General features: G+C 42.6%; 6 protein-coding genes and 1 non-coding gene across 11 annotated transcripts; 5 read left to right on the forward strand and 2 right to left on the reverse strand.

Moving 5' to 3' along the window:
* The first annotated feature begins 15,326 nt into the window (after positions 1–15,326).
* On the forward strand, positions 15,327–49,380 carry LOC114452934 (rho GTPase-activating protein 21-like). Of its 4 annotated transcripts, XM_028432466.1 has the most exons (25): positions 15,327–15,911; positions 19,346–19,534; positions 22,240–22,261; positions 30,777–30,869; positions 31,696–31,774; positions 32,005–32,059; positions 33,366–33,389; positions 34,355–36,344; positions 39,483–39,629; positions 39,722–39,824; positions 40,278–40,314; positions 40,534–40,653; positions 40,940–41,239; positions 41,676–41,740; positions 41,847–41,995; positions 42,322–42,464; positions 42,549–42,707; positions 42,991–43,069; positions 43,160–43,233; positions 43,354–43,443; positions 43,517–43,642; positions 43,727–43,768; positions 44,087–44,192; positions 46,110–46,141; positions 47,461–49,380. In XM_028432466.1, exons 1-25 carry the CDS (start codon positions 15,600–15,602, stop codon positions 49,123–49,125), a joined length of 6,201 nt encoding a protein of 2,066 aa, XP_028288267.1. In that variant the 5' UTR covers positions 15,327–15,599; the 3' UTR covers positions 49,126–49,380. The 4 variants fall into 4 exon arrangements, with proteins under 4 accessions (XP_028288267.1, XP_028288271.1, XP_028288270.1 ...); XM_028432470.1 differs by lacking the exon at positions 33,366–33,389; XM_028432469.1 differs by lacking the exons at positions 15,327–15,911; positions 19,346–19,534; positions 22,240–22,261; ... (2 more) ...; positions 32,005–32,059; positions 33,366–33,389 and adding an exon at positions 32,760–33,027 and having other exon boundaries at positions 42,319–42,464.
* Positions 49,381–51,122: 1,742 nt separating this feature from the next.
* On the forward strand, positions 51,123–53,534 carry apodb (apolipoprotein Db). Of its 2 annotated transcripts, none has more exons than XM_028433228.1 (5): positions 51,123–51,243; positions 52,023–52,138; positions 52,206–52,327; positions 52,627–52,712; positions 53,248–53,534. In XM_028433228.1, exons 2-5 carry the CDS (start codon positions 52,028–52,030, stop codon positions 53,478–53,480), a joined length of 552 nt encoding a protein of 183 aa, XP_028289029.1. In that variant the 5' UTR covers positions 51,123–51,243; positions 52,023–52,027; the 3' UTR covers positions 53,481–53,534. The 2 variants fall into 2 exon arrangements, with proteins under 2 accessions (XP_028289029.1, XP_028289030.1); XM_028433229.1 differs by having other exon boundaries at positions 51,185–51,243; positions 52,028–52,138.
* A 1,080-nt stretch (positions 53,535–54,614) lies between these two features.
* otos (otospiralin) lies at positions 54,615–55,450 on the forward strand. Its single transcript, XM_028433421.1, has 3 exons — positions 54,615–54,672; positions 55,078–55,101; positions 55,263–55,450. Exons 1-3 carry the CDS (start codon positions 54,615–54,617, stop codon positions 55,448–55,450), a joined length of 270 nt encoding a protein of 89 aa, XP_028289222.1.
* Positions 55,451–55,868: 418 nt separating this feature from the next.
* On the forward strand, positions 55,869–60,090 carry cops9 (COP9 signalosome subunit 9). Its single transcript, XM_028433129.1, has 3 exons — positions 55,869–56,059; positions 56,629–56,701; positions 59,995–60,090. The coding sequence occupies exons 1-3, from the start codon at positions 55,997–55,999 to the stop codon at positions 60,030–60,032; spliced, it is 174 nt and encodes a 57-aa protein (XP_028288930.1). The 5' UTR covers positions 55,869–55,996; the 3' UTR covers positions 60,033–60,090.
* A 2,299-nt stretch (positions 60,091–62,389) lies between these two features.
* On the forward strand, positions 62,390–67,107 carry and1 (actinodin1). Its single transcript, XM_028433325.1, has 7 exons — positions 62,390–62,563; positions 64,396–64,443; positions 64,771–64,916; positions 65,262–65,669; positions 65,756–66,004; positions 66,088–66,297; positions 66,493–67,107. Exons 1-7 carry the CDS (start codon positions 62,491–62,493, stop codon positions 67,105–67,107), a joined length of 1,749 nt encoding a protein of 582 aa, XP_028289126.1. The 5' UTR covers positions 62,390–62,490.
* A 25,297-nt stretch (positions 67,108–92,404) lies between these two features.
* tmtopsb (teleost multiple tissue opsin b) lies at positions 92,405–114,146 on the reverse strand. Its single transcript, XM_028433197.1, has 4 exons — positions 113,777–114,146; positions 107,429–107,757; positions 98,449–98,682; positions 92,405–92,704 (listed from the first exon to the last, which is right to left on the reverse strand). The coding sequence occupies exons 1-4, from the start codon at positions 114,144–114,146 to the stop codon at positions 92,405–92,407; spliced, it is 1,233 nt and encodes a 410-aa protein (XP_028288998.1).
* A 12,741-nt stretch (positions 114,147–126,887) lies between these two features.
* Positions 126,888–126,959, reverse strand: trnah-gug (transfer RNA histidin (anticodon GUG)). Its single transcript has one exon. It is a non-coding gene; the product is annotated as a tRNA-His (tRNA).
* Between the last annotated feature and the right edge of the window lie 7,673 nt (positions 126,960–134,632).

The raw sequence follows: 134,632 nt of genomic DNA on the forward strand, positions 1-134,632 counted from the left end.
CTCCACATTCCACTGGCCGTATCTCACTGAAGGCCCCAACTGCTTTTAATCAGCTGGGTCACGAGGCGCACCAGATGGGCCTCAGCGCTGGGTGGGACTGCTGTGGAAGTGGTGGAGGTGGGGGGGGGGCTCTGCTTGTAATAGTCAACATATTTGTGCCCCCTCCTCTCTTCCCTCTCCGCCCTGCATTGCGTCACCCTCCTCAGAGACCGCTGCTGGACAGCATGCGCTACACCACCGGCCCTGCCGTGTATTTCTAAGGCTCCCACATCTACAGCATTTTTACTAGCGAACATTTTCCATCGTCAAGACTGCATGCTTTGAGTGTTTTGAAAGGAGCACTGTGTGCTTTTGGAGAGCATCATCACAGGATGTGCTTTTTACTGTCTGAGGAAAGATGTAGGTGTACATTGCAATTTAGATTTTTTTCCCCCCACAATAGCTGTAATACTGAGTTCATTAAGTACAGAGTGTCTTGATCTTGGGAAACAGGCGCCATAAGACAAAATATGTGCAGAATGCGCCTGGAATCTCTTTAGCCCAGTACGTGTCAACCTAATCAGAGTGGAATAAAACATGTCTTGTGCATGCCTTCAATAGTGCAAAAGAGGATTTTGTAAAGGAAAGGACAGCCAGTCCAGTGGATCAGGAGGCCATGATGGCAGGGGATTATTTGGCAGGTGTAAGATTCTCTAGTAGCAAAACAATACCCAGTGTGTACACAGAAACAGTAATTTTATCCCTTCAGTTGTTTGACTACCACAATAGGTTTTCTTTCATTATGCAGTCTCGTGCTTTGATTTGCTCCATGTTCAGTCTTGCTTTGACAGTGTTTGTGGCTGTTACCTGGATACTGTAGTACTAATCTCACTTTTCCTCCCCCCACCTCACTGTTGAGATCTCATGTTGCAGCTACTGATGTCTCATTCTCAGTGCAGGTCTGTCAGGGTAATACTCGCAGGGACGCACACCCCTGTGTGAAGGTCACAACACATCCGCGCTGCAGGAAATGTCTGGGATAGTCTCATATGGGTTGTTCCTCAAAGCTTACCCCCAGCTGAGTGGTTCCTGTGCTCATACTGAGAGTGTGGTTTAGAGGTCCAAAATGTGCCACCAGGATGCCCTGCTGGCAGGGAGACAAAGGGAAGGATTCAATAACAAGGAATTACTGCCAAATAGCAGGAATTTTTCAGATACTAGTCTTGATTTGTACCTGTTTTGTAGGCTGTGTTCTACGAAAGAATTCAGACAACAAAGTCTGCATAGGGGGGCGGTGCAGGTGGATGACTTGGTCAACAAATGTTGGACTGTTTCATTACTGCTGAAATAATGATGTTGCTTGAATGGAGACTGATGGTATTTGTGGCAGAATCTTCCCACATAGGTGTGCCCATAAAGAGCATTGTCCATGGCCCACTGAGTGCCATGCATCTATATCAGATCAGATCTTGGAGTGACAAGTACCCATGACTACCACAGAGCTGGTTGTGGAAGTAAATGCCACTTGTATCCTTTATCTGAGAAAAGCCAGATGTTTGTGAAACTTAGTGTTTTTTAAACAGTGCAAAAGACGCTTTACTTGTAACATGTGGTTATTATTGTTGCCATGGTGACAAAGGATCCCTAACCTTTATTTAACTAACATGGCAACATAAAGCAAACCTTAACCACAGCATTGCCTCCTTGAATTACCTGCAGCATGCAGTAGATCAGGGCTGGTGACAGACTGCTCCCACTATTCCTGACATGAAGGTGGAACATTTCTGTCAATGAGATTGACTGAGTGAGGTTTGCTTAGTTTAGCAGCTGATCCTGGCTCTCCTAAAAGGATTACAGCAGTTGCACCAATAGCGGTAGACAGGAGGCCTCCTTTGATGGCTGCTGCTACGATTAAGTTGTCTGTGGTTGCCAAGCTGTCCTGCACTCTCTGTGCAATCTCATCCACATACTTGATTGATCTGTGCCAATTTAGTCTGTCATGGTGCTGAAGTAATGAGCTCTGGATTTAGCTAAAGCCCTGCTACGTTGTCTCTGCATATCTTTAAGCTTTCACCTTTCACCACCTACTAGATGTTTAATCATGTCACATATGGTACATTCAAAGACTGTAGGAAAATCCAAAGTCCACCAATTCTGCTAGTGTTGACAGTTTGTTGCTGTGCAAAACATTTTTGTATATTTTATACTTTTAAATCCTGCCAGTGGTGTGTTGTGATTTGAATATGTAACTTTTCTAGCTGAGTTTCCAAGCAGTAGCAGAAACACTACAAATAAAAACTAGGTGTTTGACACTGACACAAACCCTCCCACCTGGTCTGAGTCCGTGCAGAATGACCCACAGTAAAGAGCTTGTTTCAGCTGTTCATGTCTCCATTAAAACCAAGTGTCATGTCTGATGCTCTGCACATGCAGCCTTTGACATTTAACCCCTTACCTGAAACCTAATTCTACTTTACATACCAGTGAAAGCTCAGGGGTGTGTGTGCGTTTTTTTCCACCTCTGATTTCTGCTCTTCTGTTAATTTGTGTAAGCCATGCAGGAGTCCTCTCTGTCCCTCAGTAGAAATCATTCACTCTCTCCGGCAGCAGATTAGAAACAGATTTAATGCTTAATCAGTTGCTCTCACCGCAGTGCTGCCACCATCACTGACTTCTTCTCATACATGAGACACAGAACAACACTCCCTCCCCTCCTCCCAGCTACAAGATCAAGTGGCAGCCAGTCAGTGGTGTTTGCTGGTCGGGGCCATCTGGCCCTCAGTATGAACTCGCAGTGGCACCAGCAGCTCTTTCTGTTTCACCCCTACAGTAAAGTTTACACATGTGATGCTGAGTCATAACCACTGTTGATATATACCACATTAGGGCTGAACGATTTTAAGAATAAATAGAATTGCGTTTTTTTCTGGCAAATATTGCGATTTCGATTTCATCCACGATTTTTTTCAAATCATGTCAAACATGTTTCTGTGTAAATGACTTCAGGTAGCTACTCTGTCACTTCTCAAAAACTATCAGTAGATCTAAAAGTAAACTCTGATAACGTGCACTCAGTATTAGTTTTAATAAACATGAACATTTAAATAACAATTACAGAACAAAATAAAGTTTTATTTCAAATAGGTTAAAAGTAGACTAATGTAGTTCTGTAAAGTATTATTCAACAGTCATTAAACAGACTGAAGTGTGCCTCCTAAGGTTAAACAATAAATACAGTATTAAGATTTAAGTAACTCTTAAAGTTCAATGTGATTTAGAACAAATGATCAAACTTTAATGGGAATCATGTCTAAGGACAAACGGAGCTGCTGCTGTCACCTCTGTCCACCGTTTACTAGAGTCCTCATGGAGCCTCTTCATCAAATGCCTGCGTTATTGTTTTGGTGACGTCATTAGCTGCTGCCTCTGTCTGCATCTGACACACACACACAGGCGAAACGCGCGACACACACACGCGACACAGACACACACACACGACACACACACGCGACACACACACGCGACACACACACACATGCGACACACACACATGCGACACACACACACAGGTGTAGAAGAGCTGCTGACGGCACAACAGCAGCGAACCTGAATATAAGGAGCTGGTAATGTTCAGAGAGGTGGGCGCGTACGTGCTCGTAGCATTTACACGCGGCCCTTCCACTGCGACTCACGTCGCGCACACAGACACAGACACAGGCTTAGCAGACGCGGCAGCGGCAGAAACAGCACCGAACATAAAGGTGGAGTTCGTTTTAGGGACCAGTTCCTCCGTTTTCTTTTCGCTTTCAGCCGTAGCATTTGAAAACAAACTCCACAAAACAAAACAAAACCTGATTCAGTTAGGAGCAGTGCAAAAAAATCGCAGCTTTGACGATCTCAAAATCGCTTCATCTGAGATTGCGATTTTCGGTCTAAAACGATAGATCGTTCAGCCCTATACCACATATGATTGTTTGTATTGTTGGTCAGTTGTGCTTCTGCTGTGAGTCTGTTATTTTGGAGGCTTTATTTATTGAGGAATTTATGTTTACATACCTAGTTGAATTTTTTACAGTTGCTATGAGCTGTGTTCTTTCAAGGGACACAAAATAATGAAGAAATATAAAACTTTGTGTGAAGTGGTTGTAAATATTCAGGATGTTGACACAGCTGATATAATAATGCTCACAAATAAATCCACTATTAATCTGTTTCTAAACTGTTCTGTAGCAGAGTACACTCACACAACAAGGAGGATATTGTGGCTCCTGAAACATGACTATCGAGTTTGTGTCTTGGATGGAAAACTGTTATTATGACATGTCAGAACTGGTTATGATTCTGTGTCATTGCTGATGGTTTTAATTAGGGATGTCCCGATCAGGTTTTTTTGCCCTCGAGTTTGATTTTGAGTATCTGCCGATACCGAGTCCCGAGCCGATACTTTTAAGGTTCTCTACAAAGGCAACCAGCAAGTCACTCATTGCAGTCATTTGTGCAATCCTGCACCTTTGCGCCATATAAATGACACTGCAGTGCCTTTGCCTGTTATTGCAAGCAAAACAGAACAGTGTGATTAACAATTGAAACTATTGATATCAACATTAAATGACATTGCAGGAAGTGATTGTGCTCTTCTCCACCTGTTTTCCTGTACTGTAATTGGATGATGGGCTTATAACTGACTCAGAGTGTGGAGATAACAAAAAATATATGCTGTAAAATGAGGTCAATATTTGCAAATTCCAGGCCATTAAAATGAACACTGTGATGACGCCCACCTCTGGTTGCATCTATAGAATGAGTGTCAGATGTCTTTGGGGTGGGACTTGTCACCATGGTAACCAAAAAGGGAAGAAATAATAGGACATTTTTGTCTAAGTCTACAATCTTTTGTAGGGTATGTTAAAAACAGGTAAGTTTATGATCGACCATGAAGCCGTTTAAAAAAAAAAAAACATCAGGCAAAGTTAATGAGCAAATTAATGTGCAGCATATTAAATGTAAAGATGTAGGCAGAGTTTAGTATGTGCCGCTGACATAAATGAGAGGAGTGAAGAGCAGTTGCTGGAAGGACTGGCGTTTAGTTACTACGTGCTGTTTGCCTTCAAATAACACAGTAGAAGATCAGAGCTGAAGTCCTCCTGTTTTACTGCTGTGTAATGTTTGGCTACCCTTGATGTCAGACATTTACCTGATGTAAACCCAGTTTAGGGCCTGTCTGGGCTGACTGTGAGTACATGTTTTTAGCATTTAAATGCTGAAAATATCACATGGTTTGCAGCTGAGGCAGAGGTCAAACATGACCTCAGGGAAGGAATAAAAATCCTTTGAGGCATTTAGTTATTTAAATAGAAATGTGTGACAGTAGGTTAGAAGAAGTGAAGTGCTGTGTTTAAGGACACTTAAACTGGAGGACATGTTAATAATTAGAATGATTAGATTTGATGTTGTGGGCATTTTATAGTGTAGAAGTTTGGGGTGTGTATGATGGAAAGTTGATTGTAAACCCCATTGCTAGGTGGTTCCTCTAAGGATTGACTCATCAGTTAACTTGAGCTCATTTAGTCCAGATTAAAAAAATACAGACAGACAGGCAGACCAACACAAAAAGCACTGATTCGTCAGCCCTGTGGCTTTGGGGTCTCAGCCCCCCCTCTGGACAAACATGGGAGGAAAACATTCCAGTGAATAATGGCTGAGCTGCTCCACGCTGTGGGGAGAGAGGTGGAGAGCTAAATACTCTTTTCTTCAGCTCATCTGGCCCAGGTTCTTATTACATAACTGGGTTTTGTTGGACAGACTTGGTGAGAGCAGAAAGGAACAGATCTAAGAAAAGCAGGGGCTGTTAAAGCGTGTCTGATGTCAGCCGTTAGACAAGATGCTGCTTGGGTAAACACTCTGACAGCATACTCAGATCCAAGTTTGATATTTGTGTGATGACCTCCTGAGACAGACTTTTCACTCAAGAGGTTGTAAGATGTCGGTCAATAATTCACCAGCACCCGGGTTCTTGTTAAAAACGCAGACAGACATCAAACAGCATCAGCCAGCAAGCTTTTCTCCACCAAATGACGTTAGTGTTCAGCTGAAAGACGACATTCTTCTCTCCTCAGCTAATACAGGACATTACTGTTCGGTCACACCTGCCCCACCTTGTACAAATCCTGCGTCTGTCTCTATATGTCTGGTCACATGAACTCTGTTGAACCCCACCCTCAGCTGCAGTCCTGGCTGATGTCAGTGATGAGAGATGCTGGACTGGACTTATCTGCAGTCCCCTATTTCACCCTGATCTCATTCATGACTCCTTTGTCTTTTGAGGAGTCCAACCCTTAGCGTTCAAGTTTTACATCACATTGCCTTCGTCACATCCTTTACTCATTTTTGCTTGTAAACCCACATCTCCACCCCAATAACATGCACTGACTTGAAGAGACGTCGAACCCCAAAATCAGATCATATCTACCCTTGATGACAGGCTTGTGCTATGGCAGCATGATGGATGTCAATGTTAACGGCATCCTTTAGTCCTGAGAAGGAGACTGTTCATCAGAAGTGGATGCACACTGCCTTCTGCACAATAACACAGCAGGGTGTAGATCTGTACAATATTTCTTATATTCACTACGAGATCTGTTGATTTTTTTGAGCACCTGGATTATAATTTCTGGAAGCTTTTTTGGAACTTCTCAGTGGCATCTAAGAGAGAAGGCAGAAGTGTCTCCAGCTATAGGATATATATATATTTGATTTTGGTATGAACGAGTGAGGAGTGCCGGACATTAAATTCCTAAATGCAGGCATGCTGATCCACAGAATGACTTTACCATAAATCAGATCAAGCTCAAAGGGAATGTAACACTGAAGCAGCTGACATGTAAATACATTTAGATTTCAATAGAAGGGAAACTGTATGATTCCTTCCCAGTAATCTTGTTGTGTTTGTTGTATTTTCTGGCTGAAAAACTGTGGTTTTTGTGGAGACTTTGGTCGCCTTGATGGGATGCAGCATGATGTCACTGGGTGAGTTTCTGGGCGTGGATGTCAACATCTTAATTGATGAAGCCTCTGCAGCTGAAGCCGGAGGTCTGATGAAGTGCAGCAAAGGCGTCCGGAGATCAGAGGACACACCCATTGGCAGAAAAGCGAGGGATGAAAGGAAGTAGAGAAACCAGGAAGGGGAGGAGGAGATACAGCTCAGACCATGTGCACCTAGGGAAAGCACCATGGTGTTTTCCAAGGACAATCATTCCCTTTCTTGGACTCCTCATTCCCTTCTGTCTGTTAGTCTCATTTTCTCTCTCACTGTTCTGCATCACTCTCTCCCTCTCTCTTGCCGGGTCATAATATCAGTGTAATTTACAACTCTTGGTCAGCCCGGGGCTTTGTGTGCATGTGTGTGTGTGTTTTAAAGGGTGTGTCCCTCAGTCATCATCAGTGTTGGCTTCAGTGCAGAGTGTCTCTCTTCATAACCAAGACCAGATCTGTCCCATACCAAATCTGTTGCAGTCCACTGAATGCCTCTGCAGTAACGTAATGACAGATTAAAATATCTTTCATGTATCAGTGTAGAGCTTTTTGTAGTTGCATGCTAACAAAACAAAACTAGAATCCCAGACTGCCAGATCAGTGACAATGTATTTGTTTAGTTGGCAAAACAATACATTTATTAATTACGTTATATATAATCCATATATACAAACATTAAAATTAAACATTGAAAAAAACTTTATCACACAAGATATCTCTCAGCAGTAACAACCATACAAGAGACTAGCTGCTGCTGCTGCACCTAAGGCAAGCAAACACAAGACACTGCCAGACATGGCAGAAGGGTTCATATCAAGATAAATATTTCATATTCCATTACATAGTAAAGCATATTTTTAGTTTGCTAGTGCCTTGTAAATTTTGAATTGCAGGTTTGAATATTTAACTCTTCGACAGGAATAGCTGTGCTGCATGTAAGAGGTGATGTTTGGTGTTTCTGAGTGTTTCATGCAGAGGGTTCGGCGTTTAGCTTATTGTAACTGCTTATGCAGTTTTGCCTTGTTTATAATTACTGACAAATTTATTACCACATTGCAATACCACTGTGATTCTGTCCTATGTCACTTTAAAAAGGCAGGACATATAATAAACAGCTTGTCTTTGCCATTTGTTTAATCAACTTAGCATTGTCTTAGTATGACACATGAGGAAAACGTCTTCTCATCTAGGTCACTGAATAAAAGTTGCTTTTCGAACATAAAGGTCAATGTGGTCAAACAAAAAATTATTTTTTGACATTTTGACAAAGCTTTTCCAGTTTTTAAAGGGGTTAGTGGTAATAAAAAAATTATCCTGAACACTACACAGTATTAGTATATACATAGTATATAGTACCACACATATATGTCTGTATAACTGGGTGCTGCTCTCCTTCCATGTGTGTGTGTCACCCATTACGCCGTAATTATGTATCAGGCAGGTATGTGTGGAATGAGTGGACCCAACCTCAGACTTCTGCTATGGGAATTCCAAGATCAGCTTACATCTCTTATGCTATATGGGCCCGTTATGAAGCACACATTGGCAGTGACACAGCTTCTTAAAGAAGCCTTTCAGATGGATGGAAAGCCTGAGTTTACATTCAGGGTGGACGGGTTGGTCTATACACCTTATTCTTGCATTTAGCAGTTTGATTCACGCCTCAGTGTCTGATTGATGTCTGTGCTAAGTTTCCAGATGTGGGTGGTTTGTGGTGATCTGGATGAATAGTGGTGTCTTGTATTGGGTGAATCCTGCTGAGGCTGTAATGTTTTTTATCCTCCAGTACTTCAGGTATAAAACCAAACTGACTCATAGGTCTTAATGCGTTTGACCTGTTAATATGAGACTGCTGCCACGATTAATCTTTGGTCATTATGGCAACACAGGCTTCTGTTCTAATGTATTTCAGACCAAACCTCAGACTGTTAAGCAAATAGTTGTTACCTTCAGGATCATTAATAGTGTTTGTACTGGAGATGGAACAAGGCAGGTGTGTGTGCACAATGGTACAATATTGTAATTGGCAGTCTAAACATATTGTCGATTTAAACATGTGAAACCCGTGAATGTTTTATGGTTCTAATTAACATTCTGAACGCCAAATCCTTGTGCCGTGTTTGAAGTATAATTGTCAAAATGATACCATTAGTCACAGGCAGAAACTGTTAAATCTCATCACATTGTCTGGTGTTCTGTGGTCCTTGAATGCATTATATATGTATGGTTCTGTGTCAGAAATCTAAGCTTAAAATTGTTGAATTTGATCAGTTGTATTTATGTCTCCAAATAGTCTGTACAAACAAGATTGCATAAAAAAAACAAAAAATTCTGCACTCCTCAGTGCAACTATAAAGCCATGATTGACTAATTTACAACCATCAGTGGTTCACAGGCTTTCTACAGTTGATAATTAAATATCTATAGCATGTGCATTACCAATTTTTTTCACAATTAGTAACACATGTGGGTAGATTGCAGTAAAAAATGAGCCATGGACACTGAAAACGTTAACAGGACTGAAAATTATTATATATGTAATTCCTTCGATTTTCCATTATTTGCAGGCCTGAACTGAACTTGGCAGCAGTTTTGAAGGCAGTTAAGATGATACATGTTGACCCATAGACACTGACCTCAGACCAGGGTTTATGTGACATCACTGTCAACCTGACAGGAGGATAACTATGTCTTTATTAGTGCTTTCTGATGATCTCAAGCTCTTTGTTGCCTCACCTCTCCTGAACCATATGGTTATTCCCTGGGGGAAACAGGGACAGAGGAGGAGAGGTGCAATAATTACACTTTTGTTTTTTTTTTTGTTTTTTTTTAAGAGGTGTTGGCTGGGCTTTCATCAGAAACATATTTGCCTCTTTTCTTGATGTGTGAGAGCAGCTGCTAAGGACTGAATGCACAGGCTGCTGAATGCTTGATTGGCAGAAGCATTTATCTGAAGGTGTCGAGGGACACTGGAGACAATTGTCCAGATCAAGCTGGGCTCCTTCACCAGGGAGCTCACTAATACACCCAACTCATGCAATCCCTCCTCCCTCACCTCCTGGTCTCGGGCTTTTGTCTTCCCCTGTTAGTTTTTGGGTTGGTGTACAGCAGCCTCAGCTCTGTCCTGAAGGAAATCCCCTCTCCTCCTCCTCTCTCCTGGAAGTTTGAAGCTGCCATTCATTTCTTCTCTGCTCACACACAGCACACAGATGGTCTCCATAGCAAACTGTGAATCTTTGTGTTTGCCAGTGGAAGAGAAGCGATGCTCTGACTCATAAATACATTCTGGGCATGACTCACAGGGAGTTAAACTGGTAGCCTCTAGAATTGTTGCGTCATGACTTATGTTTGATTTGGATACTTCTTAAAATGAAGCTGGTGCCAATTTCCCATGCATAAGGAAAAAAAACAGCCTTTGTATATCTTTATTATTAGTGGATTTTAGTCTTTGACATTCATTGCATTCATGCAAATGTTGCTATTGTGTGTATTGACCAAAGTTATGTTGGAGGGTGATTATAGGAACTGCTTTTATATCTTATACCTTCCCTCTTTTTCTACATCCACCTTCTTTCCTTTATTATTCTTCATCTTGTTCTCAGAGATGAAACGACAATTTGCAGTTGTGAACCAACCAGGATGAGATGCTGGCAGCACAGAACTAGTTATCAGTTTATCTTTGCTACATATTTCACTTTCTTTCTCTTTCACCACAACTAGAAGTGAAAGCCTGCCATGTTGCCTGTTTCAGATTTCGTTCACCACTGTAAACAGACTGTTTATAATTGTTCCAGCTCCTCTCACTTTCATTCTTTCCTCCCTGTGAGAAAGTCCGGCTGTACAGTATGTGCACACCCAAACCGCCCTCCCCACCTCCCAGTGTATTGGCAGATGAGAGTGCTATAAAATTGTATTATAAACCCTCTTATGCAGTAACTGACTCAACCACTGCCTCTCACACTCACTTATCTGGGCCAAAAAACAAGATCAGTCTGCTCTAGTATCTGCTTGATCAGCACCAACAGCCTGTTACCTCCCCACTGTTGTCAATCGCGGGTTTATACCCCTCCTAACCCCCCCCTTGAAGAAGTTCTTTATGGGTGTGCAGCAGTGTGGGAGCAGCATAGTAGGAGCAGTCTGTCCCCTGGCCCTCATTAGCCAGTCCTTTGTTACAGTAAGCCATACCTCGCGGATCCCAGATGCAGCATGTCCAGATTAGATCTTACACCCGCCAGGAGTCCTGAAAAGCCTCCTCCGAATCGAGCCTAATCCTCCTGCAAGACTTTCTCTTTTCTTCTGGGTCTCCGCACCACACACAGACACAAAAACACTTGCACATTCACAGCCGCAGATACGTAGGGTCGGTCACACACGAGCACCAATTGGAGACTTCAAAATTACTTATTGTCGTTTTTGGAGCCCTGTCGGTGCCTTGTGTCTTTAATCCCCATCCAGAGATCCTGTCAGCTGCTTACAGACCACAGGCCCTTTTTCCCTTTGTTACACAAATAAGAGCTGCAGATAATCATCTAATAAATCCTAGACTCCAAGATTGAGTGGATTAAAATGAAACAGCGTCATGAAACAACATGGTTTTCATTGTGCCTTGTCCTCCAGAAATGTAAACATCTGAAGAGAGTTTCACAACTGACGGAGCATAAGTTTGGCTGTTAGATTTTGGATTTCAAGAGTTTCTCTGTGGAAAGTGTTCCCGTATTCCTTTAAATGTGAAAGACAGACAAACTGGACACCAGTAGTGTAATTTTATTTTAACCTTGATTTATAAGTTGTCTTAAAAATCCCACACTAGTCCCAGAAAAGCTTGTCCGTTTCTCTATCCTCATCTTTATTTAACCACAGACGCAGTCTCTGAGTTGTCTTTGGCCCAGTTTGTGATGTTGTGTGAAGCCACAGGGCCATTTGCAGAATTATCAGCAGGGGGACTCAAAGCCAAACTGCACTGTGTTGGTGCTGGTCAAAGACGCAACAACAACAACAATCAGCAATCTTTTCGACTTATAGCAGTTTATTTATGCTGCCACCATCCACACCCACCGGTAGAATTTCACACACGCCTGTCATCATGGACGGGCAGTGTTGTCTCATAAAATGTTTCAAAGCACATTCGTAGCTGCTGTTAAAGAGCTGCGTTCTCGTGTGTTTGAACATGGCTGGCATCCCATTAACCTTTTCTCTGTTTTATTTCAAGGCAAAATAAATAAGGATTGGCACAGGTGGACATCCAGTATAATAATAGGACTTCACCTTGATCTCTGGGAAATTGTGTCGGACACTTTGCCTGTTGTGAATTATACTTCAAAAAGTCTACAAAATAATAATACACAACATTTATGTGCTACAAGCAGGACAATATGCTATTCATAGAAAAGTTGCAGCTCAGTGTGGTGGATCTGGTCACTATCTTGACAGTGCTCAATTATGCTAATTCCAAAATGGAAAGCGGTAAATAAGCTGAATGGCCAGATAAGCACATCTGGGCACTTGCTGCCTATCACATCATCTAACCACAGAACGAACATGCCAATGTTTGGAGGTGGAATGGTGGATCTAACTTTGCTTCAGACTTGCACCCAAGAGTCTTGTCCTTGCTAGCGTCATTGCTTTCTTTCAGGCTAACTGCTCTATGATTGTTGTGAACGTCACTTCTGGTTTGTTTTTAGTCATGATTATGTTTAAATTTCCTCACATTTAGGGTTAGGCTTTAGGAAACAGAATTAGGTTGAGTCCACCAGACGATATTGTTGTGGTCTGCTTTGTTGGCATGGTAACGGCATAATATTTCTGTGCGGTGCGTCTAGATTTTTTTGTGATTTCATGGCACCAAATGCTACACCCAGTTAAGAGGAATTCTATTTAAGAGTTTTTTTTCTTCTTCTTTATCATGTGTTTTAGATTTACAGGAATTCAGGAGACATATATGATGTGGTTTGAAACCCTGTAACAGCCTGAAACATATTAGTGGAAGTAAGAAGTATTGTTTGGCTGGAAATTTGACCTCAGATGGTAGTGCTGGTCTGCTCACGTCTCCATGAATACATGACATTTTTCTCATATATGAACTGTATGCAGCCGTTCTTCTGAGACCTGATCCTTGTTTTGGCTTCCACAAGTCAAGTGTCTCAGTTGGCTGTGTTTGGCGACTTCTATTTCTGCTGTCTTTTCCATACAGAATACCACATGCTATATTGAGCTGAGTGAATGTGGTAACAAGATGCTCATAACCGAACGCTGAGAGGGGAACATTCCACGACTGGGTTCCTGATGTTGTTTTCATGGTTGCTGCTGTCCCGGATGGCAAATATTCCTCAGAATCAAAATAGACTGTTATTTAAATTTTCGCCATTTAGCAGACACATCACAAACTACATCGGCTGTTGACTGATATGCATTAGCCTTTGCTGGAAGTGAGGCAACCAGGCAACACAGTGAGAGATCCATTGTCTTAAAGCAGTGTAGTTACAGCATTGAGTCCTCAAGTTTGAGTTGGAGCAGCACAAATGCTCTAGAGAGCCCTTTGGATGAAAATGTGATTAAATATTTAATTGATGTTTTACTCCTGCTCTCTTTTCCAAAGAGATTTACTAAAAGGTATCAGGGCTGAGTTCATCCTCCTCCCAATCGTCTCACTGCTCCTAAAATAAAGGCAGTTGCCACCTCTGCTGAAGGTTTGAATGAGGAATTCCCTTGTGGAAGGTGTGAAGGTTTTTGCAGGTGGGTTGCAGAGGTTAGATTTACATGTTCACCCAGGCTGTAATTGAGAACAAATTGTTCTGAGCAAACAGGCCCAGTATCACTGCCATGCTCAAGGTCATTTTGATTATTATGGGACACACTTTTAAGGGATCAAATGCAGTTAGTAGTTATTGTGCCAGTATCAGATTTCCTCCTTTATTACGCTTAGCTAAATTAGAAATAGTTTTTTTTTTTTCAAAAACGCCATCCTCAGACACATAGGTGAAAGTAGATAATCCTTTGTGACACATAAAACCACAAAATGTGTTTGTGAGGGATTTGTTTTGTCTACATTGCTTCTTATTTATTGTGCTTAAGACGCCACACAGATGTTCTCGATGATTCATGCTACTTCAAGACCTCAAGTCAAGTTAGGTGGAGCAAAGCCTCCATGGAACTTTAAGAAGCGATCCCAATGATAACAATGTGTATGAATGTAAATATCCTATAAATCTAATATTTCCCAACAATGGCTGTGATCAGTTCACAGATTGGTTCACAGAGAGGTCCTTATTCAAACCATATGAAATGAAACAGTGTATAGCTACATTTTCAGTAGTGACACAGGGAGAAATTTGAAACAAGCACTTTGTAACTGAGAGTCTTGAGAAGTGCTATATAAATAAAGGTACCAGTATTATACAAAATTTGTTTTTGTGACTTTATTTCTTGATAATTTTTTACATCGTTGACTTGATAATACATTTATTATCACTTTGCTCTAAGAAAAACATACCGTGTACATATGATTAACAAAAGGGATAGATGTAATCACCTGAGTGTTATTCCTCTCTTTCTGTAATGTACTATAACAGTTTCAAATCCTAACATGGACAGAGCTGCAAATTTGCTTTAACTAGACGCCTTGTGTACATTACATTTGTTGCATTACTCATTCTTACATAACCATGTTTAACCAGAGTTAAATTTGAGTCCCTGTTAAATAAATAAACAACTAAATACATGTGAAATATGCAGGAGTTCCTGTGTGTTTATGCAACTCCTCCTGGTATCCCCTCTGACCACCATGTGTGCCACCCAGGCATTAGTCCTTTGTAGTTGCCAGATGAGCTGCAGGCATGCAGAGGTGGGTGGATTAGTTGTACATTTTTGTGCCTCATACTGTACATTTCACAGGACCCATATGCTTCCTTATCTGCATCAGGCCCACGTCTGCTGTGAAAACAATCCATTATTATTCTTGTCTCAGGTTGTGCTGCTGCTGCTTCCTACTGTAAAAGCTTTTTAAATGTTTTTTGTGAATATTTTCTTTACCTTTGGCTTTGCGCATGCATCTTGTTTTCTCCTTTCATTTGTTCCCATGATTTATTGATTGGCCTCAGCACGTGAGTCTGTTGCGCATGTTGGCAAGCGTGCAGCAACTAAAACTTTAAAGGTTGGCAGCGGAAGAGGAGAGCAAGAGTAGGGAGATGAAGGAGACAGGAAAGGAAGAGAATTCACTTCAGGCCGCCTGGTGTGTGTGAATGTGTGTGTGCATACTTCAGAGAGAGGTTTGTGTGGTGAGTGGGTGGGTGCGTCAGTCAGTCGGCCTGGGCTCTCTGCAGCGCACTCAGCCCCTGTGCTCTCCCCTCGGCTGAGTGGAAACATCATGTGTCTGTGGGACGCTTATAGGTACAGCCTGTTTCTCCGAACTGAGACCAGAAGAGGCAGTCAGTCAGGACAGACCGAGGAAGACCGAGGGAGTGACATGGGCTCAGACAGAAACTCGGACTAGACTTTTAACAGGAAAGGAACATATAAAAGATAAAGAAGACAGCATTTTTGAAGGATAGTGTTCAGCCACCTGGATATTCCATCTGAGACTTGGCTATGCCATGCTGGCCCAGAGGAACGGGCTTCCTTCTGGCTGTAAGCCGGTTCCTCTGAAGGATCATTCCGACCTGTGTGATGTGGATGTGACTGCGGAAGGGTGCTGCTCCCTCTCTCCCTCCCCATCCTCTGGAGGTTGTCCATGGGCTCGGTTAGCTGGTGTGGATGGCTGCTTGTCAGAGCCGTACTGTCTTTGGTTCCAGCTTTTGGCCAGAGCCTACTGGGGTGAAGTGGAACTGGGGCTCACTAGTCCCAATCGCAGCGTTTCCTGGGCTCGGCTTCGAGAAGCCTCCAGGAGGAACTGTGTTCGGTCTCGGGTAAGGATGGGATTGAGATGGAGAGCATCATTGCAGCGAGGAGTCAGATCATGTTTTGAGGAATACCCTGCCTCTGCCTTTGCATGTGTATAAGTGCTATCAGTGTTTGGCAGAGGTGTATAGGTTTACATCGGAAGCATTTGAGATGGGAGGAGAGGTTAGGGGCAGCTACACTTTGTTGTGCTGTCTGAGGAATTTTGTGTGCGTCATCCTGCTCTCCAGCAGTAGGGTAGTCCTGTTTCACTGACCGATATCTTTTGTAATGCGAGTGTGTGTCTGCGTGTGTTTGGGTTAGGTTTCGTTTATTGTTATTGGTCCCTACGGTGGTTTCAGAGTGACACTCTTCTGTCCGCTGTCAGTGGCAGTATTGTTTTTTTGTTCCAGCTGTGCATACGAGGCAGGATCATATTTTTCAGGGTGTCTTCTGAGCTAAAAGTTATTTTTTGTGCAGAGTAGAATGAAGTCAGTCATTGTTCAACATTGAGCCAAACTGGGGAATTAAAGGCATATTTTCCTATGATGAAGTGAATACGGGTGACTAATGTTGAAGCCTGTGGGGAGAGAAGTTTGGAAAGGAAAAAAGTGAAAGCTGTGGAGCTGTGTAAGCTAAGGGTGACTCACAGTTTAAAACAAACAGTTGGGAGAAAAGCTGAGTGCACATTCAAATTTAGTCTCATCTCTTATACAAAAATAAGCAGGAATAGGCATGCAAATGCACCATCCTGCAGGCTATGGCCACATATGGCACACAAACACATCAAACCCTCAGTAGTGGTGATGATGAACAGATTGCATGCATAATTGAGTCATATTTATTCAGTAATTGTGTGAGCTTGTGTTGAGCAGATTTAGAGTATTCTAAAATCCGATGGACACTACGACTGCTGCTTCTATTGCTGTATAATTCAGTATGTTACATATAGAGATAGCTGAAACGTGTGTGTGCACCTGAGCCACGGTGCATTTAGGCCAAATGGCTTAGCTATTACATAATATGACATTAAATTTTAAGCATGAAATCAAAACAAACAGCTGAGTTGCACTGCGTCAGCCCTTCTCCCTCATCTCCACTTTCCTCTCTCAGTTACATTATGGACTGTGGCTGACTTCCAGCTCCACACCGCTGGGTATTGGTGGTGATTTCACCAGTCATACCATTAAGCCCACACCCATCCCACTCTGGAGGCTTCTACATCTGCTGCTCCCAGACAGGCAGAGGAGCAGTGTGGAAAGAGAAGCCAGAGGGGTGGTGGTGGAGGGGAATGTCTTTGTTTTGGATCCATAGCTAAGATGTGTTTTGGTAGGAGAAGAGCCTGTGGAGAGATCTGGGTTGAGGCTGACACTCTTGGCTGGCTCTTGTAGCCTGGAGTCAGTATGGTAGTGTTAGCAGTAACCGCTAACGCGCGCCCTGTGGAGCATTGGATTAGGCTGCTCAGCTCTGTCATTACTCTGATGATGGATGTGACAGGCATCTCACAGCACATACAGCTCACAGCAGCCAGGGTGATGTGGACATACAGAGTCACTGTGAGGAAGAGTAAAATATGAAATCTGAGTTGTAAAGGTTTTGGTTTGTAGATTTCCCAAAATCAGGGATGTTGATTTTAGTGGTTCTGTCCAATTAGCATTCAAGTGGAACTACTGTCTGTGGCAGCTCATGTAAAGTGGCCTTTCCCTTAATAATGCATAACAATAATATACCGTAAGTGACAAAATCACCTATGTAAAGGTGTAAAAGCAAAGTACTAGAGGGTCCAAAACCATTTTTGTACCAGGCTTTAAATATGTTTATTTCTGCTATGCTAAATGACTTACTTTGGTGACAGCCTCTAGTGGCAGCTGGAGGAACTGCATATTTTGATCTTTTATCCCTGAGAGATTTTTGTTGACTTAAATGAAAAGAAACAATCAAACAGGTTGCTTTTGGTTGCCTGGCTTACCTCTTCTTTAGCTGATTTTTTAGATTGATTACGTCTCTGAGTAATCAGCTTGTTTTTGACCACCTGTCTCCTATTATATTCTGACTGTGATTCTCTGTATCATCAGCCCAGGCAGGTGTTATTTCAGAGTGCATAAACATCTTTTTGTCACAGAACATTTAAAAATCAGCACTTCCCAGCTGCTTGTTGGACACGTTGTTGTGTTATGCAGGCATAAATGTAACATTATGTAAGATGAGAGCTGCCAGTGTTTAAGGGTTGTTTTTATCCTGCATTAGTCACAGCAGGAATGTAGACGATAAGTCTGTCATCATGCAAACACGCCAAATAGCCCTGCATAGCCCTGCATAGCCCTGCATAGCCCCAAATGTGCAATAACTAAGGCCACATGCACGTCTGCATGAAGCTTGGGGTGAAGCCAAATGTGGCTTAAATGACAATCCTGATTATTTTGACAGATATTTTGTTCTGTTCTCCACAACTTGGGAAGAAATCTATTCGACTGTATTGTACTGTCATAGTACCATACGTCATCGGTAGAAAGCACTCTCTTCATTTGCAGGGAAGATATATGCTGGAGAAACACACCATAAAAAGTGTGAAACTGATGTCTTAATCAACAGCTTCTAGAGAGGTGTTATATCTCTAGCTGTTCATAGATGCAGAGGAGTTTTCTGAATCTGTTGCTAGCATTAAAAGTCAGACGCTCTGTAAAGCTAACTTTATGTCACATAAAATCCAAAAAATGAAAATTATTTAGGAGAATAATTCCATGATGCACTTTAGATGTGTTTGTGGGTTTTATTTTGAAATGAAGATGATGTGTTTGAAACATCCACAGTGATAGTATCAGCCTACCATCACTGTGTTTTTAAAGCAATATTATTAAAAACAACACTAACACTGAAGCCCATTGTTTATACTCTGGTCCTCCTCCTGAAAGCATGAAACAACATCTTGTTCATCATTGTGTTATTCGTCTTCTCTATGATGAAAGGGTGGGAAATATTGTGGTTCTAATGAATCTGATGAATGGTATCTGATGAATAAGCTGTGAGAGAGTGGGCCCAAACCTGGGGTCAGAATCTGCCCTGTGGGATTCCAATAGACATTTTCAGGGTGACTATGATATGAGGGAAAATATTTCTGTTACATTATGTTTATTTTTTCTGTCTGCTTTGTGAATTCACTTGATAAACATGGCAAGGAAACAAGTAAAGTGTGAAAATTATTATTCTAGTAACACGTTTTGATCAGTGTTATAACCAAGATTTAAAAAATGAGGCTACTAAATTCATAGCATATTTTTGTGAAGGCTTTTCGTCACTGCCCTGACAGGCTTTATTATTCGTAGTATTGATGAAGCCACTCAGGGGATCTTCAAAAAGATTATGCTAGGAGTCCACTCGCCTTTATTTCAAACTCTTTATTACAACATGTCTTCACAGACATACGTTTTGGAGATTAATACTAGATTGCTTGTCTTCTTTTCAGGCTAAGCAGAAGGATGGACACGATCAGAGTGAGGTGTCGGCCACGGCTTCTCCTGGGGTGGAAGAGGAGCCTTTCTCTTGGCCTGGGCCCAAAACACTTCACCTCCGCCGAACCTCCCAGGGCTTTGGCTTCACGCTGCGGCACTTCATCGTCTACCCACCTGAGTCTGCCGTCCACAACTCACTGAAGGTAACACCCAACACATTTTTAGACTTGTATGGAAGACCTTTCCATTTATGCCTTTCTTTTTAAGTGTTGTCTGTCTCCAAATATTTCAGTTTGTTTTTCCTTTGTTGCTGCTTGTCCTCTAACTCTGAGGCCCAGAGATTATAATTAGTGTTCAGTGGTCCAGATTGTACTCATAAAGTGTGGCTCTGTTTAGCTCTCTAGTGACCACATTGATTAGAAATCATAAATTCTGTGGGGTACAAGAGAAGAAAACATAATTAGATTTATGGTTTTCAGCTGCTGGACATGGTTATAAAACAAACAGTATGTATGTACTGTAAAAATGTTTCAGTATAATACTTTCACAGGTTTGAAATGACTGTGCTAATACAAGTACACATATCTATGAGGCTGTGATGTTTTGTGAGTTACGCCTGTCATAAGGTGATCCAAAAATCTATTGTCTATACTTATCCATCTTTTGTGTTTCATTGTATTGATTGAGTGAAAATGATGATATACTCCATGAGCCATGAATCCATGTTTGCTACATTCTCTGCAGTAATTTGGTTTCTGGACATAGTTGGCATGAAATTTCTACAACAAACTGTGATAACCAGGTTATAATTTTTGGAAAGAGTCATTGAAAGAGTGCCATTTTGTTCCATTATATTGGAGAGAAGATACAAGTTTCCAAATCTATACCAAAACACGTTTTATACCAAAACAATATACATTAGTAAATAACAGCTCAGGCCACAAAAAATATGACTATTTAATTCTGCTCTGAACTTTCCCTTTAACGTGTTTCCCAACAGTAGTATTCAGAAGCCTTTTAATGTTTTCTTTTGTAGCATTACAATGTCTGGTACACATTAAAACTGTAATGTTAATATGCCCAGGGGCTTCTGACTTGTATCATCCCACCTGGGAACCATGCCAGCCATCCTCTGGATAACATCAGCACCAAGCTACCCTTTGCTGTTAATCCTGACGTTACAGTGCTTCCGGCTCCTAATGGGCACAGACTAACACAAGCTAAAGGGCTTTGGGTGCACACAACTGGGCCCTTTTAATGGGAAAATACGCTTGTGTTTTGAGTCAGCTTTTTCTAAGCTTATCGTGGCCTCCCTCCTATTAGTTTTTGTAAGTGATAATTCAGGATAAGTTGGGTTTACGTTTCTCTGAAGTGTATTTTGACAACCTCTTCTGTTTGCACAGAAGGATTTCCTACAAAGTTAGCATAGCACATTCTGTTTATAGCCTTTGGCTTCGGACCTGCATGTTGAAAGAGAAGCTGTGGCATGACAGTTGGGATTTTCAGACATTTGTGTAACCAAAGAGATACACGGTTTCTCCCAGAGGTCTTCTTGGGTATCACAGTGTTGTTTTTGGTCACTTTTAAGTCCAGTCACAGCCATGTTTGTTCTTCTGTGATCTAGCTGCAACTCCTTCATGAGATATGATGGCTTTACTGTAGAAGCGTTATTGGAAAGACTGATGCGTGATTTGGTTTTTAAGAGTTACACAACGGAAACGAGCTGTGATTCTGAAAAATATTCAGGCTGAAACCTTAAAGTTCAGTAAGGTCACACATGCCGTAAAGCTCCGTGGTTATGTAATCTCAAGGATAGAGTTAAAAAAAATCCTTGTACATTCATCATCACTTCTCGTAATTACTTTGAGGGTCTTGGATTGGAACTCTTGACTAATCGCAGTTTGAGGATATTGGGGTTAGCTTGAAGAGGGTAAGACAGTCTTAAGGAAAGCCTTGGGAGCGCAGGGAGTCTTAGAGGATACATGGAGAACATATGTGACATTTAGTGGAGGTGGATTAAAGTGTGTGGAGTTTAACTGTGGCTCAGTGGGAAATTAAGGTTTTACGTGTTAAGGAAATAGAAAAATCACAAACACGGCTATGAAGTGGCTTTTTACTCTAAAATTACACAGGGGCTGTTTTAATAATCAGAAACTCTGCTCTGTTCCTCTGGATCGTCTGAATTAATTCTGATTAATCTGTTAATTACTCTTTTGAGGATTAGTCTATTTAAAGGGTTTGTTTTCCTTTTTTGATGGATGATGTCACAGCCATCAGTCATATTAATGAAAAACTGGACCATCAGGTGCAAAGGAAGGTTGATTTCTCTCATTGCAGTACTGTCTGCATACGGCAAAGTATACTAATATACCTCCAGATATTAGTCCACAGCAGCGATGATGCCATTATCAGTTATATTTGCAACCACTAAGCCTGTCTTCATCATGAGGAGGATGTGGTAGTTTGAAGGTATCAGATCTGCTCAGTAGGTTGGCTGTGTGAGTTCAAAGTTTAATGGTCATTTTCTCCGAATCATTTAGATTGTTAACTGCATGTAATGTGAGTTGCATAACTTACAGTGGTGTGAAGTGTTTGCCCCCTTCAGGATTTCTTTTTTGATAAACCACAAATGTTTTTTAAGGGAAAACCAGGTCCTTTTAACATTTGAGAGGCCTGAATCAACAAATATTTGTCATTTCTCTTGATAAATTGCAAAAATGAACAAATAAATGTGTATTTTCTTGAACCAGATAATTAATTTGGTAATCGTTGCAGTTCTAGAAACTTGTAAATATAGCATTTGTAATTACGAAGAAAGATATATTTACATTGACTCATAGGCAATTGAGCTGGAAAAAAAAATTGACATTTTTTTTTAATTTATTTTCTCTTTTTTTCTTTCTCCCAGGATGAAGAGAACGGCAGCCGAGGTAAGTCGAGAAACACTTTTCTTTGTTGAACTGCAGCATTAGAGATGTAATTTGTAATCCTGGAGCTCAGGTGTTCATTGAGAAAAGCACAGAAACCATTTACCCTCAGCTCTTCTGCACTGAAAGACAATCAAATTAGGATTGACAGCCAATTACACTAATGTATTCTCGCCAGTTTTGTAGATAGAAATAAATGCATTTTGATGGTGCTTTGTGTCTGGGCTTGAGCATCTCATTAAAACCTTTAAACAGGTGATTTTTTATTTCTGCACACAGTAAGGCAGTCAGGCTGTATTGTGTTGCAGTCGGGGCTGCCTATGCTGTTAGTTTGGCAAGACCTCAGCATTCCTCAGAGCATCCGGCTTGTCATTCCAGATCCTCAGTATTCTGCTCACGTCTGCAACCCAGCATGAATGCAGGAGAAGCGCTCCTCTTTAGGAGCCTTCTTAAACAGCCCTGCACCACATCCCATGTCTGTAAATATAGACACACAAAGATCATGGGCATAGGCTCCTTCAAATATGCCCACACACACAAAACATGTTTATGTAACCTTGTGTATTGCTCTTGAAAATAGAGAAGATAGCCATCATTAGCTGTTTGTTCGACTTGTAATGGCCCCAAAGTCCTTCCAGGTGTGGTTTCAGTGAATCATTATGGCCTGAGTGTACAGGAGAGGTAGAAAATCCAGGGCTAAAGCTGAGTGAGTGCAGTGCTTTGTGATGAATCTGACTCTTTAATGCCACTCAGTGGGAAATTGAGAGATTCCCGTAAGTGTCCCTCATCATCCTCTCCTGGCCTGTGGTGTCACATTCCTCTCACAATCCCCCCCATTTGAATCTCTTCGTGTCTTAGTCATCTCAAAACATTTAACACATACAAGACGCTGCTCTGTGGATAGTGGAAACCCTTTAGGGAGTAAATGTAAAGCCCTTACATTCTTACATGGCAGTATTACACATTTTTCTGATCTTGGATTCCTCTGTGTGTTACCTGAAAGCCGGGTTTGTGTGTCCTACGTGGTAAAAGCATGAGAACCATTCATTTCAAAGCTCAATAGATGGAGAGTAATGATCCTCCCCTGGAGAGCCTCCCCCTTGCCCTCTCCTTTCCACCCCCCTGCTGCCACAGGAAGTCGCTTGGCTCTGCTCCAGCCTCTTATAAATCCTTCTTTGCCTCTCAGCGGGAGGTGAGACCCCACCACGGTGGTGATGCTGACAGGTAGCAGGATGTCACTGATTTCTGGAATTTCCCTCAAAGGAATAATATCTTAAAATAGAAATACAAACCAAATGGTAACATGTTGAGGTAAATTAAGCCTTTGTGTAATCTAAACCATAGCTATAAGTTTTCTTATGAGCAAATAAATATGTACACCACTAATTTCAAACTTTCCTTTAAGGCATTTTTCTCCAGTGTTTTTCCAATTTTCAAGTTTTGACCTGTTCAGAGCTTCACATTTGCACATAAATAAGAGAATTACAACTGTCTCCTGCTGATTGGATACTGCATCTCAGGTGGTGAAACACATTAGCATAATTAATCATACAGCTAGTTATTTCTGTGGCTTGCTTTGGACAAAAGCCCCTAAATTAAATGCATAGGCTGCCTTTCACACACATGTTTATAACTGCATGCTAACAAGACGGAGTAGCAGCTATACATTTTAAATATTGTACATGACAAGAGATGGAAACAGCAAATACCTTTGATAAATTATCCAGAGACCAAACTCAACCACCATAGCCTTATTTTATTATTATTTTGTATTGTTATTGTTGCCATGTGACAACTGTCGACATGCCTGCTCACAAACAACACGCTCTGAAACACTCATGACTTCATTGACGACCATGTCAATACAAACGCACAGACACACACAAACGCAGACTGGTAATACATTCCATGTGCTTAGTTATTGTAATGTTGTAAAAAAAAGTTTCATTCTGCATGAATCAGGCCTGTGGAGCTCACTGCAGCCTCCCCAGCACGCTGCACTGCAGTTTGTTTGCTTGCCTCCGGGCCTGTGTGTGTGTGTGTGAGTGATGAGGCTGTTGGTGTTTGGAGAGCAGGAGGAGGGGTTGGGCTGACCGCATGTTGACTAGCTGGGTGTTGCCGCTGGAAACACTTCAAACCTCCAAAAACACATACACTTATGTACACACACAGATAAACATAAACATGGATGTATGGCACATAGGTGCATGACAACAAGTAACAACAGGGGTGCTGCTGATGTTGTGCGTCTCAAATATGAATGTGTTTATTTCCTTTTCACAGCAGTTGTGTGCATACCAAGCAGGCTGTCATCCGAAATGACACCTCTCCTTTCCCGCACACTTCTTCTCCTCTGCTGTGTATTTTAGCAAAGTTGTCGAAGGGTAAAATCCGAATGGGCCATTTTGTGCGATGTTTATGAAACCGCACAGAAAGAGAAGCAACATAAAAATGCCTCCATCTGTTCAAATATTTGTTTTTCGTTCAACGTGAAACTCTTTTCTCTGCAGAGGCCAGCGTTTATTTCCTATTCCAGTTTGTTCCCATAGAGTCTGCAGAGGGAGTGAAATGCAGCACAAGCAAACAGAATTCCCCTGTATTCTCCAGTGGGCTTTTTATTGCCCCACCTTTTTTAACAAAGCTGTGTCCAAAGTTTTGTCTTTTCTCTCTGTGCTTCTCACATGGCCTCTACTGCTTTTGCCCTCTCTTCAATTTTTTTTTCTTTTCTTGTAAATGTAGACTCATTTTATTGAGATGTTTTTCTCCCATTTCTCCAAGTAGAGCTATTAATGGCCTTTTGGAGACTCAGTCCACATGCATGCACGAGTAAATAAACAAGTTCATCCAGGTTTCACTTTTTTGGGGACATTTCCAGCCACAGCGAGACTGTTACTGTCAAGCATTTTGCACCACAGCTGTGTAGTAAGATTTTCACTTTTAAAAATCATCCTTTTCCCTTGAGAACTATGTTTTATTTGTTTGACTCAACCTCCACCCTGTGAAATAAAATGTGCAGTTCTCGAAATGATCACTTGAGAACTGATCCAAAATCAAACTAATCCTATAGATTATATATATATTTTGAGATTATATATATGGACACTGTGACATCACTCAGTGGTTTCCCTAAAAGTGGTTTTGAGGCTCAGTGTGGGTGGTTACAACCCTCACAAACTTTGCAGCTTCTCACTCTGACAAGAGTTGCTGGACTCAGGTGCTGCCATGATGGTTGTGTTGGCTGGAGTCACTACACTAACCTCTAAAAACACTTCTGGAAACCTGAAAGATTCCTCCATATTTATTTACATCCTCTGGACTTGTTTTTGTAGCTAGCCTCAAGTGGCCAAATGAGGAACTGCAGCACAGATAGTGTGCTTGCTGGACTTCACCATTACTTACACTTTAGCATTTCCATTACAGTTTTAGGAAGGCCACACAAGAAACCCTCCACACTGTACTGGTCTGCTGCTGCTCTACTACTTAGAAATGTGATTGTTTTTAGGCTGCAATTGGACAATCACTGTTCAAGGGAGGGGTTTAGCCCATTTTGACATTTTCCTAGAAATAGGAGGCCGTGTTTAATTCCAGAATCACCCGATCTGTCTCCAGATGTTTGTCACTTGTTCCCTCACTTGAACTTAAACTCCCTCTGCGGATAGTTTGGCTTGTTTTACAGAGGGGAAACAAAACATTGAATCAAGTTTTTTTTTTAGCCATGTGTGAGTAATGTCAGCACATATCCTCGTTCCCCTGGGTGGTTTGTGGTATTTGTAATTCTTAGAAAAAAGGTGATGGAAAGGCCTCCACTACCTTCCTGCCCTAGTGGGAAAAACACCAGGCGTGAATATGTGTGTGTGTGTTTCTGTTGTGATGAGTGGATGCGTGGACAGATGTGGTAGTACCGTTAGGCATGTGTTTCTGTGTCGGCATGTCTCTCCAAGGTTAGAAATGTGGAAGTGTGGGAAATGACTGATTTCCATGCAGGAATTTAGCCCTGATGGATAATACACACACATATTTAGTTACACTGTGTTATGTGCTGTACTGCTTGTGTTGATGATATCATTTCACAGATGCTCAGTATTGGTCATGTTTGATATGGCCTCTAGTAAGTCACAAGACGTTTGGTCTTTTACCATTTTTCTATTTTTTAACCAATAGAGTTTGTGTACATAGTCATCATAACATCGCTCAATAGGGACTTCAATTGACCTTGTAGTAACAGGCAGTCATAAATACATACAATTGGCTGAACACGCTGTAATGTCATCTCTAAGTGTCCTGCAGAGTGTCATCTTTAATCATTCCACCTAAATCACTGTGAATTCAAATATGGGCAAAGCAATATCATGAAAATGAAAATTACAGACGTGAGTCACATGAAGGCAACAAAGCAAGCTTTTTAAAAACGAAGTATGTTGCTGAGGTCAAAAAACTTTCAACATGAGGTTAACACTGAATTTCAGCTAGTCGGGGTATGACTTTGTATCCTTTCGGAGGAGTTGGAGCAGGTGAGACTACGCTCATGACCCAACTCTGGATTGAGTGGAAGAAAACGGATGGATGGAATGTAATATGAAAGATCGTGCCAAACATTGTCTCTTTTTTTCTTTTTAGTTGTGAAAAGATGTCACAAACACAGTTTACACACTCCTGCACAGCCAGGACTGTTTACAACATGCAGTGATGTGCTCGAAACGAGGCTACAGTCAGTTCGTGTGGATGTGGGTTTGTTGAGTATTTCAGAGAGGTCAGGACTCTCATACACAGGTGTTTAGGCTTTCAGAGTGGGGTTGTGTTTGGAGCTGGTTCTATGAACTGGGCACAGTGTTTCTTTATGAGAATGGAAGACAGAATTTCTTTCATGATGGTTCATCTTCTCTCTACTTGACAGTAAAACTTGCTGTGCTTTTGGAGGAAGCCATGCTTTTTGGATTTATGTGAAGTTTACTTGTGCTTTGACCTTCCCACACTATGAGGGGACCTCCTTGAGTCTGGATTATTCATATTTCTCTGCTGGAGGAGACCTGCCTGAGATAGCCATCTTAGTGTTTGAAGTGCTCAACACATCTGCAGAAGCTTTTGTATGTTTTGCATAAAATGTGGTGGTTTTGTAAACGTGAACGTGACACACGCAATAAAGAGCAGTGAGCAGGATAGAGAGGTATTACCAGGGTTAATGCAGTGAACGGGCAGCAGGCCCAGCCCTCTGTAGAATAACATTATCTAACCCAAAACAACGGGAGAGCTGGCCCACACAACCAGGCCCAGCTGTGCAGCCAGGGAGCACAGCCAAGCCGGAGTGCAGCGCTGATACTAAGGCACGCCAGTAAAGGCCTTTAACTGCAAATGGCTAGATTGGAGCTGAAATATGACCGGGACAAAACAGATTACTTTTGGCTTCACATGCAGCTGTTTGTTTATTTAACAGGGACCACACAGATGAAGTCTTATATATGTGTAAACAACGCAACAAAGGCATCTGTCTGAAGCTAATTTGAAGCCTCCATGAGCCATTTAAATCTGCACGCTGTGAACAAATAAGCTGATAAAACAGAAAGAGGATAAAACAACAGTACAGATAAAACGCATTGTGTCCATGCATGTATATTTATTTCTTCTGTTAGTACAATGTTGAAAGTGCAGTTACTAAAAAGCAGAGAGCCTCATGGAAAGCACTCACTAAGTAATGGCTAATTATTGGTATAGCTGTTGTATGTCCTTTACATCAGGTCTCAACAGTGACTAACTAAACGATGTCTGAATGCTGCTTCAGAGAAGGATAAAATACAATAAAATAATAGTTTATATGCATTTTACTACATTGATAATTCCATACATAATGTGCCATCAATGGTATTTTGTAAAATTAAAACCTTACTTATATTTAATTTTTCATCAGGTTCTGCTTTTTGCATACACCTGCTGACTACGATCTTAAAGGATGAAGTGGAAACTCTTACAGACATGTTAAGCATTTTCCTCAAGTACCACCCAGGAGCCGCTGCAGTTATTCAACTCTGATTCTGTTTTGGAACAGTTGAAGTCATTTTGATGTATTTCATTAATCCATGTGGTAGTTTATGCTCTGCTAAGACAGTTGGGAGCATTCAAAATATCCAAAGCTTTAAATTTCCACGTTTAATTCTGTTCATCCAGCTGCAGGGCACGGAAACTTCCAGAATCCAATTTGTGCTGCAGAGCTGAAGCTCAGTTAGATTGGCTCGGGATCGGGAATCCAACTAGTAGGCACACGTTAAGAGATGACAGGAGGGGACGCACATTTGTTGACATCTGCATCAACAGGGTGGGTCTCTTATGTCCTCAAACTGTGCCCTTATCTTTACAGCTTAATGCATCAGTGCATGTTTACATCATGGCATGGAACCACACTGTAGCAGGTTTTGTGATTAGATCATAACCAGCATGACATGGAGAGTAAACACAACAATTCCACACTGTACCTGTGAGATGACATTTCACAGCCTCTGCTGCCTTCTGCTGGATCAGAAACAATCCTACAGGTATTGGATGTAATGTTGACTTCAGAGTCAGTACATGTTTGGAGGCACAGACCCTTTGGACCCAGTTTGAAGGATTGTTTGTAAAATGACAGCTGTGGTGACGATTACTTTGTTTGTCAGACATCTTTTACTTTGTCCTTTTACACAATGACACATTTTTATGTTTTTAAGTTAAAGGCCAATCTGCATCACACTGGGTCCCTTGACAAAGAGCTGTTTTGTCCATTTGCTTCAAGGATTCTTGCAGAACATTTGCTCAGTGACCAGCAAAAATGTATGATAGTTAGCCAACTAGTTCCCCAATGTTTTCCCCAGTGATTTTTGAAACAAAAATGTTCTTGCAGATATTTGTTTCCACATGAAACACAGTGTCAAAGGCTGTTGGAACAATGGGCTAATCATGTTGTGAAACACTGTAGTGTATCATACGTTGTACAACTGTTGGACTGTACACAACCATTGCCTCTGTGTTGGATCTCAGTGTACATAAAAAACAAACACCAGAAGGTGTTCAATGTTCCTGACAACCTCCTTTATTTTGTAGCAGTTGAATGAAATCTGTATTGATGTTTTTTTTCTCCTTGAATGAAACATAATGTGTATGTGTTCAACCACAACCCATTCATAAAAAGATCATCTTATCACAACAGAAGGCTCATTTCTGCAGCGCTCTGCCAGACATCGCATGTCATAAGTCTTCTGCAGGAACACTTTCAGCCACAAGAGGGAGGTACTTGTGTACTTGTTATGTTGACTTGAAAGGAAGAGGACACATATGGTGCCTCTCCCACAGTACTTTAGGCCCTTGCTGGAATCATTTGCATGTTTCCTCTCGGCAGGAATTCTACAATATATGTATGTACACTGGCAATAGTCGTGCTTTTACGACAACTTCATATAATGTTACAGGTTCGGATCCTAGATCAACTCAAAGAAACTTTTCTCACCTTTGAAGTTGCTCTTCAGCAACAAACTGAACCCACATCTGCTCCAGTCCAGCTGTTCGGGCCTCTGCAGAATACTGAATGTCTAACTAACCTCTGACTAGTAAATATATGAATCTGCTGTGTGAACTCAGAGCAAGACGCTCATGAAAAGAGCATGTGTACTTAGTCAGTGTTCCCTGAGGAAAGAACAGTGGGATGCTCTGATGTTGCACTTCCTCCAAGCCTGTGGGCTTGAAAAGGCAGCTGAGGCCAGCTGAGATTGTGGCTTATGGCTCAGAGAAAAGACGATTTCGCTTTTAATCACACGCCACTCATCTCTTTTTTTATCACACATGCACATATAACTACACTTTCTTAAAAGACATTTAAAACATTTAAATACATTACCAATCTGAAAAACACATCTCATGTCTCACATTAGCTGTGCTGTAGTACCTTGCTTCAGTGTGCATGGCGTGCCGGCTGTTCCTCTGCCACATGAAACCAACCTCCCCTGTGGCTAATTTGCACGCAGCCATGTCAGCATACTGTGACCTCTTCTTGCTGTTTTCAGTACATGGAAGGATGTCGCAGCATCTGATGCACAGTGCTGACAGCAAACAGTGGTCCATGAATTGTGTCTAGCATAATTATTCATACAGATATCTCCATTTCTGCATTCAAACAACTCATCTTGCTCATCTGTCTTTCAATATTACCAGGACAGAGAGAATTCATGTCTTCATTAGGTCTGATTAGAAGCAATATTGGTCATTGATCAGTCTTTAGGCTCATGGTTTTGGGCTAATAAACATCTGGAAATTGTGAAACAGATTATGGCGATCAAACAACATGAAAAACTACAAAAAATGCGGCTGCTGTAACCATTTCTAAATAAGTAAAAGTATATATTTTTGTTTAATTATTTTTCCCTGGTATTGGCTGATGTAGGAAATTGCTATTTAGCTGTAATATTTTCCCACATCTTTCTGTACAGTTTTTCCTACTTGTGCTCTTTTTCACTGTGTGACCAATCTCTCTCTCTCTCTCTCTCTCTCTCGTTGCCAGGGCGACAGAGGAACCGCCTGGAGCCAATGGACACCATTTTTGTCAAGCAAGTGAAGGAGGGAGGCCCTGCCCATGGAGCTGGACTCTGTACAGGTACACAAGCACACACACACATGCTCACGCTCACACACAGTCTCTCTGAGGACTGTTTCGCTCCTTGTGATAACCGGCAGATCCTATGATTAACTCTTGACTGTCTCACGTTTGACCTCAAAGTGCTGCTTGATGCGAAGATTTCTTCATGTCTGTATTGTAGGTAACTCCGCTTCCTTGCAAAGTGCCAGGCAAAACAAAGTTACTAAATAACAGATGGCTCCTTTGTGGGAGGTTGAACAAAGTGTAATATGCATGCTGTTATTCCAGCATTTCCTTCAGTCTGTTTGTCTCCCACTTTCTAATTTTAAGCAAGGATAAAAATACTTAAACAAACTCCACTTTGGTGAAAAAACGAACCGGCTCCTTCCAGTTTCCCTGAAGTAAATGCGACAGATGAAGCTCTGTACTGTCAGCATTATTGCCAGGTTAGCAGTCTGTGTTACAGGAAATGTTAAGTGGTCTGGACAAGCCCTCTAAGCTGCCTGCTTTTATCTGTTCGCTCTTCTCCTGGGACAGCCGAGCACCGTGTTTTCCCACAATTATCTGGTTTCTCCCCTAAACTCACCTCGCCTCTCTTTTCCTGTAAGATGGCCATCTTCAGAAAACTTGAATGGAGATGGATCCTAACATGGGGTCCGTCAAATAAACATGTGTTAGTATTCTCCTTTCATCTAAACAGATGTGTGTTTGTGCTGGAAGGAGCTGCTGCAGAGCGGTTTCTTTGGTCAATAATCATATTGACTGGATTTCAGATCATTTTTCTGAGCAGAGAAACACACATGCTGCCCTGTGCGGTTGAATTTACTGTCCTTTTTCTGTCCAGGGGATCGGATAGTGAAGGTGAATGGAGAGAGCATCATCGGAAAGACATACTCACAGGTCATAGCCTTGATCCAGAACAGGTAAGCAGTGCTTCATTTTATGGTTCATTTTGAGGAAACTATGCCAGACGATGCAATCTATTTGCTGCATATTTGTGGTCCACTACTAGAAGACTAGAGTCATTGTGAAACTATTTTCTTATCAAAAGTGCACATTCATTCACAGTTCACCAAACTGCAGCTAGTAAAGTATAACAGCGTGTGTTCAAAGCCTTTTTGTTTGTTTCTGTTTCTCTTCCACCATCCATCAGTGATGCCTCCCTGGAACTCTGTGTGATGCCAAAGGATGAAGACATTTTGCAGCTGGTAAGCATTCCTTCATCACTAAATATGCTAAAAAATGAATCTTTAATTTACACATATTGTAGTTTTGCTATAAAGGCAGAATTGTTCTTTATAAACAAAGAATAAAATCTTCATGATAATAGACAATCACTGTCCTACAGGGAGTCACAGCCGTAGTTTTTAATGATTGTCTCATGCCATTGGGCCACTTCTCAAAACTGAGAACCTAAATGAGACTTCTTGTGACATTTAGTCATAGCCAGGCCTCGTCATCAGTCAGGGTCCAGAGCCACGCAGACGATAAAACAGCGCCAGGCCATGTCAAAACACCCCCACCACATGTTTCTCACCTCTGTTTAGGAAATTCAGTTCAGGAGAACTGAGTCAAGTCCAACTGTGTTGCTAAATTCCTTTCATAGCTTGTTATCGCAGACTGCAGCCCACGAAAAACCATAGAATCTTGCTTTTGGCATTTGGGAATGAACACTGTCACGGCTCAGGATTTGAGATGAAGCAATTAGTGGTTTTCTTTCCATTCAGAAAAACAAGAGTCAAGATTTATTTCATCTGAGACAGTTTTATGAGGCATATTCAGACAAGATTTGATTTAAGTTACAGATATGTCTTCTCTCTGTTTCACTAAATACTTAATCTTGCAGTGGACTTCATCGTTACTGGTTTGAAAAGATAAATGAAGCCATGAGGTAACTGTAAATATGTCTATTTTTCTGTTTTGGGATGTACTCACTACCAGAGGGAGTGCAGCTGTAGTCAGCTGACTCCCCCTCTCAGATCAGTGTTTACAGGGCGGTCTGCAGTCAGTGCAGATCAGGCAAGTGTGCCGTTAACAGAACATCTGATGAAACGGGGTCCTTAACAGATGAGTGTGAGGCTGACAGAGGCTAGTGCGAAGAGTGTGTAACACAAGTGCGACAAAATGCTTGAGAAGCCAGAGCGAGGGGGAGGGGAGGTACCACAGCAGCAAGCAGGTGAGAGTGACAGAGCAAAGGAAAGAAATGCAGAGTATGCTGAAGGCGAGAAAAAGCCAGCGGAATATATTTGACAGTGTGTTCTGAGGACGGAATAATGAGGAGGAACAGCGACTCAGGAGGGAGCTCAGGTCTGAGGACACCACCGCACACTGCTGGAGATAACTTTCCTTCTTCTCTTCATATTTTCTTCTCTCTGGTGACTCTATTCATCCCTCCCACAGCAGGATGTATTTTTAGCTAAAGTCAGAGCCTCTTTCCTCTTCATGCTCACCTGTTCACTTCTCTTTATCCCTCTTTTCTTCTCTGCTTGCCTTTATCTAACCTGTGGACTGCAGTTTTCCAGGGATATCACTGCTCTGGTAAGAAGGGAAACTGTAATCACATGTCTTATGACATCTTTGAAAGCGTTTATTTACACATGTAGGAGCTGACAATCCCCTAAAATATTCCCAGCATGTGTAGCATGTGTACTATGTATAAGCTTATGTGGGTCATTTCTTTCTTTTCCCAAACACCAGGTTGAATGAAGGATGTGTGCGCACTAGAAAAACAAATGATTATCATTGTGCTTTCCACAATGAGGAAATTGGTTTAACTGTAGGACTCATGTAGATCCAGGGGGAGGCACCGAGCAGCAGATGTGCTGCTGTAAATGCAGCTGTAACCTGACACCTCAGGTAGAGTGCTATCGATTAAAGTCCAACGCCACAACTCTCTCCCTTTCATTTTCTCAAGAGAGCACACGCTGAAAGGATGAGGAAACATAGCCTGTTCAATATGCAGCCAGGACTTCTCTGAAGCCGATATTTCATTCCAAAGTCAGCTGTAAATAGCACTTTTAATCAAGGAAAGTACCTTCAGGGAAGCCATGCTGACAGAAGTGGCATTAGCTGCCAGCAGCAGAGAGAGGAGACCCCCGTTCACCCTCTCCTCCTGTGTCAGGGCACACTCTCCTGTACCGAAGGTGGGTAAGCCCCAGCCAGCTTAGTCCTTGCTCTGGATCCGCGGCTTTCCAGCTTTGTTTCTCTTTTCCCAGTCTGTACTATAGCATTGTAGGAAAAGGTTGAGAAGGAATGTTTTATCTGCAAATCTGTTTTAAAATATAAGCGGCAGATGAAGATGAGATTTAGCGATATAGGCTCAGCTGTAATCTCAATGTCTTCATTTTTAGATGGCCCTTCCTGATTTCTACTCATCTTTTTTAAAAAAGTTTAATATATCCAATACCTGGTTAGGTATGATCTCTCTGGGGTTAACATGATCTATTTTAGAGCTTAAACCTCTCTGCAACCGTAGTGACATAATGTCCTCTAATCTCTTGCAGGCGTATTCCCAGGATGCATACCTCAAGGGAAATGAGGCATACAGCGGAAATGCCCAGAACATCCCAGAGCCCCCTCCCATATGCTACCCTCGGATAGAAGTGAAGGCTGCTGGCATGGCCCAGCCAACAGAGCCTGCCGCTGTCAGTGAGATGCCTCCAGGGCCGGTGCAGGGACCTGGAAGGCAAGGGGGCGCTGCTGAGAAGAGCTATCGTGTAGAAATCCCTGTTCCTCCATCTCCACCACCCCAGCAGACATCAAAGTCTCAGACAGTGGTGTGTGTCTGTAATAATGACAATGTCAGAACAGTGGCCATGCCACCTGATCCAGTCGACCAGGGGTCTCGGGCGGCTAGGGCTGGACCCAGCCACAGGACGGAGGAGAACCGGTACAGTCCTTTAGCAGACTCTGGCTCAGCACGACCCAAACCACTTATTCCCTCAGTGCCTGGGGGTGCACAGCTACAATACCCCTCTACCCGTCCTTCAGAAGCCCCACTTTACCCCCCATCCTCAACTTCTAGACCTGGAGCAGCCTATCCTGACACCTTATCGCCACCTGTACGGCCCTCTCTCACTGCTGGCACACCAGACACCTTCTCCACTGCCGTCTCACCCAGCCCCAACCACTACTCACCGTCTCCCACAGCCCCCTCCACCTCTCCACACCAAAACATTGACTGGAAAAACTACACCACCTACAAGGACTATATTGATGCCAAGCGGCTGCACACTTATGGCTCCCGCACGATCCAGGAACGCCTGGACAGCTTGCGTGCAGCTGCCAATTCTAGTTCTGCCTACACCCAGCAGCGCATACCACCTCCCTCCTGTTCCAGTCAGAGAGGTGCGCTGGGCTCGCAGGTCAAACGGAGGAGTGCGTCCAATGACCGTGGAATGGATGCATTCAGTCATGGTACTGCAGTGACGACTCCATCGCGTAGCATCTCCCAAGAGAGGCTTGGAGGTGGCGCAGAAAGGACAATACAAACTAGGAACTGGCCTCGTAGTGTTTCCCAGGATGCTCTGCCTTTCTCTACACCTACAGGAGTCACCAAACCTCGGGCACGGTCTTGTGACTACCTGGGCCATCAGCCTGCACAGTCAGGTGGAGACAGGGCTGGGTTTGAGGACAGACTGCTCCTTTGCCGGGGAGAAGAAGCCAGGGCTAGCAGGCAGGGGGCGGGCCTGAGAGCTCTACCTCATCAGAGCAGTATCCCTAGACAGGAGGAAGAAGGGCGAGGACTATCTAACTCGCCTTTAGCTGCGGCTGTGTTTACTAAAGGTACGACAGATCTTGCACTACCATCAAGGACAGACGGTCTAATAATGAGACCCTCACGTCTGCCTGTCAAAAACTCCATCTTAGACACTTCACCTGCCTTATCCACAACTAAAACCACAGACCTTCTTAAAGACCAAAGAACTAACATGGGCAACCACCTGGGTTACCCATCCCCTCTCCATCTGCAGCTCAGGGGCCGCGCTGACAGTCTGAAAGTGGAGAGCAGGTCAGAGTCTGGGTTGGGAGCCCGATCCTCCTCTTGCTCTGGTCCCTCTTCTAAATTGTCCATGCAGAGACAACCACAAATTGGAGTTACTGCTTCTTCTGGTTCCCCCAGCACTAATGGTGCAGTCACCCAAAAGCCAAAGGTCAGAGAAACCTCCAGTTCCACTGGTGCCCTCGTACGGACTAATGGTAGTTTTTCAGAGGGTGTTGAAGGACCTGATGCAACAGTTGTGGTTCTGAGAAGAGACAAAAACTCTGGATCTGCTCACGTTCGTCCTCCATCTTATGTCCTTGCTGTCAATGAGAACCAAGGAGGTCCTCATAAGTCACCACCATTGGTGAAGGCTGGCTCTGCAGATGGGGCAATGTGCTGGATGTTTAATGACAGTTACAGAGAGATGCATCTGAGAAGACTGGGAGACACACGGCAAAAGTCTGCCTCCAACAACTTGGATGACTCCCTGGATTCAATCCCATTCATAGGTAAGACTGCATTGACTTCTATACCTGCTTGTTTCTATAGCAACTAGACATGGGAGTCCTGTGACAACCCCCACCTGCATTTTATGCACATCAGTCAGTGTTTCTAGCCTCACAGTGCACAGAACAAATTTTTTTAGCATCCATAGCCAGATTTTTCTTGTATTGTTTACCCTGTATTTAATCTGATACTTCCTGATCTAGATCAGGAAGTGCAGACTGTTTTTTTGTATTTTTGGGAAAGCTATTGCACAACAGTTGGAGCATAGACAAAAAGTGCTGAGCCCTTATATTTCCAGTATATGCCTCAGCTGATCTGTATGAAAACTCAGGGGGCTTGGCTAGAATTTCCCTTTTTGTGTTTAGTTTCTCATCAATATTTGGTCTGGTGAGCGTCTTACGTGTACTAGCATATAAAATGAAAGTTTTATCATTGTACATTTCATACCAACTGTCCAGTCAGGTTGTGAACATACAGATGTGCCTGTTGTTTGGTATCTGTTCCTTTGCTGTTCAAAGTACCAGTGTAACACAAGGTGAACTACAAATACATTTATCTGTTTCGGTCTGAATTTTGAATTATGAATGCAACGTTAATCATAAATATACATTAAAAATCAAGTAAAGCCCCATAAATGCCTACTGGTCACATGACAAAGAAATCTATTATGTCCAAAGTAATGATCAGGAAACCCTGTGAGAGTTGTGGTTAAAGCACTGGTATAGTTTTAATAAATGTCATTCAAGGCGATTATGGTTGTTACAGTAATACATGTCATATACTGAATGTGTTTAATGTTAAAGAAAATTGCTTCCTTGTGCCATTTGATATTCAGGGTGGCATTTTTTCTGGTGATTATGTGACAATGTGACACTTGACCACAGGCAGCCATGACATATATAGACAACCCTTTGGCATTGGAGTAGGGTAGGACAGAACCATACAGTTACTACACACACACACACACTAAAACGTCTCATATTTCCCCCAGTGTTGTACAGAGAGAAACTTAAGAACGTCCTCCTAATGGGCTGTGACATAACAGAGAAATAAGAGCATTCCTGCTGCAGTCTGCTTCAGATAAATTTCATAGTACAGCTCCTGACAATAACTGGAACCAGTGTTGTGCATTAGCTGCCAAACAGTTGGGAGCAGAAAGCACATGCATATTGTCACGTCCTCTGTTGTTTATGACAATCCATGCTTTATTGTTTTTTTCTTCAGAAATTTACCCAGCAAATTTGTCACAGTCTAACTTAGCACTGCAAGTTGAGCAATATTTGATGCCTCTGTTCTCTCACATCTCTGCCAGCTTCAGGGAATGACAAGCTTGAACTCGACCTTGCATCCTCAGTTGTGTCTTCACTGGTGACTCATTATCGCCCAATAAGAGCAGCTCTTGTAGTTCTCAGTGCCCCAGAACCTGCAGGGGTTAGTCATGTCTTCTTTTAGCACTGCTCCCCTGCATACACACAACCCTTCTTGGCTCTGGCTGTTTATTCACTGATCTAGATAAGATTATCACTTCCTGTTGTTTGAATTGACACTACTTCTGTGGGAAATGACGTGATTTCAGTTCTCTTCTTTTAGATTTGAACAGACGTAAAGGAATATACATAAATTATTTACAATTGAGTGTAACACACCTTACCTAGTGTTGCCTATAACAAACAGCCTGTGGTCGGATTTCTATGTACAGGACCATAGACTGAATATTACTAACAGATATTTTTATCTGTGATCGTTTATGTGCACTAAATAGCTAGTTACTAATTAATCTTGGATTAAGGTTTATCAAGAAGGACAGACAGATCGTGTTGAACATCACTAACAGCAACATCACTCTTTTTTTTGTATGAAAAGTGTAGGGAACACCCTGGATTATATTATGGCACCAAGCAACTCGCCCAAGTAGTCATATGTGTATAACAAGAATAAAGTTTTCCATAATGTCAGACTAATCTTTTAAAGATTTAAATCTCTACATTGTTCTGCTAAATCCATTTTGATGTTTAGAAGTGACATCCCTCAGAAATGAATTGTTGTTGTACGTGTCCAACATCACTGACTGACGCCAGCTTCCCAGAAAAAGGCATTAGAGGTATATAAACAAGTGATTAAAGGAAACCGGCATCTGGCTGCTTTGGCAGAAATGAGGTTTGCAGTGTCATGGGAGAAGAAGATGTGTGTGAGGTTTGAGGGGAGAGAGATTTCACAGCAGTAATCAGGACCTGACCAACAAGCAGATCAGATGTTTCATATTAAAGTGTGCCGTTGAAAGGAGAGGCTGTGCATCAGTGTGTTGGCATGTAGAAGAATTTAAAGTTTCAGATTTGTTGTCTAAGCTAATTTAATGAAGTCAGATAACAGCAAGTTACATTTTAAATAAGAACGTCTGTAAAGTGTGAAGCCATTCTTGTACATTCTCTGTTCATGTGTCAAGGTGTGCTGTTTAGTTCGGCCTCACTTGCTGGTATGACTCATCTATAGAAGCATTGGTTAACTGTACGTGCCACCTAATTTGTTTTTCAGGGCTTGCCATCTCGCTGATATTACATATCAGACATTATTATGACACAGTCTGGTTGGAGATGATGTAATGTTAAGTGACTGCACTGTAAAGGTGTGTGTCGCAGCTTATCAGGACAGGACTGCCTATCTATGCTCCAGCTGACTGGGTCCTTGTCTGCTTTCACCTCAGCACCCTTATCTTTTCACTTTATTGCTGTCTGTTGCAAAGTTGGGACAGCAGAGATAAACTACTTTATTAATGGCTTCCTTTACAGTTTATTCCCTGCTTAGTTTTGCTTAATTGCAGCTCATGTCACTGCAAAAAAAAACCTCACCCTTCAATCCATTTCTTACCATTGATATATATATATATATATACACACACACACACACACACACACACACACACACACATATATATATATATATATATATATATATATATATATATATATATATATATATATATATATGTGTGTGTATATTCTTCTGTTCATGGTATAAAAAGGAACACACATGTGTCCTGAAATGTTTTTTACTTACTGTGAGCCCCTAAACTTCTACACGTCTGAAACTAATGTGTTGTCTTCTTGCTTTGTTGTAACTCATTTTTTCACTTTTGTCCTCAGATGAACCGTCCAGTCCCAGCATTGAACAGGACAGCACGCACATTCCTGCCTCAGCTGTCATATCTGGAGCACCCGTCATCACCACCAGCCCACCCAGCCCCACGTCTCCATCCCCTCTCATCCGACGTCAGCTGTCACATGACCAAGGTTAGTCTATTTGGTCTGTTAGTGTACAACTGGTTTTGTTTCTGCTGCATGTGGCTTCAGTTTCAAATAATGATCTTACCCTTTTTTAATAGATTCTCTCCGTCTCACAATTATTGAGTCAGATTCTGGTACAAAAACTGAGCGGTCCAAGTCGTACGATGAAGGACTCGATAACTACCGGGAGGAAAGCAGGGGGTATGTTTTACTCACACATAACTGCACATTGCATTTAGGTCACTGAATATTACATGTATATACTATCCTATTAAAAACTACTTTAAAATCACATGGTATGACATGTAGCTTTTAGACTGGATGGGTTTTGGAACCACATGAGATTCGGTCTGGTATTCAAGTCTTGCTACACTCACAAGCATAATCCCAGGATCAAGATCAGCACTATTATGAGCCCCTGAAAAGTTCAGGAGCTCCTTAAAAGTTCTAGTTTTTTTAAGAATAGTTATATCTGTGTTGTGAAAATTCTGTCACTACATTCAGAAATTCACCAGTTTGTAGCAGAGAAACCTTCTGTTTCAGGTGGTTATCCAGGTAATTCAGCAGAAACACTGTCCACATCACTTAGAATATAAACTAGTTCTTAGACCAAACTAGTTCTCCTGTGCTAACCCTCCTTTGTCTTCCATTTAGGAGGTCCCTGATACCAGGTCTGAAAAGTCTTAGGAAGGTGAGTCCTCACACATGCAGACTGTTGTTACCTGATGCATGGCAGCTTTATCTGCATCTCTGTTTAAAGGTTTATTAGCCTACAAGATAAAACTCTCCTACTGTGCAAATACATTATAGACACCTGTAAAACCCAGACTTCCTTGGTAAATGATTGCTTTGCTGCCAATTACAAAACCTTTATTTTTTAACCTTTATGCTGGTTTCCCTTCTGTCACAGACAGTGGACCGGTCGTCAGAAGATTCAGGGTCCCGGAGAGATTCTTCATCCGATGTCTTTTGCGACGCCACAAAGGAGGGTTTGCTGCATTTCAAGCAGCTTCACACAGATAAGGGCAAGGTGTGTACTGTTAAATCATGTAACTCACACACTGGCACAAAAAATGTTGTATTCACACACACACACCTGTAAGCATTACCTGACCTGCTCCAGAACCTGGTGCATGAACAGTGTCAGGTCATTTTTGTCGATCTGCTTTCTTTGTCTTGTTTGACCAATTTGAGCTCTCTACTGCCTTTGACCTCGTTGTATGGGGTCTAACATCACCCTCAGGCAGTGATTGTGTGTTACCATTCTGACAATAACAGGTTTAAACTCACCTCTTCTTCATGGCTTGTTTCTGCAGCGCGTTGGTGGAGGTACACGACAGTGGAAACAGATGTATGTCGTGCTGAGAGGCCACTACCTGTGTCTGTACAAGGACAAAAAGGAGGGGCATGCCCACGTCAACTGCCAGATGGTGGACGAGCTGCTACCAATCAGCATCAAGGCCTGTCTGATCGACATCTCCTACAGCGACACAAAGCGCAAGAATGTACTGAGGCTGACCACGTCGGACTGCGAATACCTGTTCCAGGCTGAGGACCGAGAGGACATGCTGGCCTGGATCAGAGCCATACAGGAGAACAGCAACCTCGACGAGGAGGTACCACATGCAGCCAAACAGACAGACCGTACACAAAAATGATGACAAACATATGAAGTTTAAGAGCGCCTGTTGAGTCATGTGCAGAGTATCTGCACAGCAAAAACAAAAAACGAAAGGCCTCAGTTGATGGACTAAATGATTAGATAAGAAAATAAAAAGCATGTTAACTGACTTCGTTATATAGGCCCTCTGTGCTTTCTTACAATAGGAGCGTCCCCCCCCATTTGAAATTTAAGCTGGTCTTTCCTGTCTTTTGAGGACACTGTCCATACTGTGGCATTCCAGTGGTCTTACCTGTGTCACCCGATAGCAGCAGGTTATATAAAGATCTGTTCTGGCCCATAAGGCAGGGTGAAGGGAAATGTTGCTCCTGACGCCTTAAACTCTTTCTATTGTGTCTCACATTCATTCTGTCCTGGCCTTCCTTTTTTAGAACGCAGTCTTCACCAGCCATGACCTCATCAGCAGGAAGATCAAGGAGTACAACACCTTGATGAGGTAAAGTTAAGGGGAGGGTCAGAGGGAGGTCTACACACACACACACACACACACACACACTGCCTGTATAGCTGTTATATCTGACTGAAAACCACGTCTCACACAGCCCAACAGGCAGCAAAACTGAGCCATCACCCAGACCTTCACGCCAGTCGCTGAGCATCAGACAGACGCTGCTGGGAGGAAAAGGAGAGACCAAAGCCACAAGTCCACACTCGCCCAAACCAGAGCAGGAGAGGAAGAACATGCACAAAGGTAGGACCACTTCACCCTCTGTTAGCAAGTCAGAGAAGATAATAACTTACATTTCTGACATCTGTATTTTAAGTTTCAAGTATTAAAGGCAACGAGGAGAAAACAAAATGATCTCTTTATTTCATGCAGTTTTTTTCGTCATGATTTAATTCAGTTTTTTTGACATATAGTGTGACAGTGACCTTTGAATTCACTGTAGGTTGTAATGTTACATGCTTTAAAAATGCAGAAGTTGAAGTAATCAGAACACAATAAAAACTTTATTTAAGGGCATGTGATTCTGTGATCTCATTGTAAACATGCCCCTTCCAACACTCATTTAACAGATGACACCAGCCCCCCCAAAGATAAAGGGACATGGCGGAAGGGCATCCCAGGTCTGATGAGGAAACCTTTCGAGAAGAAGCCGACCCCTGGAGTCACATTTGGGGTCAGACTGGACGACTGTCCTTCTGCACAAACCAACAAGGTTCCTACTCATATATACTTGATATATCATAAGGTAAACCTATTGATCACATCTGGATCATCAGTGTTTTTGTCTGCCCTCCAGTTTGTGCCTCTGATTGTGGAGGTGTGTTGTAAGCTGGTGGAGGAAAGGGGGTTGGAGTACACAGGCATCTACAGAGTCCCCGGAAACAACGCAGCCATCTCCAACATGCAGGAAGAGCTCAATAACAAGGGCATGAACGATATTGATATCCAGGACGATGTGAGTGTCCTTGTATTGATCCACTGTTGCTCTAATTAAACTCTCCTTGAGGTAAAAATATGCTGCAAGTGAAACTGAAAATACTTTGAGAGCTATAGATTGTTCAATGACACCTTACTGGCACTGAAGGCAACATTTATCTATGTGTTAAAAAGCATTTTAACACATCAAGTGATCGAAAAGCTGGCTGAGCTTGTATTTCTGGATCAACAACATTACTACTAACTAATCAAAGTGCAGCACTGACAGCCACATTATCCAGTACATTCCTGATCTTTTTCAGAAATGGAGGGACCTCAATGTGATCAGCAGTTTACTCAAGTCCTTCTTTCGTAAGCTTCCTGAGCCGCTGTTCACCAATGGTAAGTTGGTTGTGCACGCCATCTACCGGTCAGAAATTAGAACTGCAACATGAGGATTTTTTCTTTAATCTTCTTCATATTGTCCCATAGACAGGTACACAGACTTTATTGAAGCTAACAGAATAGAGGACCCAGTGGAGAGACTCAAAGTGCTCAAGAGGCTGGTGAGTAATAAAGATTTTGGTGTTTTTTTTTGTTTTTTTTTTCATTTTATAATCCTTTTGCACCAGCTTTATGAAGTTAATCAGAAATACAACAAAGGTTAATGAACTGTCCTCTTACAGCTTCATGAGTTGCCTGATCATCATTATGAGACCCTCAAGTTCCTCTCAGCGCATTTAAAAACTGTGGCTGAGAACTCAGAGAAAAACAAGGTATGTCACTTTGTGCTGTTTGGTCTTTTTTGTCCAATGTTTTCAGAACAATAAAATCTTTCTCCTGTTTCAGATGGAACCAAGGAACCTGGCCATCGTATTTGGCCCGACTCTGGTCCGCACTACAGACGAGAACATGACCCACATGGTGACGCACATGCCAGACCAGTACAAGATCGTGGAGACGCTCATTCAGAATGTGAGCACAGGCTTTTTCAGTGGTCGCACATTCACACACGTGAAGAGAAACTGGATCACTCATGCACTTTTTTTTCTCTTGCAGTACGACTGGTTTTTCACTGAAGATGGAAATGGAGATCCAGTGGTGGGTACAGGCATCACCGCTGTAACTTTATTTTACTTCTTTACAAACATTCAAATATGACTGGATTTTTCTTTTGGGTTTAACTAATAAGGTAATGTCACACAGTGACACTTAAACCAGCAACAGCAAAATAAGCCAAATAAGCAAAATACCTCACACAGAGCATTTGTCTGCAGAAAGTCCAGTAAAACTGTTGGGTGTTGTTCAGTCCACCTTTCCGGTCAGGTTAGGCTGCAGCCTGGAGACCGCATTGACAAGCTGTCAGATGAATCACTTTTAGCACTGCAGATCTTTTCAAACTGAATCTCGTTGTTTCAGACTGTGTCCCAGGAAGAGAGCGCGGTAGAGTCTCAGCCCGTCCCCAACATCGACCACCTGCTCACCAACATCGGCCGCACGGGCACCTCGCAGGGTGAAGTATCAGGTAACACACCGGCTCTGCTCTGTGGTGGGTCAACCTATCTCTGCCCCCGTCACTGCTGAGCGTTGAGGTTGAAGAGGGTCCGGCTTCTTGACAAATGTTGATGATAATGCTGCTTCTTCCCTTAGACCAAGCTTCCCTTCTCTGCTTCTTTGGCCTGTTGCCATTAGATAGAAATGTCTATGGCTAACCACGAGTCCAAATGCCTGTGTGGGATTCAGAGGGCAATCTGTTTGCATCCCTGACCAGATGCAGCAAATTGCCCTGCTTCCTCATTTGCTTTCAGAGATCTCTTCCCTCTTGGTGTGAACAGTTAATAGATTCCCTCCCCTCCTGGGCTGTGTGTCCTCCCTTCCCCTTCCCCTCTCTCCTGCCTACTGTTGCACTAATACGGCATGTTCTTTCCCACGTCAAAAAAATAGATGTTTTTACAGTGAAAGGCGACCTCTGATTCCTCTGTCTCTAGTGAGGCTCTGTCGGGTGTCCTAACGGCTTTCCCAGCATTCACACATACTGATCTTGACACAGGCCAAGTGGGAGGAGTCTATCACACCGTGATGTCACTGATGGACTCTATAATGTCCGTGATGGACAGCTGGAACTGTAGGAAGAAGGACGATTGTTGCCCGCAGTGTAGCTGCCTAGTCTGCAGGAACCCGCAGGTCTTTTAGGTGCAGGAAATGCCAAAGAGAAACAAAAAGAAAACCGTGACGATAAAGGGGGGAGTGCAGCGGCTACACGGTACAGTACGGTGTGGGTTTTCTGTCAGAGCATACCTAACACAGGCCGGTGCTACTGTCTGAAAGGCTCTCCGCTGTCTCTCCTCACTGTCTCGCAAGCTTTCCAATGGGAGAGATAGCATGGTATGGTTTCTACGTCACCGGTCAGTGTGCACCTGCATATTGTGCCATCATCTGTATTGCAAAGGGGTGTATAGGGGGGCTCGGCTATGACACATAAATTTTAGCTAAAAGGATCATGTGATTTCACAGCAGGTGAGGACTGATTATAGGTTTTCCTTGCTGACACACACTTTCTCGCTCATGTTCCTTCATATAGCTAGCCCCTCTGTGACCCCCCTGTCACTTTTATTTTGATTTCCTCCATAGCCGTCTTTGTCACTACCGTGTCACTGTTGTCATGGCAGCTCATATCATCGCACTCTTGTCAGAAAAATCAGGAATTCTTTTTGTAGCATTGGGTATCAGACAACAACGTTTTTTTTTTTAAATTAAGTTTAGGCTGTAAAGTTCTTGTTTTGTTGCTTTTTTCAAAGTAATGGTTTGCTAGATTAATGTTAGATTAGTGCATGACCCCTTTCATCAGAGAAACCAGGTCCCATTACAGCCAAAACGCCAGATATGTTTTTAAAAAGATACCATGGCCTCAAAGGTCACAACAAAAACACAAAACACAACAAAAGTTTTGTTTTGTGTGTTTTTTTTCTTTTTTTGGGAAAATAATATCTCAGTCTTTATCAGTAAGCGTCACGTCTTTGCACCTGTCACCATTGTTGTGTTGCATGGCACATTACCTGCTCCGCTGCTGTCAAATGTGTTTGTTGCACCCAGAATCAGAATCTGTGCTTAAAGTCACTGAAAGCATCTCAAGGTGTGTGTGTGTGTGTTTGGTGTGTGTGTGTCAGAGTTGGGAAAGAACATCACATTGCCACATAGACATGGACCTGAGTGTATCGTAGAGCTCATCTGTCCCGGTGTGCAGCATGGCCTGTCATCTGCTCGTATGTTGTGCGCGCTCATCTGTCATCAGTCTCATCGTGCTGTGTTATTACACCTCGTGTTTTCTCATCAACATGGTCAACATGTCTCTTCTCCTTTTTTTGTTCCTCCCCATGTTTCCTCTTCTCCTTTGTCCTTGTGTGTAAACTCTAATCTAACATGTCCCTCTGCTCTCTTACAGATTCGCCGACTAGTGACTCGGCTAAATCAAAGGTGAGTGTGTGTGTCCGGTGTCTCAGGACACTCGTAGTGTAGGATGACAGCAGGTAGGAGGGGACCATGGCTTTCACTGAAAGGGTCTCTTCAGTCTCATTACAAGTAGGGCTGGGACAGATCTGATCCAGATTTCAGGAGTTTTTTTAATTGTAAATATGTGATGAACTTTCCAATTACTACAATGTCCCTCATAATTCTGTTGTAAGTTTTTGTGTGTATTAAAGGAGTTCCCCTAAATGCATCATAAAACAGCCAGAATCTTTGGACTTTGTGATGGTCTTAGAAATTATGACCAAATCACAGCTTAAAATCTTCATCACAACCACTTTATTACACATTTATTAAAAATTCTCCACAACAATAGAAAAAGATTCTGGAAAATCAAGTCACATGGAAAAGTTCTGACTTTCTGTGCAGGACAGAGTGAAAAGTTGGTTTGTAGAAAATTGATTTCTTTAATGATTTTTGTGTTCATAATGTTATTATACTCCACAAAGACACATTTGAGGACTTCTCCTTCTAACATGATGGAAAATGAACCGGACGAAAAGTCCAGAAACTGCTTGGGGTTTAGGATTAGTGCATTGTTTTGTATGTATCGGGTACTGGAATCGGATCAGAACTGTAAAAACGTGCATCCTCTAGAACAGAGTGTTATCAAGCCATGTGCTCAGCTTCTGGGGCATCCATCTTCTCTGCCTGCATCCCCAGCACTAGAACAGACTTAAATTTGTGGTATCCACATCACAACACCAGCAGAAACATCAATATCTCCAGTAAGAGCCAACAAAGGGCCACTGGTCTCGATGTTGCTCCTGATTTAATGGCAGCTCTGCAGCATTGGTGTGTCTGAGTGAGACTCCTCCTCAAATCTCATTACAGCTGCTCAAACGTAGTGTTTGCATCCTGCAGCGAGACATTGTTTCTCACTTCTCAAGCTGTGATTACCACAAATTACGCAGCTATTTTAGTGATACTGGTTCAAAAGGTTAAAGTCCTGCTTCTGGCACATGAAACTGAAAACAAGCGGGTGCTGTCCATCTCTGCACTGCTGTTTCCTGGCTGCTGGGTTCATGCTGTGCTGTTGCTGCTCCTGCTTCTTCTTTACAGCCGGCATGGAAACAGTATTGTGCTCCCTGTTTGTGTGTCCGCTAATGTTCCTCTTTCTGTCTCTGGTTTGTGGTGCTTCACAGAAGCAGGTGGAGTACAGACTAAAGGGGTCTTTATGTTTCCTTCTTTGTGTTCCTCAGCAGCACTCATTTTGTTTTTCTTCTGCTCTCTGTCTCTCTCTCTGTCTGTTCCTCTCCTCACTGCAGGGTTCCTGGGGCTCAGGGAAGGACCAGTGCAGCCGAGAGCTCCTGGTCTCCTCCATCTTTGCTGCAGCCAGTCGCAAAAGAAAGAAATCAAAGGAGAAGCCACTGCCTAGCAGCTCAGATGATGATCTGGATGCTGTGTTCACTAAGAAGGAAATTCCTGCCCAGAAGCCAAACCACCACAGCCTTCAGACTGAGGTGCAGAGTGAGACCCGTCCCAGCCCCAACACCAAACCCAACACTAATCAGCCAGCAAGGGCAGAGGAGAGGAAGGAGAACGGGAGGATTGAGCTCACGCCTAAAGCAAAAAGAGAGCACAGGAACTCCTTATTCCTGAAGGAGAAGACCCCGGCCAGACACCCCTCACCTTCACCGTGCCCATCACCATCCCCCAACGTCTCCAGCTCTGCAAGCATCAGCTACCAAACAGTTCTACCGGGAAAATCCTCATTGTCAGACCCTCCGTCTCAGCTGGACGAAAACACCTCGGACCTCGGTACCATGAGCTCTGGTGCATCAGTGCCGCGGTCAAGACCCAAGAAGTGGACTGCAGGATTGTCCCCCGACATCCCCCTCGGACTGGGAACGGGTGCAGGGGCATCCGCTGGTGCAGAGGTGAGCTCCATCACTTCTGACTACTCCACCACCTCCTCTATCACGTTTCTGACTGGAGCAGAATCCAGTGCACTGAGTCCAGAGCTACAGGGTGGAGAGGAGGCGGATGATGAACGCAGCGAGCTCATCAGCGAGGGACGCCCCATGGAGACGGACAGCGAGAGCGACTTCCCCGTTTTTGCTCCAGGAGGCGGCAGCAGCCAGTCCACGCCTTGCCCAGAACAGAGCCAGGAAAAGACTGAGCTGAGAGGCGGCAGTGCAGCTGAGGGGAGCGGCACCACACCCAAACTGGAAGCACGGCGTCTTTTCCCATCTCACAGGATGATCGAGGGCGACACCCTCTCCAGAAGGTGGTCGCTCAGACAGAAAACAGACAGTGAGTCCTCAGTGGAGGGTGTTGCTGGAAGCGGGGAGCGCAGTGAAGGCAAAGTGGAGTCCTCCAATCGTTTGTCCCGAGTCCTGGAGGTGATGAAGAAGGGCAGGTCCACAAGTAGCCTCAGTTCGTCCTCTCGCAGCGAGTCAGAGCGTCCTGAACCGGCCTGGCACCTTAAGATCACTGAGCGGCTGAAGTTCAGATTACGAACATCTGCTGATGACATGTTTACCCAAAAGAACCGAACACCCGACACTCGTGGTAAGAAGAAGAACATCCGGCGGAGGCACACCATGGGCGGGCAAAGGGACTTCGCAGAGCTGGCAGTCATTAACGACTGGAGGGAGCAAGGCGGGGTGGACCAGGCGGCAGAACTGTCAGCTCTGGACCGCCTTAAGCCCAGATGTTCCTCTCAGGACTTCTCCATCCGGGACTGGATTGCCAGAGAACGCTGCCGAGGCTCCGAGGAGATCGCACCCAAAGCTGTGGCTGAGGACGATCACACTGAAGCACAGGCTCCTCCCCCTCCTCCCCCCGCCTGTGCCGGTGCTCAGCCTCTCGCGGGGGTTAATGGCAGCGGGCTGCAGGGAAAAAACAAATCCTCTCTCGGGGCAGACGCTCACCCACACAAACTCTCCGGAGCACAAGTGGTCCGCTCACGGTTCTACCAGTATCTGTGAAACGGTGACAGAGGTCTCGTCTGGTGTGTGAATGTGTACGAATGTGTGTATTTTAGGTTACTGCACAATATTTTTTCTACAAAATATACTTCATGTACATACTGTGTATAGGCTCTTATGATTGTTACTGGAATAATGCTGAAGAGATGTTTATGTGTGTAATTCCACTGACATGTCAACCATACTGGAACGGACTTTTGGACACAGGACAAGAATGATCAATTTACAAAATAAAAGCTGAAGAACGCAACATTTTTTTTTAGGAATCATGACTCGGTTCTTCCTCTTATATGAAGAATGTATTACTCTTTGGACTAACACTAGTTGCTTGTGACAATATTTTTTTTTTTTGCCAGTACTTGAAGTATGTGACGGCTGCTTTCTGAGCTGAGCACTGTGGGAAGTTTCTTTTTTTTCACAGTGCGGTCAACAACAGCCAGATATTAGCTCGAAGGACTGGAGGAATTATTAGAGTTTTATCAAATAAACGACTGAAAAATCAGTAATGAGATGCTGATACTGTAGTATGTAATGCTTGGTACAGTAGTTTTTATTTTCCAAATGTTCGATTATAGTCCAAAAAAAGTTTTTACATGTTTTTATCTCAAGAAAAAAAAGTGCCTCTTTTATTTTTCTTTTATTTTTTTAATGTTTTTAAGAGAGAAAATCCTCACAGGCATTCCAGACGTTTAGTTAGAACCATCAGAGCAGATTCATGTCAGTGTTTAGGTTTCATTCTATTCATTTTTCTCCTCTTTTCATCATTTCTGTTTTTCAAGTGCGGTAAAATGCATGGACGCTTAACAAACTGGGAGAAAAAGAACTCTGAAAAGTGCATGAGACAATGTTTTCTGAACAGTGAACATCTCGCCCCTCCCCCTCTTCAACAAAACACTGGAAATAAATCATCTTTACTAGATTCTTGTGTCTGTCTGCTCTTATTGTTTTACACATCTAGGACAAATAATCAGAATGTTTATAGCAGAATATTTGTTACTTATTATAGGAATTTAAAATGTCTGATTTTATGGCTACATCTGGTTTCTTTTATTTTACTGTTTTAACATTTTGTGTTGCCCTTTGGATCTGAAATATAGAATATTTTAGAATAACAGAATAATATAAAATATGTCGTCTTTAAATCAAATAACATGTCAAAGAAATGTAAAGAGAAGTTTCATAAAAACCTTGCGAACTGCACCTCATTAACATGGTATGAGCAGAGAGAAAACCTGCAGTTTTACTACACTCAATCTTTCCAGACTTTCAAACTAAAAAGTGAAAAACATGTTTTAAAAGATGAAACGTGACGTTACAGCAAGCAGTGATGCTAACAGTGAGCTACAATCAGAATATAGAGCGTAAAAATAAATGTGATACTTAATTCTAATCAGACATTGAGAGGCAGACTCGTTCAGTAGCGCAAAGTTAGGTGGTTTCTGTACTTTTGCGCCATCTTGTGGTTTAACCGAGAATTACATCAGTACTGCAGCCGTCCATCGTTAAACCATAATAAACCGATATAAATACGCACTGTCTAATGAACACATCATATTTAACGTCAGAGTTACAGATATCCAGTAAAAGTGGACCAATGAGAGAAGAACGGAAGCTTTCAGAAGGTTTACACATTTTCTTCAAACTCATTTATTGATAGTTTCAGTGTTCAATAACATATCGATAATGAGCTGTTACCAGCCATTTCCGCCTAATTTGTTTTCCAAATTATATTTAAAATGATTTATTGATGATGAACAAAGCGACATTAGTAATTCACAGCACGACCTTCTGTCACTATGGCAACAATATATACGTCCTGCTTTTACATAAATTGCTTATTAAGGTAATGTGTGGATTTTGGGGTAATTCTAAAAAAATAAATATATATATATATATATATATATATAATAAATAAAAATAATATTTCCTGATCAAATCACATGAAGCTGACATAACCTCAGCATCAGCGTTTTCACTGTCACGTTATTGTGAGAAATGTGCGCGTGAGGACAATTAGCTAACGAGTGACGTAAGGTGAGGGCTCGAGCTGTTTGTCCGGAGAGCTCGAGACGCTCAGACGGTTTCCGCAACTGCACCTGACGCCCGCGCGCAGCTCAGGTAAGAAAACTACAGCGCATAAAAACATCAGATGATGATTTTAAATTATTCCAAACATGTTTGTTTTCTGCAGCGCACGAGGCTGCGGATATTTCCTTGTTTTTGTGCTTGTTTTTGTTCTGAATAATATTTACTACTAAATATTTAAGAACACTGTTATTTAACCAGGAATCCCTTTGAAAACACGTCATATATTTTATATATATAAGTGTTTATTGTTGCATAATGCTGAAATAAGTGTATGTTCCATGTGAATCTGTTCCATAAGGAAACCTGCAGAACAGGCGTTACAACTTGTTGGTGACACAACAGAAAAGATTACATTCACTCTTTTTCACTAAACCCGGACTTCTTGATCGACCATATTAGAGTTTTATCTAATCTGATCTTAAAATCTAAATCTAAGTTATTTCAGGTATTACCATGTTGCTCTCTCCATACCTTATGGTTAGAAGAATAAAGGACTTGGGCTGGGCTGCTCAGCTTCAGTTACCTGTGAGGTTCAACCCTTAAGTTATCAAACACAGTGACTCACACAGTTATACAATAACACTGTCTATTGTTCAATGGAAATAATAACCAAAAAAATACATGTTTTTATTTTACCATATAATCTATATAACATCATGTCTTTCATTAATTGTATCCATTATTATAAGGAATTATAATAATGCCTACATTACCCACAATGCATATATTCTGCCCGGTGGTTTGGAGGTATACTGGTGTAGTGGATCTTATGTTCGCTTGTTGTGTAACATATCTGCCCTCTCATGCAGGAAAGATGGCTGCTGCCTGCTTCCTCCTCCTCCTCCTCCCTCTGATCTCAGCTCAGACCTATCGCTGGGGTCCCTGTCCCACTCCCAAGGTGCAGCCTGGGTTCAACCTGCAGCAGGTAGCACTTGTGTATAAACAAACACACACACACACCGCACAGAGCTTGATGTCTGGTGTTTTGACAGTACCTGGGCAGGTGGTATGAGATCGAGAAGCTCCCAGCATCCTTTGAGAGAGGAAAGTGCATCGAAGCAAACTACTCTGTGAGGAAAGACGGAACCATCCAGGTCCTGAACTCCCAGTTCTAGTGAGTACCAGCTCAAATTCATCTGATGTGTTCGACATGTTTTCTGTCTAATGTCAGAAGGACTAGCCCGGTTTTGTCTGTATAACATATTTTAATCTGAATCTATTGAGCAGTTAGCTTAGCATAAATGCTGGAAACAAAAGGGAACAGACTGGTTGTGTTTACTAGATATAATTCAGAATCTTAAAGACTGTCAGCTTAGCTTAGCTTAGCTTTGTCCGTGATGTACAAATGTAAGATGTTGTTAGAGGTTTTTCTTCCTGAGTAATTATCTTTGTAAAACTCTCTCTGTTTCCCAGTAAGGACAAGGTGAGGGTGGCAGAGGGGACAGCGGTGGTTCAGGACCTGAGAGAACCAGCCAAGATTGGAGTTAGCTTCTCATATTGTAAGTACCATCATCCTTTTTAATCTCTTTATCTTTTCACTCTTTTTTTATCTGAATGTTGTAAGAGGACCAATATCATCTAAATCCCCACAGCACTGCAGAGAAGTCACATTTCATACACACATACCTTTAGAATGACAGTAACATGGGCTAATGTCTGACAGTGTCTCTGTATGTTTGTCACTGACAATGAGTTTGTGTCTCAGGGAGTCTTACAACAGCAGATTTTTTGTCCGACTGGGTCACAGTGCATGCTTCTGTCTGTCTCAGACATTATTGTGTCCAGCTGACGAGCTTCATGTCGGAGTTCTTAGGCACAGTTTCCAGGCCAGAGGTCACTTTGTGTGGAATGTTAACGTAGCCTCTGTAAACCCATTGGAAGCCTCGAGTTTGGTCATTTAAATACTGTCACTATGCAGATGATACTTGCATTTATTTCTACATTCCACATAAAAACACACATGAACACAAAATCAGAAAAATGACTTCCTGCCTCATTAGATGAGTTCTCTCTCTCTCTCTCTCTCTCTCTCAGTCACTCCTTACAGCCCGTACTGGATTCTGACCACTGACTACACCAGCCTGTCTGTGGTGTACTCCTGCACGGACATCCTCCGTATTTTCCACGTAGAATATGCCTGGATTCTCGGGCGGTCTCGCTTCCTGCCTCCGGAGACGGAGCAGTACGCCAGAGACGTGCTGAGCAACGAAGGGGTCGACATGTTCAGGATGCAAGCCACAGATCAGACAGGCTGCAAGGACGATTAGGGCCTGATTTGATTAAAAAATACCAAGGAGAACTTTATAATATCAGGGATTATACTGCACCAACACATCATGTGATTTTCCCTGTGTGTTTGTGTCAGCTGCTTATTGTGTTGAAGAAGTAGATACTTTTAAAGCTTCTTTTATAAAAACTTCTGTCTTCTAAATTTTAATTATTGACAGAAAAGTTAAGATAATAGTAATATTATATTACTTTAAATCAGTGAAACAAGCTTGTTGTTGGTGATGGAACTTTGATACGATTCTGTGTATTAAACTTGAATTTCTGTTACGAAAATGTTTCAGTGCTGTGATTATTCTGAAGGAAAATCCTGAGAGATTCTTTAACGTTTTTTTGCCAATGATTGTAGCCTGTGAAAAGGTTTCTAAACAGTATCTGATGACATCACCATTTAAATAAAAAAGGCCGTCAGTGCGCCCGACTGCTTTACTGCCTGTTGTCTTTAGAATTGATTTCAGTTCATCAAATCCTTCCGAAAGCCTCTAAGTCCTTGTGTCAGTTGTTAGTGGCCTCTGTCCCTGCCTGTTGCAGAGAGCCGTGTCAGCATCATTGATTCCTCTGTTCTCCTGGAGTGTAACAAGCTGAGCTGATACACAGAGGTGACAGAGAATCAGAGTTCATAGACTTTGGAATGACCTGACAGGAGATCAGAGCTGCAACTCATCTTCAATCAGATCAATTAGATCATCTCACTCTTTATAAGTGTGTTTTTATTAACTGTGTGAATTAATAGTGTTTTATTATCAGGCCATGAACAGAGAAAGAACCTGGACAGCAGTTTATAGCAGCTGGAAATATCAAGAACTTCTCTGAGTAAATACTGTACAGTTTAAATGGGGCGAGGCCTGGCTGGGCTGTGCACAGATGTGTGTGTGTGTGTGTGTGTGTCAGAGAGAGAGAGAGAGAGAGAGAGAGAGAGTGGGGGACACACACCACAGACCACAGTGAACCAGCAGATGAACAGCAGCGTCTCTCTGCACAGGCTCACAGGACATCTACAGGTAAACATCTGCAGAGATTGGATCAAATATAAAAAGTTTGATGTTTGATCTAATTTATTTATTTTATAGATGTTTTTTTTGTAACACTCATTTCTGTTGGATCAGGTGTTGAAGATGAAGCTGCTGCTGTGGCTCAGTGTCCTCCTCTGCCTCTTTGCCTGCCAGCTGACTGGTGGGATCTTATTTTTAAATTTCTCAATAATAACAATTAATGTTTCGGAGGTTTAGTATATTAAGTGAAAACTTTGATAGATGTGTATATGTAGTCATTGTTGAGTCATGAGATGTGACAGCGCTGTATTTGTTTTGTGTACAAAGAGGACTCTGTCTGAGATTCCATGATGGATTCATGTGTGTTTGTGTGTGTCTGTGTGTGTGTGTCTGTCTGTGTGTGTGTCTGTGTGTGTGTGTGTGTGTGCATGGTCGGCAATAATATTTGAGGAGGGAGCAGGTATTCCTGCAGGGAGAGAAGCTCAGTTTGCAGTTTTCCAGACCTGAATCCCGTCTTTGTGCCTGGACAGCTGTGGAATGTTTGGGAACGTTAACCTCTCTTCCTGTCTTTTTTTTCTCCTCACAGAGGCCAGGGTCATCCCAGAAGGAGGTACTGTATGACATAAATCATACCTGCATACTTTATAAAAGCAAAGAAACACAGCTGTGTATGCCCACAGCTGAAGTTTTCTTTGGATATCTTACTTTGAAATTACCCAACCCAGACGTTACAGTCCTTCTAAAGTGCTAAATTCCATCCGTGTTATTTAGTGCCCTATGATGAGCCTCCGGCTGTTCCCTACTGGCCCTACTCCACCTCTGACTTCTGGAACTACATTGAATACTTCCGATCTATCGGAGCCTACAACCACATCAACGAGATGGCCCGGGCCTTCTTCGCCCACCAGCCGCTGGGAGACACTCTGGGATATGAGACCAACCAAGGACATGAACACTGAGAGGGCCGGAAGGAGCCACAAGGGAACGAGATATAAAATCCAAAGAAGCCTTTTATAAGCTTTTAAACTTTATAAGCTGAAGTGTATGTAGTATGGACAGTACAGTTAGAGTAGCCCTGTTGTAGGTCTGCATAGCTTTATGCGATATGACAAATAATTAAAAATTTGACAACTATGACAATGTCCAGAAATCATTTTTCCTCTCAGTATTCTTAATATAATACTTACTTCCTACATGTAGAATGCATTAAAAGGAGTAATGACTGCAAAGATTAATCAAATATTCTCATAAATTCTGTTAAGACCAAAAGAGCAAAAATTACAAAAATATTTTGTGAGGAACTTCATGTCTGTGTAAATGTATCGTTTCCATGTTAGTTGTCGTAGCGTCACAGTATAGCGGAACCTTCCTAACAAGCCAGCAGTGGAAGCCGGGCGTAAAAGAGCGTTGCACACAGTCGTTTTGTTTACCGACAAGCTAGTTAGCCTCGCTAGCTAAAAACTCCTAGCTTTTCTAACATCTAAAGTATCCGCTGCTGGAACAAAATGAAGCCTGCGGTGGATGAGATGTTTCCAGAAGGAGCTGGGCCCTACGTGGATCTGGATGAGGTTGGTTTACGGACTTTTAGAGCGAAAACAACAAGCTAACATGCTAATACTAGCTTGAACTCTCATTTCCGTTTTACGTTAAAATGCTTTACATTAGGAACATTTTGTAATGCGCGAAAATGTAAAGGATAGGCTAATACGAACTTACAAAGATGTCTCTGCTTTAGTAGCGTTTTACATTTGGTGTTTTAGTGTTTGTTGTATCGTCGTGGTGGAACATGTAGTGGAAGAAGAAACGCAACGCCACAAAGAGATGGTGTATTTTTAAGTCAAACAGCGCGATTTTGTTTTTGCATTCAGTGTATGCCTTTACAGCTTCATCCGAAATGCTCCATGTTGCCATAACACAACTTTTAACACAGCCAGTATTGATCCTCTTTAATATAATCAAGAAGAAATGCAGGTTAAATGTTTTAAACTTGCATACTGTGCGTCATCTGTGTTGCTTATACTAAGTTATTCCTCATTTCTTGTATCATAACCTAGTTAATTATTATGATTCCATTACGTGTGGTCAGTGATACAGAGTGCGTTGATGCATGCCTGATTGTACTGCTGTGTGTTAACAGGCAGGGGGCAGCAGCGGTCTGCTGATGGATCTGGCAGCCAACGAGAAAGCAGTGCACTCTGATTTCTTTAATGGTAAGACACACATTCCTGCATCTACGGATTTTGATTTACGCTCACTGTAGGGAATGCTATGAGCACCTTGCTGAACAGGCATGCACACAACAAAGAGACACATTGACCTGTGCAAGGAATTAGACACAAACCCTCCTCAGCTGATGTTAAATAAATTTAATTGAGTCACATATAATGCCACAGCAGAAGAGAACAGTACAGTCCTTGTACAGTAATTATATCTAATAGAGAAGTGTGTGCAAGATGTCTCCAGCTGTTAATATTAAAGCAAGTGAACCATTATGATTTCTTCCTGTCAGCTTGCTTGAATTCCCTCCCATGAGGCAAACACACTGTTGATATGCAAAGATCAATTAATAAACGAACGAACCTGAAGCAAGATAACACATCTTTATGAGGATTAAATGAGCAGCAGCGTGTTAAGGAGGGGTCATAACTCGAATAAACCTTTTAAAGTTATTTCGGTAATATGAGGGGCTGCAGTGTGAAACCAGCTTACTGACAGAGACTGCATGGGAACTGGAGTTTCAGTGTAAGCTCGTTATCCCGATTCTTCCCTTTAACCACTTTGTCTTCTCACTTTAACCCTTTAAAAACCCTGTTGTTCCCCCGTAAACACCAGTTAGTGTGCAAACACAGACCGGGCTAATCTGTTTTCCGTCGTGTAGTTTCGGCTCAGCGGCACATGACCCAGAAAGAAAAGAGCTGATTGTTAAAAAAAGACTGAGAGAGGAGGAGGATGGTAAAGTGAGTTTATAGCTGCTGTCAGACTGAAACTCAGCGGGACACCTCGCCAGTCAGCTGCTTTAAAACGCACACACCAGCAGTGCTCCTTTTAGATCAGCAGGGTTGTTATAACGCCGCTGCTGCTGTACACTGTTTTAGAAACACAAGCACTCCGAATATCAACCAGGCTTCTTATGATCATAATGACACTGTGTTCACCATGTGGCACACAATGTAACATGTTAATTAGAAGTGTCTCCCAGCTTATGTGCTTCAAAAGCTGAAGGATCTGATTATTAATGTTAAAGTTGATTAAAGTGACCTTGATTTGATGGGAGGAGATGAGCTGTTTCTGTGAAGAGGCCAGCAAGCTTTTCACTTTAGCCTCACATCAAATGAGCTAAAACAGCTTTTATTACTCTGCTCATAAACAAAGAGATTTGAAAATACTGCCTCACTAACGGGAACAAAATAGAGCTATTATTTGATCTGGAGTATACTGATCTTCAGGCTCTACCTGGCATTCACTCCCAGGTGAATGACTGGATTTTCTCCACTTTTCTGCTGCAAATTCCATCTGTCTCCGATCAAGCTGCATCAACACGCCAGTCACTCAGCGTTGAGTTTAAGGAGACTCAAGTGAAAGACATAAAAATGTCAAAAAACCTGTAGCATAGTCGGTGTACTTCATGCTGCTCTGCACTGATGGCTAACCTTTTTTCACAGCAGTCTTTGTGAAGTTGAACGAGACGCAGCATGAATATCGAATGACAAACTCCAGAGTCAAAACTGCGCATACAAAGTAATTCCAGTAATAACTACTGAAGTATCTTTGCTCTTTAATGTGGCTCTGTGGGCGTGATGCTGTCAGGTCATCCCAGCAGTGTGACAGTATCTAAAGGCAGACTCTGTTTACGCTGTGTTTTTACCCTTTGAGAACTAGCAGGTAGTTATGAGTAGCCGAAGGGAGAGCTGTCCCTCATTACAGAAAGCACAGGAATGTCCTGTCCCTGAAAATCAAAGGGAACGTTTCTCCAGCCTACTGTGCTGAATCAAGGTCAGCCTCTGGGTATTTGTGTATATACTGTTTACATGAATGTAGCCTACACACAGCTCTACTATAAATAAAGACCTGCAGTTCATTTTTCCTATACTCCATAACCTGTAATAAATGCAGAGACGCTGAAAAGGCCAGTTTACACCAAACACAAACTAGCAGTGGTCACAGTAGAATACTCTCTGTAACTGTACTGGAGAACCCCCTCTGATCATAGAGCAGACCAAACTAAAATTACAATATCAGCTTTTCTTGTTTGTGGTGACAAAACCACAGCAGCCTGCATCATCTCGTGGCGGACAGACTTTCCAACATCTGGTGTTGTTGTAACCAGATGTGTACGCTACTGAAGCCCCACAGCCACTGATCCGCACCAGCCTGTTCAGTCCTGTGCCAGTTTATGAAGGTGTTCCACTAAATAATCTACTACTGCTAATGCAAAGAATATTCTACCAAACCTCCTACGTGTCGAACCAAAAACCTCTTGATATGTCTGTTTCTGTAAAACATGCGTCTCTTTCCTTACCTGCAAACCTTTGTTGTGTTGTGTAACACTCAGATTAGGATTATATTCTGAAAGCTGCTTTTTGGGAAAAAATCAGAATATGAAATGTGTCAGATATTTAGGGTCTAGCTTCACTGCCAGTCTGCCACCTATTGTAGGGTAATTATAGACATTTAAGTGATGTGCAGGGTGTCAGGGTGTATTATGAACTCGCAGGCATCGTAAAGTCTTCTAATAAATCCCTCTGTAGTGTGTAGTCATCCACCGTAACAGAGGAACTATAGAGAAGCATGGCCACTGCCCTATAATATCAGCAGCTCCCACAGACTCACACTATTTGGTGTTTTCTCTCACAGGTCAATTAGTTATCCATTCTAAGCTGCATTTCTATGGTGCTGACATCACCAGATGTGTGAAGGACTCTTTCTTTATGAATCCTACAAAGGACGGCGTCCTTCATTCAGAGGAGGCAGTGCTCTGCATACGCACAAAAAACACCGGATTTGAATGATGTACACGTGCATTATGTGTCCATGAATACTAGGAATGAGTCTGTATTGACTCTGAGAAGCAGCATTCGTCATCTGTAAGGCTGCAGCTAATAATTATTGTCATTATTGATTTGTGTGTCCATTTTTGTCAACTAATAGATTAATAAATGAATCCTGTGGCCCATAAATAATCTGGGAATGACCCCCTAAGTTCTCAGATCAGTGACTTCATTGATTATTCGTTTCAGCCTGGGTGTCCCTGAGCAGACATGCACACCTCCAGGAACACTGGTTTTGTTAGTGTTACCAAATGTGGGGAAAAAAAGCTTCTTTATAATGGCAACACGTACATAAGCAGCGTCTGTAAACGTGGCCAGATTTAAAGCCAGACACACACCTGCATGTGTTGTGAGAAGTCTCAGCTTGTTGAACAAGTTAGCATGTGTAGCATCGTTAGCTTAAGGAGCCTGTGTGAAACAGCTGGACTAATTTCAACCTGTGTTTGTGTCTGCAGACTTTGAGGATCTGTTCGATGACGACGACCTGCAGTGACGTCTCGGCACCTGTGTGATTCTCTGAACCTGTACATAAAATAAATGATTTAAACGAACCCGTACCCGCCACAAGCTCCCTTTGTATTTTTACAGTGCTAATAAGTCACTCAGCAGCAGACTGAATGAAGCCCTTTCTGTGTGTTTTTTTAACCAAATAAAAGCTGTCACAGTGAACCAGGTGTCTGTGAATTCTAAGAATCCCTCACATTCCAGCTGCAGAGAAAATTATGAGTATGGTTTTGGCGTCGTCGTGTTTGAATCTGCTCCTCTCTGGATTGTAGGTTTGTAGGCTCCGTGAAACACCTGTTAGCAAACGTAATTACATACGAGATACAGTGTTAACATGGGTGCTAAATGTTCAGTCTGGGACACGATGGGACAGGAAAGAGGCTGAAAACATGTGGAAACACTAAAAAATACAGAGCAAAGGAAGCATTCAGATGCTGTAGAATGCAATAAAATCAAAGTTTCTACTAATATTTTTCAACAGAAACAAGTTAGTATAAAGTCTTTTTATTGGCCATGGTCAAAGTAGGACATCCTGTGTTTTTTTTAGTGAGGATTTCCATCAGATTTGGGCCCCTGCCTGCAGAGATCTGCTCCTTTGCAGCCATCAGAGTGAAACACTGCCTTAAAGGGCCGGTCTTTGCATCTGTTTGGTGATGCTTTGTGTTTCATAGTAATGATAATAGCACATGTGTAGAAGAGTGTAGACTTTTTCAAACATGCAACTGGATCCACACCCTAACTCCATGCATCCTAACAATCGGAGTCATCCAACGCACACTGGTAGCCTGCAGTGCATTTTAAAGATGGAGCCTCCACCCAGCTGCTGATATGAACATCATCAGGCTAAAGTACACAGACATTTGGAACATGTACACGTCTCCTCCACTGTGTTTAGTAATGTCATGTGTAAGTGTTAGGACTTTGTTTGTTGGTCAGTCAATCGTATATCTTCACAGTTTAAGCATCTCACACCGCAGAGCGCTCTGACCCTCATCCACATGAGCACTAAGTTCTGAACGAACACATCAGGCTTTGGTGTGTTTTGTCTGAGTTTTGTGTCTGTGTGTTTGCTGACGGTTTGAAGTGGGTGTAGAGGCAGATGGTCACATAAGCTCTGCAACAACAGAATCCAAACTCAGTTTGTGTGTTGCATTCCTTTTGTGCCTGTTTACTGTCAGATCGCACAGACAGCCTCTGAAATATTGAACACAATAAAGGAGCAGCTGCTGTGTCAGTCTGAAGGCGAATGAATCATCATTCAAGTCGTGTCGTTTGTCACTTTCCAGTGCCTTTTGGCATTAAAACATAATGAGTGAAAATGTTCTATAAGCTAATAAAAACATCCACCCCAGACATGTCGAACAGCATTACAGGCGTACTCTGTCAGACGTGGTGGTGTTGCATCATGCATCACAGCCTCTCCTCTCCAGCTGTGTGTGTGTGGAGGCTGGCATGCCTGAACACAGTTAAAGTGAGGAGGAAACTGTAGATTATCAGATTCCTCATGTGTAGACCAGCTGTGTGCTCAGACAGGAGCTGTGGTTTGGCTCTCACTGAGGTCTGAGAAGTGCTTATGTGGCACCTTGACTCCCTGATCATTATTCCCTCATGTTTCTTCCCTCCTCTGTTACCTCTGCGGCCTTTGTTTTAAATGCTATCCTTTACCTTTGCACGCTTAAACCCAACCTAAAGTTTGATATGTGACCTTTAATGTGGTGTTTTTTAAAAAAAAATCATGAAGCATTTTAAATATAAAAAAGAGCAAAACACTAGAGGCAACTTCCACGTCTCCATCTCCTCTCCTATACCTCCCACCTTCTCTCCTTTCCTGTCTTTAATTATGGTGCCTCCAATTGGCTGAAACTTTCAGCCAATCAGATGTCTTGTTAAGGTGGTCCCTGGGCCCTCCTCAGGTGGTCCCTGTGTGCCTTTTTGTGTGTGTGATGGGTTGGTCGGTTTAAAACCTAGCAAGATCCTTGTTGTCAGGGCAGTCTGTAAGAGGGGCTGCAGGACCGGGGAGCAACAAGAGTCTTCATCACACACATTTAACACACTCACTCACACACACACACACACACCTGGTGGACCTGGTGTTCAGTCTCCTGGGTCTGCGGACGGACACGCTGGTAACAAACAGGTGAGTGAGTGCTTGTTCTGGTGGATTTAGGTGCTGTTCAAAGTTTCAAGTTCAGGTTGGAGTTGTGTTTTACGATGACAAAACCAGGAGCCGCGTGGCGACCTCCTGGTTTAGAGGAGGTCACCTCCACGCTGCAGGGGTCACTTCTGCAGGTCAACGACAGCACAGGACAGGCTGAGACAACAAACTGACAACCAGTTAGACGTTCAGAGACAGTGACAGAGAGAAGTTTCTAAAGAGCCGACAGCCTTTTAACGTGTGTGTCTTTGGTGTGTGCAGCAGAAGAGGAGCTCCATCCATCCCTCCAGTCATGGCTGAACGGAGGAGAACCAGTTTCTCTGGTGTGATGATCACCGCTTTGCTGGCCGTGATGCTGCTGCCAGGTGAGTAGTGTTCGGTCACAGATATTCTCCTCTGTTTGGTTCTGTCTGTTCTGTCTCTCAGTGCCCAACTTAGGACACTAAATGTATCATATATCAGTGATATCAATATTAATATAAAATTATTTCAGCTCACTTATTGAGGATTAAATGACGTAATGATAAACCCAGAAATCCTGGAACAACTCAGGCGGGATGAAGAGGGAACCGAGAAGTTTCGATGATGCGTTTAAATGTTTTGTGTTATAAATATATTCAGCCTAGAAAATGACTGATGGTAGATCAGTGCTCTTAGACTCCGCGGTGCATTCGCTGTCGTCGCCTCTAAGTTATTATCATCCATTAAAACCTCCTGACTGATTCATCACACCACAGGAACAACAGCACTTCCTGAGCTCTCACACACTGAAAAGACTCCACGGCTCTCTGAAGGATAACTACGCTTTAGTGCGACAGCACTTATTATTAAAGTAAGAAAAAAGGATTAAAAGCTGCTGAATGCTCACTTATCACAGCATCACTCTTACCTAACATTTGAATAAACCTGGGTCCATTCACAATCAACTGATGATCACACAAAGCAGGATAAATGCTTCCAAAAATGCAAAAGCACATTGGAGTTAAAAAAAATACTGAATGAATAGTGCAAATAACAGTGTGACAATCAGTCCTGATTATAATAGAGACGCATTAATGAAAAAAACATCCGCCGTGATTTGCTTTTTATCTTCAAAACAGCAAAGCTGCTATTTAAATAATATGAATGACGAGCTTCATGCAGCTGAATAAAAAAAAAGAGTGTGAGGATGAAATCAGACGCACAACATTTTTGTTGATTAGTGAATGATCTCCCTGTTAAAGCCTCTCCTTTGGTCATCACTTCACAACCATCCATCTGAAGGATGTTAGTGTGTGTTGGTCTGACTGTCATCCATTATAATATAATCTGCCCGTGCTGCTCATAAATCATGGGTAATGTTTCTGATCTGCAGACACCTGTTTTCACTAACGCCTCATATTTCCATTTAAAAAGTTAAAAGGAGGAGGAGGAGGAGGAGGAGGAGGAGGAGGAGGAGGAGGAGTTCTTTCATCAGGCCTGGTCCAGTAAAAAAATTAGTACCTGTCAGCATCACCTCCTCCTCCTCCTTTGCCCTCTTAAAGCACTGCTGTTTCCAGATGTGCCTACCGTTTTTTACAGGCTCATAAAAAACAATACAGCGGATACACTGAGGCAGCATCATTTACTGCACCCCCCCCTCCTCCTCCTCCTACTCCCTCTCTTCTTCATCCTCATCACTTCACCCCACCTTCACTCCCTGTCCTTTAAATCCTCACATGCTCCACTGAACATCTGATAGCTTATCAAAACTTCCTTTTTAATCAGTAGATTGATGTTTTCACTCTTTTGACACATCACTCTAAATAATCCTCTCTGCAGTCACCCCCCCCCCTTTATTTTCTCCTCCTCCTCGTCCTCCTCCTCTTCCTCTTCTATGAAGGTTTTTTTGTCCCTGCAGAGATGAAAGAAAAACCTGGAGGAGAGCTGAATTTGCTCTACCATCCGCTGCATAGGGGGCAAACATACATGTTCACACACACACACACACCTCTTTGAAACCACAGCATGTGGTTTGGTGTTACAGGCTTTCCTGTAAAATCTACAAAGAGCTGTGGTCGCCGGCACCTTCAGGCAGAGCCAATTAGCCCTGCTCCGTTTAATGAATAATATCAGCCTGCGAATGTTTGAGGTTTAATGTCATGTTGTCACATCACACAAACACACAAAAATACACACAAAAAACATCTGAATAAGCAAATCTTGTTTGTTTTGGCAGCATTCATGTCTGCTGGACCAGTCATGCAGAAGTCCAAAGGAGATAAAGGTAAATATGTGACCTTAAATACACATACAATAGGTGTTTGTTTGCCAGTGTGTTAGAGGTGAAGGACCAGACGAGCTGCTGAAAGATGAGTCCATGAACGTACTTTTTGATTAAACAGTTAATACCAACATTTATCACAGCGCCTCGCCTTTTTTTAAACACGTAACCCTCTGATTGATGTGAAAAAGCAGCTTGGAGTCCTTGTCAGAAGCTTTTTAAAAAGTCACTTGGAAAGTCCTTGAATTCGATGTGTGTCCAGATGTGTGTGTGTGTTGGAAGCTATTGGATTAGCAGTGCCATCCTGTTCTCTCTCTCCTTTGCCCACAGCGGGGGAAAGCATCCAGGAGAGGGCGGCGGCAGCAGCCATGCACAGGAGGCTGATCCGCAACCGCAGGAACATCAGCTGGTACAAACAGCACTCTGACTTCTGGTCCTGGTACAAGTACTTCACCGACAACGGCAACCAGGAGGCAGTGAGTGACACACACCAAAACTATTCTGGACATTCATAACCTTGTCTGCGCATATTTTTTCAAATTAATGTTTTTATATTAGCAGTGAACAAAATTTCAAACACCAAATAGTACATTTTTTTGGTGCCATCTTGCTGCTCTGTGTCATTTTTGGAAACATAAAGCAGCTGACTATAATCACCATGGTGACCACAGAGCAAACAGACAGGGAGTACTGGATGTAGATTTAGAATTCTGCTGAATAAATGTATTAGGCTGAGTTAAATGCTGTTTAAATGCTCTTTAGAAACACAGATGTGTAACAGCAGGTGTTCAATGTTGAACCTGTTCTCTCTGGCGTCTCAGGTTCAGGAGATGGACCGCATGTACCTGGCTTATCTCCAGAACAAGAACCGGGCTGAGGGACGCCGCTCCTACAAGGCCTACTTGCGCCACCTTGGTGATATCTACAAGTCCTGTGCTGACTCCGACGATCCCAACTGTGTGTCTACCTACACCACCAGACCTAAGCCGGAGCCTCCCAAGCCTGCGCCAATTAAAACCTGCGACCCCACCAAGGACCCCCACTGCCTCTATCTTGCTTTGGTCCAGGGCAAGAGCCCCTACCTGCCCCTGGTGCTTCCAGTTGCCGCCCCTGCCCCGGCCCCAGTGAAGGCCCCCGCCCCCCTGTACACGCGCTCTGCTGCTCCAGCAAAGGACCCACAGTCAGGGTATTACTACTACGCCCCATCTGCAGTGCCGTTCCTCTCTAAGGTATGCTAAACACATGTCTTCAAACTGTAAGATGCAGTGGTTTCTCTCTCACTAATAATGCAATGCTCATCTCGCTCCTGTTTCAGGAGCAGACGGCCGAGCTGCTGCGTATCTGCTCCTCTGATGATGTGGAGTGCCTGCAGTACCATCTCAGAGCGGCCCATGGCTACAAACCCTCCGCTGGGCCCCTCCCTTCATATGCTCACCTTGGCTGTGACCCAAAGAAGGACCCCACCTGCAAGCCCATGCTGGTGCAGAAAGCTCCTTCTGGTCTCTACTTGCAGTACCCCAACTGTGATCCACGTGACCCCGTCTGTGCCTACGCTGCCTCCCTCGTGGTAAGATTTAATTCAACAAAATTTAAACTGCTCTCACATTTGTTGTTTGAGTCTATCATGTCTGTGACGTGTCCTTCCAGGCACCCCGTGCTCCTAACCCCCCTGCCCCTGCTGGCCCTGGATCCTGCAATCCTCTCTTTGAAGAAAACTGCAACCCTCTTACTGCCACCAGGTTTGCCACTCCCCCAGAGGGGTACAAAAACGATGAGAGTGACGAGGCTGCTGCTATCCGTGCTGCACCTCCTGCTGAGCAGAACAATGACCCTTATGCCATGTTTAGAGATGCTTATGCTAACGCTAACAGAGTTAATGATCCTTACGCTATGTATCGCTGGGCTAGCGCCCCAGCTTCTCCTCCAACAGCTGACCCGTATGCCCTTCTGCGTCAGTACATGTCCCAGGCTCATGCTAATGACCCGTACGCCCCACGCATGGAGGCTGCACCCGAGGCTAACCCCAATGATCCTTTCTCTGCTATGCGTGAGGCGGCAGCTGCCATGCATCGCCATGGCCCTCCCAACCCTAGGCAACATAACCCTTTTGCCAACACCAATAGCAATTTTGAGGAGCCCGTCCAGGAGCAGCGCCACCCTCTGGGGCCACCAGGCAAAACCAAGGAAGGCTACGACTGCTTCATTGGCTATGACCGGGAATGCTTCCCTATGAAGCCTGCTGAGCCTCGCTCTGGAGTCCACCGTCGCATCCCTTACCCTGCCGAGGCCTATGAACCCCACCTGAACGCTGATGGCACCCGCAAAGGAGTCCTGGAGCCTTCCAACCCACACTGCGACCCCGAGTATGACCCTGACTGCCGCCTACGTCGCTATGAGCCAGACCAGACCCCTACCTTGGCCCAGCCTGAGCAGCACACTGAGGAGGACGACAGGCAGGGGGCAGCAGAAAGCGAGCACACAGAGCAGCAGGAACAGGATCCGTACGAGGCAGAACCCTACCAGAGTGGCCAGGAGGAGCCTCACATGCCTTACCAGCCACTCTCACAGGGAATGCCTAGTCTTCAGGACATACTCCGGCGCTATGGAGACCAGTTCCCTGAACAGGATGACCACAGAGCTTATGCAGACGACTACCGCAAGAAGTAAACATGCTAACACACACATGCATGCAGATGGACATGAATACACAGTCCTGTGCGTTCCTGTAGCTTAGCCCTTGAGGCCTTACGCAGTGAGATCCCAGTTCTAACGGGACCAGATATGGGACACAGAGGAAGTCTATGGACCCAATGAGTGATGCACATACATGTACATCCCAACATGGATCCTGCTGTAGGAGCACGCTCAGAAATGTTGCTGGAACATGCTCGGCTTTCTTTAGTTGCTTTGGCTTTCTACTTTCAAACCTCATCCACCCGCATAATGACTTCTGCATCCTCGGCTTTGCTTCTGTATCTATACGCTCACTTTTTTAAAAAAATAAAGTGTATTTGTTGCTTGTTGTCACTGATTGATTATGTAAGGGTTTTTTTCATCTTGAATGTTCTAATAAAAAGAAATCTAGAAAGCTGTTTTTGCATTTTATTTGACATTTTGGTGCAACTAGCCCGACATAATGTGGGACTGCCTGCAGACCTGTAGGCAGACAGTGGTGCTGTTAGTATCGTAGACCATCATCACCAGGAAAACGTAATACCAGGTGTACATATCAAGGCTTTGGAAACTACCCATGTGTATGTAAAATAATATTCAAAATGGTCATGAAGCACTTGAGTACAATAAAGGTGTGGTGTCAGGGGGCAGGAACCTCAAACTCCTGTCTGAAACATTTTTTTGTCATTTGTCATGTAAAAAACTGACAAGAAATCCATTTCTTTCAGCTTCATGTATGAGGTTCTTACACATCCTGACCATCCTGACCATCCTGACCATCCTGACCGTAATGCACGTGTCTGAGTGAAATGAATGAAAAAATACTGGAGCTTTAAATCACTTCTCACACTGAGACGTCAGAAATGGAAGGATTTTCATGTTGGCAGAGACAACACTGACAAGTGGTTTCTGTGCATCTCAGCCTCTTTGTCTTGTTCCACCTTCATCCTTTGACATGTTGATTCTCGCAGTCAGCTCAAAACAAAAAAGAGAGAGAGCAGAGCCTTGACTTTATTGATCCAACAGCCTTCAACCTGCTATTCAATAGTCCAAGTTAAAAAACCAAACAAGTCTGCTGTGCTATCAATACAAATCGTTGTTGTTGTGTCTCCTCTACTGCAGGGCGGTTAAATACAACTGCTAACATACAGCATGTTTACTTTAATTATAGTGAATATACAGTCATTTAAGTGAGATAAATGCAAATTGATTTGACTATTGATTATCTTTCAGAGACCAAACCTGAGATGGACTTGTCTGTTCTTCACATATTGATGTTCATATTAAAAAAAAACAAACAAAAAAACTATAAAAGAGGCTCCAGGCAGAGCAGATAAAACAGGAACAGTCATTTCTGCTGATGTGTAAGTAAACAAAAAGTGCACTTGAGGAGGTGTGGTACGTTCTGAAACGATAAATGAGAGCATTTACAGTGTGTGGAAAACACTTGTTTCAGATCATGGAACAAATTTAAATATTAGACAAAAATAACACAAGTTCACACAAATATGCAGTTTTTAAATGAAGGTGTTTATTATTAAGGGGGAAAAAATGTGATTGCCCTCTAAACCTAATAGCTGGTTGGGCCACCCTTAGCAGCAACAACTGCAATCAAGCGTTTGTGATAACTGGCAGTGAGTGTTTTACAGCGCTGTGGAGGAACTTTGGCCCACTCATCTTTGCAGAGTTGTTGTAATTCCGCCTCATTGGAGGGTTTCGAGCAGGAACCACCTTTTTAATGTCATGCAAAAATCCACAGGGGCTTCATGTTGCAAATCCTAGACTTGATTTGTGCATTTTTCTTCTAAGTTTTTACATTTTTTTACTTACTTTACTTACTTTACTTACTTACTTGTTTCTTGTAATTTTGTTACATTTGTGAATTATTATTTTATTTCAGTTTGTTTTATTCAAAAATGGCCCCAGTACAACTAACACACCATTATATAAACCTGCCAGATCATTAGCACAGTAGGCTAAGTATGTCCTGTAAATAAAGCTTTAGGAGAAACATGTCTAACTTTGGAGATGGCAAATTCACCTCTAAACAAAGCAGAAGACAGGCAGAAGGAAGCAGATGTTGTTTCCATCAGCTGAGTTGGACGATATTGCAGAAATGCCAGCCAAACCTTTTACACTGACTGAGATAAAGACATGAAAAAGATCAATCTGACAGCAAATGACCTTCTGAACGACCAGAGCTCTTCCCTCTAATTTCTCTTTTCTAAAGAGACAACAGCAGACATGTTTTAGCATATTGTCACATCATGTGCCTTCACTCTGAGTGCAGTGTGCCAAAGAGAACATCAAACAACAAACGACAACAAACTGCTGCTGCCGAGCAGTGTTTTAATCTCCTGCCTGCAGGAGAACTCCTCATCCGAAGAGTTACTGTAAATCTGCTCGGCGTTGTTTCTGTTCACAGGGCTGCTTAGTGTCTGGGTTCTGTCCTTTCTGTTATCTCATTTTGCCTCCGAAGGATGTTGTGTGTTTATGAAATCAACTCAACATGTAGCACAAATTCACTTTAAGTTGAAAACATAAGAAAACAGACTTCAACTTTAACACTCTGAGGCCAACAATGTAAAATTAAAGCCACTTGAATATTATTGATCTGCAGTTAAATCTTCAGGTGGCATACAGAGAAAGATCCGTGTTACATTTTTATTCATAAATATCATTCTGTAACATGAGAAAGGCGTTATGTTAAAATATGGCCGTATTTCTGGATAGAAACATGATAATATATGATAACATAGCATGAAATAGATGCAAAAATATGTAAAAATATAGCATGATAAAATGATCTATATAAAGAAATATCAGAAGAAAATCTAAGCAAAGCTATAATATAAATATATCAATAAATATATCAAGTTTTTTTCATGTTAAAATAAAATACTTTCAATGTTTAAGTGAGAATTCTGAAAGCATAGCATGAAGAAAAGTCTAAAGAAATGAAACAAATATCAATATATGTAATATATGTAAAAGCAAAACACACACCAAAAAAAGGAAAAGAGCAGCTTTTCAACTCACAGTAAACTTTGTTTAACCGGTGTAAATACATAACACTGGGAAGCAGCAAACACTTTAAAACAAGATGATTAATGAGCCTATAGGCAGGCTGAGCGGGGCTCGCTGCCATGCTGGGAAACACAAAACAGAATACAAACACACACATGTTGTCGGCTGTCTCTGTGGGGAAGAGAGGAGGAAAGGAAAGTGTGATGTTTCCATCCTTTACCTCTTCATCAGACTCCTGCTGCATACAAGACAACACAAAACAAGAAATCATAGCGAAGAGAGCGTGAGACAAACTCCTTCAGACTGAATGAAGGAGTGAGTGTTGGCATGTGTCTCATCTGTTTGTGTGTGTGACAGAAAGAGATCCTTATCCCTAAATATATCTGAATCAGTCTGCCTGCAGCTGCTCACAAAGTATATACCCCCTGCACTGCCGACACACACACGCACGCACACACACACACACACACACACACACACACACACACACACACACACACACACACACACACACACACACACACACACACAGAGGCTGGGACTCCCTCTTGTGGCTGCTGATGTAGGAGGCGAAGGAGGAGGAGAACGTCAGTCACTGCTGATGTTGTCAGCAGGAGTCAGAGCTGATTATTTGTTGAAGACTAACAATAGATCACAGTGTCCAGACCAATTACCAAACATCCCCGACACCTCTGTCCTGTCAGCAGCTGTTAAAGAGTGGGAGTTACAGACACACATTTAACGCTGTCAAAGCAGCACATTGGGATTAGACAGATTATTTCTGCTGCACTTGTTAATACACATAATGAATAATGCTGCCCTGACTATATTTGTCAGCTTTGTGTAGTTGTGATTATATCATGTGTGTGTTGTGTTTTTTTCTCATAACCACTATTATAAGAAGAAGCAACAGATGTTATATTAAGTGAATCATTTTCACAGTTTAAATCATATTTACATATTGATCCTTTTCTTATTGATGATTTCCTGGGGTTTTTGGACCCCTAAAAGCCACCGTTCAGCATCACAAATGACTGGCATTAAAAGAAACCCATACACTAGTGAGAGACACAACACAATATGTTAAATAAACTAGGGATGTCCCGATCAGGTTTTTTTGCCTTTGAGTCTGAGTCTGAGTCATTTGATTTTGAGTATCTGCCGATACCGAGTCCCGATCCGATACTTTCAAGAATCTCTATAAAGGCGGTAAATAGGATTTCAGACACGCAGCAGCTCGAGACCTCGCAATATAGTCGATAATATTGTCGTTTTGAGACCATGTTCAACTAATATAATGATAACGACATACAATGCAAGTACACAATTTCAAAGATCAATAAACTTTAATTTCTAAAGAACATTTAACACTTAAAGGCCCTTATCATCAACATTATTATTATTATTATTGTTATTATTAATGATAATAATATTAATGTTGATATTATTATTATGAGTAATGATAGACCTATTACCATGGCTTATCTGAGCATAATCAATGGAGTTAAGTCAAACCAACCAGCACGTCATGAGCAACAGAGCCAAACAACACGCACTCTCTGGGAGCGGGCTCACCTGTACGCACATGTGCTTGTGTGCGCACGCGTTTGCATGTGTGTATGCGCATCAGGCCGCTGCAGACAGCTGCAGTGAATTTTACAAATGCCACCATGTAGACAGAAACACATAGAAACTGACAGCAGAGATGGCACCAGAGGACTGGGCAAGAGAACTAATGGGTGGCGCTGCAGCGAGTGCCGCCAGTGAGAAGGCAGAGAACTTCACTCGTACAACGCGGACTCTCTCTGAGAGCAGGTTCTATACATGAGCATGTTTAGTGTCGTGGTGAATTGTGGCAAAGTGTTGAACTGGTGTTGTGCAGCTTCACAGCTCTCTGTGTTGCTGTAACGTCCAAGCCCTGCAGCGCTGTGACGCGCTGTGACGCACCGTGGCGACGCAGACAGCGAGCTGACCGTGGTCTGCTCAGAACATCCCGTAAACGTCACACAATGAGTTAAAAAAATACAAACTACCTGTTGATTTGACACATTTTAAGACAGAAGCCGCGGGCCATATAAAGTCCGACGGCCTTTATGCGCTACGACGCACCGGAGTGACGCCTTTTGTCATCCAGTCTCTTTGGCAGCGAGAGGGAGAGAGAGAGAGAGAGGAAAACAAACCAGCATGCAAATGTAATTTATCGCGGCAGAAAAACTTAATTTATCGTGCAATTAATTGACTTATTGTTTATCGCGACAGGCCTAGTCATACCCCTACACTACAGGACACAGAGCCACCCTGCACAGAAGGCGTTAACTTTGAGAGCCCTGATAAATATATATCCGAGTCCTGATCGGGAGGTAATGTCCGATTCCGATCGAGACTGAAATCCCGTAATCGAAATCCCGATTTCGGATCACGTGATCGGATCGGGACATCCCTAAAATAAACCATGTCACAATTTTGTTTATTAATGGGGATATCTTTTTTTTTAGCAATAATTCTAGTGACGGTGACTGATTAACTAAGTTTAAATAAAAAATAAACCAAATACTCACCAATCATGATTATGCTCTATAGTTTAATCATTTATAGTTTAATCAGTAAACATGTGGTGTAAGGTTTTTTTTATACTTTTAAAGGTGACCAGAAAATACATGTTACCATAGTGTGATTTTTTTTCAACACATGAGATGCATGGCCACAGTTATTAGACCTTAGAGGGTGTTGGAGGGATTAAATTGGATTATAGATATAGACCTATTTTATGTGGCGGAAATCTCGAGAAGGTTTTAAATCAGTTCTTTGTTTTTTTCTGCTGCATAATCAATCAATATTTAAAATCAACTACAAATAATATCAGGAGAAACTTAAAATATCATCCAGTCTTTGCTGGATGTGCTCTGAAAATAAGAGCAGCAGAAAAAAAAGACCTTCTTCCTGACACATTACAATGACCACGAATCACCTGCATGAAAAGGCGCCGCTTCTGTCACCTTGTTCTCAGAGCTGGGACTAGCAGATGGCGCACAGCATCAGGAGGGGGTCCCGCTCTGCTTGTGTCTCCAATTAGAAAGAAACTGGAAGAAGAATGGAGGTAAAAAAAAGAGGAGATGGTGAGGTGAAGGAGAGAGGAAAAGAGCAGACACAGCAGTCACACGGCTTAAAAGGTCGAGTGTCAGTGTGCAGGAGTATTCCAGCACACGTCATTGATTATGAGATGACGATGATAAGGGAGGAGGAGGAGGAGGAGTGCTGCTCCTCTTTCCATGTAAGGCGTGATACAGTGGACAGAGCAGTGGAGGTCCATAAACGTCACACATCATTTAGATCACCAGTTATATCCTAAAGTGTCTCATTAGTCTGTCGTGAAGAACTCGATTACCAATTTCCCCCTGATAGGTCCAGGTTTGAACCATTACAGGGGGGCTCATTGCTCATAATAAGTTCTGTCAAAGACAAAAATGCTTCATAAATCCATAATTAAAGTTGCCAGTAGACATTGTCACAGAGGGTCAGGCAGCGTTCTTCAGTCTTAATTAGCCATGTGCCTTCAGCTGGGGGTTAATTTATGTTTAACCCGCTTAGAGTCATGCTCCACAGCTGTGAGGCCAACAGAAGAGAAACACCTGGACATCAACATTTGGAAATATAACAAAGTCAGAGTGAACGCTGAAAAACTGCAGCAGAAAAAAGACAGCTAACAAAACAACTGTCTCACCATGAGTCAGTAATGTGCCTGAATGTTTTCTAATAGTCCTCAACTGTGGACTCCAGGAGAGACAAACTGCAGTTTAACGTCTCTGAAATGACAACCTGGGTCCATTGTAATCATGGTAACAGTGCACTGTAAACCTTCTGAAACAACAGAAGGACCCTCTAACCATCTACAGCTGTCAAATCTGAAAGCAGCGCCTCCCCTGGGCCCCACCAGGAGATCCAAGAGACTGTGTAAAGACCAGTTCAATGAAGAGAACGAAACAAGTGTCACAAGAAATTTGCGGTGTGACACTCATCATGGAGGTCTATAGGGACCACCCCCAAGTGGCCATTTGCAGGACTGCAGCTTTGTTTACTTCTTTCCCCTTGAAGTTGTCACTTGGATTGTGAGTTTCAAATGAATAGTTGGCAGGTGATTGATTGAACCATCTGTCAGTGGGAAAGCTCACTGATGAAGATCTTTGAATAGCAAGTAGCAGTTAGCATGTGGTAGATGATTTTGATGCCACCAATGCATTACTGTTCTTAACCGCTTTGTCTTGTATTAGGGTCACAGGGGGGGCTGGAGCCTCTTCCAGCTGTGCTGTCACCTACAGCCAGTTCAGAGCCTCCAATAAACCTAACATTCATGTCTTTGGAAAGTGGGCGGAAGCCGCAGTACCTGGAGAAAACCCAAGAAACTCCACACAGAAAGGTTTGCATCCACTCTAAATTTGTGAAGAAAAAAATTGTAAAAAAAGTCTTTTTTTCTGACACCTTAAACAGGCCCATACTTTTCAGTAGTCCCCCACACTGATTGGTCTAAACCACCCATGGAACACAGCCTGAAGTCAGCTTCTACACAGCTGCACGTGAACTACACAGTCACATTCTCATTTAGCTAGTCCAGTGAAAACACCTGGAGGAGAGTGGAGACTTCAGTTTCATTGTATCTACACTGTACCATTGTACTTTACACAAGGGGAATATAATACAGTGTTACAGAAAATGAGACAAAAAATGGGCTCTCTATCAGATAAGAGAGGTCAGAGGAAGACCGAGTCAGCGATTTCCTCAGATTTAAGCAGCCTCTATATCTGCAGGATTAGACTGAGGAAGAGTCCACAATATTATAATATGAGGGGATTTAAGGGAAGAATTTACCCCGCATGTTACGCACTGTTTTATATTCTTTTCCTCGTCCTTCTTGTGCAAACTTTGGAGCAGCCGCAGTTTGATTTGGCTCTTTGTCAAGGTCAGCACAGACCTGCTCAAAAAAAACTTTCTGTTTGTACCCTGATGATATCTCAAGACAGAAATCTGGCATCCAAGGTCAGGAAGAAACTAACGCTCAGCCGATTTGGACGTGAATAAATGTTTTGATTGTTTACAGCGTTTCTTTTTATACTTCAGTTATTAATGTTCTTTTTGTTCCCCAAGGAAACAGAAACGTTTCTAACAAGGGCGAAGGAGAGAGCGACAGAGAGACGCAGATACAGAGAGGAGCGCTGCGGTGGGGATGTCTTATCATTGTGCAGCAGGGTCGCTCAGAGACTAAAACCCATGAACTAATTTCATACCAAATTTACATGAAAATTACTATTAATTACTGAGAGATATTAGGTATGTTGGAAACAATTATTCAGACATTATTATGTAAATGTAATTTTGTTTCTGTTCCCAGTGTGAGGCATGTGCTTCATCTGGTTGTTAAGTGGAAAAACAAACCAATAAAGACTTTTTAAAGGCTGAGTGTGTGTGTGTGTGTGTGTGTGTTATTTTGTTCTTATTCCAAAGTTTCCACCTTCCTAACTGTGATTAGTTGGATCCTGTGTCGTGTGATGCTCGAGGGCCACGACTCTCAGAAGCCAGTGGCACGCAGCCGTCACTTGGCGACAACCGGCGACAGGTTGTCGTGGCAACCTTGGCGTGATAGATCTCCCCACCTTTTGCTGTCGTCTTGGCAATGATCTGGTGTTTATCTTGCTATCCTTCGCCGTGAGCGCTCATTCATCATCCACCCACCGCTCAAAAGGGGGCACAGCCCTCACTAACGGTGTGTCTGATTAAATATTAATCACCTTTTAAAACACTGCCAGGTGTGTGTGTGTGTGTGTTTTGCTTTTTGTTTTGCTTCTGTAAGTCCAGTTTTCCAAACTTCCCTCCACCTTGCAGCAGTAATGCGTTTCACCTTTTTCACATTCAATTAAAGTAATGAAACACCCTGAAAATCAAACGTGAACAGAGGCGTGACACCGTCTATTCTAATGAAAAAAAAAATCCCATGAACATGTGACCGTGTCCCTGAAATGTGCGGGCGCGCCTCTTTCTGTGTACACAACCAAACTCTCCATGTTTGGTTGTGAAGCTTCGCCATCTGGAGCTGTGATGCTGTGATGAGTGTGTGTGTGAGAGCACATAAGCGGTGGAGAGCAGCTGTTTAAAACCACAGCAGATGGGCGTCAGGAGAGAGGAGCGACCATCACGCTTTCCCCTGCTGGAGAACAGGCCTTTACACACACATACAGACAATAAGATCAGTGTTTGTCTGAGCTGCTTTTTAGACCAATTTTCTGCATTCATAAAAACAGCTTTCAGGCGTGTGTTTTATTATTATTTTAGGGTTTGACGTAATAATTTTTATCCCTCGCTCATTAAATTTCATTATTTCACAGTGTTGACACTTAAGCAGTGACTGTACACACTGCTTAAGTACAGAGAGTGTACACACATAAATTCACTTTAACTTTGCTTAAATAGATCAGAAATATACAGCAGTCAAGTGCATTAGGCACTGTAAGTCAGCCTTCCATCACCAGAAAAACCATGTGTGTTGAAACCAAAGAAACATCTGGAGTTTATGTAGCTCAGTGCTCACGTTTAATGTTGTAAAATAAATGAAATAAAATGTCAGAAAAAAAAGTTGATATACAGTAAACTCCGCCTGAGAAATGAAGCCCAAGCTAAAGAGTCAAACACTGCAGCTATGTTTGTGGTGGATCAACATGGTGGACTTTCACGCATGAGTCTGTGGTTTGAGTCCCCTTCACACCGTCGTTTTATTTTCCCCAAATGTTGAGATCTGTGTTTATGCTTGACTGGCGTTGACATAAAAAGTTAAGTAGTTTAGGATCATGTTAAAACACACAAATTAATTTTACAAGGAAAACTACTTTACATGTGAATATGTCACAGGCTCAAATGTTGACGTTATGTTCTCCTGGTAAGGACAGACTGACAATCAGCACTGACTTACAATAAAACTTTATGGATGGATGGATGTTTCAAAAGACGTGCAGGTCGGGCCTTTCACTTTGTTTTTTTTATTTAAAAAAACCTCCAATACTAACATAGTGAGTCTATATTAGGATCTATCTTTTAGAAAAAGATATTATCAGCAGGAACCCTCCGACAGAGCCAGAAACATGAACGTCCCTCTCTCTCTCTTCTCGGTTCTCCTCTGTGTTTCTGATGAGCTGACATAAAAGTCTCCGAAAGTTCAGGACTCAGCAGGAAAATACAGTGAGAGAAATCCCACAGCATCATTAGCAGCAGCAGCAGCAGTCTGCTGATGAGTGTTTGTGCTTTTTCATAAGGTATGAATTAAAGTTTGAGCATCACAGAGTCACTTCAAGATGAGGACTGCATACAAGAGAGCATGACAAATGATCCTCATATACTGATGTGTCAGTGAGTCCTTCTACAAATACAGTGGCCTTGTGCTAACTTCATTTTTTAATTTCTTCACTGTTAATAGTTTTATTTATTTTTTCTCTGTTCTGACAAACTAAAAAATATTTATAATTCCTTGTGGACACGGCTGCTGCAGGACAGTGAATGGTGTGATTACAGCGCCTGCTCTGTGGATTATGAGGATTTAACTGTCCTCTGTTCATGGGATTTTCTCTATATTTGTAAAAATATTTCAGACGTCTGGTATGACTCGGCTTTGTTTTGTGCTGTTTGTTGTCATCGCACAGTAATTCAAAAATTCTCGAGTTCTTCAGAGAAACTTTCAGTCATGGCAGAGAAGCATCCGAAAAGAAAACAATGCTGCCAGCAGCTGCGTGGGAAATGACTGAGACCTGCTGCTCGTCAGACACAGGCTCAGTCAGGCTGTCAGTGCTGTTTAGAATAGAACAGAAATACTTTCTTCATCCCAAGCTGGGAAATTTCCTCAAACATTCTACAGACGTTTAGAACGTTTAACGTTTAGATGAGTTCTTTTTATTTCTGTAACGCTGTGAATGTACTCACATTAACTGATTCTGCAAGGTTACAGCTTACATAAAGTGAAACTCTAATTTATAAAGCTGTTACACTGTCTGAAGGAGTGTTTGCACAGTAAACCACCACAGCAATAACTATAATTGATCTGATGCAATTAAGACAAAAGAAGTTTGAGCTGATAAAGTTCTGATTCACCTTTCAGAAACAAAGGAGAAATCAGTGGTGTGATCTGATCATAGGCTGTAAACAAGCATTGATTAACCTTCTGTGATTTCTCCTGTAAGTGTCTTAGTGTGTGTGAGGCTCCAGACGTCGGCTTGGCAGCATCCGAGGCCACCCAAACTTCTGGTTAATTCAAATTTAGGCAAAGAGTGGGAGCATAAATGGAGTAAAGTGGATGGGCAGTTGAACATTTTAACATAGAGGTCTGTAGGGATTGACTCACTTCTTTAAAGGTCGGTTGATTGAATTCTGGATGTTTACCTCGTCACTTTTCCAGCAGCCAGCGGAAGAAACATGTCTGTAAGTAGATGGAGTAGCTGATGTTAGCATAGTTAGCATACTGCTAAAATCATCTGTAGTTTGTGCAAGTTTGGGATTTCAAAGAAAATCTGTAATGCTGCCAAATAATCTGTTTCAAGGATCTAACTGAAAGGTCGCCACAGGCTGTTTGGATCAGTCATTGTCTATCTACATCTCTCCCAGTGCTTAGAAGCCTTTAAACAAAGTACCTTGGTAGGCTTTACAAATGTGGTGTAAGAGTACTGATTTATGCCAGTTAAGAGGGTGGTCCACCCTTATGAAGAAGTATGGAGGGTTCAGGTTTCAAAGTCTTTGGCAAAGACCTGCTGGCTGAGTTTGCTATCAGGGATAAGTGCAGGTGAAGTAGTGGGCAGAGGCTTAAGTGCATCTGTCTGACTGAGGTGCAGCTGACTGGGAAACAGAGGTTAGCTTGCTGGGAGGTGGAAAGGCCTGGCCAGCTGACAAAAACAGACCAGTACAGGGGGAAGAGTGGCTGGCAGAGGGGAGGAAGGGATTACAAACCACCTGGGTGACTGCATGGGAAGCCGAATGAAGGGCTGCTGATGTGCTGAACGGCACTGAGTCCTCAGTGTTGTGAGTGTTGGCCCACTCTGCTGGAAAGTACACAGTTATCAGCCAGAACACTACAGCCACCTGGCTAATGTGCTGTTGGTCCTTCATGTGGTGCCAAAACGCATCTGACCTGCAGAAGCTTAGACTCAGATAACACTGTTAACCTGAAAATTCACAAATGCAACTCAGCAGACAAATGACAGCAGTGACAGTCAGGTTCTTCATCAACCTTTGACAGCAGGCTGTCCTACAGTCACTTAGTCCATCAGTTGTAGAGAAAACATCTCCCTGCTTTATGAAAGTTGCTTGGACCTTCATGAGTAGTGGACACATGTCTCACCGGGGTCATCCAACAGGCTCTTTCTGCCATGTTTGAATTTAGCAGTTTTCAGCATCCTGTAAGAAGGAGCACCCTTGTGGCAGACTCAGAATTACCCTGAAGGCTAATTCAGATACAGTGCAGACTTAATAAGAATAGAATAGAATAGAATAGAATAGAATAGAATATACTTTATTAATACCTTTGGGAAGGTCCCTCAGGGAAATTTGCATTGGTCTTATATTGCACTTTTCTGCTCTGTTGGGCGGGCACTCAAAGCGCTTACATTGAGATGCATTATTTATTCACACCACATTCACACAGTGGCAGTGGTAAGCTACAGATGTAGCCCCAGCTCCCCAGGGGGAGACTGACGGAGAAGTGGCTGCCAAGGTGCGCCTACGGCCTCTCCGACCACCGCTGATTCATTCATTGGATTCATTCATTGATACACCAGTGAGTGCACTGGAGGCTATGTGGGTAAAGTGCCTTGCCCAAGGACACACAACAATGACTAGGGAGGACCTGGGGTCGAACCGCCGAGCTTCTGGTTATTGGACAACCCTGCTCTACCACTGAGCCACTACTGCCCGTCCGACTTGAAAAATAACCACAAAAGTTTTTGACTTCAAACTTTGTGCATAATCATAGCTAAACGGACAGTGAATGTAACAAGTGCTGCAAAAAAACATATCTCCTACCTTAGACCACAAACTCATCAATCATCCCCTCATGGTGTTTCCAAGTGCGGAGCTATCGCTTGCATTGAGCATTCTGTGCCATCATAGACATTGTTTGCTTTCAGAGTTTGTTTCCTGAAGAAGAGTCAAAACCATCTGTTACAGACAACAACTTGTTTTTGCCAGACACCCTGACCACAATCAAAAATCACATCTCAGTTTTATTACCACACTAAAACACAAGACAAAGACAATGTTCGCCACAGGTTCTGTGTTTCATGGCGCAATAAACACATGATCACATGGCTCTGTGCTCATGTCACATGTGTCGCATGATTTGCAGTGATTAATAATCTCGACATAACCTTTGAGATTTCCTCTGGGAGCCCATTCAGGAGAAGAAACAGAGCTCAAAGCTCAGAGTAAAGGTTCATGGCTGCTTCAGAAACAAATGAAGGGTGAGCAGGATAGATCCTACAAGTGAGAGTGGGCAGGCAGCTCACAGTCTGAGAGTGCGCCATCCCATCATACACTGTGCATATACCATTCATGGCATCTTCTATAGGTTTCTGAAGAGCTGCTCTGAGTGTGTGGGAGGCACTGACTGCTGCCATGTTGGCAGCATCCACCTATCTTCTAGTTAGCTAAGTAAAAACTGGCAAAGCAGTGAAGCGTGAGTGGAGCTGAAGTAAGTTGAATGAGCAGGCAGCTGTGATCTGAATTAATCAGTTACACCTCTACAGCGGGACGAATAAGTGACCATTTGGCACGAAGTTCTATGGGGATCGACTCACTTTTGGAGTCAGCCTCCAAGTGGCCATCGGAGGAATGATTTGGTACTTCATTGTTCAGATACAGTATGTAACCATAATGACAGACAAAATGGAAACCAGTGTTGAAATCCTTTAATCACACTGAGGTTGAGATTGCTCTAAAGAGAGAAAAGTCTAGCTCAAATACAGACAGAAAGAAAGTTCACATTTGTTCCATTTTAGAGAGTAATTATTGAAGGGTTGTAAATATTTAAGATCACTCTTCAGGTGAGATGAGTCGTGTGATTTCTATTTGTTTTTTTTTTGCTGCCGTTATCTGAGTTCTTCTCAGATAAGGATCAGATAATGATGGGTGCCATGAATGCTTCATGTCAATCCGCTGTGTTTTTTTCAGTTCTGTGCAGTTTGGTTTGCTGGGCAAATGAGTTCAGGTGGAGACCAGGTGTGCCAAGGTCTAATGAGCCTGCCAAATTCAGCTCAGCTGGATTCTGAATCACTTCAAACAACACACTCACATACGCCAGCTGGCTTTCATGATGCGAGTTAGAATGTCTTCTTAGACCCCGTTACACAGGTATTTTGAAAAACTGAGACTTTTTTCTTTGTTTGTGCCTTTCATTTACACATAAATGGAGTTAAAATTTTCCCCTCTGAAAACAAATCTTTCTAAAAACTCCGGCAAAAGTGGAGATTTTGGAAAACGGCATTCGCGTTTCAATGTGAACTGACAGAACAGGAGAAAAAAGGAGTTTGCGGCAGTCTGCGCGTCAGTTGGTGCAACCTTTTTTGTGTAGTACGGCTGCCAGAGTAGGTTATATTCTAGTAATGGAAGCATTCCGGGTAGCATTTGCATTTCTGTTGGTGTAAGCACTTTTTACCTGTTTGCATTTGTAAATACAGCTCCTCTTAAGCTGGATCCATACTCCACGAGAACAGAGAACTCCCTCCCCCTGCCGATGTTACGCCCACAAAATGACGTCATTTTTCTCTCGGACCGCCCGTTGTGCAGCTCTCTCGGACGCATGGCCCGGGCAGAACTTTTTCACTCAAGGCTGTGGGTCAACCATGATGTGATTGGTCGGAATTTATTGTGGGCGTGATGACTGTGGAGAAGTGCAAGGAGGAAGTACAGCGACGATGGACAGTTTAGATGAGCAGCTGGCAAACAGCTCCTGGAAGGAGAAACACGGCCACAGAGAGAGCGTCTGTCCAAAAGGTGGCGATAAAAATTAATCCCAGTATTGATCACGGTGTTACAGCGGCTCGCGCACATTAAACACCGGGAGACGGGATGTATTATTGCAGACAGTCATCCACACGTTCACAGAACTAAACTCACACAGACCAGAGGTCTGCTACAGTCAGCTACACTGATCTTCTATCTATTGTCATGCTGTGCACCCTCTTCCCTGAACATTATCAGCTCGTTAGGCCAGGTAACCACGACTGTGCTCACAATTTGCAATACAACTGCACTGTCAACCCTTTGTGTGTGACATGTGCTGTGTAGGAGGGCCGTATGCACACACACGTCTCGTGGAGTATGTTACCTCCGTGCCGAAACAAACTATTTTTTTTACCACCCGTGGAGTGAGTTCTCTGTTCTCTGTTCTTGTGGAGTATGGAACAGCCTTTACTGTGTAGAGGAGCAGAGACATGTTAGGTCTACAGGTTCAGCAACTTTAGAACAACTTCTGACACAAAGAGCCAGACTGCGTCAATGAGGCTTCTGATTGGTTTGCTCGGCTTTCTCCTTCTTCCTACACTGCCACCCACAGGCTCGGCATATCGCTCCTGGGGGTGTATTTATGCAGGTTATTTATTACAGTAATATTACGTTTTTGGTCTTTTTCTTGCTTCTCTAATTTGATTCTCTAATCTGCTGCGCCAGATTTTTTGGTTGCAAGTGCAACCAATTAAATTAAATTAAATTGCTTAAGGCAGCCCAGCAAAGAGCACCATACACCAGTGAGTACACTGGAGGCTATGCAGGTAAAGTGCTTCACAACAGTGACTAGGGAGGAGTTGGGATTGAACCACCAACCTTCCGGTTATTGGACAACCCTGCTATACCACTGAGCCTCTGCTGCCTACAATCAAGTGCAATCTATGTGTGAAACTGCAGGAAGTCTCTACACTAAGGAAAAGCCCAAATAACCTGAACAAACACCTGAACCAGTGCCATGCTAACACTAAGCTAACACGTGGGAGCTGCAGGGTCAGGAAGTGAACATGTAAGCTGCGTCCACTCAGTGCAGTCAGGTTTGTTCTATGAATCTAAAATAAAAGAGTAGAAAGGAAAAGAGAAATAGATTGTGTGTCTTGTCATGTGATTAGGCTAATGGTTGCATTATAGTTTGCTCCAGTACGACTGAGTTTCACATTAATAGGCTTTAAATATGTTTAGGGTAACTTTACCATAATTTCACTTGTCATATTTTTTGTGGTTATTTTGGTGAAAGTGAATAAAAAATAATGCAAAAAGAGCATAACAGTACAATTCATAGACAGTAATATTGCCACTGATAAGAATTGGCTTCCAGAGGCTCGGGGAACCACAGGTTTTTACACTACTGCACTGGCTTCATGGGTCAGTTTCTGAGGTTTGACACATGAAGCTCTTGGCGCAAGTTCAATCAGTAAGACTATCTTCACATTTTCATCACTTCTTCCAACCACCTCTCCCTCGTCATCCTCACACTTATCTCTCCTTCTCCCTCACCCCTTTTCTCTCTCTCTGCCTCCCACTTAATCAGCTGGTTAATATAGAGCAACTCCCCTGCCAATCAGCGGCCGAGCCATCCCTCTACTACCTAATCACTGCTCAGCAAATCATTTAAAATGTCTCCGTCTCCTCTCCAGCTGTCTTTCAGATCGATTTCGGCAACCCTCCTCCACCCCGAACACCACCAGTTCCTCATCAGGGCAAGGCCTCTTATCTCCTGCTCTTCAGCTCCTTCACCACCACCAGGTCTAGACCCGGGGGGATTTCCTGCCTAAGCGGCCACATCTCCTGTCCTTTCCCCCTTTTGGATGTCGGTCATCTCATCGGGGTCTAGAACGCCAAAGCACAATTCATTCATTCATTGTACTTCAATAAATATTTCCTCATCTAAACATCTAGTCTCTCCTGATTGAAATAAGATTAGCAAAATTGTGGACACCAAAAATGGCTGCCCAACTGGGTATTAGAGAAGGTTTATGAACATGACCTCCAAGGGCTAGCTGCTAGCCTATGGTGTTGTATGCAAGACAACGTCAAGTAATCCAAAATCTGCAGTGTCTTTCTCCAAAAACCATCACCTTTTGTTTTCATCATCACAGATCACACCCTAATCTGACAGTAAACAGTGACTACAGATGACACATTTCATGGTCATTAAAATCATAAAGTGAATCTTCTGCTTCACTCCATGTGACAGAAATCACACAGAAACATCATCACACTCAGGAGTGTTAGGATGTCAGCTGAATAATGGACTCGTCTAAATCCTGGACAGCCAGGCCTGCTTTCTCACTGTTTTAAATAATCCCTCTTGAGCTCACTGTTTATTTCTCACCCCCCTTTGTGATCATTAGCACATATCATGCTGCACTGCTTCTCCTGCGCTCTCACTGAGGATGGGACTTCTAATGAGATCTGATATCTGACATGATGCGTGGGAACAAGGTCCGGCTGATAACGGCTTTTTAATGAAGAATTCTTTACTTGATAACACACAAACAATAGAGGGACGATAGGTTGAGGCAGGCTTTGCCAAATGATTTTCTACAAAATGTAGACAGATGAATGACAGAAACGTTTTCAAAAGTACAAACTGATGAACAATTCTAATCATATGTTTTTATATGATGTGCCTTGTGTATAAAGTTTTCTAGGTACATTCCATGGAGTTTTAGGGTCTCACCCAAACTGGAACATGAGGGTCAAAAACTGCAGTTCCTCAAGTGGCCACTGGAGGGTGGCACGGATCACCATTTGACCTCCATGTTAAAACGCTGTAGTTCCCGGCCCCCCGGATAAGTTACACTAAAGGCATGTACTGAAATATATTAAAATTAAACTGGATTATTAGATTTGAGCTGAACACCAGTAAAAAGGGATTTACTGTGTAATCATTGCGTTTCCTGTTTTTGTTTTCTGAAATTGATGTAATTTGTTCCTGGGTCCGATTTGCAAATGAGATCTTCCAGAATAATTAAAGCAGAACTGTTTATCCTTCTCATTATCTCTGTCCTAATTCTGTTTTTCTGTCACTCTGCCACATACGTATTAATTTAATCATAAATGTAATCATTTGTTTACTGTAAACAGCCCCATTTAAAGTTTCCTTCTGGCATATTTTCAGCACACATACTACTCTCCTCTCGATAGTTACTGCGCTCTCAGGGAGAATAAAAAATCAGTTTTCTATCTCAACATCATGAAGCCAGATTGTTTTACTGCACTTCAGTGTGCAGGTCTGTAATAGGAGTTCCTCTTCAGCAGCTTTTGTGTTCTCTCACTGTTGGCCTTTCTCAGGCCCTGTTTTCTCTCCTATCGACCTAAAAGGAGCACGGTGCTGAAAGAGGGTCATTTTTTAGCTGCAGGTCTCTATGGTGGAGTGAGCGGTATGAGTGAGAACTGAAAGATGGTGGAAGTTTTTTCTGTTTGTTTTTTTTAATAAAACAGAAGGAAAGAAAGATAGTAATGCACCAGACATGTTTTTTGTTCATGGGGCCGTTGCAATCATCCTAAATTACAACACCTCTGAAGTTGTACTTGAGTAAATCTCCATCTTGAGGTCCCTTAAACCTACATGTACATTCATCCTGAACGTGCAGTGATTGTTAAACCCGTTTGAAACTCCCTCTTCTCTGAATCCAGCAGCTAATGAGGATGCATGTAGTGATTCAACAGAGATATTCACTCACATATGAATGCAATATGAGTCCCAGCAGGATTGGACTGGGTCCATTTACAAATGAGGCAGCGATATGCAGAGAGGACGTTTCTACTCAATCCAATTAGACACGGAGACAGAGCAGCGACAGGCTAAGGACGCGTCAAATGATCAATTGTTAATAATGGAGGTGTTGTTCACTTTGCTAAGTGCTTTCTGGATGCTGGAAATGAGCTCATTTGTCTTTACTGGCTGGGTTTTTGTGTGTTTGTTTGTGTGGACTGATGTTTATCTTTATTAATAATCCCTGTGGTAATATTCCACACAGTGAACATCTAGTTTATTAATTTTACAACTAAAAAGTTTTTTTAATCCTTCACTTAACACTGTACTGTTTTCGACTGAATGCCTCCACATATTAGAATATGTTGTAACACCGGTGGAGGTCCGGTATTGGAGCACCGTTTTTTGTCTGTATAACCAGCGGTTGAGTGTAGGAGGAGGGCAGATTGAGGTAAACTGGGGACAGCATACATTAAATATAATAACCTGGCTGATGATAAACAGTCTGAGGGCATCCAGCTGTGAAGTGTCTCTCTTCACTGTAATGAAAACTGAGGCCATCTTAGTGGCAGGAACCACTTCCAGGAGTGAAAACCATGTTGATAATTATCCTGGCTCCAAAGCCATTGTAACCCATGTCACTTCATCAGCTGGATCGTTCAAGTGAAAACAGGGGTCCAGAGGTGACTGACAAATCAGTTTCAGCCCAAACTCGGCCGAGCTTCATAAACATACAGACCAGGCAGCTGCCAGCACAAATCCATCTTAGAATCTGTTTAAATGAACACTCGAAGAACAAAATCCCCAAACATATTAGTTCCAGGCCCGAAGGAGTTTTTACGCTCCACTCACATAGGATTAGCTTTACCTGGCAACCTCTGGTAATTTGTTATAACGAGCAAAGCTCTGTGATCTTGAGCCCATGTCAATGTGTCATGTATATAATATAGAAACTAAAATTCCTCTGCACATTACCTACTATATGTTGCCAAATGCAGTGATCCTGTGATAATATTAGTCCCATGTGAATCGCCAGCAGTCTGTAATCTAGTGCAGTTTATTGCACCTCTCTTCTGCCTGTTGCTTGGATGGGATCTCAGTCGGAGTGGTTTATATGTTCCCACTAAAACTTCTGACTAGAATCAGACAAACACTCCTCAGGGAAAAAAAACACCAAATTTGGTCGACAATACATCAGGTAGATACCACACATGGTTACATTTATGCTAACATAACATATGGATATATTGCATGACAACATCTGATCATGGGGATCAATACAGATGCAAATGTCCACGAGAGGAGGCGAAAGGGGGATGATGGGTGTACATGCAATGTGGCAGAGTTCCCATTTCCCCATTTTGGCAGCAATTTTTGATTTAGTTTTTATTTTAGTCTTGTGACTAAAATGTCATTTGATTTTAGTCACATTTTAGTCATCAACATTTTTTAACTTTTAGTCTAGTTTTAGTCGACTAAATATCAAAGATATCATAATTCTATGATTTTTTTCATAAAATTATTAAGGTTTGATTGTGCAATAAAAACAGGCACAGCTTTAGCTTTTGTTATTTGAAACAAACACCTCTTTATTTAATTGCTATGACCTTTTCACAAAAGAACAAAAGCAGCAGTGAACAGTGAGCTGCTCTCCCTGAATACACGGTTCAGTCATGACCTTCTTCATGAATACTCCATAACTACAGCAAAACACTGCAGTGACAACTTAGAAACAGTGCGCATGCTGTAAAACCATCAGCAGCCGTTTCTTAATTTATAGATTTTTTCACGTTTATCTTTGAACGGAAGTTAAGATGACTCGTCTGCAAATGTCGCTTCAGGTTTGTTGTGTTTTTACCGCTGATAGTTGCTCCACACGGTTTGCAAACCATCTTGTTTGTCTTGAAACGTGTCCGTGTGTCTGTTCTTCTCCCATTTTGTGTTACCGTTCATGAGTACGCCTTCTTCCAGCATCGTTGGGTTACGTCAGATGTGTGCGTAACGTCCTTAGAGGTCACTTCTGATTGGCTCTCCGCCGCCGTCTCCTGAATCGTCCCTCCCTTCCACAAACAAAATTTGCTCTGATTGGATCTCGTCTCCATCAATAATTTCGTCTTGTTTTTATTCGTTGACAAAAGTGTCAATACATTTTCGTCCTTGTTTTTGTCATTGTGTGTTTTTATTTAGTTATCGTCTCATTTTTATCAGCAAAAAAACGAAAACTATGACAAAAATGATTCGTCAACAAAACACTGCAGACAAGCAACATACAAGCTGCTATCTGGAGAAAAGTTTTCCCTTTTTCACTCACTGTCTCAATGCTCTAGTTTCAAATAGTACATAAAAAACAAAACATTATATAACTTGCTGGCATCGCTACAAGTGCTGCCTCCATTTGATTAGAATGTCCTGACACTCCATCACGATCATTATACAGTATGATATAAAGGGTGCTGCAGTTTGTTGCAGATGTCTGACATTGATAATCAGGTCCTATTGTGGGTATGATTATGTAGTACAGGTGGTAAGGCCGTAGCTTGCAGTGGTCTTCATACACACACACACTGCAGGCCTGCTCTCGCACATTATCTGCACTGTGAAAAAGGGCAGAGCCACTTGGCAGTGATCTATTTTTTTAATGCAGTGGTTCACCCTTTGTGTGGATGAGCTTGAAGTAATTTCTAGCAGAGTTTAGTCATGATGCTGAAAGGTCTGCAGGGCATTCTTTATTTAAATGATCCTCCTTAACCATTTCTAGAACATCACAGCAGGGGCGCAGAAACACAGTAAGGAAATTTTAATTGGCTCAACTATTGATGCAATGTAATGTAATACAATCTGGCAGTACACTTTCACATATGTGTGTCAGTTTATGAGTGAGTTTACCACATGGGATGTAATCTAGCTGTAAGGTTCTGCCACATCATGCACTTCACCACCACTGAAAAACTGAACAGTGGCTTGGCTTGACTGGGGCAGCAGTCTAAGCAGGGACACCCAGACTTCCCTCTCACCGGACACTTCCTTCAGCTCTTCTGGGGGGATCCCAGGCCAGCCGAGAGACATAGTCTCTCCACCACGTCCTGCTCTTCCCCGGGGTCTCCTCCCAGTCAGCTCCTCACCCCATCATCTACATCCCAAAGAGAAAGGGCACTCTTTCTAAAACACATTTTAGACAAACATAGCTTTACAACCCGCTGTTGTCATGTGTAAAATCTTCAGGTGCAGGACAGGAAAGTGGCAGAGAGGAAAAGTTTAAATCAAGCAAACTGCGACTGAATAAATGTAAACTAAAACCACAGCAGATCAACACAGGACATCAGCACATCCTCATGGGAAATGCACATAGACTCAGGTCATTTGGGGTTACATGTTTAAAACGACTGAAAAAACAGTAAAGATGATCCGTTATCCTTTGCGGTCTCCACTTTAGGCTTCCATGACCATGTGTCCCTGCCCTTATGAACATAGAGAAACACACACACTTGTTCCTTTTTCGAGGACTGAAATATTGACCTCATGTTACGTCTTCCTGGTCAGGACGGGCTGAACAAACACTGTTGGTTTCCGGATGATTGATTGATTGCTCAGAAGTGCCAATCTGTCCGTCCAGTATATAAATGTAACAATGTGTCATTTCTAGATTACAGACCAAATGTAGAGTTTATTGTTGTTATGTGCTTTAGATTATAGACGAGAAAGAAAGAATGAGAAGCTTCCTGCACCTCTCTCCCTATTTCCTGTCTTTCCTCTCCTGGTCCCTCCATCCTGAGCCTTCATAAGAAGAGGAGGAATATCACTCAAAGCTTCTGCACTGTTTGCTGTTTAATTACCTAATGTTGCATCTCTACAACTGTCGTAGAAAGTAATACACTATGCAAACTCTATTACTGACTTGCTGCCCCTTTTTTTTTTGTGTGTCTGTGTGTTTTCAGCCCTCAGCTCATAATGCATTCATAGCTGTCAGCTGTAATACTCCATCCTAACGCTCCAAATGCTGTTTGTTTCTCACCGAGGCGAAGGCTGTAATTTGGGGCGTTAATCTGCTTTCCCCCCTGTAATAATGCTGATGTTAATAATTCATGGATCAAGCAACACTTGTGAATGTGTAGAAAAAAAAGTGATCCAGTTTCTCAAGAAAAGAAAACACACACACACACACACAAGCCTGGGGAAGCAAACAGAATCACGCTGAGACACCCCGACGTGTTTGTGACATGATTTATGTTACATAAGAAACAGAAAAGTACATTTAAAAGACAAAGTCACATTTACACATTAAACAAAGAGACTCAGCAGCTTCAGAAACATCTACACAAATCTTTACATGTCCCACATTAGCACTGAGGACAGGGGCCGATATGCAGCAAGTGAAGGTAAAAAAAAGAAAACCTTCGTAGTTGTACATTGCATGAAATTGTTCAACAAATCTTTAATACTCTGTATCAAATCCTCAAACATCAGGCATGGAAATGGGGTCATGAAAATTATTTACCCCCTTCTTCAACCACAATATTATTAAAAAAAGAATAATCCTGCTAAAGTAGCTACACACTTAAGCCTAACCAAATGTGTTATTGCCCCGTTTATACACACGCACACGCACACACACATACACACACACACACGCACACATCACCAAACAGTTTATGAAATCTCAGCCAAAGAATGCTGTGCTTCTCCAAAATGTTCCTGAATTACCTTTCCCATTAAAAAAGAACACGATTTAGCAATGTAACAAAGATACTTCAATACAAGCAAAAAGCTCGACCTAGTTGTGTGGATTTTTCCGTTTTGTAATTGAATTACTGCGGCAGAGTGAAGGTCTTCCTCTTCACGGTTCCTCTGAATCAGTAAAGTGCGCTCATTACTTCCATGTCCATGTAGCTAACAAGCTAACAGCGGCTTGATACACATGCTGATTCTTGGCTTGTAGCGAACACTTTAAAGGTAGGAAGGAGATTTCATTCTGATGCACTTTTTGTAAAATTAGTGTAACTTCTCTTCACAATCCGATGGCAACCGATTAGTTCGGCAGTTTCGCATTAAAAGGAAGAATATGAATCATCTGTGGCCAATCCTGCGAGGCGCCCCTGCGCGTATAGTTGGCTGGTTGTCACTCTCTTCCTGCTCTGCGAGCACCAGAGAGGTACGTGCATGATGGCCGAAGTCACAGACTGGTTGGGAGGCGTGGCTTCAGGGTGAGCTCCGAGAGAAAGGGGGCGTGTGTTTACTTTCAAAATCTGGCTGACTCTTACTGAGCTTTCAAAATCTCCTACCCTACCTTTAAGGGACAAATTTTTTAAAAACATTTACATCTAAATTCTAAATAACGGTTTTATTTCAAGTTTTCAAAATCAGCAACATTTTACCTTAAGTCTCCCTTTGTTCCCTCTGCAGTGCAGCATGTAGCACAGCTGGATGAACAGCTGCTATATCAGCTAACAGCTGACGTAATTTATCACCCATTTGTAAACAATGGTCCAACATGGTATAAACCATGGCTGCTTTTATTAGCCAAGAGCTAACCAAGGTGCAGCCAGCTAGCTGTGTCATTGTGGTATGTTAGCTTTGTAACATTAGTGGATAAAGTAGGAAAGAGGCTAGCACATTTAGCAGCGCTGACATTAGCATGGAAGCTAGCTACAAATAGCCAACTAGTTATAGCTTTACTCATACTAATATTAGGTAGTATCAGTGTAAAAAGCCTATGAAACAGTACATAAACATTTAAATGTTTCAGAAATATGTCATACGTTTTTGTTTCTATATTTGTTTTTACATACCACTGCAATAAGCATTGTTTAAATTAAGGACATGTTTATGACTAAAAAAGGGGATTAAAGTAAACTGTTACAAACTTTTGACTGAATCTCAGTTTCATCCTTAAATACATCTGTTTTGTGAGCAGAGCCTCCCAGCATGAGCGTTCACTTTGAAAAAGTAAGCATCCATTTTTCCAATCAGCAGGCATCTATTTTGTAGTGCCTCTCCATGTTTTGCTCTGCATGTTCCGACCATTCAGCTTTGACCTTTTCCCCCAAAATAAACGCAAAATGAACGGCTGTATGAAAGAAACGGCCGCTTTACAACACAAACCGACATAAGTCTGAGTGTGGCACGAATCACTTGAGGTCTTTTCTGTAAAATGATAAGGTTTTTAAGAGGTAAGTGAGCATTAATGCAACATTTGTGCTCCTGTGTATGACGGATGTGATTATGGCGAGTACACCCTAATGGCAGAAGTGTGTAATCTTAACACAAAGCACTACGTGTAGCCCTCTGTTTTCTGCTTTGTGGTAAGCAGAATGGCATTTTGTTTGTGTCGACCTCTCAGAGCAACGATAACCTGCTCTGGGATTTAAACGTCCCAGCTTGTGTTTTAGGACTCCCGCTGAGCTCACTTTGCAGTCGCTCTTTTCTGCTATTAAGAGGATTTGTGTCGTAATTGGAGACCTGCGGGCCGCTCGTTTGCTTCTTCTCTTTTCTGTGAACGCTCAGCGCCTGTTGAGTCTCCGTTTTTTATTCCCTGTAGTGAGCCACCAGAATCAGTTTAGGCTTGGAGCAGCTGATAGCAGCAGGAGATTGGGAAGCAGTGCAGTCTGGATTTTTTGGAGATGGAGCCACATGATTGACTTCCTGTGAGGACCCGTGGATGGAGTTGGGTGTGGGCAGGGGTGTGGAAGGGGCAGGGGCGGACACGTGGGGTTCTCTCCCCTGCCGGACGGTGCGGATCGTCTTGGTCGCCCGAGAAAATGTCTTTATGCTGGATCCTCGCTCAGGCATGGAGCATTTGAAGAACGCCCTGAAACACCTGTAAAACTGCAAACACAAAGAATCACCATCAGTGCTAGAAGCGAAGTAAAAAGAAGTTTACTTCTGCTGGGATTATTGTGCTAAGCAGCTAGCACCTGAATTCATGCTTATTACCTCTTTACACCACTAGGTGGGACCATGAGTCAAAGAGGAACCATTTTCAATTAACATTGAAGATAATGAAGAGATATGTTGTTTTTAGCCAAGCATGGACCCACAGTAACTCAAGGTTGTGACTTATATCCAGAAAGTCCTTATGCACATTGGTTGCTGGATGACGATGGTAGACGTTCCAATGCACAAAGAGCAGAGAGTAACTCCAGAGTCTTACTTGTGTACCTGTTATTTGTCAAGGTAGTTTTAGGAAAGGCAAAAACAGTTTCTGCAGAACCATGAATGGCCACTAAGTGTGAATTAGTCAGAGTTTAGGAGGAATCAGGCAATGCCAGGATGGCAGAAGGCTGGAAATCTACCACATTGAGTCTCAATAAACATAAAGGTGACATCTTCAGAGGTTCCTCCATATTTACAGTCGATTTACAGACACATGAGCAGTCATCTTTGACCCAAAATTAGCAGAGAGTATTAGTAAGATTTGTAGAACTGTTTCTAGGGTGCGTCGTCTCTCCTCTGTGTCTGCAGTCCAGCAGGCGTCCCCTGAATAAACGTAGTGTACTTAGTATACTCTCCAGTTCCACACGTATACTTAAAGTCTACTACATTTCCCCAGGGTGCTGCAAACCAAAGAGTCGTGCAGTATCAAACATGATACCTTGGAACATCTCATTACATCATGATAGCGCACACTTTCCTCCAGCGTGTTCCACAACCTTTGAAAACTGTAGACATCCACTGATTGATATGACAAATTAGAGCAGTTTTAAACTAAGATACATAAGCAGCTGGCTCCAAATTCATCATACATGAGCCAATTAATTTCTGTTACCCCAAGGAATTTATGCAGCTTTCAAAATTAGCTCTCTGTCTCAAATCTTCTTGTGTCTCATCCCTGTGTGTTAATCTACTGGGGAGCTGTGCCTGAAGGGAGAGGGGAGGAAAAAAAAGTGCTGGTTTGAAAGCGAAAGCCCAGAGGAAACAAAGGGGTAGATGTGCGAAGTGAGGGTGAGATGTGAGAAGGAGTAAATGGAGAGGAGTGGAGGAACAGGAGGACAAGCTGACGTCAGGAGGGATTACAGCTGAGATCAGGCACAGATTGGGATCTGAAGTCTGAAGAGTGACCAAATCCTGACCTGCGACTCCAAACCTCTGCATGTATGTAAGGCAAAAGAACATGTGTTGCTCTGTGTCCATTTTAACATGAGATTTGAGAGTGGGTGGAGGGGGGTGATGAGGGGTTTTCTTTTACTCTACAACAAAGTTGGCAGTGTGTGTGTATGTGTGTTTTTTTTACCCCTGCCTTTAGTCTGCAGGTGTTCTTTTCAAGGCTGCCTTCAGCAAGAAGCCTGTGTGAAATAGGATAATAAAAACAGTCACTGGAAGTGACACACGGGCTGTCATATGAGTCCTTGGGGTTTTATTGTAAATCCTCACCAGGCCATTTTGTACAGCAAAACAAAAAGGTAATTAACAACTTAAAGCAAAAAATGTTTCATATTTGAAATCCCTCAAAGTAGCTACTGATTTATTTAATCGCAGCTTTGTTGGAAATGTAACATAAACTAGTCTCAGTGGTTTCAGATGATGGATGAATGGGTCTTGATCAATGCGGCAACAATCCATGGCTCAGACTTGAAGCCAATGCCCAAAGTGTGAGAGGTTGCAGTTCACACCACAACCACTGGGGGCTGGCTCCAAAAAGAGACTCCTATGTTGAAATGGCCAACCTCACAGCAGAACATGCTTACAGCCTGGTGCAAAAAAACATTCTGGGCTCAACTGATAGTTCCCTTCTAGTGTCAACTGTGTGTGGTGGTTACCAGTTCCCCTGGTGTGTACGCACACCTGTTATTTGTGATATCACAATTTCACACAAATCCATCTTGCTAGGCTTCATCAATATTATGAAAATCTTTGTGCAACTTTTCATTTTTAGCACCTTAGCTAGGGCTACACATTGGTTGTACTGTAGGGCTCTAACACACACACACACACACACACACACACACACACACACAGAAACTAGTGTTTTATTCAGTTGTGATTCCACACACATTTCAACAATAATGACCCAATCATTTTGAAATCTATCTGGTGTGAATGAGCAGACTCACAGACTGACTTCTGTAATTACATACTCTGCAGAGGTGGGCTAATGAAAACTGCAGAGGTGTAATTTGTTGGATGGCAGGCCGAGGTCCGGAGTGTGAATCTGTGCAGCGCTTGAAGTCTTCAACTCGCCTCAACACACTGCTGCCATAGTTAATGGGCTGGGAGGAACTGAAGACTGAAAGCGCCACACAGTTACGGTGTCCTACATGTTTATCGGCGGCCCTGAAAGTTCAGTTGGTAGTTTAATCATCACACACACCATATGCAAACTGAAAACGTACAGAGCACCGACGTAACAAGTCAGCCATCAAAGAAAAGTTAAATGTCTCACAAGCTCCCAAGTGACAGAGACAACCTGAGTGACAGACTGCGGTGGAAGCAGATAAAAAGAGACACCGGCAGATAAAAGAGTGTGTGTGAGGGAGGGAAGGAAAGGTCAGCGCCGCAGTGTGTCGCTCCTGATAGTAACATCACATGCTAATCAAAATCAAAGCTACGTTACCTTTGGGAAATGAAAAAAAAAGAAGTTCTGTCCTTTACTCCTCCTCCCCTCATCCGTCCTTCACCCAAATGACTTCCAGGTTTTCTACATTTCTGCATCGCCATCATCACAAAATTCCATTTTTTCATTCTTACGTCATTCTGTCCTCTTTTCTCTTCTCACAGCTTCTCTCCGCTCACTTCCCTTCATCCTGTTCTTCTTTTTCCATAATGTGCCTCCCTATAGTCCCTCATAATCTCCTCTGAGGAAAGTGTTAATGGCACGAGCTAAACACCTTGAGAACATGTCATCAGCTCATCTTCACAGAGAAAAATGACTGTAGAGGTCTGGCTTTAAGGTGATAGAGAAAACCAGAAATACACTCTCTGCCCTCCTGTGGTTGTTTAAGTTTGGAGGCCTTCTTTTCTAATAGAAAGTCTCAGTTGTGAGACGTCTGCCTTTTACATTGTTTGACTGTGATATTTCTCCAAACTGAACTAAACTGAACTGAAAGTGAAAAAGGAAGATGGGACATGCATCCACTCTGCATCAATCCCAGCCTCTTATGAGTGGACATGAGTTAATACCACCACCTACACACTGTTTGCAGACTTGATGTAATCATAAGGATATGATATTTTGGGAATCATTGCTAAATGACCTTTTCAGTTGTGAGGTCTGTAAATAAAGATGGAAAAGATGAATTTTCACCACCCACAGGTTTTCTGAAGAACAGTTTGGAGCATCACTATCTGGGTTCCACACAAAACTCTCTGACTTGGATGAGTCACTTTTATTTTCGCTTAGATTATGGTGATTGCCCACAAGTGGCCATTTGTGGAACTGCATGTATTGACACTTTAATATTTGCTAGCTTTGAAATGGGTGTCGTGTAATCCCACATGTAATTTATTAAATTAATCTGCCTCTAGTGGTCACTTGAAGTTTTTGGCACTTGTACTAATGCTTTTTATTTCTCAGCCCCAGAGTTTGGTGATGACATGGAATGAGTGACAGGTACTATGGTGCTTTAAGTATCTCTTAAAAAAAAAGATCAGATCTGCGTATTTATGGACTCAACCAGGCAGCGGCTCAGTGCATGAGATCCTGCAGATACGGTCCGGGAGCTTCAGTTAAAGTGATCTCTGACCGTCCTGTGAAACAGCTGATCTCATGGGATTTTCAGCTCAGAAGGAGAGCAGGGCCGGCTAGGGGTGAATTAGATAAATCTTCTGTACAACTGTGCAGAAAAGCAGCTCAGACTCCACAACAACATCAATATCAATATTTTAATATAAAAATGTGCAGTGGATCTGGTTTCTAATAAAGTGCTCACAGAGAAGCTGTCCTCTGTTCCCAGTTATTAATCTAATCTACAAATGACTGCTTCACTTATTTATTGATGCCATAACACAAAGTGAGTCTTTGAAGTTTGCTCAGCTGTCAATTACAAACGGCAGAAACCAGATTACTTCCTTTTTGTAGTTTTTCCACTGTGCCGTGTCCTTGAATGTCAGTGACGTGCATCACAGCTTCAAAGGTGGCGCGTGTGCATGTGTGTGCGTGAGAGAGGGTGTGATGCTTCTACGGCTCTGACACCATTATAAAAATGTCACAGCTTTGTCTTTAATCTGTGGTTCCTGTGAATGTGTTTTAACGTGTGTTCTGTATTAAGATGTAAATGGAGAGCCAGCAGACAGAGAGTGGTGGACTGCTCGCACATCCACACAGAAAAGAAGTTTTAATCAGTAAGCAGATTTTAGGATATTTAAGTGTCAATTACTGTAATGTAAAGTACTTCTCAAAAAGCATGGAGTCCTCTTGCTTACAGTGCTCAGATTGGGTCTTTATATATGCATCAGTGACTACGTTTACATGCACAGCAACAATCTGATTTTAACTCCAACTAAGACACTGCCCTGTAAATTAGCATAGCCTGATTAAGCTCATATTCGTAGTAAATCTTAATTGAATTAAGACATGTGGAGCATGCCAATCACAGCATTATAGAGCAGATGATTAGTTGAATGAGCCTCACAATATGTGGAAAACTTCTCTCTATTCTGCATCTTTGAAGTAGACCATCACAGCTCCAGGGCTCCAAAGAGACAAACTTCAAACATGTTACTTCTTTGACTGTAAGGCTAAAAGTTTTCACAGGCTCTGTGACAGAGGAGAAGAAGGCGAGATGTGCAAACCTGTCCCTGTGCATAGCTCTTTTGTCCTCAAATAGAGATCCGGACCTGGATGCTTACGTAGCTGTGAGATAATTACATGCCAAGCATAAAATTTTATTCTGTCACCTGATTAGAACTGTTTGCCACCGTACATGCAGCTCACCTTAAAGTAAGAGCAGGAGGCTGAGAAAAAACATGGCCACCTCATCGTCATTAATTTGGCTCACATCACAAGGGCCTGGCAGTGTGAGTAGGTTATTTAATCACACAGACACACACACATTTACAGTGCTTCTACACCAAACACATAAAACGATAATAAAATGGCCTTTTGATTCTGGGAAAGTGGACAAAACAGACACATTCCTTAGGAGGACAGTGTCCCTAAATTGTCTCTGCCCTCATAACACATTCTTACTGCTCTCTTCTATGGGTTCTCTTTTTGATAACTAATGTAATAATTTTAATATAATGATGTAATAAAATAATGTAATTCTGCAATAATAATAAAAAACACACTGACTGTTGTAACAAACAGAAAACGCATTGAGCTGCCTTAACAGAGGCTGGAGCCTAGAATCACGACAGGAAGAAGACGGTCCTTTTCTCTAAATAGAAACATTAAGTGAACCGGGGTTAAACTTGATGTTTCACACAACAGTCTTCTTGTGATGGAGAACCAAGAAATACACTCGAAAAAAGTGGATTGAAAGTGTTTCATTATAATCATGTGATAAATATTTAAACTAGAAACCCACTACAGCTGTATATAGCTGATAGAATCTGCAGCAACTGGTCCAAACCATCAGAGAAACAGACAGATGATCAAAAGGGGACAGAGACGCAGGAGAAGAAAGTCTCACCTGTTTGTTCATGAATATGTAAATAAAGGGATTGATGACAGTGGAGAACTTGGCCAGCAGCGACGGCGTGATGCTCGCTTCAGGGGTCAGAAGGTCGCGGGGCCCGAAGGTGGCGAGCAGCGCTGCCACTCCGTAGGGAAGCCAGCAGATCAGGTAGCACACCACCATGGTGACGACCATCAACAGCACCCGCTGTTCTCTGCGACGGGTCACCACCGAGCTCACGCTGCGCACCTGAGGCAGAGGAGGGACAAGGAAGACTCATGACATTTTATCTCTCATCTAAATCACTTTGGGCCACTTCACACCACACTTCACTCAGTGAGCCTATGTGGTCTAGTTTTTGTAGAATATGAGCATGTGGTGTTTTCAAGTGCAGCTTTTTTGGCCCAGACACAAATGACGCCAGTCGGCCATCATCGCTGCTGGTTCTTTCGTGTTAGTCAGGGGTTTCTCCAAAATCTGACATTTTTCTCTGCAGTGGCTGCAGTTTCTCTTTCTTTATGTGTTTACCTCTCTGTCTGTGGCAACCTGACCAATTTAAACTTCCAACACCATCAGCCAGAACAGAAGGCCTGATCAGAGGGTGACCCGGGCACTGCCAGACAGACAGACAACGAACACCCACGACAGCAGAACCATGCTCCATTTATTTAGTTCAATTAATTAACAAGTGATAGCAGTAGGAAAAAAACATATTTTAAATTAAAAAGTCCTCCTGCTCCAACAAATAAAGTGGATTCACTCATTTGTTATATACTGAGAATAAAACAAGATCTTATCTGACCCAGACGGAGGAGTAATTGGGTCCAGATCCATGGTGAGACCCCGCAGATGGTTTGTTTGGCACGTTCTAAAGAAAGCCTGGCAGGTGATTGGATGAACCATCTGTCAATCACTGTATATCACAAACTGAAATCAATCAGTTCAGATTCTTTCATTCTTTTTTCCAGCATATTCCAGCATCAGGCATGGCATACATGGCAGCGACACACTCTACTCTAGACGCTACTTCCTTTCAGGACACTGATTGGTCTGAACCACCTGTGGTTCCGCTACAAGCTCACACAAAACACCCCAAACCCAGAACACAAACATATAGATCCTGATAGGATTCAGCCATATGTTCGGCCATTTGTTATGCTGCCCCCTGAAAGCAGCATCCTACCTGCTTCCCTCCCATTGCTCCCTATTAAAACTGGATTATGAAGCAGTTATAGCAGCAGAAGTGTTATTTTTTGGACAACAAGCAGGCTTATAAATAAATCAGTTTATCTACTCATAGAGATCTTGAGATAAGCAGCTCAACTGAACCTGTGAGAGTTTTCACTGCAAAGACAGCTGACATTTAAACTCAGAGCCTTCTCTGCCAGCATAAATACTGCATCCACCAAGTCCTTAATATTCATAAATACAGATATATCAGTCTAAAGTCAACACAAACAGAGGGGAAAAAATAATAAAAACAATAATAACAAAAGATTCCAGCGGAGCAGGTATACTTTCCTGTGATTTATTTATTTATTACAAAATAAGACGTACTCCGCAATAAATGCTGCCAACATCTTTTTGCTGGCTGAAGAATCAGAAGCTGCTAAAGCGGGGTTATAATGTATATAATGTGTGACAGGAGGAAAAGGTGTAAGCGGTGTGCAGATGTGTGTGGTGCTATAGCAGGATGGTGCAGCCAGGTTTTTTATTTATCTCTCTCTCTCTCTCTCTCTCTCCAGTGCTGCAGAGGATCTACACACTTCCTGGAGACTGAAGAGCTAACACCCACACGACTCCATTAAACAGACACCACCCACCCGGAGAATGTTACAGAACTCAATTTGACATATTTTCCAATCTACACTTTTCCCTGAGTTCTTTCTGGAAAGTGGGGGAAACATTAGTGTGTAAATATCCAAATAACAAATGTTTGGGTACAATCAGTTGTTGACAGAAATTCACAGAAAAATACAATTGGACTGAAAGTAATCATTTGTCATTTTGATCAGTTGCCAACCTGAATATTAGCTGAATTCTGAAGAATCTGGATAAAACTCAGTAACAGCTCCAAGATGAGAACAATTTTGGGCTTAGTGGACAAGAAACACTTTTTGTCTATTTATCTTTATCAGCCGGACAGAGAGACTGTACTTTACTATAATAAATAAATCAGCAAATATCAGTAATAGACCAATTAGTGTGTGATGCTGATGCATTGAACCAAACATTTTCCACCACAATCTATTCTATCTAATCTATTTTAATCTATTTTAATCTCAGAAGCTGCCAATGACAGGGGTCCTTGTCCCGTGTCAAACCACTGCTTAGAGGTTCGACCTTTATTTTCACCGCACCACCAAATGATTTGTTCAGATTCAGGACAAGATTAAAACTGACACTTTAACAACATCAGATATGGCTAAATAAACGTGAGTGGAATGTTTCACACACACTTATTCAGATGGCCACAGGAGGGCGCAAAGCCACTCACACTTCACTACTGCTGGTATTTTCCAGTGAAACGAGCAAGTAGCGGTTCACCGATATTTGAATCTCTGTTGATCAGTGGAGCATGATTAACACAACATGTTGTTTGTTGGGTTGGTATGCTTGTTCTGAGATTCATCTCAACTTGTCTTTTGTCTTTGCAGACTTATTGTTAGAAGCGTCTGGTTAAACTGGTTCTCCTTTTCTTCTCCTTGTGTGGTTAGTTTAAAAGCTGAGTGACGTCTTTCTGTTTTATTCTGTTTATACTTGAAGCATGTATTTTCAGGTTAGTGTCCCTTTTTGTCTATGATTTTAAACTAAAAGTCTCACATATTCTTAGATATTCTTTTTTAACTACGCATTAAGGGCGCCTCCGACCGCAAGCGGTGTAACCGGTTGGCTTGGTAGCAACATATTTTTACTATTCCGAACTAAGCACTCCTGTGCCGCCATTTTTAAAAACTTGTTGGTGACTACAGACAGGATTATGGACAATAAAGTTAAAAAAAAAAAACTCTAACTCCAACAAGATATGCTTTTCTGCTATTGTTCACTGAAACAGTTCAACAATCAACAATCAATAAGAAACTTTCACGATAACCATTCAGGGAAAGAAACCCGCCCCTACTGCTGTAGTGGTGAATTGCAAAGAGAGGAAGTGGAGCGACGCACAAGTTGGAAGGATTGATGGCTGCGCCGGGCATCTGCAGGGGTCTGCAGCGACCAGGCTTTAGAAACTATGACCTCACCCAGAGGCTTCAGCAGTTTTGAGGCTTACCTGCCAGAGTCTAAGTTCTGGTGTAATTATAACTGGTCAAAGTGGAAGCTGCCATGGGCAGTTAGCAACCTGAGACATCACCCACCCCTGACAGGATATATACAACAATGTGGCACAATGAAAGCTTTGTTGGCTGTCGGTGAATGAGTAATGGTTTATGGAGCTGTATTCCTTAAGTGGTATTTTTTCAGCTTGTAACAAACAAAGTGTTTGCTCGGCTATACCAAGGTCACAACCAACAAGCAGCTTATGCATCATAAGTACGACCAGAACAGGTGGAAAGTCTATGACCTGATTACACTGATAGGACTGTATAACTGAGAGGGCTCACCACGCTCTCTGAATCTTAAATCCACGCCTCCTCAGACAGACGTTTGTGTGGTGTTCAATCAGAAAACAGCGGAAAGACAGAAAGAAATAACTGCATGACCGCACCCCAATACAGATTAATACTAAAATATGTCAGCGTGTTGTTTGTTAAAATAATATAAATTCAGAGTAAGCTGCAGACACAGAAGTACAGGTCTGCCTCCTCATTTTCCTTCTCTTGTACTGTACACCCTGTCTGGTTTCAACACTTGAGATTTAATCACTTTCTGCCAAACTCTGGGAGTGACATTTGTCATTGTGTGTGTGTGTGTGTGTGTGTGTGTGTGTGTGTGTGAAGTTTGCATTTGCGTTTGCCCTATGATTGAGAAGAATGCATGCTGTGGGAGCAGGGGATTATCTTCCCCTCAGGTTCCTTACAGCCAGGCTGCTGTGAGATGACAACACACACACACACACACACAAAGACAAACACTGGCATCCACACAATACAATACAGCACAACAAAGCATTACGATTCTGAACAGCTTTAAGTGTCTTTCTCCACTGGAAGTTTTATTTTGTTGTGGTTATTTAACAAATGTGATCTTCATGAAATGTTCACAGCATAACAAAGCTCTAAAAACGATTCTTATCGATTTTTTAAACTTCACCTCAGATACTGACACTATGTGTGTTTTAATTGTTTGGGGGAAAGTTTTGATAACTCAAAACAGATCGCCACCAGCAACGCATAAAAGATTTTCAAACTACAGCATAAGACAAAGGCAGTTATCTTCCTCTGAAAGAAGTGCAAACACAAATCACAAAAGCTTTCTCAGTGTCATTATCTGATACCAGGACTGCATACCAATTTTTAATCTTTGCCCCTGATGTTTAGATAAAGAAACAACAAAAGGCACTGGATGCTTTTTTCTGGATATTCATCTGAAAGAAAACTGAAATATTTATAATCCTAACACCGCACTAGTTACACCAGTGTTTCCCTACCATTAGAGGGGCGGCCCGCACACCCAAAGAAACAAAACAATCTTATATTATTTCTGTCCCATGGTTGTGGTGATGACAGACTGTAAAAAAATATGATCTTCTTGATTCTCATCTTTAATCCATACCTGTCTATCTGGGTTTTCAGCTGCTGGGTGAAGAGTCTGAGTTTTTTTGACAACCTTTTTTCAGGCATCCTTAGATGGAACCTGTGGCTGTGCGCCCAACATGCTAATCTAATGACCACATACTGTTTGCAGATGATGTCATGCTCTCAGTGACAAATGATTTTGAATCAAGTGATCCATTTTATGTACTTTGGATTGTCCTTTTCGCTTTGTTTGCAACATTACACCAGCAAGTGTAGTCAACTCAGAGTCACCATGTAAGAGGCTGAAGGCAACTTATATGTCAAAACCCTGATTATGTGATACTAGGGGTGCAATAAGCAGAGCTTAAAAGTGTAAACTAAGCATGTCACTGGAGAATGACAAAGGATGAAAGAGAAAATATCCCCTAATGAAATGTGGTGACCCTATTTTACATATTTGATACACTTTCTACAAGTTGCTTAAAGTTGGTTCGAAAGGTGACCGATACAGTGATATGGGAAACCCTCTCAGTTGTTGATGTTAATAGATAGTTAAGCCAAATATTCTGCTAACGAAAGACAAACATTAGAGATGAAACATTTTTACAGCCCACCACTGCAAAGTTTTACTGAATCTTCAACTCATCTATAAAGCATCTGGACATAGTTTGTGGAGCGGTATTAAAAACAGAGGGATGAAACTGTATAACTGCAGGACTCACAGCTGTCCCCCTTCCACAGTCGTCTTCTTTCCCTTCGTTTACTCCTCCTCTCCTCCTCCACCTTCGAGGATTATCAGTGTACCTGCCATTGCTGACAGGAAGCCGTCTGCTGGGAGACTTCTCACTACATCTGGCTCTCTTTTATTCTATTTAGTTAGTGGAGAGGGTGTCATCTGCTCAAAGTCCTCCACCCTGTCTCTGTAGACATTTAATGATGATTTTAGACCAGACGTAAATCATCCTGCTGTTGCTGCCGTGGAAACTAGTCCAAAAATAGGAAAATGCAGCTATATATGATGAGTCTATAGAGTCCAACCCAGGCTGTGATGGAGGCGAGTATCTCGTCCCTGCTGAGTGGAAACTGTCAGCTTTAATTTCAGGTGCCCAGCGTGATAAGAAATCATTTTGTGCATGACTAGAGAAGCAGAAATTTCCTCCTACGCTGCAGGAGCACTGCACGTCAGACCAATGGTTTTGGCGCCTCTTTTTTCTCGCTTTATTTACAGATGTTTCACTTCCCAGGAGATTAAATGTTATGTTCAGGGTCCTGAACATAAGCAAACATTCACTGGAAAATTGAGATGGGTTTTAAAATGAGATAAGGATCCAGGATCTGTCATCTCCATGCCTCCCATTCATTATCTATGTGGGCAGCAGTGCAATGCATGCTGGTAGGATTGTGTTGTGTTTCACATAATAAAACATTATTCCAAATGATGACACATGCTTGGTCACCCGAGAGGAGCTCGGAGTAGAGCCTCCTGGACGCCTTCCTGGGACACATGGAGAGACTATGTCTCTCGGCTGGCCTGGGAACGCCTCGGAGTCCACCCAGAGGAGCTGGAGGAAGTGTCTGGTGAGAGGGAAGTCTGGCCCGGGACCGTGACCCGGCCCCGGATAAGTGGTTGAAAATGGATGGATGGATATTATACATGCTCACTCTTATTACCCTGCTTTTCTAATCAGCTGACAAAGGCAGCTAGTGTCTGACCAATCAGAAGCTGCCGTTATGTAAATCAGCCAATCGTGTCTCTGCTATCACTTTAAATGCTCTCCTACCTCTACCAAATGCCAAATTGAATCTCTCCAAATGTTGACAAGCCAGAAGAATAATGTCAAATCGACAGCTCATCCTCTCCTGTCCAACAAGTCAACACAGTGGTCTATAGGGACAAACTGTTAGCATAGCTAAACCTGATTCAGCATAACAGGTGCACTTATGGAACTGTAACTCTTCACAGCACAGAGGAAATCCCAACCAGTAATCCTTTCTTCTCAGTTCTATTTTTATAATTGCGCATAACACCTAAATTGAGACCCTGCTGGGAAAAATGAAAAGAAAACCTTCAGTACTTTGGGGTGGGGTGGGCATAGCAGCCTCACGGCACATGAACCAGCAAATGGTGTGGCAAATTAAATTCTTGTGCAAACAGCACAACACCCAGGGCTCATAGAAATGAAATTCGTGCTCACAGCCACCGACAAAGACATTAAAGGATCCCACACATGACGCACAGCCGCACACCGGCAGACGTCTGCAAAGAGCTGCCAAAGGAATCATTGAAATAGAGGCAGGAACGAGAATATTCCTTTTTGCCCTTTATTACGTTATTCAAGTGATTAATTATGCTTTTTATAGCTGAACATTGTCAAATGTTTTTGCTTTTGAACTGAACTTTGAATTCTTTCTGCAGCAGCTGCTTCGGGCGTATTGAGGTCTGATTTTACATTCCTCTATTTAATACTTAAAAACCTCTAATGTAAACAATATAGAAGCATGCTTGATAGAATAAACTTTCAAAAAAGGCTGGTTTTAATGATTTGAATGCATGCATGGAAGGAACTTGTCAAAAAATACTTAGAATTATTGGCAAACTACTGAAATATTGTGAAAAATCGGAAATATTAAGAAGATTTGATTTGTTTATGACATAGTTGTAGTTTTGTGTGCACAGTGAGAAAAAACAGCTTTGTAAAAAAGGCCTTTCATATATATAATAAACATCTTCACATATGTGCCACAAAAGAATGAATGTGTTCGTACAAGCAAGTCTAAAAATATCATAATTGACTTTCAAACCCACGAGTGTAATTTGTGTGTACGTGTGGAATACAGACTCCTTCCCAGGTCATTAAAACCCCCGCACCACCAGAAACAATAAGAAGGGGTGCTCTTATATTGTTATCAGTGGTAGTTACAGCCCTGTACACACACACACACACACACACACACAGCTAAATGAACAGGTTGTCTCCTGTGATTAGCTGACAGTGTGTGTGTGTGAAGGTCTGAAGTCTTGGGTTTAATGAAGCACCTCAGTGTGTGTAATGAAGACAGTTGTCTGTAATCCTGTCATTAACACCAGCCCTGCAGACTGAACCTCTGTGCTGCTCTGCCAAAATTGCTATTCTCAGCTTTCTGACACAAAGCTTTCAAAAACTCTCAGCTTCTCTCTCACCTGCTTTTACAGTAACTCAGTGTCATGTCAGAGAGTGCAATGGAGCAGTTTTACTATTTATCGACACGGCAAATAAAACAGCTGCCCAATTTTCAGTTTACATTTTGGTGGCATTTTCTGACATAACTGTAGGTCACACAATGAGACGCATACTCTCCCACTTCAGCCTGCAGGTGCATGCCATTCTTTTTCAGGAGACTCCTGACCCACTCTCATTATGCTGGCATGATCCTACACAAGCAAACTTTGAAGCACCTCTTGCAATTATGGTGATTTTGTCCTTTTCTCTCTGTTTTTTATTCCATCTGGATTTTGTTTATGCACACTTTAGCGGGGGGGGGGGGGCACAGAAGAACTACACCTGAACAAAAAAAAGCTTGTATTATTTGTAAGTAAGCACAACATCTTATTATGTGATGCACATATTCCAGTCTAGCCTCAGACTTGCACCCTTAATCCTTTTGTATTCATGCAAATGCAGCCATTAAAGTTTGAAACGGAAAGCTTTGGCACACACAGAAGTCACTTTCAGACATTCTAGGAAACATGACAGGAGCAGATGAAACGTTTTACCGGTTCAGGATACAAATCAAGACTCTTATCCAGAACTCAGGTCACAGTCAGCATTTCTTCTGCCTGCTGTTCCAGCACTGAGGTCTGAGGGTTATGTGACGTGTCTTTAGAGAACTCTCACAGAGACTGCTTGGCCTCAGAGACACTGTAAAGCTCAAGACAAGAAGAAATCAATGTTGGCAGCTTTAATAGACTTCGTTGCTGAGACGCCAAACCTGACTGGAGACTGACATTTCTCAGCTTTTAAGCTTGAGTCTTTTGAAGCCGCTGCTCCCCAGCCCCGGGGCTGGACGCGCTAACTGGACGGAGGCTTTTGATACAGTCACGGATCAGTTTGGGTCACAGATGCTGGCATGCATTTAAATCAGAATCAGATAAATGTTATTTTTTTCTGCTTTCTTATCTCAAATCTACCTTGAAGTGTATTTATGGGCTCATTTCCAGGTTGCTGGAGTGCAGAATACCCTTCTTTGAGATTCACAACACATCGCAGAGTCAGCGTTATGTTTCTCCCCAAAGGCTGAACAAACTCTCTCATCTAACATTTACACTTACAGGTCCTCACCTGTCTGATGGCGTGCAGCAGCTTGCCGTAGGAGAAGAGGATGACACCGAACGGCAGCACCAGGCAGAAGGTGAACAGGCAGACGATGTAGGAGACATTGTTCGCGGTTTGGGTCCTCCAGTCCACTGAGCAGGTAGTGCCGGGGCCCTCTGGCCCGTATCTGCTCCAGCCCAGCAACGGCGGCAAAGTCCAGGCCACAGAGTAGAGCCATGAGAAGCAGATCCCTGCTAGAGCGGGGCGGAAGTCCCTGCCGTCCGCCATGGTGGGAGACATCATGGTGCTGTAACGCTCGTACGACAGAACGGCCAGAGAAATGAGAGAGACGATACCTGAGGAAGGAAGTTCAGATCAGTTCAGCTGGTCAGCAGGTGTGAAACTAAGTACTGTGTGTTACTCATGGCTGTTAATATGAGTTGTGGAGCAGCTTTTGTGAAAACTGGAGCATCTGTGACCCTGTGAGATAATGACTGACATGCATTATAATGCAAAATGAAGTCAATTTTCTGCTCGCTTTGATCATCTTAATTCTTTGGGACCAAGCAAACAAAAAAAGAGTCTGTCTGAAGACAGCTGTGGTGATAAGACACTGCGGCAACACTTCACACAAATGACTGTAACATATTATGTTCATGCAGATGTGCTTCTAGCGTGTCAACACGTGCTTTCTTTTATACCTTATCTGCATTAATATCATCTCTAACAGTCCACATAAATGCCAACATTATCATATCTGGCGTTGGTTTATCAGCGTTTTGCTCACTATCCACCTCCTGAATTTCTTTCTTGTTGTTCAATGGTTTAGTTTCATGATGTATTTTGTTGGGATCATACCTTGAAAAACGTACAAATTCCCTGTCCGTGTGTGGCCCTAAAGCTTTACTGTAAAAGAAACTGGACGCTGCAGACAGTGACTCCAACACCTGTCCCTGCCCATTGCTTTTTCTTCTTCACTGCCTTCTGCTCATATAAGCAGCCTTGAGAGTTCAACTTTAATCTATCCTGTCCACAACAAAATTCACATGACCTATGTTATGGTTACTTTTGCAGCTAAATAAATGGTGAGTTCTGCAAGCAGGCTGCATGTGGGGTCAGGAGACTTTATGCATTTACACACACTAGCCATGCTTTTCTTTAATCAGTTAAACTAATGAAGCATCTCTAGTGACTTCTAAGAAGTTTAATAGTTTATTTTTACTTTTAAAATATCATCAGTAAATCATCTAAAGCCTACTCTGTGGAACGTAATAGCTCATTGCTCACACTGAAACATTCAGAGAAGCCCTGACTTTCTGTGAAGCAGCAGCAGACAGCAGCTCAGCCTGCCATCTTTTCTGTTAATTGCTAATTGAGCAGCGTGCTCCACTGGACTAAATAGTTGCTGAAGAGACTTAAGTCTTAAATCAGAGCTAATCAACACATACAGGATAGAGTGCTGGTCCAGAGCCACTTGCCTTCATTATGCTTAGTCTAACAAGGACAGACTTTGATTACAGCGCCTGGATGCACAATGGAGCCCCGTGATTGGCTGAGACTAGGCTGTGGACGGCAGGCTGGGACCTCTGGAACACAACGTGTTGAGAGAAACAGCTAAGAGAGTTTTGAAGATACTAGAAATGATTTTGTGTGTCTGTGCATATTGGAGAAAGCTGTGTGTGTGTGTGTGTCTGCAGGAGGTTGAAGAGCTCTTACTGAGAGCTCTTTCTGTTCATTACTGATGCACTCTGGTTAGATTAGGTATGCAGATGACACAGGTGTATCCCTTGGGGTCAAACATATCCTTATTTAACATTCTGCATTAATGTAACATGAGATTATGGAACCAGATGTTCTAACGCCAAGTCTGATGAAATTCTGTGTAAGTAGCTGAAGCGACCACTAGGTGTCTGCAAAAAGATGTTTTTAATTTAGCAAAAACTCAAGGAAGTCAAGTTTGATTTTAATGATGATGTCGTCCCAGTTAGCCATCTATGCTATGAAGTATCACATGCTGCATAAAAGTGTCAGATTGAACCAATCTGGAGATACTGGTTTATTTAACTTGTGCAACATGTGGTGTGTTCTCCATCACTACCTGGTTAGGGTAATAACACTTTACATGGCACAGGGTACATTTCTCTGCAACTTTCACAGATGTGTAGTCATTCATTGGTTCAGACCAACACATCTTCACAATAAAAACATGCCACACTTGGTCAATAATACATCCCCAGATCCAGCAGTTACAGTACGGCTAGATATATGGGCATATAATCATGTGATTAAAAGGTAGGCTGGGGAACGGTGATGGTACAAGCAGACCAGAGGACCTCTGCTCAGAGCTTTCATTCGTTGTTCACTTTTGTTTTCACTCATGGTTTGGGAAAACCAGCAGAGAACCAACAGCAGAGATCTGATTGTTAAGGTGAAATAACTGGTGTTTACATTTCTGTGCCCTCCCGTGGCACAGGCGTGCAACTAAGTGCATATCATGTTTGTCTCCACCCACTCATCAGGGACATACTGACATTTAAGCTCATCAGCTATAGCAGCTAATTTAGGCTGCCATCATTTTAGTGGTGATCAGATAGTGTACAGTGAGTCTTAAAGCTCATTATTAAGAGCACACGAAGCACCTAAAATTCAAAACAAACAAAAACAAAACAGGTGAAAGTATCACAACATGATCAGGAGTATAATTCTCTGGAGGTTTGTCACTGTGAGTAATCCCTGCACATTACACTTCACAGCCTTAATATTTTGCTGTGATCATAACCATTGAAGTGAAAACACATATTAATCACACAATACCAAACACTTATCAAGGTGATGAAGTCATTATCAATCATGGGTAAACAAATCTTTGTAATAATATCAGCCTGCTGCAGTGGACTCATTTAATATGAATGGTCTGCTACCTCAGCAACAGGGCTTTCACCTGAGGCTCCATTCTTCTTCACCCACAGTGGAATAGATTTATAGAAAAATTAATGACACAATGTACCAGATTTTAGTCAGCATAGCAGCTAAACGTCTATCATCGTCTCTTACTTCCACCCCTTTCCCTTAGTCTTTCATCCTATTTATTTCTGTCTCTGCTTCCTTATTGTTCGACATCCTGAAGCCAAGTCGGACCATTTCTCAGTGTTACCCTGTTGCTGCCTACTCAGCACACTCTCTATCTGTGTGTTTACATCCATTTACTGTAGCTGCTTCCTTCTGAAAGGGCAGGACACAACAAATCCACATGAAGGACTGTTGATTTACCTTGCTGCACCCGAACACACCACAAAGACTTAAGCTAACTAGCATGTATAGTCTGTGTCAGTGTTGGAGATCACGCTCCATGCTTCTCTTTTTGTCCACTGTCTGGCTGAACAGCTGCTGCTCTACACGCTCAATAAGCCAAAAACCTTCGACTGAGGGTCCGGCTACTGCTCCCAATATACATGTCCTCACACATAAACTACCGAATAGATAAACTGGTGTCCATCCCTGCTCTTTACCCACTGGGATCTGGGACCTATCCCAGCTGTCACTGGGTGAGAACCAGGTTAACCTATCCCAGGACACACAGGCTATGACTACGGCTTATTTACACTATTTTTAATTTGAGTTGGGTCCAGGACAACATTGCGGTTTTGTTTTAAACACACTGCACCTCTTTACATGACCACAAGGGGGCACAAAGCCTCAAAAACACAGGTTTTCATTGCTTTGTTCACCAGAAAAAGCTACAAACCTTCACAGTTTAGCAGCTTAAACTCAAGATGTTGGACTTAAGTTTCCAAATCTACCCATACCTAACATGTCTGAGCTTAAACATGTAGTCAAAACTGTGAATGAGCCATCTGTAGGTCAAGATAATTTAACATCTTTAACCTGCACTGAGGTAGAGGGAGGTCAGAAGAACTCAAACCTTTTAAAATTCTGAACAGAATTAGTTTTGAAGTTTAGGGGGAACATCGGGTCTGTGGACATTTGTGGAACACCTCCAACAGTATAACTTCTGAGTGACGTTCTTATTCCAGCTGAACCCCGTGATGCTTGATTGCAGGCCTCGCTGACAGTCTCCGTCAGGGGGCTGCAGCAGCTCTCATGTTGTCTGGGTGATTGCAGTGGTCCGGAAAATGTCTCATCAGTAAATTAACAAAGCACTCTGGATGGTGGCGTGGTAGTGATCTATAGCGTGAACCCATCTGAAGATTCGGCACAAGCTGGGCTGCATATCCTGGGCTTTTTCCACTGTGTGATCAATTTGAATCAAAAGATCATCAATCACACACTGCTCTCATCATTCTTTCATACCAGACCGCCCAGCTCTCACCACAGCCTCTACATAGCAGTCCAGAATGGAGTCCGTAAAGTATGTGATTCTTCAACAGTGAGCTTTTATTTTCATACAGTTTGTTTGTTTCCCTGAACCACCACAATGCAGGGAACAGAGAGTCAGTACAGTCACTATGAAGTGGAGCTTCCAGTTGAGGAAAAAGCTCAAAAACAAGACTATCAACATCTCACTGTATGTTGATAGCATGAGAATTAAGCACAACCATCCAGACTGCATTGAGAAAATAACAAATTTAATAATAACAAACCTCACTGCACTGTGTTAAAGTTCCTGATTCCAAAGACAAGACAACTTTACTGCCAGGAGCACAAGTTTACAGCAACCCCCCACCTAGGAAAAACATGTCATTAAATGAATGCCTTATCAGACGCTAAAGAGAAACCACCTGATTAAGGAGCGATAAATCAGCACCGCAAGTCAGCGTCCTCCAGGGGCAAAACCACAAAATACTGAGCAACGACTTCTTACTGCACATCCAGAGTCCAAAGACCAAACATCTGATTTAAGAGTGATTACACTGCACTGGTCCCTCCACAATAGAATCAAGAACGAAAACAACATCAATACTGCAGTGTATGCATTTCAGACTCCACTGAGAAAATAACACAAACAGCATCCTACTGCAGCTTCAGTACTTGTTCAGACTTCAGAAAAACAACATATTACTTCACTGCAACACAGACTCCACAGAGAAAGTAACTGTTTTAAAAAAGCAGCAACGCCTTAATATTCCTTCTAACAAGTCGAGAGATAAACTCACATAAGAGCGAGAGCAGCTCACAGCTGTTTGAAGAGCAGCCAGCCTCGAGTGCGGACTCCACAGAGAAAAGGACAGAATTTAGAATAACAATGAGTTATTTAAGTCCAGACTTTGAAAGATAAAGAGGGACATCGTAACTTTGGTGGAGCCCAGACTTTAAGAGAAAGCAAGAAATTTAAAAATTCAGCTCAACACAGAAGATAATAGATATAAAAGTCCTGCCAGACTCCAAAGAAAGAACATCACATTTAGCAGCAGCTACTCCACATCTCTCCAGGCTCTAAAGAAAGAAAAACTGCAGATTTAATCTGGCTGCACTGTTCATAAAATCCATGAGTTCAAAGAGAAAACAAATAGTGACGATACTTTCATTTAAATTCACTGAGAAAAGAACAGATTTAAAACCAACATGTTCGACTGCTGCTGCGAGCTGAGAAGGGAAAACTGGAGGTATATTGATGACTTACAGAAGAAGACAGTTACTGTCTCCAGGTGCTTATTAGAAGATGTGTGTTCACTTCAAATTTAAAGTCCCTTCAGTGCAGAGAGAGAGAGAACATCTAAACTCAACATAAAAACTCTGAACAGCCCTCCGGCAGTCATCTTCATCATCATCTTCATCTCTCCTTTGGTGTTCATCACTTTGAGCAGAGGGGCGACCATCAGTTATTAGTGGACAGTAACAAGTCTGATTGTACTGAAGGTAAAAGGTCACAGGTTCAAACCCAGCACTGCTCAACAGTCACACAGCAGACTCAGCCTGAGGGGACAAGAGCCCGACACGAGCAGATTTATTATGTAATGCGATCAGAAATGCTTTTTCCATGTTTTATGTTTATTTTAGTGATCCCAGTCTCTCCTCCTCCAAAACTATTGATCCCGCTGGGACTGAATATGAACACTTTACACATCACATGGCCCGTGAAGAAAAAATCCAGTTCTAGCACAGCTGGGCATTATCAGCACACAGCAGCACATTACAACTTAAGAGGATTTTTATTCATGATTTATTTGAACTGTAAATGGTCAGTCTAACTGGTTAATAGCAATAGCTGCATTTTTCTTTAAAGAGAAATTTTAAAGAGCAAATGTTAGTGGTTTGTCCAAGAGCTGCTGGGATGCTGCTTATAACAACAAGTGCCTGATGTGAGAGGCCAAACTATTAAAACTGACAGGATTTCTGACTAGATGTGTTTAGATGTGATCTAATAAACGCACAAACTGACTGGAAAAAACAAGACACATGAAAAAAGCTGCTTACCCAAACATGCATTAACGAAGCCATACCAAACGCACCCTGCGCGTCCGATCAACCACCGCCCCTGGGTGCTGGCCGCGAAGCTGAACGGGGTTCCCAGCACGCAGACCAGCAGGTCGCTCGCCGAGATGCTCACCAGCAGGAGGTTCATGGGCGTGCGCAGAACCCGATACCGGGAGAACAGCGCAAGCACCAGGAAGTTACTGAGGAAGCCGGAGGTCCCGATGAAGCCGAGGCACACCGCCACCACCAGGTGCCCCGTCGGGCTGAGGGACGGAGGCGCGAGAGAACCGGATACCTCCTCGTACGTCGCCGCAGTGCCGCCCGTCACTCCTCCGGGACAGTGCGCGCAGCTCACGTTGGATATGATCATACTGGGCTGAGCCACGAAGTTTGGACCGGACGAAAGTTTGCACCGCGGGACGGAACCATCGGTGCTCCTCACGCGGTCAACTCATCTGGAGAGGAAGTGAAGGCGCACGAGGGGGTGTTCGGCAGCAGCTTACGCGCATTAAAGAGTGCCTTTACCGGAGAGAGGGTGGATACTGTGTGATACTGAGCCCAACAGAGCGACCCGGAGAATGAATGAGGAGTCAGAGCGCAGACACCAGGGTTCTGTTAGATCCGCCCCTCTGCCGTGCGCTCCTGCTTTACGCGTTCGGCTCCAAGTACGCCTGAGCTTTTATCACCTGCAGCGCCTTTTAACGCGCCGGGGGGGGGGGGGGGGGGGGGGGGGAGTGCGTGCGCGTGTGTGGGTTTACATATATATATATATATATATAAACACACACACACACACACACACACACACACACACACACACACACACACTGGGTCTGTTTAAAGCTGCTCCAGCGATTTGAAACAAAACTTAGAACATAAATGGAAACAACCTTAACAGCTGTGTGACAGATGCAGATTGATGCTGTGCACGTGCTTAATTAAAAGAAATCAGTGTTTCTTCAGGAGTGGAGGAGAAAACAGATCAGCGCAGCCTGAGGTGGAGACAGACGTTTTCTACATGCAGTGCTGTGTTCATAGACAGGCTTGTTGTCATTGTCAGGTAATTAACAGAAATATGGAAACCGGTGTGCTGTCAGTCAAACCTCTCACGCAGAATTCCTCCTTCTCCAACTTGAAAACATGTCATCATTTCAAACACCCCATTCTATTCAGTACCTCATGGTTGTGAACATTGAGTACCGAGATGGGGGGAAAAACCTCCCAAGGGTGCTCGGCTGCATCCAGACCTGGAGCAGAACTCTGTGGCATGTTTCCCTATCCTGCTGGATGTTGTAGTAAACTGCATTTATAAAACATGTCCACAGTCAGCAACAATACACAGACAGGCCATTCAAACAGCTGATTAGTGTTAAAGGAGTGCAAAGTGTGCCAAGAAAACCTCCCCCTGCACCATTACTCCAGCAGCAGCAGCCTGCTGACACAAGGCCGCTCTGTGCCATGGGTTTATGTTGCTGATGCCAAATTCTGAGTCAGTCTCAGAGGAAAATGGGGAATAGCACTGTTGGTGCACATCATCAAGGATATAATGTAACATTATAGGTGTATATGAAAAACGTAACAGCATGCTCCCAGAACCTTCTACCAGCGGATGTCATCTGGTTTAATGTAAGACTTCTGAGCAGGAGGCATTCAGAGGAATCTGGCTTAGGCAGGAAGTTTTCACTGCCAACCAGCAAGGAGGGTGGTGCTGGGCACCCTGGTACTGAGCGAGGGACAGCTGGTGGAGTCAGTGTCTGCAACAGTCCAGTTTCTTTTGGATGAGGAAAGCTGTGGGCCACACATGGACTGAGAGCACTGGATTTATTCCTGTCGACAGAAGTGAAACACCACATACTCTTTTCTTTCTTCTGTTTTAGCTCCTACACCTTATGTTGATGGTGTGCTGCTCTGACCTCTCTCATCAACGTTTCTGTCTCACTTTTTGTACTTCACACCTCCCTCAGTAAACTCCAGAGGCTGCTGCTGTGGTGAGAATCTCCGAAGATCTGCAGGTTCAGTCCGTCTAGCACCAACAGTGCTTTGAGGGGAAACACTCACACCACAGACAGTTGAAGTAGCAGCGATAGATCACTCTGTTCTCGAACTAAACCAACAAGACGACAACTGCTGGTTCAGGAAAACACTTGAAAGATGAAGCTATGACTGCTGTAATTTGTTGTGATTGGTACTAAGCTGCTCCAGTGGTAAGAGGATTCTGTCTCTTCTTCTGCATTTTTCTGCTGTTTTGATGTGAAGAGCAGTATTTGTAACAGAGACAGGCTCTGTTCAATAATCACCTCAGAAATTGTTTCATGTTCTGTCTTAGAATTGGGGTTAGGCATTAAAAACAACATTCAGGTAACAGTCATGGTTTGGGTTATAACACACACTTTGACAAAAATAAACACATTTTACCAGACAAACGTTCTTTCTTCACCATTTTCAGCAATAAGATTTGTAGATGTGACCACAGGGGGGCACTAGACAAATACACAGTGGTCATTTTTAAGGTCTGAAGTATCAACGTGCCCTCTGATGTCCAGGGTGTACCCCGCCTCTCACCCATAGATAGCTGGGATAGGCTCCAGCCCTCCAGGACCCTGCACTGCAGGACGAATCCTTTGGATGATGGATGGAAGTTTCAACGTGTCGTTAATTTACCTCTGTTGTTCAGTGTTGCCCCCAGAAAATTCTCACAGGGGCGGCCAGATGGGGCCAGTGAAAATGTAAAGGGTGGCACACCAAATTGGTCCTATTTGTGACAACTTCAGTGAAACATAGAGTCAAAATGTGAGCGGCGACTGAGGTAATGACTGAACAGATAAAGGTTTATAATGTATCTTCTTTTCAATTCATCTGACTTCTCGGCAGGCTGCACTCATCGGTACAGCTGGAGGTTAAAATGATCATTCCTCATTGAGCCAGTGCCTCAGTCAGTTGAAATTGGTGGGCAGCAGCGACCTATATATATATTTTTCTGATTTATTTATTTACTCATTACTTATGTATTTATTCATTGGGTTTTGCATTTATTGATTGAAGATGACTGTATGGTTTGTACGAACATAATATGATTTATTACAGGGGTGGGGGGTCCTCTCTGGGGTGTGGGGGTCTTTTGGGGCACCATTGCTGTTGTTCTGCAGTAATTTGTGGGATAGCCGTTGTTGATTGCAGTATAAACTGAACACCTTTTGCTCCTTCATACAGACTTTAAACAAAACCTGCATGTGTGTTTTTAAAGGACACAATCACAGCCGTGCCTTTTGTGAGTTGTCGCTCCACGCTGGCTCACCCGTTCACACACAGCAGGTGATCTGCTTCTGTTACTATCTCTGGTGGCTCCACAGCGCAACAAAACACTCCACCATGCCACCTCTGAGCCGTGTGAACGGTGCTAGAAAACAGGACAGCAATGACAGTGTCTTAGCACATTGCTTGAACTGTTTTCAAAAAGTGTCAGAAAAACATGAATACAAATCTTTTGTACATTTAAACAGAAGAATTATTAATTTTAGTCCCTGTGCGGGCGGTCAGATGACATTTTGACAGCTTTATTATGCAGGTAATGTTGGTGTCTGCTCCCCTCGTCCTCTCATGTCTCTGTCTCCTGATTTCAAATGTAACCCTGCTAACAGGTGCAGCTCCTGTGGGATATGAATTATTTATTAAACAAAATGAGTTAATTTAATGACACGAAACAAATGTAGCAGGTTTCATAACTTAATATATAGGACAAGTTTCATGCACTTTTTGTCTCCCAAGAGACGGACATCCACACATTAATAATCATGTCAGTCTGATTGCTTTGATAATCACAGATTTTCCTACTTTGTGCTTTCATGTGGTTTAGTAAGCCCGAGCTCTCACATTCATTTTTAGAGGGACATTCAAAAGTATAAATGTCTGGAGGCATTTTTTGTCTGCAATTTAGGATGCTTTTTCTCATGCTTTGAGAATTTCTTGAAGTGAAAACATTTTTAAAAGAGACTTTTTATGTTCAAAAAGCTTGTTCATGTCTGTGTGTGTGTGTGTGTGTGTGCGTGTAATTTGTCAGCATGAAGTTTGTTCATAATCAAAGAAAATCTTTAAAGCCTCAACTTGCAAGTCAGAGTCAAAGGACTCGCAGTGTGGCATCCTAAAGAAACACTTTTCACCTCCCAACCTGACGTTCCAGACAGAACTACACCCGGCAGATTCACAGGCAAACTGAATCTCAGCCACACACACGATTTAGGAAAACATTATTTTCTGATTGGTGCTTAATAAACAGAGGTGCTGAAATCAAACATGAAGCAATGGCAGAACTAATTTTACTGGAAGCAGGAGGAATAACGCTGGAAAACATCAAACATCACTGAAACAGTGAGGCCCCGTGTGGAGGTGATGGCCGACGACCTGGGAAAAGGGTCACACTGTTACACAGGGATCTCTGAGAAAATCAAGAGGAGTGCTGTTCTTCATCCACGGTGGTGATTGCTGCTCATTTCACCTGGTTTAACTCTAAGAATAGAAGGAGCTCGGTGGGGTTTTCTTTACGGTGATCATGGTCATTGTCGAGCACTTTCTGAAGGTCGGAGACACTGACTTCTACAAAGAAGGGATCAGTCCATGACTGATGTACCCTGTCTACCTTAGGACACATATCATTTCTTCTAAACATATGAATTCACAAGTAAAGCCCCCATGTCTGGTCCTCAAACTGCCAAAAAAAGCTAAAACCTCTCTTTATCAAGCTCATCCTGATCATCTTTTTCATCTCCACCCAGTGCTTTTTTGGGACACACACACACCTGATACCTGGCTCTAAGGGTGTCCTTAATTCCCCCCAAGTTAAGATGCGTACCACATGTGCTACTACAGCAGAACAACTTCTAGATGCACCTGTCTTCTAGATGCAGGTCAGGCTGTTGACGATAACAGGTGGGCTGCTGTCTTCCAGCCACCTGCTTCGAGGCCTCTCTCTCACCCTCTCATAGGCCTCTCTGTGCACCCAGGGCATTCATACACACACATCTCTCATAACATACAGCACAATTAGCATGATTTTCCCGCCACAATATGGTCCAGCTGGTCTGCCAAAAATAAGACCACTCAGAGGAGCCTTTGGTGAGGATAAAGTCTGAGTAAGGTGCTGGCAGTGCAAACCAAGAGGCTGGCTGCAGAGCTTACTTATGGATGAGGCACCCACATACTGAGCTCAGGAAGGAGAGACGAACCACGTACTGAATCCTGAATAATCCAGAATCTATGGGAAGTTTGTGATACAACAGATGGTGTTTGTATTGGATGTTTATGTTTCCACCTCTTACACAAAATCCAGTGGTTTGCATTGTGACATATTTTTAGCGGTGGCACAGTGCGTGTTCTGGTGTTCTGAGCCAGAAACACTAGTGTAAGAACTTGTCGGAAAATAGAAAAGGACATTGTTTTACCTGAATTACTGACTAGAATAAGAATACTTTGCTTGCCTAGAAATACGTGCATAGGAATGCTAGGTGTGCATGTCAGTAAGCTCATAACGCAATGCACAATGAATGCAAAGAGATGGAAAATAAAACAGAGGCCACGTCAACACTGACGCTGCAGAAGGCCCATTCCTGACATCTCTGGGTCAAGCATGGACACGAGGTGCTGTGAAGTAATCATCATTAAACATGATGCAGAGCCTGCTATTGTGTGACAAATTCAGAGTACATATTGACGAGATATCAGACACACAATGTGTTTTATTTAGCTACTTATTGACAGATTTATTTATGCATTTTATCTGGACATGTTGTCAATAGTGTCCATTAATGATTTCATTAAGGTGTATTGACTTGCCTTAATGAGATGCAGGTAGTGTTGGGCAAGTTACTGAGGATGGTGTAATAAGGCCCATTACTCACCAACTGCAGGGAAATATCACAGATATCACAGAGACGCAGGCTATCACTGCTGATTGCACGGTGAATAGAGGTGAACAAGGCGACACAAAGGCCGGCCGGTGTTAATTAGAGAAAGCTCAGCTTTTGCAGTTACGATCAGCCCCACTCCATAATGACGGCTACACTTGGTCATTTAAAGATGCTATGGACCCGCTGGTTTCTACGGCTACTGAGGAGACATTCATCTGAAAGAGGTGAAGAGCCGGGGATAAAAGGACACAGGAAATGAGGAGCTATTGTTTATTGGACACAAAAGACTGGGAGGAATGTGGGAGTCGGGCATTGTTTTCTCTGTCAGCTCTCTGGTTTACATTCAGGTGTGGAATGAAAGAGGTGCTTTACTGCACAGGCCTGAAAAGATCTGCATAAAAAAAGGTATCTGTATGTTTTTGGAAAGGACACACAAAGAAACAATGTGAGAAAAAGTGGAGTGGTAATTATTCTTACATGAAGACATGTTCACTCCCAGACTGTTAAATCAGATAAATCAGTTCAGATTTATAATAATGCTCAGTGCATTACGATACAAACCCCTAAAAAAGTCTAAACTAAATATTCCACAAGAGCTGTTCAGGACACTGCGGAGGCTGTAACGTTCACCATCCGCTCCTGATCACCTCCGCCTCAGGCAAGATGTGGCACATCATCGTGAGTGGCAGGTGTTGGTCAGGAAGGCGAGATTAACGATATTTCCTGCCTCAAGGCAAAAAGCACGCTTTGATCGAGTCAGAATGTGTACCTGTTGAACTAATTAGGTTTATAACTGTTAATAATGTCATATATGTACAGACAGTAAAATGAAACAGGTTAGGTGTCAGTGAACAGTCTGAGGTTGTATGTTGTCAGGCTGGTTAAACCGTATGTTTACATACGTGATTATACATGTTACACCTTCACATATATAAGAGGCTGTGATGAGGTGGAAGACCGAAAATCTAAAGAATGTGACGTTTGTGTTTGCTCCAAAGATCCTTCTTACAAATAAACTGAGAATGCTGCCTTACAGGGATTAAAAACTTGCATTTGCATCCTTATAATCTGATTTTTTCTTGAGTATCCAAAAATGGCAAAGTAAATAAATAAATCGAGCTCTAATAAGATGTGTTTATACGTTGTTTATCATTTCATACTCAACATGAGCTTGTTAGCATTTGTGTGCCTCTGAGCTGCTGTGGACAGTCCATCAAAATAATGAAATCAAAGTTAAACTGGTCTAAATTTCATCTTCTTCATCTTTCATCATCCTGCCAGGCATTTACTTTTGAAACTCTTGCATGTTTGAGTGCACTGATTTCTGATTGATTTACCACCTAAAGCAGCGGTCCCCAACCTTTTTTGCACCATGGACCGGTATCATGTAAAACAATACTTTCACGGACTGGCACAGAAAAAATAAATAAAAACAAAGTGCATAAACAGACTCTTACTCTTATGCTTAATTAGTGGGAGCCTTTGAGCTTTCTCAGCAATGAGGCGGTCCTATCTGGGGATAATGGGAGACATGACACCCGAAGTGTGTTTCTCATGTCCAGTCCACTCCGTAATTTTGTTTTGGCCGTCATTAATTGCTTCAGTCGTTCTTGTTCATGTTTTCTTCTTTCAAAAAACTCCATGGCTTGTCTTTTAATGCAGGGTGCTTGGTCTCATTTGCGAGTCTGTCGCCACATCACTCAGAGCGGACTTGGTGTGTGAGAATCACCTGTTGCAATAAATCCGTATTTTAAATAGGACTCCTGATATAGTCTTTTAAATGCAGGTTTCTTTTTCTTTGAAGGGGTAGGCTCCTCTTCTTCTGTCTCCTCGTTAGGCCTTTTCCCCTTTCCGAAGAAGCTCTCCAAAGACGTTTGTTTTTTTATTCATTTTTGCTGCTTGTGGGCTTAATTTTGGGGCCGTATCCCGTGACGAGACAAGCGTCTGGGCAGGTGCTTAAAGGCACAGGCGGATGGATCTGATCGATTTATAAATGAAACAGCTTTCAGACTCAGATGATGAATAATATATGTTTTGCTCAGTACCAAATCACCCACGGACCGGTACCGGTCCCCGGCCCGGTGGTTGGGGACCACTGATCTATAGAACCGCATAGAACCGTTCGGACGACAGTCTAAAGAGACTCGGATCGATACAGTTGCGTGTCTGCGTGCATTAATTCGTGTCGGTTACTCAGCTCTCTGCAGTAATATGATTTACTGAGCACAGTGTGCGCAAGGGTGGTGGTGGCAGCAGGAGAAATGTGATTACAGACAGGCTGCGTGTAAAAGCATGTCTTATGATGATATCAACATGGTTCTTTCTGTCATACTGTGTTAACTCTCACAGTCAGTTTATTTCACTCTGTTACTGTTCACTTGGTTTTTTATTTCAACCCTCATGAGAAACAGTTTGATCCTATTCTCCCAAAAGACTGCCAACATTTTGAAATGTGTCATGTTTGTGGGGGAAACAACTAAACAGACTAAAGGTACAGCTCTTCCTCGAGGTCTGGATGCCGTCACACGGCCCTTTATCAAACCAGCCTGGCATCAAACAGAGACATTTTTCATTGAGATCAAACAGAAAAGCAACACGTGTTCCATTTGGATGCTTTTTCTGCTGTCAGGCCAGTAAAGCGATGATTAAACAGCAGAAGGAAGGGTGGAAAAAGCAGCGGAGCACGGCAGTGAGTTACGTATATCAGTCAATCAAAGTTTTCTTTAATTCATTCTCATTGAAGACTTTAATTGACAGAGGTAGATGAAAGAGAGCAGTGTTTACTTGTCTTCTCCCTCTCCTCCTCAGGTTCTATCCCTCCGCTCTGCCAGGGGACTTGTTTGGCTGTGAGCGGCCGCGCAGGGGAAAGCATCAGTATCCATTTATCCACATCATTACCCACATCTAGCCTGGCACACACAGAGACACACAGAGTTCAGTCTGCAGTCTCCGGCCCACAAAATGACACCCCGACCTCTGGGAAGTGCTGCCCTGTGATTACAGCACAGGGAGGTGCAGAGAGAGACACTGGAAACTTGTAGGGGAGGCAGTTTATCCTTGAAACAACTCTTATTTTGTAGCACAGTTCATCCAGCTGAATCCTAAATATGCAATGAAGTCTCATCTTATTACATTAAATAGTTATGTAATAGTTATGTAATCTATTGTTTCATGTACATTTGAACAAATCATCCACATATTTCATTAAACTCTCACTTTTTGTGCACATATACACAAATCAGCCAGTTCTCAATGTAAAGCTGTGAACGTCCACAGTAGGTCTGTGGGGCTGTGGACGGCTCCAACCCACAACAAACCTTTACCCAGGAGTCCCAGGTCCCGTTATGAGGTGATGACTGAACTGAAATATGATGGAGATTGTATTTAAGTGGTTTAAATGAAGGCATTAACCCCAGTCTGCACTTTCAGCCCAGCTTTGTTTCACATGTGAAATCATTATTTTTTCCTTTTTAACTCTTCTTTCTGTCTGTTATTTAAAAACAAAACAGGTCTGTCCCCATGGACTTTGGTCATAGATATCTAACTATACAGCAGTGAGAAACATGTGTACAGCCTGGTACAAAAACAGCCTGAGACACACACTAATTAAACTGGACATGTGGGGCTGTATTTTCCTCACATTGATCATGACTACTGATTGATTGACAGCAACAGGCAATAAGTGGAAAAAGTGTGTAAGCCTTGCTCAAATATTGGACAGGAGCACACCGTGTAGCCTCCAGGGGAACTGATGGAACAATGTGACTGACAGTTCACATACATGTGGAAATTAGTCTCATATTTTATGCTCACTTCTATGAATTATGATGTGAAAACCTTAAAAAACACTTCCACTGGTGGAGCGGAATTTTGCAGGCTCTTCACCTCACATCCAATTTAATATGTAGCAGAGGTTAAAGGCGGGGTCAGACAGACAGACTTTATTGCAGCAGGTGGTGAAATGAACAATTAGCAGGGGAAATAGTTTGGTGTCCCTTTGTTCTCTCCTTGGTCAGGTTTTTGAAGGCTTGTCCTATATTTCTGTATGAATGTGACTTCTCCTCCATCACAGGCTGCAAAAAGGCGATTCAATGGCGGAGGAACCATTTTCAACCGTGCCAGAATTAAGAAACTACAATGAAAACCAAAAACATAACAATAGTCCAAAGATTCTACAGTAGGCTGTACACCTCTCCCCCTGTTTGCCTGTTTTACAGTCCAAAGACATGCTAACGTCAACTATGTTGTTTTTGTATCATCATTAATAAAAAAAAGAGGAGAAGAAGGAGAAGACAAGATATATGATATTTGACTTTAGTCATTAAGAAGATCTCAGTCTTCTCCTCACACACCAAGAGTGACAGCAATGTTCCCTGTGCAAATGTCACATACTCAAGCTTCAGCTAAGATTTCCCCTTTGACCTGGAATACATATTACTTAGTGGGTCATTATTATCTGGGGGTCTGTCACCATGTTTGAGCCATGAATGAGTGAATAGTATTGGAAGACATCCTGCTCATCACTGACCGGGTCTCTGGGAATAAAGCAGAGTGGAGCCTCAGATAAAGGCTTAACAGGGGATAAATAAAACCTGAGACGTCCCAGAGGATGTGGAGTAGGAAGACACTCTGCTCTTCCACCTAAAGGAAGGAACAGAACCTGGCTAGGAGCATTAACCAGATGCTCACACTGCCAATCAATACAGCAGTATTCTCTGAGGTTATTGAAGCAGTGAGCAGTGTCAGGAGACAAACTTTCATAAGTGAAAGGTCACTGGTGTGACCTCAGACAAGCCTAAAGCATTTCCATTAACAGTTGTGTCACAGGCAGCTCTTTCCACAAGTTACCTAGAGGTACGGTAAATAACAGCAGCCTCAGCTGGACTTTAAAGGCATTTCTGAAGGAAACTGATTCAAACATGAAGGTGTTATTTATTTCATCTGGGAGTTGTTGGGATTTTAATTATTTAAATCATAAACTGTAATTATTTCAGCCATTTTTCTTAAGACAAAAGCTTCCAGCTCCTTCAACATGAATAGTTTTGGTTTTATTTTTTTAATTGTAAAATTAACCTATTTAAGCTCAGACATCTGAACAAATCCCCATAAATAAACAACACATTAAATCCCTGGAAATAACACACGGATACATCAACGCAGGATGGTTATAAGAGAAGGGGAAGTGGTGGATGGGCATTCAAACCTAAACAGACCTGCCTTATCCCAAACGACATATATCTACATATACATACACAGTGATCCTTTCCAAGAACACGAAATAAGCTGTTTTGTTTCTCTTGTGATGACTGTCTGCACTGCAGTAAATACACAGAAACAAACTGCTTCGTCTGTCTGACTACAAATGAGAGATGAGCTGCAGCACTGTTGATGCTCATGAGTGCAGTAGAACAGTATCTTCACCACCTGCTGTTTTAACTGATCAATACTGAGAGAGTGATTGATCAGGTGGAGCGTATAAGTTTAGTCCAGCCTATCCCTATTAAATACTGTATAAACATGCCAGGGTTGGAGCTTCCTTTTTGATTCCATGGTGCCAACAGTTGTGAGTGTGATCTAATTAGAAACTTTAAAAGAAAAACACAAAAGATGAGTTTCACCATAATCCTTGACAGTGTTTTTCTGATTTACGGTCCTGTGATGGTTTCCATTGCTGCAGTTCCTTGTGTTGCCTCTGGGGGTAGCTCCAAAAGTGAGTCAATCCCCATAGACCTCCATGTTAAAATGTCCAACTTCACAGCAGAGACATGAGTGCTTTTTTAAATAAAAATAAAACGCACACACACCATCTTCGACCGGGTGTGTCCCTGCGTGCGTTTGAAGTGGTGCATTTGTGAGTCCACTTGTGCAGCACTCGCTTTGTTTTGTTTACTGGGGAGAACCCTTTTACCTCCTTGCACCTCCTGCCTCCTCTCTGTCCTTCAGTCCTTTTACTTCTCCGCGGGGAGAACACATTTTCCTCTCTGTTTGACTCAATCGATTCCAACCCAGTTCAAGGATGAGTCATGTTCACTCACTCTCTCTCTCTGACTGCCTCTCTCTTTCTTTGTATATACTTATATAATTAGCCAATTATGCCCTCCCTCCTTCAGTTCAATCAGATCAGATTAAATCAGATTTCAGCAAATTGTGTCCCCTAAACGCAGTCAAACGGACATCCATGAGGCCAATTTAAATGGCAGGGATGAAGCTGTTAACATTTTGTCGCTAATAAGATTAGCTGCAAAGGAGCAGGTGGCAGAAAGGAGGAGACAGTCAGGTTAGGACGTGAGCATGCTGCGTCTCTAAAGGCTTCCTCTTGTCTTGCACATGTACTTCTTCTGTATGTTTATACAGCACCACAGCATTTACTTATTAAAATGACTTTAAAACAAAAGTATTAAAAAGTACTCAGACAGTGAGTTGTCTCAATATCTAGGTGGTGCCATGTGGATAAAGAATCCAGATATAGCCCACTGGTGGCTCAGTTCAGTGGAGGCTGACTCTGGATCCATGTTCAATGGTAAGGTTAGCTGCAAAGGACAGTTGTTAGCATGAGTGTGCAAAGGAAGGAACACAGGCCAAACATCTCGGCCCACATCGTATTTTTGTTTAAGTGTAAGAAATGGATGTGCGGTGTGAGTGCGTGTGAAGACAGGCAAAATCGTGTGTCACACGGCGAAAGTGTGTGAGTTGGAAGCTCTGCCTATGGTGATGCGCTCTGGGTAATGACCGAAAGAATGAGATCTCGAATACAAGCAGCGAAATGAGTTTCCTTCAAAGGGTGGCTGAAAGAAGATAGAGTGAGATACACCTGAAAGGAGCTCGGAGTCAAGCTGCTGCTCCTTCACATTGAGAGGAGCCAGCTGAGGTGGCTCAGGCACCTGTTTCAGATGCCTCCTGGACGCCTCCCTGGTCAGGTGTTCCGTGCATGCCCCACTGGGAGGAAACCCTGGGGGAGACCCAGGACGTGGTGGAGAGACTATGTCTCTCAGAGGCATTATTGGTTTTGTTAACTTCATGAGCAATTGTGCAGCACTGTACCTTTAAAGACAGTTTACTAATTTCCTTTAAAGGGAAAATGTCTGAGAAAACGGGTCATCACTGGAATCCAGCCTAACCACTGTGGATTCAAACTGACACCTGCTTTCTGGGTTCCCTCCCCCATGGAAACAAACAAAGTCTCTATTTTCACTAACAAGGTTTTCAAAATCTGCCGTGACCTGGATTCGAACCGGGGTTGCTGCGGCCACAACGCAGAGTACTAACCTCTATACGATCACGGCGAGCTGTCCTGTGGGACAGTGGGACAGCCCTGGTGTAACAATCAGAACTTAAAATGCTAAAATGTAGACGAAGGTCTAAAAGGTTCTTTGACACACAATTCATCCATCACATTAGCAAACAACAACGTTAGAAACAACATCATAACATAAACGTTTCAGCTCATGTGTGTTTGTGGCACATTTGGCAGCAGTGCATGTTGTCATTGTTGTAAAATAATGATTTTATACATATACACTAGCTGTTTCTGACTTTCAGGGTTTTCAGCTGTTGTTTTGGTTTTAAACTGTTAATACAAAGAATATCATCAAGCTGATTGGTTTGTGGATAAATATTGATCAGTTTTTAGATATTGATGACATTTACTCAGACACTCAGTGTCTTTGTCCAAGAGTTTAAATTGAGCCAACTGGACTCAAGGATTTAATTAATGAGAGCATCCACATTATTACTAAAAGGTTTACTAATGTGATTATGTCACAAAGAACATTTTACCTTCATTAGGACAAAATTAGATGTTTACATTCATTTTTGCAGCCTATGTGATGGGACAAAGTGACGGCTCATTTATTCAAATTGAGTAAATGCATCACACAACAATCAGAACGATCATAACAGAGGTTTTGAATTGTCTGTCTGCTGTGATGATTTCTGTCTGACAGGCCACACACACAAAATAAGATCATCCTCCTTTTTTAAGTGAGTGAGGACACACAGCACACACCTGCAGAGGCTACCTGAGAGGGTGGAACAGTGAACACAGCAGCATCTGTCAAAGCTTAGATTTTCAATTAGATCCACCAGAGGACACAAAAAAGGCAGAGTGTTATGAAGGCTGTGCACGAACCACATGAAAAAATCTCTGTTTCATGGGGTGATGATGGCTAGCTAAAAACTGACATGTTTCCAACTGTTAGAGCGGCCTCACAGCACATTATCCTTTAGATAACTAATGACATCAGTCTATGTACTGATGAAGCTGTGTGGTTAAGATGCAAAAATGAACATCTTCACCCAGGTGCCATGTTCAGTGTTCATTGCAGCTGAAGCCAACAGGCCCCCCGTGACTCCTGCAGTCGTCATTTGACTTTGGATTGAATGCAGTTTGTATATTTTCACACGCTTGTGTGGTAAATACTGAACTATCGCTTGCATTTAAACCGGCTGTGTCGGCCTGGAGGTGGTACATATACTGCTTAGGGAAAATGTCTGAGAAAATGGGTCATCACTGGAATCCAGCCTAACCACTGTGGATTCAAACGGACACCTGCTCTGGTTCCCTCCCCCAAGGAAACAAACAAAGTCGCCTTTCATGTCAACAGAAGTTACCGCTCACTCAGATTCTGGATATCACCGGATGGTGTGTGTGTGCCCTGTGGTGCAGCCTGGCCTTAAAAAAGAGTACAAATATTCAGCTTCTGATTGAACTTATGAGAGAGACTGTGGGGATGTGTCTGACTTGCTCATTTTTCTCTGTGTTGACCCTCTCAAGTGCACTCATTAGAACCTTATTCAGGCGTGGTTGCCAAATTGTGTTTGGTCAGCTTTGGCAGGAGCACAGACAGGCTGTGCTGTTCATCTCCAAATTGTCGGGTCTCTAAGTGACAGTTCAAAAACAACAACAAACAACCCACAAACAATGAAAGGATGACATGGTTTCGGGTCCAGATCTGCATCACAGAAGCCTGTGATTTCAGTATAATGAGAGCTGGTCTCAGTGTGTTTCTCATTTCTGTGGCTGACAGGGTTGGACCCAAGAGCAGATAACAGACGGTAGACAGACAGTCAGATGTCAGGTTAGAGTTTCACAACAGACGAACACACACACACTGCAGATTAAACCGTACACTCCACATGCCTGTTATGTTTTTTTAATTTGTCCTCTGATTCTGAACTGCTTGGAGGAAACTCTGGAAGTTCTGAGGTCAAAAAGTACTGTGTGAGTATCCAGGGTAAAAATCCAAGAGTCTCCTCTAAGCCCCAGAGAGTTCAAACTCAAGATCCACTTACAGAGAAGCAACAGGATTAAACTGTGGTGCTCAGAGAAAGAAGACAGGAAGAGACAGAGGACTGATAGAAACAAATGAGACAATCTAGCAAAGTGTAAATTGAGGTTAGATACAAGAGTTTACAAATTGAACTACTAACACAATTTACTGTGTTCTTTCAGTTTCAGACTGAACTAGATGTTGTTGATAGAACTCCAAGTTCTAATGTAAAAAAAAGATGACTGTGATGTTGTGTTGCAGAGATAGCCACTGAGGTTAGCATGATGACCAGTTAGCACAGGCTATACCACGCAGAAAACAATGAGGAGACATCCCAAAAAATGGACACTGGGGCTGGTCAATCCCCCATAGACGTCCATGTTTAAACTTTACAGCAGAAAAACATGTTTACAGGTAACGGTTATTGGAGAGATCAGCTGATCAGCTGTGGTTTGGTTTGAGGACAGGAAGACTGGTGTCTGCAGCACTTTGAGATCATATAGCTTAACCAGCAGGTCACTGTACAGGTTGGATGTTGGATGATTTTTATGCTGTCTGGTTCAGTGTCTCAGGATCCAGACAAAGGCAAAAGCAACCTGAGACTAGAAGCCTGCAGCTTGATGTTTGATTTTGATTTATTTATTTAGCAGGACAGTGCATATTAAAAACAGAACATCTCTAAGATGCCAGAATTAGCCAAAGGCTATAGATTTCATCTGTTGTCCCATAGGCCTGTTGTACAGTGGCACCCTAGAACTTACTGTAGAGGCAGCAGTAGTATAAGGAGACGCGATACAAATAAAATTATTCATGAAAAGCACAAGGAGCAGCAGCAAAGGGTTTAGTAAAAACATAAAAGCAGCAGTATAAATAGCAAGCATGAATTAAGCAGGTTAAAACATTTGCAGGTGCATATATAAAATGACAAGTTTTGCTAATATCAAAATCATAAAAGAATTTACAAAGGTCAGAACAGAATCACGCACTCACAAGTGAAACACAAGATGGCAGCAGCAGCAGTGTGTTAACGTTTTAGATGAGAGTGAATTAAGTTGTATGTGTTGATGTCTGTTGTCGGAATAATGTTCCATTCCTGACAGGCTTTGAAATCTGTATGGCTATGAAGTATCACCTACCTTAGTCTCAGCCTTAGCCAGCAAGCACACTGTCAGCATAAAAATGTACACATTTTGAATTACAGTGTGACTGAACATTGAGATTTTAGCTGGAGATCTATCTATCGGCCGTGTCCATCTGTAATAGTGCTTGAGGAAGCACCAGGGAGATTTTGTTTTTCCAGAACTGCAGAAAAAGTTTAGAGCACAAAGACTTTGTAAACCTGCCCAGACTGCTTGGGCCCACAGTCTGAGAGTCTGTGGCAGGTTTTGTTTTTAGGGCTTGGATGAACGCAAGAAGAGTTTGGCAACTTTTTACCATTTTCTAAATGAGTCTGAAACAAAATGAACATACGGCGAGGGAACAACCCCAAGCCCCCGGTATGAATCCCACACAGGGCAGAAGCCCTGCCTTTGCTCATTGAGCCAGGTCACCAAAACAAAAACATCACAGTATTTTAACTGTGACTCTGATGGCATTAAGAGAGCAGCAGGCCAGAAAACAAAACAACTTTAGCTTTAACTTAGATTCATTGCACCACTTTCACCGTTGTCTGAGACAATTACGATGAAGCTTGTTTTTCTATAACTGTGCATAGATATGACCCAAAACATCACAAATGCAAGTGAAATATTTGACTCGGTCATTTATTTATTTGCTTTCAATAAGGCCATTCCAAACATTTCCTTGTTAAACCATTATTTTGTAAAATGACTAGTGGCCTCATGTCATTTCCCTGCTGAACGACATGTTTCTCTTCAGATTCAGCTCACAGACAGGAGTCTGTGTGTGTGTGAGCAGAGGGAGTGATTGATTTCACAGCTCTGGGGAAGAAGCTGTGTCACACGGCAGATTATCCCTTAGGTGGCTTACACAAATGTGTGGTGAAGATGCAAAAATGAACATCTTCACCCAGGTGCCATGTTCACTGTTCATTGCAGCTGAAGCCAACAGGCCCCCCGTGACTCCTGCAGCATTCATTTGACTTCACACTGAAAACACATGCTTGCGAACTATCACCTGAGGGTTCGGGGTTGACTTAGGGACGTCAGGGTTGTGTGCTCAGTCCAGTCTTCTTCACTCTGTTTACTCAAAGATCAAGCAGGTCGAGTAAGACGGAACACACTCCTCTGACCCGACCTGGTCCCTGAACACTTCTCACCTGCTGAAGAAAGCACAACAAAGGCTCTTCTTCTTCCTCAGGAGGCTGAAATATGCTGGACTCCCCTCTCAGCTGCTCACAAACGTCTACAGAGCCACAGCATTGAGCATCAATATTGTGGTACAGGAGCTGCACTGTACAGGCCAGAACAGACTTGATGCGGGTGGTGAGAATTGAGGGATTGTAGGGAGTCCTCATTCATATCTGGACACACTATATGCTGACCATGATCCAGATGAAGGCCAGGCTTAATTATGAGGGGAAATTCTTAGAAAACGTCATAATTCTAGGATTTTCTTAGAATTTCACAACTAAGGGAAACTTCTAGCGCTAAGAATCTTTGTGAATATGGCCCCAGATGTCTGGAATTCTTCCCTGCATCCATTTATTGCGGCCTCACCTGATGGAAATGTTTCCTGCAGCTGTTGTGGTTCAGATGTCACAGAAATAGCGTGGCTGTTTTGTGCCAAGGACTTCTCCGTAAATGAGGCAGCAACTCCTGCTCTAAATCTTTACACATTATTGTTAGTGCTTTCATTTGTATCATTATGACAGGTAAATAAACTTACTTTATATCAAGTCATCATTGTAGTTTGTCTTGCACCATAATATTTATTTTATTTAACCAGATAAAAAAACATTGAGATCCAGATCTCATTTACAAGAGTGACCTGGCCAAGTGGTCAGCAGCACACATCAAGAGCATTAGAACAACAATTAAAAGTTGTCAAACAAGATGAAGACAGTTATCAAAGCAGTAAAATAAGTGCAGCAATAGGATGACGTCTTAAAAACACAGGCACTGATGAATGGATGCTTTGTGCCTAATGCGTAACAAAGAATTAAAAGTTTTAAACGAGATAAGCTCAGAAATGTTTCTATCAGTCAGTGATTGGAATCTACCCTCAGTGGAGGGTAGAGTAGCTAAATGCCCGCGTTCCTAGTTCTGTCCGAACATAGGGAACCTGCAGGTGGGAAATGCCACTGGATCGTAGGGCATAGTGGCTGGTAGTTTGCTGAAGAAGAGTGCACAGATACGATGGCGCCAAACCAAGGAGGGTCTTATAGACCAACCACATCCAGTGGGCGTGCCTCCTTGTGCTCAGGGAAGGCCACTCAGCTTTGGCATACAGTTCACAGTGATGGGTGAGGCAGTTACAGCCAGTCACAAACCGCAAGGTGGTAAACAGTGTTCAAGGACTGGAGGCATTTGGACGACACAGTCATGTAAACAACATCACCATAATCAATCAGTGGTAAAAAGGTTGCCGATACCAGAAGCCTGTTCAAAAAGGAACATAACATAAAGCAATGTGAGATTTATTAGCCATATAACTCTTTATATGGCAGAAATACATGTTCACATCTCAATTAAAGGCTAACATATTCTATACAACGTCGGGCCCTCATACCACCCTCATGGAGTCTGTTTCTGAGCAGAAACATGCATATTAGTGTCCTGCTGGAGGTCATGTTGCAGGGCTCTGGCAGTGCTCCTCTTGAAGTAGCGGTCCTGCTGCTGGGTTGTTGCCCTCCTACAGCCCCCTCCTCGTCTCCTGGTGTACTGGCCTGGTCTCCTGGTATCTCCTCCATGCTCTGGACACTGTGCTGACAGACACAGCAAACCTTCTTGCCACAGCTATCATTGATGTGCCATCCTGGATGAGCTGCACTACCTGAGCAGCTTGTGTGGGTTGTAGACACCGCCTCATGCTGCCTCTAGGGGTGAGAGCACTGACAAAATGCAAAAGTGATCAAACAGGCAGAAAGGATGAGAGCAGAGAAATGGTCTGTGGTCAGCACCTGCAGAACCTCTCCTTTATAGGGCTTGTCATTGTGTTCTTTAAGTGTTGTAGTGTACTAACACCAGCTACAAAAGGTATACACAGGAGGAATGTAGTAGCTAGCCTACTACTAAAACATGTAAACATGTATTCATTGTAAATATCATTGTTACCTGAGAGTAGCTGTACTTGTATGTGTACACAGGCAAAAAGTCCTGTTATGCATGCTTTTAAAAATGCTTATGTGTGGACTTGGCCAGCCAACTTGCTAGCTCATGGTACAAAGCCTAGGGAAAATGCTAAATTAACGTAATTCTTAATCTTAATTGAAAATCGATTCTTGAAAAACGTGGATCAATTCAGACTCTACAAAAATAAAATAAAAATGGAATTCATATTTGAAACTGCCGGTCACTGTAACGTGTAGTATGCATAGATAAGGTTAGTAGTTTAAAGCTAGCTAGCATTTGTTAGTCCACAATACTAAGTGTACGCGGTCCATAACAATAATACAATCATAAGAAAGAATGTATGTTATGCCGCGTAAATAAGAACATACACTATACACTGCTCTAAAATACACTGTCGTCTCCTCCAGACTGGCATGTTTTATTGCTGTGATCCATTTTTGTCGTCTTTCAGGTTCATTAGGTATGCTATCCACCATAATGAAATGTCGCGCTGGCCTGCCAAAGTGGCCTCGCTTAGTGACTGTGACGTCATCTCTGATTCCAGAACTGTTGCTAGGCAACAACTGCATGATGATGCGAGTTCTGTGACATCATAGCAGGCAATCTGTTATGATGTCACAAAGAGGTATATAACTGGATGGCACCCTCACTGAAATTCCATTACATGCCCAGTGTGATGGACACAGAGTTCAAGCATCCACAGCATACAGAAAGTATGTCAGAATTGACTGAAGAAGACCAAGCAGTTGATGATGAAAACATTAGTGAGGCTGGAAACTTTTTGAAAATGTTTATGACGACATTGAAAAAGTTTTTTAGCGCACCATCTTCCTCCGAGACGTCCACCGTGAAAAATAGTACAGACAGTACATCTACAGACGAAAGTGTCAGTGTGGAAGTAACTTGTCAGAATATTTCTGAGTTAAAAGAGCTAGTTTTCAGCTGGGAGAACGAATATGGAAAGGATGTGGCATTAGAGATGACCCAACAATATCTTCACAAGTTTTTCGCTATGCAGAAAATGTTTCGGGAGAATTCTGAGGATAAGGATATTGTGGAAGAAAACACAGCTGCTCCCATGACTATAGAGGAGCTTTTTGATATGTCAGACAGAGGTTTTCAGGACCTTGACATGACACAGGGTCCAAGTTATCTGGTGGAGACTGTTGAATCCCCCATCAGGGAAGACACACAGGAAAACCAGGCAATGAACTTATCTACAGCGCCTTTGGAACCAGATGTATCCAGCATGTTTTTCCAAGCTGAACTTCCTGAACCTCTAAACCCAATTCAGGAAGAACAAGCAGTTGTTGTCGAGGATGTCCAGGATGATGAAAACATTGTTGAGGCTTTGAGCCCTATTCCAGTTACTGAGGGAGAGGAGGACATTTCTTCTGAGGCCTGTGACACAAGATCAATTCCCAGTATTCAAGT

This window comes from Parambassis ranga, chromosome 20, assembly GCF_900634625.1.
Source record: "Parambassis ranga chromosome 20, fParRan2.1, whole genome shotgun sequence".
NCBI classification, from domain to species: Eukaryota; Metazoa; Chordata; class Actinopteri; family Ambassidae; genus Parambassis; species Parambassis ranga.

Excerpts from the sequence above, each read along its gene's own strand:
- otos (XM_028433421.1), top strand. The coding sequence starts at position 54,615 with ATGAAGCTGCTGCTGTGGCTCAGTGTCCTCCTCTGCCTCTTTGCCTGC. Across the intron at positions 54,673-55,077 it reads CTTTGCCTGCCAGCTGACTG|AGGCCAGGGTCATCCCAGAA; the intron begins GTGGGATCTTAT and ends TTCTCCTCACAG. Across the intron at positions 55,102-55,262 it reads CAGGGTCATCCCAGAAGGAG|TGCCCTATGATGAGCCTCCG; the intron begins GTACTGTATGAC and ends CGTGTTATTTAG.
- apodb (XM_028433228.1), top strand. The coding sequence starts at position 52,028 with ATGGCTGCTGCCTGCTTCCTCCTCCTCCTCCTCCCTCTGATCTCAGCT. Across the intron at positions 52,139-52,205 it reads CTGGGTTCAACCTGCAGCAG|TACCTGGGCAGGTGGTATGA; the intron begins GTAGCACTTGTG and ends GTGTTTTGACAG. Across the intron at positions 52,713-53,247 it reads TGGAGTTAGCTTCTCATATT|TCACTCCTTACAGCCCGTAC; the intron begins GTAAGTACCATC and ends TCTCTCTCTCAG.
- cops9 (XM_028433129.1), top strand. The coding sequence starts at position 55,997 with ATGAAGCCTGCGGTGGATGAGATGTTTCCAGAAGGAGCTGGGCCCTAC. Across the intron at positions 56,060-56,628 it reads CCTACGTGGATCTGGATGAG|GCAGGGGGCAGCAGCGGTCT; the intron begins GTTGGTTTACGG and ends GTGTGTTAACAG. Across the intron at positions 56,702-59,994 it reads GCACTCTGATTTCTTTAATG|ACTTTGAGGATCTGTTCGAT; the intron begins GTAAGACACACA and ends TTGTGTCTGCAG.
- tmtopsb (XM_028433197.1), bottom strand. The coding sequence starts at position 114,146 with ATGATCATATCCAACGTGAGCTGCGCGCACTGTCCCGGAGGAGTGACG. Across the intron at positions 107,758-113,776 it reads CTTCGTTAATGCATGTTTGG|GTATCGTCTCTCTCATTTCT; the intron begins GTAAGCAGCTTT and ends TTCCTTCCTCAG. Across the intron at positions 92,705-98,448 it reads ACATATTCATGAACAAACAG|TTTTACAGGTGTTTCAGGGC; the intron begins GTGAGACTTTCT and ends TTGTGTTTGCAG.
- and1 (XM_028433325.1), top strand. The coding sequence starts at position 62,491 with ATGGCTGAACGGAGGAGAACCAGTTTCTCTGGTGTGATGATCACCGCT. Across the intron at positions 62,564-64,395 it reads GGCCGTGATGCTGCTGCCAG|CATTCATGTCTGCTGGACCA; the intron begins GTGAGTAGTGTT and ends TTGTTTTGGCAG. Across the intron at positions 65,670-65,755 it reads CAGTGCCGTTCCTCTCTAAG|GAGCAGACGGCCGAGCTGCT; the intron begins GTATGCTAAACA and ends CTCCTGTTTCAG.
- LOC114452934 (XM_028432466.1), top strand. The coding sequence starts at position 15,600 with ATGCTGGCCCAGAGGAACGGGCTTCCTTCTGGCTGTAAGCCGGTTCCT. Across the intron at positions 41,996-42,321 it reads GAGGAAGAACATGCACAAAG|ATGACACCAGCCCCCCCAAA; the intron begins GTAGGACCACTT and ends CTCATTTAACAG. Across the intron at positions 43,234-43,353 it reads TCAAAGTGCTCAAGAGGCTG|CTTCATGAGTTGCCTGATCA; the intron begins GTGAGTAATAAA and ends GTCCTCTTACAG.